Raw genomic sequence first — 131,476 nt, 5'->3', positions numbered from 1 at the left:
TCTGACTGTCTACAGCTTGAACTGGTTAACTAGGTACATAATCTTATATTCCTATGTTTTCATTGTATGTACACTACTTACCCATACAAGGCTAAATGTGTCTACAGTAAACACAAACATTTATCTATTTCTATGAATGACACCCTACCTGACCTGTACCTTTCTTTACTGACACAGATTGTGGATAGACCTGGAAAGGCTGGAGATAGATGGCAGATCAGTTTAAGCAGCATACATTTGACTAGATTTTGTAGCTAGCACACAAAGTTAACTTTCACTGGCTGCCACATCGGCAAACTAACCCATGCGTTGGCAAACTAGCTAGACAGATCATGGCTAATTGTGGTCTATGTGTATTTCATATATTCATTCTTGCTCAAAGGGCGTAAACAAGCTCCGGCAGTAAAACCCTACTTTTTAGAAACTCTGGTTGGAGCTACGCTGTTAGCCACATAGCTAGCTGGATAGTGAAAAAGTTACTGAATCAGTTCCAGGTCGTCTTATTGCAATCCTGCTGTGCAGTCGGTCAGATCTCACAACGCCAAGATAAGTTTTTACCTTTCAGGATTACGCAGCGCGACAGCAGTAAAGACGACCTGGAACATAATCATGCTAACTAGCAAGCTAAAGGTGCCGTAAGTTTTACAACTGTAAATATACATTATTTAGCGATTAAATTAAACAACAATTACCCCCTGAGCAATATCCGACGTAGTCATCTCGGAATACAGGAGCTAATAGCTACAAATACTAGCAAGTTGTAAAGAAAATAGCCTCAACTAAAAACTTTGAAAAATCGACTACCTACGTAGCCATGAAAGGAATGTAGGCTTGCAAACTTTTTCCATGGCTGGGGATAGACGACTGACAGTTTGTGTTTAACAATATAAACGATATCTCTTACAAACATATGAGGTACTACATGTTCTGATTTTGTGATATGTATTTATCAAATTCTGAGTACATAGTAGTTATTTTGAACTGCAAGATTGTTTGTTACCATATAGCGACCCCCATAGAATGAATGGTATAAACCAATTTTCCGGAAATTCGTGGGACATACATAGTGTGAAACTAAGTAGACATTTTGGTTTTTTTGCGCGACTTTGACTGAAGGGCCTTCAATTTAGATTCCAAAATGGCGTTTCATGGGTCAGAGTTTCCCAACGTAGTGGTTGCTAAGAGGCGTGGACAGAGATACCTTTGAGGAGATGGAAAACGTCATTGGAATCGTATAACGTTCATTGTGTACGTTGCCCATGTTTCGACTATGGGCCGCGCGGTGCATTCCTGGGATTCTGGGACAAACAGTGACTGTGCGCTAAACTCAAAAACACAACATTAGCATGAATTTAGTGAACAATAAGTATTTTCCGATATGTGAGCATTAACTTGTTCTCTGAAATATCGTAAAGCTTTGGAATCGTGACATTACGTACTTTTAAGGAACATAGGCAGGTTTCTCAAATCACCCTGATTTTGTGAAGGGATTTATGAGAAGATTAGTTTGCAACCACGTAATGCCGCATGACAAGTGAACGCGGTCGTTTGACAGTCTGCTGTTGGGGCGTTATGCCGCGTTCAAGACAACTGGGAACTCGGAAATATCCGACTGACTTAAACGCTTTCAAAGCAACTGGGAACTCGAGGGAAAAAACAAGCTCCGACTGGGAAAATTGATCTGAGCAGCCATCGAACTCGGAATTCCAACTCTGTCTCGAGCTCTGACTTTCCGACCTTAAGATCACTGACTTCATGATTTGAGGTGGCAGGTAGCCTTGTGGTTAGAGCCTTTGGGCCAGTAACCGAAAGGTTGCTAGATCGAATCCCCGAGCTGACAATGTAAAAATCTGTCATTCTGCCCCTGTACAGGGCAGTTAACCCACTGTTCCTAGGCCGTCATTGTAAATAAGAATATGTTCTTAGCTGACTTGCCTATATAAATAAAAAAACAATTTGATCGCATATTTTTCTGAGTTCCCATGTGTCTTGAAGGCTGCATTATACCACAGAACAATGGGACAGATATTAAACCGGATGTATAAAATTCTCTAACGAAAATATGCAAATATATGCTACCTCCTCACATGTTCTTCCCACCATGATTCATTTTCTCCCATTGGAAACGACAGGCTCTGGTCTATCTTGGGTTAGTGATACGTTCCTACATTCATTGCCCAACATGATTCCTATCTCCTCCTCTCTCTAACATCTCTGGGGTGGATCGCTGTGCCCGTATAAATAAAACGGATAGACAGGTCTGCTTGCAAAAGAGGGTCCTTCCCGACTCAACTCTGGGTGGGGTGACGGTTCTATTAATTTATATTCTGTATCAAAGAAGCACAACAACGTCTGTGAGGATGATGTGATGGGACAACACCAACCAGGGCAGGTGAAAACCGTAAATGTACGGGCTGATTCAACTACAGCTAATTTATAAACATATAAAAGGGAAGATCATTTTTAGATATATTAGTGGTTTGCCGAAGGCTACTTGTATGTATTTGTTTTAACCAGCTAATCTAACGTAATGGCGACCGAGTGCACTCAAGAAGCGGTCGTACAATTTCTGACCGAGCGAGGAGGGAGAGTGAAAAAACAGGAATTCATTGACTATTTCAAAGCTGTTTTCCCGGAAGACCCTGACCAGAAAGCAATTGTTCGGGAGAAATTCAAGGGATACGTGGACAACGTCGCATTTGTAAAGTTGGAGAATGGAGTGAAATGTGTTTGTTTAAAAAACAAGTATCGAGTGGAAAAAGACAGCGCGTGCAATGGCAACGAAACAGGCACCTTTTTGGAACAAGATAGCAGCACCCCTGTCCTATCAAAATCATATAAGAACTTGATAGAAGATTGTGCACCACAACTGCATCTGTCAGCATCTTCTGCTGGGGGTGTGCGCTCTTGTGAAACCACTGCAAACGAGGAGGCACAACAAGAAATTTCACCTGGCTCGGGTTACGGAACTGACAATGCCGCAGGAGTGAGACCGCCTGACATTTCAGGAATTATATTGGAAGGTAACATTTTAGAAAGAGCTGCGTCAACAAGGTCTGTAGTTCAGAATAATAGTTTACCAGACATTATGGGAAATGCGTTAGGCCTTGGTGGCAATGGAGAGCAGAAATTGACCAAGGAGGACCTTCAGACATTGCAACCGCACGACATACCGCAAATTGCAGTGATTGAGACGTCACCTTTACCTACAGCCGCGGATGGCTCTATGTTCCACTTACCCGGACGTCAATTCCCAACTAATGCACAGGACAGCCTGCAGTCCAGTCACCCTTCATCAGAGGACGGGGCAGACGAAGGCCATAATTATGATTCGCTACTAAGCAAATCGGGGAGTGACAGCAACACACCTAAAAGTAGCCATAACAACTTTATTGAGCTCATGATGAACAGCTCCCCCCAGGTGCGACGCAGCATGGTGTTGAGGAACTCCGTCTACCTGTCTACAAAGTACAGGGACTGTGCCCGGAGCGACAGTGACTCTGCCTCTGTGGTTTCTTCTACTACAGACGAAGACAGAGCTTCAGTCACTCTGGACCCGTTGGAACACGAATGGATGATGTGTGCATCCGACGGCCAATGGGAGAGTCTCCACCGCCTCCTTTCCTGTGAACCGAACCTTGCCATGAAGAAAGATTTTGTGACTGGGTTCACCTGCCTGCACTGGGCTGCCAAGCAAGGCAAACAAGAACTGCTGGCACTTATCGTGAACTTTGCCAAAAAACACAAGGTACCCATCAACATCAATGCCCGGTCAAGTGCCGGCTACACACCACTACATCTAGCAGCAATGCACAACCATGTTGAAGTGGTGAAGTTACTGGTAGGAGCCTATGACGCAGACGTAGAGGCCAGAGATTACAATGGGAAAAGGGCGTGTCAGTATCTTACGAACAGTGTGGCTGTTGATATCCGTGACATCATCGGGGCGGGTAGTGGCGCTGACTCGGACTCAGAGAACACAGACGATGGGGGGCATTGGCGGTTGTCTAAAGTTCTCCAGTCTAATCTGATGCCCCTCAAACTGCACAATCACAGTGAGGAGGACACAGGTGATGGAGCAGGGCAGGCCAGACAGAAACCCTTGCGAAGGAAATCATCCCTTAGCAAGATGAGGCCCAAACTTCAGAAGATCCGCTTCAGATCTTCGCAGATAGTTCACAGCACTTCGTTCCCAGCACACTGTGAGACAGAGGAGCTTAACGGGTCCAGGAAAAGCTCATTTAAATCCAGACCCATGTCAAATCTGTTTGGCTGAAGAATAGCCTCTAAGTACACTCGACAAAGAGCAAATCAACTACTACAGTGCAGAATGACTGACACAATGCAGTATAGTCTGATGTTACAAGTTTTTTTTTTTTTGTGGCATAGGCCAAGTCTGGTGTTACACATACTTAAGGGTTTTTACCCCAGGCATTATATGAATATGCTGAACTAACAGAGTACGGTATTACATGATCTATTGAGTAACTGGCCAGATTGCTACCCCTGGTTAGGCTAAATATTTCTGTCTTAATCCTCTTATCATGCCGAAGTAGCCAAGGAGGTTTTACAGTTCGTCTGCTTTAACCCTTAACGTACATGATAAGCTGCCTGCAACCAACTGGGCAAAGATGTCAGTTCAATGTCTAGTTTTGATTTACATTTCGTTGAGTTTTTAACTAATGTGAATTCAATGTGAAATCGACAAAAAATGTTATTGGATTTGGGTTAGAATTTGGGTGATTTTAAAAATATATTTTTTTAAATATGAAATTATCTTCCATTGAAGATCAGAACCAAGGAGATCAGAACCAAGGAGATCAGAACCAAGGAGATCAGAACCAAAAATACTTTTTTTCATATCCAATCAGTTTCCCACGTTGATTTGACGTCTTCATATTACATTTTTTGGGGTTGAAATGGCATGGAAACAAGGTTGACTCAACCTGTTTTTGCCAAGTGGGAAGTGTTTAAACTTCCAAGTTATTTGACCACATGGTAGAAACGATGTAATTGATTTCACAATGCTTGGGAGCAATTCTATCTTATTACTGTCAGACTGTTAGTGATGCTATGAATTTATTCTCCCTATTTAAGTTGCTTTAAGCACTTTGATTTGAAACCGTTATTGATCCAGCTTTCCTGAGGTGGATGCCATTCAGTCCGGCTGAAAGACCTGAGATGGGGAATTTACTTCCTCTTTGTTTTCAAGTGGAGGATTGGAGGCCAATGAAAAGGCCTCTGGTCCTTTAAGTCTGTAATCGGGATCAGTAGAGGAGCCTTCTGTGTCACAAGGTCCGCTTTTTGTTGAGCGTATGGTAGGCCTGCGGTGTGTAGTGCTATGATGAAAGATCAGGTTTCATAACTATTCACAGTCCACCTTGAATTATGCTATGCAGTTATACTCACTTTATGACCCTCTGATCATAGCTCCTTATTATGAGTTGTCTAAGGCTGCAGTTGTCTGGTGTTAAGTTGTAGGCTACCCTCTGATCTGTTATGCACCAGTGGTTTTCTATCAACAGGCTCCAGCTTGCTGACCCAGGAGAGCCTCTACACACAATAATAAGAATGTGAAAACATGTTTTTAGAAATGTTTGCAAATATATTGAAAATTAAATGCATAAATATCTCAATGACAAAAGTATTCACACCCCTGGGTCAATACTTTGTAGAAGCACCTTTGGATGCGTTTACAGCTGTGAGTCTTTCTGGATAAATCTCTAAAGAGCTTTCCACACCTGGATTGTGCAACATTTGCCATTTATTATTTTCTAAATTATTCAAGCTCTGTTCAAATTGGTTGTTGATCATTGCTAGACAACCATTTTCAGGTCTTGCCATAGTTTTTCAAGTAGATTTAAGTCAAAACTGTAACTCGGCCACTCTGGATCATTCACTGTCATCTTGGTAAGCAACTCCAGGTTAGATTTGGCCTTGTGCTCAAGTTTTTTAAAAAACCTTTATTTAACTAGGCAAGTCAGTTAAGAACAAATTCTTATTTTCAATGACGGCCTAGGAACAGTGGGTTAACTGCCTGTTCAGGGGCAGAACGACAGATTTGAACCTTGCCAGCTCGGGGGTTTGAACTTGCAACCTTTCTGTGAAGGGCTATAAGGGAACCTATTGGTAGATGCGTAAAAATAAAACAGCAGACATTGAATATCCCTTTGAGCATGGTGAAGTTATTAATTACACTTTGGATGGGGTATCAATACCTCCAGTCGCTACAAAGATACAGGCGCCCTTCCTTACTCAGTTGCCGGAGAGGAAGGAAACCGCTCAGGGATTACGCCATGAGGCCAATGGTGAATTTAAAATGGTTAAAGAGTTGGTAGGAGAAAACTGAGCACGGATCAACAACATTGTAGTTACTCCACAATACTAACCTAATTGATAGTCTGAAAAGGAAGCCTGTACAGAATAAAAATGATTCCAAAACATGCATCCTGTTTATAACAAGGTACTAAAGTAATACTGCAAAGAAAATGGCTAAGCAATTAACATTTTGTCCTGAATACAAAGTGTTATTGGATTTGCCTGAAACATTACTGAGTACCACTCTCCATATTTTCAAGCATAGCATCTCAGTGCTAGAGGCGTCACTACAGACCCTGGTTCGTTTCCAGGCTGTTTCACAACCGGCCGTGATTAGAAGTCCCATTGGGCGGCGCACAATTGGCCCAGCGTCATCCGGGTTAGGGTTTGGCCTTCATTGTAAATAAGAATTTGTTCTTAACTGACTTACCTAGTTAAATAAAGGTAAAATAAAATAAATAGCCATGGGAAGTAAAGGTGCTGCAGCACCCCCTGAAAAAAATCAGAATAAAATGTTTAAATAATAATTAAAAAATTGAAGAAAAATGTATTCTTCACAGAAGTGCACTGGGTCTTTAATAGTCCTATATTCTCAGACTGATATAGCCTTCTCCAGTGCAGGCAACAATTTGTTTTTGTGCAATGTTGCACTGAATTGTTAACACTTTATTTTTACTCTGCACTTTTGTTTTTTGCTAATATAACTGGAGTGTATATTTTCACATATTTAACAAATCATTGTCTCACATGTACTAGTCTAATTGTTTGTCTAGATTAGATTTAAGGCATAGTACTTATGGCATTGACTGTTTTTGGGGAATATGTTTTCTCAGTCAATGGTTTTTATCACTGAATAGCCTACAATAATGCTACATAGTTTACATCTGATTTTGCTACTTGATTTTATTGTACAGTTTTGTAGTCTTGCCAAATTAGCTCTTACCTTTTTTATTCTGCAATTTCTTTGTTTTTAAATCAACCACCTGCTGCTAATTATGATATTCAAAGGGCTGGAACCGAATTTCTCTTGTCTGTCTGTACATTACATTATATTATTTTATAGCCCTCTTTTCGATTATCAAACAAAAGAATGTTAACCTATAAAACGATTGTGAGGTGTCAAGATTTTGTATCTATGTTCAATACTCTGTCTTCAATAATGTATGCAAAGCTAAAGATTGTGTAGTTTGCATTTTTATCATTTGGAAACTGGGAAATAGCTGTGCAGCAACACTCCACATCCAACCTGACAGAGCTTGACAGGATTTTCAGAGAAGAATGGGAGAAACTCCCCAAATAGAGGTGTGGCAAGCTTGTGGCGTCATACCCAAGAAGACTCCAGGCTGACAAAGGCGCTTCAACAAAGTACTGAGTAATAGCATAAATGTGCTATTTCAGTTTTTTATTTGTAATAGTTTTGCAAACATTTCTAAAAACCTGTTTTTTGCTTTGTCATTATGGGGAATTGTGCGTAGTTTGATGAGGGGAAAACTATTTAATTCATTTTAGAATAAGTCTAATGAACAAAATGTGGAAAAAGTCTAGGTGTCTGAATGCACTTTTTTATTTATCTATATATACTACCGTTCTAAAGTTTGGGGTCACTTAGAAATGTCTGTTTTTGAAAGAAACACTTTTTGTCCATTAAAATACAGTGTAGACATTGTTAATGTTGTAAATGACTATTGTAGCTGGAAAGGGCTGATTTTTTTTAATGGAACATCTACATAGGTGCACAGAGGCCCATTATCAGCAACCATCACTCCTGTGTTCCAATGGCACGTTGTGTAAGCTAATCCAAGTTTATAATTTTAAAAGGCTAATTGATCATTAGAAAACCCTTTTTTAATTATGTTGGCCTGTATTGGAAACGGTTGTTCTGATTAAAGAAGCAATAAAACTGTCCTTCTTTAGACTAGTTGAGTATCTGGAGCAACAGCATTTGTGGGTTTGATTTCAGGCTCAAAATGGCCAGAAACAAAGACTCTTTCTTCTCAAATTCAGTCAGTCTATTCTTGTTCTGAGAAATGAAGGCTATTCCATGCGAGGAATTTCCAAGAAACGGAAGATCTCATACAACGCTGTGTACTACTCCCTTCACAGAACAGTGCAAACTGGCTCTAACCAGAATAGAAAGAGGAGTGGGAGGGAGTAGGGTTCCATTTGGGACGTATCCCAGGCGATAGAGCCCAGACAGCAGAGAGAGAGTTGGAGGTCATCAGAGAACACAGGACTTTGTGGAATTGCACAGAGTGGGAGTTTGAAGTTGAAACGGCTGACGTGGAATGTGGATCAGAATGAGTCACCAGAGGCACTGCGCCCTTGCTACTCTCTTGCTATCTCTGTATTCCTCTCTCTTTCTGTCTCTTTCTCTCTCACTATCTATGTCTGTCTGTCAAAGTATGTTTACCTAGCTCAAGGCTGATTATCTCACAGGCCAACCAACAGGGTCAGTGTGACACAGCCTCTCTCCACATATCTGTTTATGATTCAGGTTTTAAGCCATGTCTAACATTTTCCACTGGATCCTGTCAGACCGATAAATGGCCGATAAGGTCTGCCAGGATCCAGTGGAAGGTCCTTGATATGTTGAACGTCATTTTACGTTTGCTCTCTGTTCAAGCCTCAGCCTGCACATCTCATTTGAATTACCAGTCCAATGCGCTAAATATGATGTTTGGGTGTTACCTTAATAGTCTACTCCACCTACATGACTCAAACCATGTGTTTTGGTTACCTCCAAATACAGACTTCCATCTGCTTTTCCATACCCCTGAAACACTCTTTACCATATAAAGTGGTTCATAAGATCTCGCAGCCTTCGTTTTACACAGTCCAAGGCTACTATGCTCAGAGGTTTTTATGACCTATTTTACAAGTGAAACCGTTATAGTTGACATTTACAGTGAGATATAAATCCGACCTTGAGTTGGTGCTTTCTGAGTAAGACACTGAACTGCCCTAGCAAGTCCACTAGATGGCACTGAATGGCTAAACCATTCTCTATCCCCTCTCACTCGGTTTCTTTCTTCCCACCCCCCCTTTCCTCTCTCTCTCTTCCCCCTATCTCTCTCTGCTCTCTCTCCCCCTCTGTCTGTCTCTCTCCCCTCTTTCTCGCTGGTTAATATCATAGATGAGAGTGTATCATAAATTCAGCGGGAGGTGTAATAAATCCTATGTGGCTTAGCCTTCACATTGTCACGTACAGTCGCTAGCTGTGTTAATGAGGACACTTAATCTGACACTGCTGGGGATTGAAATGGGATGTGGGCTACATGAATCAACCGCTCTGGCTAGATGGATCTGCATCCCAAATGGCACCCTATCCCCTATATACTGCACTACTTTTGAGGGCACTGGTCAAAAGTAGTGCACTATAGGGAATAGGGTGCCATCTGGGATGTTCACTATGACCCTGACTAGACAATGGGGACTAACTGAGCTATACCATATGCCCTTATTTGATTTAATCTGATTCAAGTCTCTCTGAAGTAAAAATACAATTTAATTTGTTGCCTTCTACCAATGTGTCCCATTCACAATGGCAGACTTACCATTTGGCAGACGAGGCAATTGCCTCAGGCCTCACATCATCAAGGGGCCTCTTGAGCTGGGCATAAAATAAAATAATTTCTCCGCTTGAGGCTCCCCCATGATCCATTCGAGGCATAATAAACAAATAATTAAAAAAATCCTGGGCAGAAAAATGAATGTGAAAGGCCATTTAGGTATACAGGTAATTCCAGGATAAAAATGATTGTACTTTTTTTCTGAACCTTCTTATATGTCTCAAATATAGGACAAACACTTCAAAACATACTTCCTTTTGATGACATGTTTAACGATCTGTTTTTCCATGTGTGAATCTGTTATTAAATGTGTTTCTATGGGCTAATAACAGTAAGGCCAAATTCAATGTTTCGTCCAAAACTTTTTTTGTATGATTTTTTAAACATTTTTTATATCTACAGGGGTTCTACAATTCTAAATCAAATAGCAAAATTATCCTTGGTATGACCATCTTAAAACAATTCCATACGTTAGCTTATTAGTAGTCTCACGTTGCCATACCTCCAAAATCACTTCGCTCTCACGCCTTTGAATGGTACAAAGATTATGATTGGATGTTACATTTAAAGAACCCTCCCCCACACACACCCGTTGGTGCTATGATATGTTTGTCATTGTTGTCAGACTGGGAAGGACACAATTTGCAGAGAGTTAGTCCAGATGCTAGTTTGCAACATTGCAGAAAATTGAAGAAAACCTGAAGGAAAAACGTAATTGTGTTTCGTCAGCCGTGTGCGAAACACACATTCCACATACTGTACATACTGTACATGTCGCTCTTGCTGCTGGTGATTCTCTGATCCACCTCTACGCAGAAAACTCCATTCTGTATACTTCTGGCCCTTCTTTGGACACTGTGTTAACAAACCTCCAGACGAGCTTCAATGCCATACAACACTCCTTCCGTGGCCTCCAACTGCTCTTAAATGCTAGTAAAACTAAATGCATGCTTTTCAACCAATCACTGCCCGCAGCCGCCAGCCTGACTAGCATCACTACTCTGGACGGTTCTGACTTAGAATATGTGGACAACTACAAATACCTAGGTGTCTGGTTAGACTGTAAACTCTCCTTCAAGACTGACATTAGGCATCTCCAATCCAACATTAAATCTAGAATCGGCTTCCTATTTCGCAACAAAGCCTCCTTCACTCATGCTGCTAAACATACTCTCATAAAACGGACTATTCTACTGATCCTTGACTTCGGCGATGTCATTTACAAAATAGCCTCCAACACTCTACTCAGCAAATTAGATGCAGTCTATCACAGTGCCTTCTGTTTTGTCACCAAAGCCCCATATACTACCCACCACTGCGACCTGTATGCTCTCATTGGCTGGCCCTCGATTCATATTCGTCGCCAAACCCACTGGCTCCAGGTCATCTAAGTCTTTGCTAGGTAAAGCCCCATCTTATCTCAGGTCACGGGTTACCATAGCAACACCCACCCGTAGCACAGGTCACCATAGCAACACCCACCCGTAGCAGGCGCTCCAGCAGGTATATTTCACTGGTCATCTCCAAAGCCAACTCCTCCTTTGCTTACCTTTCCTTCCAGTTCTCTGCTGCTATGACTGGAACAAATTGCAAAAATCACTGAAGCTGGACACTTATCTCCCTCACTAACTTTAAGCACCAGCTGTCAGAGCAGTCTACTGATCACTGCACCTGTACATAGCCCATCTGTAAATAGCCCACCCAACTACCTCATTCCCCAAATTGTTATTTATTTTTGCTCTATTGCACCCCAGTATCTCTACTTGCACATCATCATCTGCACGTCTATCACTCCAGTGTTAATGCTAAATTATGGCCTATTACTATGGCCTATTTATTGCCTTACCTCCCTAATCTTACTACATTTGCACACACTGTTTATAGATTTTTCTATTGTGTTTTTTTTCTATTGTGTTATGTGTTATTGACTGTACGTTTGTTTATCCCATGTGTAAATGTTTTTTTATTTGTTCCCCTCATCAATCTACACACAATACCCCATAATTCCAAAGTGAAAACAGAAGAAAAAAAGTATTTAGACCCTTTGCTATGAGACTGAAAATTGAGCTCAGGTCCATCCTGTTTCCATTGATCATCCTTGGGATGTTTCTACAACATGATTGTGGTAAATTTACCTCTGGTAAATTCAATTGATTGGACATGATTTGGAAAGGCACACACCTGTCTAAGGTCCCACAGTTGACAGTGCATATCAGAGCAAAAACCTAGGCATGAGTTCGAAGGAATTGTCCTTAGAGCTCCGAGACAGGATTCTGTCGAGGCACAGATCTGGGGAAGGGTACCAAAAAAATGTATGCAGCATTGAAGGTCCCCAAGAACACAGTGGCCTCCATCATTCTTAAATGGAAGAAGTTTGGAACCACCAAGACTTCCTAGAGCTGACCGCCCGGCCAAACTGATCAATCGAGGGAGAAGGGCCTTGGTCAGGGAGGTGACCAAGAATCCGATGGTCACTTTGACAGAGCTCCAGAGTTCCTCTGTGGAGATGGGAGAACCTTCCAGAAGGATAACCATCTCTAGCACTCCACCAATCAGGCCTTTATGGTAAAGTGGCCTGATAGAAGTCACTCCTCAGTAAAAGGCACATGACAGCTCGCTTGGTGTTTGCCAAAAGGCACCTAAAGGACTCTCAGACCATGAGAAACTGCTGAAACCAAGATTGATATCTTTGGCCTGAATGCCAAGCTTCACATATGGAGGAAACCAGGCACCGCTCATCACCTGGCCAATACCATTCCTACTGTGAAACATGGTGGTGGCAGCATCATGCTGTAGGGATATATTTCAGCAGCAGGGACTGGGAGACTAGTCAGTTTATGGGACTCCACCCGGAGGGGCTGGTCCCGAGTGGACAGCCTTACCCTCTGCCCGAGCTGATAGCGGGGAGCAGGGGTCTGGTGGCGATCCACTTGTCACCGATACCTGGATATGGTCTTCAAAAGAGTGTCACAGGCTCTCTTCCAGGTACAGTGACAGCGGTGGATGAAGAGAGGCAGAGGGTATGCTGACTTCTTCTTGCTCAGGGAAGAGCGGGGGTCCAAGGAACACTCGAAGGGCGAGAGACCAGTGGCCAAGCAGGGAAGGGTGTTACAGGCGTATTCCACCCACACAAGTTAATGGCTCCAGTTGGTGGGGTTGGCAGAGACGAGGCAACGAAGGGCCGTCTCCAGGTCCTGGTTGGCTCACCCCGACTGGCCGTTAGATTGGGGGTGGAAACCAGAGGACAGGCTGGCTGACGATCCACTGAGGGTGCAGAATGCCTTCCAGAACCGGGATGAGAACTGGGGACCACGATTGGAGACCTTGTCGACCGGAAATCCATGGATCCAAATGAGGGGAAGGGGAATAAAATGGGTGGCTTTAGAAAACCTATCCACCACCGTCAGGATAGTAGTGTTGCCGTCTGATGGGGGAATCCCTGTAACAAAGTCCAGGGATATATGGGACCAGGGGGGGTGAGGAACAGGGAGTGGTTGAAGATGGCTAGCCGGAGCTTTCTGTGGAGTCTTATTTTGTGCACACACAGTGCAGGCATTGACGAATTAGGAGACATCCGGCACCATGGAAGGACACCAAAAGCGTAGTCGGATGAAAGCCTGGATGGCATGTCAGTCTTGAGGAATATGCCCATTCCAGCACAGGGACAAACATCCGGTTAGCCGGACCCCCTTCGGGTTTTGGCTCGGAATGCTGCACCTTTCGGACCAGGCTCTCTATACCCCAGTCGACTGCAGCTGCTAGACAGGAGGTAGGGAGGATGGTCTTGGGGTCAGACAGAGTAGCAGCGGGGCAATACAACTGTGAGAGTGCGTCAGGCTTCACGTTCTTGGACCCCTGGCGGTAGGAGAGAGTGTAATTGAAATGGGTGAATAACAGGGCCAACAAGCCTGCCTAGAGTTGAGGCGCTTGGCAGTGTGGAGATATTCCAGATTCTAATGGTCTGTCTACACTAAGAATGGGTGTTCCGCTACGTCCAACCAGTGCCTCCACTCCTCCAAGCCATCTTGACGGTGAGGAGTTCTCGATTTCCCACATCATAGTTCCTCTCAGCAGGGGTAAGACGATGGGAGAGGAAAGCACAGGGGTGTAGCTTTTGGTCCTGGGCTGGATTAAGATGGGGGCTGTAGTAAATCGACAGTTGACGTCCGAGAACGTCTGGTCAGCTGCTGGAAACCACGTGAAGGGAACCCTGGGAGAGGTGAGTGCTCAGAGGAAAGAAGCCAGGATGCTGTAACCCCGGATGAAGCGGCGGTAGAAATGAGCGAACCCCAGGAAACATTGCAGCTGCACTCTGAATGAGGGTTGAGTCCAATCCACCACCGTTCCCACCTTGTCTGGATCCATCTGTATATGTCCTGCAGCGATGACGTATCCTAGGAAGGAGATGGTGGAGCGATGGAATTGACACTTCTCCGCTTTAATGAAAAGCTGGTTCTCCAGGAGACGCTGAAGGACTTGTCGGACGTGTTCTTGAGCTGAAAGGGAAAAGACAAGGAGGTCGTAGAGGTAGACAAACAAGAACTGGTTGGAACACCGCCGGAGTATTGGTCAGTCCGAATGGCATAACTAAGTACTCATAGTGCCCGCTAGCCGTGTTAGTCTGTTTTCCACTCAACTTCCTCACGTATCTGAGCCAGATGGTTGGCATTCCAAAGGTCCAATTTAGAGAAGATGGTCATTCCCAGAAGATGTTTGAAAGCAAAGGAGATGAGTGGTAGAGGGTAACAGTTTTTAACCGTGATGCCATTAAGGCCCTTGTAGTCGATACACGGTTGCAGAGTTTTGTCCTTCTTCTCCACAAAGAAGAACCCTGCGCCGGCAGGAGATTCCAATGGACGAATACTCCCTGCAGTGAGAGAGATCTCAATGTACTCCTCCATAGCCTTCGTCACCGGACCCGACAGGGAGGAAAGCCACCACCGAAAGGGTGTGGTGCCCGGGAGAAGGTCAATGGCGCAGTCGTAGGGTCGATGCGGAGGGGGAGAAGTAGCGCGGGCCTTGTTGAAGACTTCCCGGAGGTACAGGTATTCTGCGTGAATGGCGGAGAGATCCGTGCCTTTTCTCAAGCATGCAGGAAAACGTCCCGGGGCAGGCAGGGCCGACCTAAAACAATGAGCATGGCAGAACAGGCTCCAATCCATGATAGAACCAGTAGCCCAGTCGATCAGGGGATTGTGCTTCTGGAGCCATGAAATTCCCCAAAGCCATGGTGAGATGGGGAGATTCTATGAGCAGGAACTGCATACACACACTGTGATTTCCTGATACTCGTAGGTCGATTGGAATCCTAGTGCAGGTGACTCTGCCGATAGAGCGCCCATCCAGCACTCTGACGTCTATGGGAATGGAGAGGGGTTGAGAGGAGATGCCCAGCTCCGACACCATGGTAGTATTGATAGAGTTCTCATCAGCCCCAGAGTCAATGAGCACCCGGAGTGATTTGGCCTGGCCACCCCACAACAGGGTGGCATGAAGAGGGGTGCAAGTAATGTTGTAAAGACTCGAGGCTGTAATCGCTGCCAAAGGTGCATCAACAAAGTATTGAGTAAAGGGTCTGAATACTTATGTAAATGTGACATTTCAGATTTTTATTTGTAATAAATTTGCAAACATTTCTAAAAACCTGTTTTTGCTTCGTCATTATGGGTTATTGTGTGTAGATTGACGAGGGAAAAAACAAGGCTCATTCTAAATCCATTTTAAAATAAGGCTGTAACATACCAAAATGTGGGGTCTGAATACTTTCCGAATGCACTGTATACAGTGCCTTGCGAAAGTATTCGGCCCCCTTGAAGTTTGTGACCTTTTTCCACATTTCAGGCTTCAAACATAAAGATATAAAACTGTATTTTTTTGTGAAGAATCAACAACAAGTGGGACACAATCATGAAGTGGAACGACATTTTTTGGATATTTCAAACTTTTTTAACAAATCAAAAACTGAAAAATTGGGCGTGCAAAATTATAGCCTTGATGACAGTTTTATACATTCTTGGCATTATCTCAACCAGCTTCATGAGGTAGTCACCTGGAATGCATTTCAATTAACAGGTGTGTCTTGTTAAAAGTTCATTTGTGGAATTTATTTTCTTCTTAATGCATTTGAGCCAATCAGTTGTGTTGTGACAAGGTAGGGGTGGTATACAGAAGATAGCCCTATTTGGTAAAAGACCAAGTCCATAGTATGGCAAGAACAGCTCAAATAAGCAAAGAGAAACGACAGTCCATCATTACTCTAAGACATGAAGGTCAGTCAATCAAGACAATTTCAAGAACTTTGAAAGTTTCTTCAAGTGCAGTCATAAAAACCATCAAGCGCAATGATGAAACTGGCTCTCATGAGGACCGCTACAGGAAAGGAAGACCCACAGTCACATCTGCTGCAGAGGATAAGTTCATTAGAGTTACCAGCTTCAGAAATTGCAGCCCAAATAAATGCTTCAGAGTTCAAGTAACTGACACATCAACATCAACTGTTCAGAGGAGACTGCATGAATCAGGCCTTCATGGTCGAATTGCTGCAAAGAAACCACTCCTAAAGGACACCAATAAGAAGAAGAGACTTGCTTGGGCCAAAAAACATGAGCAATGGATATTAGACTGGTGGAAATCTGTCCTTTGGTCTGATGAGTCCAAATTTGCCATTTTTGGTTCCAACCTCCGTGTCTTTGTGAGATACAGAGTAGGTGAACGGATGATCTCTGGATGTGTGGTTCCCACCATGAAGCATGGAGGAGGAGGTGTGAAGGTGTGGGGGTGCTTTGTTGGTGACACTGTCAGTGATTTATTTAGAATTCAAGGCACACTTAACCAGCATGGCTACCACAGCATTCTGCAGCGATACGCCATCCCATCTGGTTTGCACTTAGTGGGACTATCATTTGTTTTTCAACAGGGCAATGACCCAACACACCTCCAGGCTGTGTAAGGGCTATTTGACCAAGAAGATGAGTGATGGAGTGCTGCATCAGATGACCTGGCCTCCACAATCCCCCAACCTCAAGCCAATTGAGATGGTTTGGGATAAGTTGGACCGCAGAGTGAAGGAAAAGCAGCCAACAAGTGCTCAGCATGTGGGAACCTTCAACTGTTGGAAAAAAAATCCAGGTGAAGCTGGTTGAGAGATTGCCAAGATTGTGCAAAGCTGTCATCAAGGCAAAGGGTGGCTACTTTAAAGAATATAAAATATGAAAAATATTTGGATTTGTTTAACCTTTTTTTGGTTACTACATGATTCCATATGTGTTATTGCATAGTTTTGATATCTTCACTATTATTCTACAATGTAGAAAATAGTAGAAAATCAAGGAAAACCCTTGAATGAGTATCTGTGTCCAAACTTTTGACTGGTACTGTATATATTTAAAAAATATTTTATTGTTGGACACAAAAGACTGTAAAAACACCAGCAAATCTGTTCCAAAGTACACCCACCCATACTAAAGAGATAAACAGTATGTGATCTTATACAAATGTAAGCAAGGTTTGAAATTACTAGTTAAATATATCAGTTTGGGCTTCTTGCGGCCAATTTGCAGTTGACAAATTATTTGTAATTATGTTCAGGCCCCCTGACCAGCCCGCGGCTGAATCACCTGCAGTAAGCTACATACTATACATTACGTGTGAAACATTATATAAGGATTATATAGAGATACAATACACATTTCTTTAGTGAAAAGACAGGTGCTGCTGATAATACTGCCATCGTCGTCAAGGCAGAAGACACTAATGTGATTAGATGATACAGTTGAAGTCGGAAGTTTACATACACTTAGGTTGGAGTCATTAAAACTTGTTTTTCAACCACTCCACACATTTCTTGTTAACAAACTATAGTTTTGGCAAGTCGGTTAGGACACAAGTAATTTTTCCAACAATTGTTTACAGACAGATTATTTCACTGTATCACAATTCCAGTGGGTCAGAAGTTTACATACACTAAGTTGACTGTGCCTTTAAACAGCTTGGAAAATTCCAGAAGATTATGTCATGACTTTAGAAGCTTCTGATAGGTGAATTGACATAATTTGAGTCAATTGGAGGTGTACCTGTGGATGTATTTCAAGGCCTACCTTCAAACGCAGTGCCTCTTTGCTTGACATCATGGGAAAATCCAAATAAATCAGCCAAGACCTCAGAAAAAAATTGTAGATGTCCACAAGTCTGGTTCATCCTTGGGAGCATTTTCCAAATTTCTGAAGGTACCACGTTCATCTGTACAAACAATAGTAATCAAGTATAAACACCATGGGACCACGCAGCCGTCATACCGCTCAGGAAGGAGAAGTGTTCTGTCTCCTAGAGATTAACGTACTTTGATGCGAAAAGTACAAATCAATCCCAGAACAACAGCAAAGGACCTTGTGAAGATGCTGGAGGAAACAAGTACAAAAGTATCTACATCCACAGTAAAACTAGTCCTATATCGACATAACCTTAAAGGCCGCTCAGCAAGGAAGAAGCCACTGCTCCAAATCCGCCATAAAAGAGCCAGACTACGGTTTGCAACTGCACATGGGGACAAAGATTGTACTTTTTGGAGAAATGTCCTCTGGTCTCATAAAACAAAAATAGAACTGTTTGGCCATAATGACCATCATTATGTTCGGAAGAAAAAGGGGGAGGCTAGCAAGCCGAAGAAAAACATCCCAACCGTGAAGCACGGGGGTGGCAGCATCATGTTGTGGGGGTGCTTTGCTGCAGGAGGGACTGGTGCACTTCACAAAATAGATGGCATCATGAGGCAGGAAAATTATGTGGATATATTGAAGCAACATCTCAAGACATCAATCAGGAAGTTAAAGCTTGGTTGCAAATGGGTCTTCCAAATGGACAACGACCCAAAGCATACTTCCTGTCACGCCCTGACCTTAGTTATCTTTGTTTTCTTTATTATTTTGGTTAGGTCAGGGTGTGACGAGGGTGGTATGTGTTTTTTTGTCTTGTCTAGGGTTTTTTGTACATCTATGGGGTTTTGGTTTGTCTAGGCATATACAGTGGGGCAAAAAACTATTTATTCAGCCACTAATTGTGCAAGTTCTCCCACTTAAAAAGATGAGAGGCCTGTAATTTTCATCATAGGTACACTTCAACTATGACAGACAAAATGAGAAACAAAAATCCAGAAAATCACATTGTAGGATTTTTTATTAATTTATTTGCAAATTATGGTGGAAAATAAGTATTTGGTCAATAACAAAAGTTTCTCAATACTTTGTTATATACCCTTTGTTGGCAATGACAGAGGTCAAATGTTTTCTGTAAGTCTTCACACACTGTTGCTGGTATTTTGGCCCATTCCTCCATGCAGATCTCCTCTAGAGCAGTGATGTTTTGGGGCTGTTGCTGGGCAAAACGGACTTTCAACTCCCTCCAAAGATTTTCTATGGGGTTGAGATCTGGAGACTGGCTAGGCCACTCCAGGACCTTGAAATGCTTCTTACGAAGCCACTCCTTCGTTGCCCGGGTGGTGTGTTTGGGATCAGTCAAGCTGAAAGACCCAGCCACGTTTCATCTTCAATGCCCTTGCTGATGGAAGGAGGTTTTCACTCAAAATCTCACGATACATGGCCCCATTCATTCTTTCCTTTACACAGATCAGTCGTCCTGGTCCCTTTGCAGAAAAACAGCCCCAAAGCATGATGTTTCCACCCCTATGCTTCACAGTAGGTATGGTGTTCTTTGGATGCAACTTAGCATTCTTTGTCCTCCAAACACAACGAGTTGAGTTTTTACCAAAAAGTTATATTTTGGTTTCATCTGACCATATGATATTCTCCCAATCTTCTTCTGGATCATCCAAATGCTCTCTAGCAAACTTCAGATGGGCCTGGACATGTACTGGCTTAAGCAGGGGGACACGTCTGGCACTGCAGGATTTTATTTAGGTTGCCATTTCCCATGTTGGTTTTGTGGGTTATTGTCTATGGTTAGTTGCATGTCAGCACTCGTTATATATAGCGTCACGGTCATTTTGTATAATTTGTTCAGTGTTCTCTTTCATTAAAGAGGAATGTATTCATATCACGCTGTGCCTTGGTCTCCTCGTTACGGCGAACGTGACACTTCCAAAGTTGTGGCAAAATGGTTTAAGTACAACAAAGTCAAGGTATTGGAGTGGCCATCACAAAGCCGTGACCTCAATCCTATAGAAGATTTGTGGGCAGAACTGAAAAAGTGTGTGCGAGCAAGGAGGCCTACAAACCTGACTCAGTTACACCAGCTCTGTCAGGAGGAATGGGACAAAATTCATCAAACTTATTGTGGGAAGCTTGTGGAAGACTACCCGAAACGTTTGACCCAAGTTAAACAATTTAAAGGCATTGCTACCAAACACTAATTGAGTGTATGTAAATGTGATGAAAGAAATAATAGCTGAACAAATCATTCTCTCTACTATTATTCTGACATTTCACATTCTTAAAATAAAGTGGTGATCCTAACTGACCTAAAACAGGGAATTCTTACTAGGATTAAATGTCAGGAATTGTTCAAAACTGAGTTTAAATGTATTTGGCTCAGGTGTATGTAAACTTCCAACTTCAACTGTATAACCCATGTAGCTGATGCTGTCTGGCCAAAAAAAAGAGTATGGCATGTCACACTCTTTTTGGCCAGACAGCATCAAATAAATGGGTCACATATAGTAAGACTGGGGTGCTGTTTCGCTTGCTCAGATGCTTTCCCCGGTGAGATAGTTTCAGCCACTTGCGAATTGACAGAAAGCTGGCGGGTGCACAGTTCGGATGCTGGATTTATTTGGGATGAACGTGCGAAGGTAACTTTTGATATTATTTGCTTGACAATCAGATGAAAACATCATGACTGGCTGTGCTTATGGTACATTCAAAAGGTAATACATGTTTTCAGTTACTAAGTCCACCCCTGCCTATTCATCATAAACTCAGCTAAAAAAGAAACGTCCCTTTTTCAGGACTCTGTCTTTCAAAGATAATAAAGGGTTTAAACACTGTTTCCCATGCTTGTTCAATGAACCATAAACAATTAATGAACATGCACCTGTAGAATGGTGATTAAGACACAGCTTACATATGGTAGGCAATTAAGGTCACAGGTATGAAAACTTTGGACACTAAAGAGGCCTTTCTACTGACTCTGAAAAACACCAAAAGAAAGATGCCCAGGGTCTCTGCTCATCTGCGTGAACGTGCCTTAGGCATGCTGCACGGAAGCATGAGGACTGCAGATGTGGCCAGGGCAATAAATTGCAATGTCCGTACTGTGAGATGCTTAAGACAGCGCTACAGGGAGACAGGACAGACAGCTGATTGTTCTTGCAGTAGCAGAACAAGTGAAACAACACCTGCACAGGATCAGTACATCTGAACATCACCCCTGCGGGACAGGTATAGGATGGCAACAACAACTCCCGAGTTACACCAGGAACGCACAATCCCTCCATCAGTGCTCAGACTGTCCGCAATAGGCTGAGAGGCTGGACTGAGGGCGTGTAGGCCTGTTATAAGGCAGGTCGTCACCAGATATCACCGACAACAATGTCTCCTATGGGCACAAACCCACCATTGCTGGACCAGACAGGACTGGCAAAAAGTGCTCTTCACTGACGAGTTGCGGTTTTGTCTCACCAGGGGTGATGGTCGGATTCGCGTTTATCATTGAAGGAATGATCGTTACACCGAGGCCTGTACTCTGGAGCGGGATCGATTTGGAGGTAGAGGGTCCATCATGGTCTGGTGCGGTGTGTCACAGCATCATTGGACTCAGCTTGTTGTCATTGCAGGCAATCTCAACGCTGTGCGTTACAGGGAAGACATCCTCCTCCTTCATGTGGTACCCTTCCTGCAGGCTCATCCTAACATGACCCTCCAGCATGACAATGCCACCAGCCATACTGCTCGTTCTGTGCGTGATTTCCTGCAAGACAGGAATGTCAGTGTTCTGCCATGGCCAGCGAATAGCCCGGATCTCAATCCCATTGAGCACGTCTGGGAGCTGTTGGATCGGAGGGTGAGGGCTAGGGCCATTCCCCCCAGAAATGTCCTGGAACTTGCAGGTGTCTTGGTGGAAAAGTGGGGTGACATCTCACAGCAAGAACTTGCCAATCTGGTGCAGTCCATGAGGAGATGCACTGCAGTACTTAATGCAGCTGGTGGCCACACCAGATACTGACTGTTACTTTTGATTTTGACCCCCCCCCCCTTTGTTCAGGGACACATTATTCCATTTATCTTAGTCACATGTCTGTGGAACTTGTTCAGTTTATGTCTCAGTTGTTGAATCTTGTTATGTTCATACAAACATTTACACATGTTAAGTTTGCTGAAAATAAATGCAGTTGACAGTGAGAGGACGTTTCTTTTTTTGCTGAGTTTAGTATCAGTGGGGGCCATAAATGTCTAACCTAGGCTATGTATGTCCATTCTGCTCAAACCACAATGAGACCAATTCTGTGTTCAGGCCTGCCCATGTTCATGAATTATTCTGTATCTTCAGAGGCATCATTCGTTGGCACAGACTTCTCTACATCTACCATGACCTTCCCTTAACCTTAGTCGTGAACATAACTGACATATTGGATTATCTGTGAAATGTTCTCTTACACTGATTTTGGCAGAAACCAGAGCTATGAGAAGGACGGATGCTTCTTTCCTCTAGGCTTGAGAAGGTTCTGAGGCTGACTTACCACGTAAAGCCTGCAATGTGCCTGTACTGCATGTTCACGAAGAGACAGTGCTGTGGCTGTCACAGATGATGTGTACATCTATTCCCTGGATAACGAGAAATCCTATTTTACCGTCTGGCCATGCCGTATTGAAATATCTGCCGAGACACAATCCATTTCCTCTGAAAGACATCACAAGGGAGAATGGTGTGTGTGTGTGTGTGTGTGTGTGTGTGTGTGTGTGTGGTGGATGGGATTTCCAAGAACAGTCTTTCAGCCACAGAATAGACTAGACCCATTATTTACATGAGCAGATTAATTGCTTGTTGCATTACACATCTAATTAACTTTAAATAGACCCTCTACCCAGATGGATGATGGATCATCTTAGATGTATATATTACACAGACTAAGTATGCTAAATTGAATCATGAGCTGACATAGTTAAGTAAATTTCCAGTGGTTCAAGAGAACATTGCATAAATGGGAAAGGAAGCATGTGAATGGCTGTGTCTGGATTGTTTCAATTAAGGTAGAGCGTGTGTAAGTAATTGCAATAGGAAACAATGCATTGTTGATGTAATTAGTGAGAAAGAATGCTGTTTGTGTGAGTGTACTTGTACAAATATGACAGAGTTTTCTGTTTGAACATAAACACACACACAGTTGAAGTCGGACGTTTCCATACACTTAGGTTGGAGTCATTAAAACTAGTTTTTCAACCACCACACATTTCTTGTTAACAAACTATCGTTTTGGCAAGTCGGTTAGGACATCTACTTTGTGCATGACACAAGTAATTTTTCCAACAATTGTTTACAGGCAGATTATTTCACATATAATTCACTGTATCACAATTCCAGTGGGTCAGAAGTTTACATACATTAAGTTGACTGTGCCTTTAAACATCTTGGAAAATTCCAGAAAATGTCATGGCTTTAGAAGCTTCTGATAGGCTAATTGACATCATTTGAGTCAATTGGAGGTGTACCTGTGGATGTATTTCAAGGCCTACCTTCAAACTCAGTTCCTCTTTGCTTGACATCATGGGGAAATCAAAAGAAATCAGCCAAGACCTCAGAAAACAAATTGTAAACCTCCACAAGTCTGGTTCATCATTGGGAGCAATTTTCAAACGCCTGAAGGTACCATGTTCATCTGTACAAACAATAGTATGCAAGTATAAGCACCATGGGACCATGCAGCCCTCATACCGCTCAGGAAGGAAACGCGTTCTGTCTCCTAGAGATGAATGTACTTTGGTGCGAAAAGTGCAATCAATCCCAGAACAATAGCAAAGGACCTTGTGAAGATGCTGGAGGAAACCGGTACAAAAGTATCTATATCCACAGTAAAAACGAGTCCTATATCGACAAAATAGATGGCATCATGAGGGGGGGAAATTATGTAGATATATTGAAGCAACATCAGTCAGGAGGTTAAAGCTTGGTTGCAAATGGACAATGACACCAAGCATACTTGCAAATTGGCTTAAGGACAACAAAGTCAAGGTATTTGTAGTGGCCAACACAAAGCCCTGATCTCAATCCTATAGAACATTTGTGGGCAGAACTGAAAAAGTGTGTGCGAGCAAGGAGGCCTACAAACCTGACTCAGTTACACCAACTCTGTCAGAAGGAATGGGCCAAAATTCACCCAACTTATTGTGGGAAGCTTGTGGAAGGCTACCTGAAACGTTTGACCTAACAATTTAAAGGCAATGCTACCAAATACTAATTGAGTGTATGTAAACTTTTGACCCACTGGGAATGTGATGAAAGAAATAAAAGCTCAAATAAATAATTCTCTCTACTTTTATTCTGACATTTCACATTCTTAAAATAAAGTGGTGATCCTAACTGACCTAAGTCAGGGAATTTTTACTAGGATTAAATGTCAGGAATTGTTAAACTGAGTTTAAAAGTATTTGGCTAAGGTGAATGTAAACTTCCGACTTCAACTGTATATAAGCATAATTGTTCATGCAATGGTATAACTTATTTCACTATAATTGATGCAGAGGCCTCTTCTAACATGCTCTTCTTTAAACACATTGGGGCCGATTCCAACCCGAGTGAAGTGCAGGCAAATGGAACGTACTTCCCTTTGTTTATTCTGACCTTGAATTTAAGCGTGAGAATAGCATGCATGCTATTCACCCGCTCTTCCTTTTGGGTGGAGATTGAATAAATAAAGGCGTGGCGGAGGTGTGTCTACAGATACGCTATATTCTGACCTTGACTTAATTCCCTAATAATTCCGCCACCTTTACGCGTGAGGAAACCATGAATAAGGTCTAGCGAACCTACCCGTTTCAAGTGGGAAAAAGCATCTACTTAATTTCCCCCAATAGAAATAACATAATTCTCCATGCAATGTAATTTACAACTTGATTAGAGCTATTGATAAGAGCTAGGTAAATTAGTAATCTGTTTGGAGAAGGGAATTGGAAATATAAATGACACTGTTTTAGATCTAATTTGACATGTGAAAACAGTCATATGGCAGCAAACTGAAGCATGATTGGTTAGGAGCCCGTAAAACGGCAGCCATCCCCTCTTGTGCCATTATATATTAGCCACCATCAGTATCAACCGTCAGTAGGCCTAATAACCAAACATATTCAACTGCCAATTTACTGTTAGTTCCCTTCAGCTGGTATAGCCTACATTCATTTGCTTCCTCTGTAAACGCTGTCACTGACGTGTGACTGTTGATGAGGATCATTAGTAAAAGTTGATAGTATAAAAAAACAAACATGTAGTCTAATGAAAATGAAGCGGAGCAAAGACCAATCCGTGACGGTTTGAACCCGATTGCATGGCGGTGTCATCACACAGTTGCATTGTTAGTGCAGGCAGTAGACGAGGGTATATTCTTGCTATTATAATTCTACACTAATTTTCAAACATTACCCTGGGTCGAACTGAAAGTAGCAAAAAAATGATTCATTTTCAGAATGAATCAAAAAGGCTCTCGTGTGTAAAGGCTCTCCGAACTTGTTTTTTTATGATTCATAATTACTTTCCTGAACCTAAATAATATACAAGATAAGAGTATTTTTTTTCTTCTACCAATTGGTGCTGAAACAAAGACGAATATGCATATATTTAGATGGCTTTTTGTCATTGTCATACTCTGAACCCGTTCTCTCGATATGTTCTAGTGAGTCTGTCGACAAATTTCCAGCTAAAAGGTACACCGTATTTAAAGGGATGGCTTAAGATAAATGAACTGGAACCACTATTCAATGAAAACTTCATGAGAAAATCTGTTGCCAGCAAGTGGGAGGGTTTGCTGTTGTGGGCGTACAAGCGTACAAGTGGGCGTACATTACTATATCTGACCCCCCCCAAGTGTTTTGGTACACTTCAGCTTTCATCAATTTAGCATTCACAGCCTGTTTAAAAGGGCCTGTATTCTGTTCCTATGACTCTAGGCTGTCTCCAACACAAGAATGTACTTAGTTGCCCTTTTTAAAATGGGATTAATCGTAATATAGATAAATTAAAGGTTCAGTCATCAAAAAACAAGTTAGGGTACTACGAGCGATGCAGCTAGAAGATGGTTATTTGATTTGGGGTTTTTCCATGACAGAAAATACTAATATAATCATTGAAGCCTTTAGCACAAGCTCGTTTGAATAATAAGAACATTACGGTAGCTTCAAAACCCACAGGGATCTTTCTCCCAACTCTGCTTCATTTTCTGCTTGATTTTAATCTCACTCTTGCACAAATATGAGGAATGAATCAATAAAAAGCCTGAATGAATAGACTCAAATACAGCCTTGCTCTTGCTGTTTTGTAATTAAAAACATTAATTGGACACAACAGCCATTTTAATAATCATTAAACCAACAGCCACACAATACATCAGTACCCCTTTCCTGCAATCAAATTACCTTTGCGTACAATCGCCTCATGGGTGAAATGTTATTCATACATTTTTTTAAATGCTCAAAATCCAGCATTTCTATGCCAAATGGTTTTGTTATATTTCAGTCTTCTGTGAAGTATATAAAGTGTAATATTGGGATGCAAACTCAAAATTAAATACCTTTCAACTCTATATCTGACGTGATAAAGGTGTCTTCTTGTTTTTAAGCCCATAATCGTGTGTGTGAGGTGTACACTAAATAGATTTGTTTAAGACTACCAAGAAACACTCTGGGTGACCCTGATTTAGCCCACTGCAGTGAAAGGTTAACAGGTTGAGCAATTCATGATAGTCACCACACTCTTTGCAGGTATGTACTGTACAACTTAAACCTTATCCCAACCCTAAACTATATATCCCTTACCCTAATCCAGCCACATGGACAATGCATCACCTTTTTTTCCCTGGACTTTCCTTGTGCAAGAAACCTCATGGATGAAGCACAGGGAAATGGAATCCCTCTCCTAACTTAACCCTAAGTCTATCTTCCTGTCCACTTCCCGGTTTAACCCTAACTTCATGTCCATATCCCGGGTTCAACCCTAACTTCATGTCCACATTTCAGTTCAACCCTAACTTCATGTCCACATTTCAGTTCAACCCTAGCTTCATATCCACATCTCGGTTCAACCCTAACCCTAGCTTCATGTCCACATCTCGGTTCAACCCTAACCCTAGCTTCATGTCCACATCTCGGTTCAACCCTAACCCTAGCTTCATGTCCACATCCAGGTTCAACCCTAACCCTAGCTCCATGTCCACATCCAGGTTCAACCCTAACCCTAGCTTCATGTCCACATCCAGGTTCACCCCTAACCCTAGCTTCATGTCCACATCCAGGTTCAACCCTAACCCTAGCTCCATGTCCACATCCAGGTTCACGCCTAACCCTAGCTTCATGTCCACATCCAGGTTCACCCCTAACCCTAGCTTCATGTCCACATCCAGGTTCACCCCTAACCCTAGCTCCATGTCCACATCCAGGTTCAACCCTAACCCTAGCTTCATGTCCACATCCAGGTTCAACCCTAACCCTAGCTTCATATCCACATCTCGGTTCAACCCTAACCCTAGCTCCATGTCCACATCCAGGTTCAACCCTAACCCTAGCTTCATGTCCACATCCAGGTTCAACCCTAACCCTAGCTCCATGTCCACATCCAGGTTCACCCCTAACCCTAGCTTCATGTCCACATCCAGGTTCAACCCTAACCCTAGCTCCATGTCCACATCCAGGTTCACGCCTAACCCTAGCTTCATGTCCACATCCAGGTTCACCCCTAACCCTAGCTTCATGTCCACATCCAGGTTCAACCCTAACCCTCAACCTTAACTCTAGCCCTACACCAAAAGTGAAATAAGAAAATAACAGCATTCTTAATAAGACATCAGTCTTTCCCCCGCATATACCTCTGGAGTTGGCAGCTATTTCAACCACACAGTATGAACGAAGCTGACAGAGCCAAATGTGCTTCCCTGTGGCCCTGGCTACACTGCTAATGCTAACTAGCCCCCAGTGCCTAAGCCCTGTCACTTACCCCGTTTTTACATTTTAAAGCTCTTCTACAGTACAGTTCACAGAGGCAAGTTAACTATTTAGCAGTCACAGAGTTAACTAAACAGAAACACACCTGAACACAGGGTTAGTGATCTTGCGGCTCTTAATTATTTAGCTATCTGTTTGAGACTATAATAAATTGCATTGGCGCAAAATAAAAGCGCTAGGAAAAGACGCAACCTGATGCAGAGCTACGGGTCGAAGCGGTGTCTCCGTAACACACGCATGGGATCACAATGACTTTCTTTTTGCTGAGACCGGATGCAATTCTTTCTTCTAAAAAAAAAAAATATTTAAAAAAAGAGGAAGAAAAAGGAAAAACATGACGATAATTGACTCTTCATCCTCTGGCCAATGAGACATGGGCTGTGCTGCTGAGGCCGAACCCAGTATAGTTTAGATTCACACTGCTTTAAGACTCTCCTCTCTCAGCATGGATTTATAGAAGAGCCTTACCCAATCTCAGGAATAATATGGAAACAGAGACATGGTTAAAAAATCCTTGTGTAACTCGTGAATAAAACATTCCCCAATGTGTGTGTGGCCAACTCTACTCATGGTGCCTGAAGAGCACAGTGTTCTAAGCTGTCCACTTTGACACACATTATGTATGACGCGCTAGCCTGAAGAAAGACAGATTGGTTTAAAGACTGAGGCCCTGCTTGCAAGCTGTAGGGATATTACTTCCACACAGTAACATAATAAATGTCATGGCCTATCCACGACTCTGTGTGTGTGTCCGTGGTTATGAGAGTAACTGGATCCTTCTTACTTACCTAAACGTCTATACACAGAATGAATATCCTTGAATGAATCATCTCCCATCATTCTGACAGTGCCTGTGTTTGATGTGAACCAGACCCCCCCCCCACACACACACACACACTATTGTCAATATGTTGAAAATTATAATACAATTTGGTCAACCATTACGCATTACTCTACACAGTAGATTTAAGATAATAGGCAAAACAAAGCTGGGAATAGCAATTCATTTACAATAGATTTTTATTTAGACTTGTGTCCAATGTGGACATCCTTCTCTATGCTATGAGTGAGGACAACACAGTCACATCTAAGAATCACACAATGACTAGAAACTCAAAAGAATAACTACTTAATTAATTAGCACAGTACAACTGAAGAGAACTTGGAAAACAAGGCATCGTTCACAGTGATTGTGGTAATACAATGAACAGCCAAATTACTTCAGAATAAAACGTTCCTACTGAAATGTTTACATCTTGATGTATTATATTTCATGTTTACGGTGTTTATTACGTGTTATTCTTATCTCTTACTTTTTTTTTCTTTTTAAATAGTTATTTTCTTAACTGCATTGTTGATTAAGGGCTTTGACAAGTAAGCGTTTCACTGTATTTCGGCACATGTGACAAATAACATTTGATGTCTCTTATGTCTGCCTTTATCCAGCATTAGACTCATAACAGGTGTTGTATTATAACAAAAGCAGATAGAAGCTTGGAGAAGAGTCCTCTTCTCTTCAAACCTTCCTCATTAGTATTCTAAGGAGCATTGGAGTATTGGCACTGTTGTCTTGGGCCATGTACAGAACTGAACCTTACACTGCATACACGCACACAGTGCTTGAACACCAAACACTTTAGACAAAACACTGCCGATATCCTGTGTGAGAATGTTGACACGCACACTTAGAATGGATTGGCGACACCTAGAAGAGGTGTTAGATCATCTTAATTAAATAGTGAGATCATCTTACTTAAAAAGATGTCATAGCAAGTGTTTGTAATTCAAGCGGCCATCGAACCCGAGCACACATTTCAGGTAGCGCCCCAAGTTAGAACTCTCTACACTAGAAACCTCTTGTCATGAGAACCACTTATACAGTCCTTTAAAGATTCTGAATCTTCTAGTCAGATGAAAATGCCAAAAGACAATCATGTCTGAAAACCTGATCCACCAACCATTAACATGTTAACTACTGTTTCAGGACATTTAAAGATGAGCATCGTTTTGTTATCACAGTATGGCACAGAGACATCAAAAATCACGACAACATTTCACATCAGTCACAGTGAAGTGGCGATAGCAGGGCAGAATATCCCCTTTGGGCACAGTAAGTCAAACAAGTCAAAGGCATCTACTGTACTATTAGGAAGCTTGCTGTCAGTTCTTGTCCTTGATGATTACAACAACAAGGATTGGACACACGCATTAAACAAGGCAAGTGCAAATTAAGCGGGAATAAGGCTAACCAAGTTCGAGTCTCATGTTTGTCATTGTTAGCCCTTCACCAAAGCATATTTGACATGATATTTTTGATCACAGCTATGAGGCGGCACATCTACAGATATATGGTCCAGTCCTTGATGGGAGTCAGGGTTGGACTAGGACCAGGAATTGCCTCTGGCATTATTCTAATGCAACGGACAATTTTTTTTCCTTGAGGCCCCCCATTATTAACCAGATAAGAAAAGATTTGTTACACAGGCCCACTAGACTAAACATGGACCGGCCCATCTGGCATTTACCCAAAATGCCACATGGCCAGTCCGCCCCTGATGGGAGTCCAAGTAGAAGAAAGAAGAATGGACAGAGGGTCCTATTTTAGGCAGAAAAAAAGATGGCGCTGTTTCGAAGCGATATTACTAGCTCCGAGGCACTACTAGCTGCGATGTTGTTCCTTGTGTCCTTCAATGTTTTGTTATCTGCGATTCCAGAAGAGGGAGCTACAGTACCAAAGCTTCATCAATTTGGCAGCGGAACTGGTATTGCAATATAACAAACAAATTCCATCACTCAAGGTGCCGTTCAGCATGTGTTTAATAGTGCTTGTCGCAATGGTAGAATAGACGTCCTCAGAACTGTCTTTGCGGAGGAGAAGATGTGTTAGAAGATATGACGAAGAGTCGATTCCAATGCTGATGTGTTATGCAGTACTATGAGGACAGAGGTCAAGAGAGGACAGTTACAGTAGAGGTAACAACCAAAGTTGGTGCTGTAGCTAGATGTTGCTAAGTAATCAGGAGGCCTAAGTCCACAGGCTGTCGCTGTATATAGTGCTGGCTGGGGCTGACTTGGGCCCTATCCCGATACTACTAAAGTACGCACTTGTGCTCTCCTCCCCATGAATTTAAAAGCATTGGATTGGTGTCAGGCCAGAGGGAGTGGTCTACCATATTTCCTATAGCAGTGCTTTTAGATCCATGAAGGGAAGGGAACAAGTGCACACTTAGGGCCGTAGGGAAGGGTTGAGGATTGGGACGCAGCTTGGTTGTTGTTGACGCTGGAGGGAGGTGTCATGCCGTTGATCTTGGCATATTTCTAAGATCATGGTTCCTGGTTCCTCCTCTAGGCCTCCTGAAGACCAACCAGCGCACAGCTCTGTTTCCACAGCTCAGCCCTCACGTTGTGATCGTAAGTAATGTCAGCGGATTCAGTTCTCTCCCCGTTATAGAAGTAGCAGCCTCCGACCCCCTCCAGCTGAGACGCAGTGGCAGCCAGGATAGCTGTAGACGCTCCCTCGGCTGGGGTCTGGAGATGACACAGAAATAACACGTTAAAAAAAGAATGGCAGGGACAGGCATGTTCTTCAGAAACATAGTGGTCCTCTGTTCCATTTTCAAAATTGTAAACTGAAAGCCCAGTTCTGTCAATCATTCGAAACGGCAACATTAATGCTTTCATAAACAGGATGCAAATACATTTCACATCTGACTTGCTAAGCAGGTTCAGTTAGTTATACACCTCGTACCCAGGCTCAATTGCTGGAGAGGCGGCTGGGCGGACGAGATTAGAATTAGGCTATTTAGATACACGACAAACAGTTGTTACAGCAATCTAAGACGTCTGTGAGCTCTCAGGTGAACTAACACGTCTGTCTGGCAGCAGCAGCCTGTGGTGAGTGATGTGCAGCAGGCCGGGCAGCAGCAGGCAGGTTAAGTGAAAGAGGTTAGAGAGGAGGAAGCAGAGCCAGACTGATCTATTGCAGGCCATGCCTACTGCTCTGGAAAGCCTGGAGCTTATATAAGGCGCATATGGCGGCTCCTAAATGGGCCCACTGCACTGGAGGTGAAACAAATGGCAACACAGAGCATTTAAACACTGCACTCGCTGCCCGTGGGAATCTGAGTTCACGCCCCTCGTTTAAACACACAAACACAATCAACAACACAGAGTGTGAATGTCTTTGCTGATGGGAACTTCGAAGAGTTCAAAAGAATTTGCTCCCCACAATATATTTGGTCGAGAGGTGAGGTTTTTGTAATCCCAATTGTTGTATGGCAAAAACAGAGTCAATGTGATTAGACACTGAGGATGTTCCTTGAATGGAAAATGTGAATGAAGACACTGGCAGACAGGCCGGCTTGATTTTCGAAACAGCAGATGTTGAAATAGCCCCTAATGAAATCCGTCGACAGATGGGCCACAAGACAAGACCACCAGTCCAGAAATGTCTATACACGTCTTAGACAGCACACATAGATGTCTCACTTATAAAATAAACACTCGTAGAGAAAGGAAAAGTGACTAACATTGAACAAAACAATATTTCGTGCATGTTCAAATTTCTTAGGGTGATCATCACTTGCAATATGGACATAGGATTGCGCAACCATCTGTGGCCAGTGGGCATCACATAGCTGCCCTCCATAATGCAGTCTGTTGGCAATACAAATGCTGCAATACAAAATGCTGCAATACAAATGCTGCAATACAAAATGCTGCAATACAAAATGCTGCAATACAAAATGCTGCAATACAAAATGCTGCAATACAAAATGCTGCAATACAAAATGCTGCAATACAAAATGCTGCAATACAAATGCTGCAATACAAAATGCTGCAATACAAAATGCTGCAATACAAAATGCTGCAATACAAAATGCTGCAATACAAAATGCTGCAATACAAAATGCTGCAATACAAAATGCTGCAATACAAAATGCTGCAATACAAAATGCTGCAATACAAAATGCTGCAATTACAATCCAAACCTGAGTGGATATGAGACATCTTTCCAAACACACAAAGCCCGAACGATCAGACCGATAATGAAATATGATTCGGCACTAGACCCCAGTTCCAAGATAAAAACCTCCAAAAGGAAATTATGACTGAGATAAATATCAATATCTGACAATATCAACTCTCATTATCTTTGTGGAATATGAGTATTGAGGAAATGAAATTCAGATGTTTGTCAGGCTATCTTTATATTGTCACCCTTGAAATATTGTATATTTATTTTGAACACTTAAAGCCCAACTAGGTAAGGCTGAATCTCCCAGCACATTTCTCTGTGTTAAAGAGGACACAGTCACATTAAACTATTCAGGCAAACAAGCTAATTGGCTACACTGTCCCTATTAGAATGTCCTAATACAGAATGAATCTGTGACCATGTAATGTGACATTTTAGATGCACATTCAAGGGTGATTTAAATAATACATTTTTTTTTTTTTAAATCATTACTGCCACATGCATTTTGCTTGCAGCTAAATTGTTGATTGCCCTAAAATTATAAGCAGGTTGAAGTTTATTGGAACGAGACTTGTCTTGAAGGCAGAACTGAGCGATCTCTGCTAGATGGTCCAGTTGCAAAGTCAAAATGGTTTATTTTTGTTCTCAATTTAAGGTTAGGGTTAAGCATTAGGTTTAGCAGTGTGGTTAAGGTTAGGGTTCGGTTTTAAATGATTTGATGATTTTGTTCCAGCTAGTGACCACTCCAGAACAAGATTCATGACGAGAAACGCTAACCTGCTAATTAGAATGGGAATTATTATGTGCCATTTGCACAGGTTTCTCACAAATTGTGATGTAGTTTTCAGAATACACACACCCGCTCACCAGTGGAGGCTGGTGAGAGGAGGACGACTCATAGTAATGGCTGGAACAGAGCGGAATGGAATCAAACACCTGGTAACCATGTTTGATGCATTTGATACTATTCCACCTATTCTGCTCCAGTCATTACCACGAGCCCGTCCTCCGCAATTACGGTGCCACCAATCTCCTGTGCCTCTCACTCACGTGTGGTTATGAATAAATTGACCACCCCATTTAACACACCCTTTGATGTGACTATAATTGAGATGCTTTTATGATCTCAGAACCCAAAGATTGCAATTATAATCCTTTTTTTAAAACACATGGATTCCACAGCAATATGATCAACAGAAAAAGTCATTATGAAGCCTGAGCAGTAAAAGGCTGGACCATTCCACATGTGTTGCACCTTATTAGTACTCTCATCAATCACCGCTGTTAAGCTTTGGTCAAGCGTAGAAGCTTCTCCTATTACCATATCTATCTTTGGTGCATTTATTTCCCCCTCAAGTATGCCAAATTCCTAAGTACTTGTAAAGGTTGTTCACCGTACCCTGAACAGTTTTACAGAACTGTCAGCATAGTTTACGTTACCCTATAGTGCAGTATACGTCTGTTAGGTGGAATACTATGACACTGTTGTTAGTTTTGTGAAGGAATAAGGCAAAACCTACACTTTAACAGTGACACATCATGTGGCCCATATCTATAGTATATTTCATGCATTTTGTCTCAGCTTCCTAACCCTAAACTGACCTTTAAATATTTGAATGGTCATCTAGATTAAGATTCTACTTTACCCTAAACAGCATTTTGGCAACAGGTTTCTTGGCTGCCTGGGCTGGAATACAGAGGTTGTTGTACAGGTCAGTGTCCACCATGCCTGGGTCTACTGCGTTGGATGTTACTGGGATCCCTGCTGCTGTTAGCCTCTCCTGCAGATGGTATGTGAAGAGGACCAGGGCCAGTTTACTCTGAGAGTAGGCACCATGCGCACTGTAGCAAGACCTGGGAGGGAGGGAGAGAGTGGGATGGAGAGAGAGAATTGGAGAAAGAGGGGGAGAGAGAGAGAGAGACCGTTTATCTTGGGTTAAGTCATCCTTTATAATATGATAATTTGGCAGTTTAGTTTGTCCAAAAAACCTAAGTTAATTAACATACATACAGTGGGGCAAAAAAGTATTTAGTCAGCCACCAATTGTGCAAGTTCTCCCACTTAAAAAGATGAGAGAGGCCTGTAATTTTCATCATAGGTACACTTCAACTATGACAGACAAAATGATTTTTTTAAATCCAGAAAATCACATTGTAGGATTTTTAATGAATTTATTTGCAAATTATGGTGGAAAATAAGTATTTGGTCAATAACAAAAGTTTATCTCAATACTTTGTTATATACCCTTTGTTGGCAATGACAGAGGTCAAACGTTTTCTGTAAGTCTTCACAACGTTTTCACACACTGTTACTGGTATTTTGGCCCATTCCTCCATGCAGATCTCCTCTAGAGCAGGGATGTTTTGGGGCTGTTGCTGGGCAACACGGAATTTCAACTCCCTCCAATGATTTTCTATGGGGTTGAGATCTGGAGACTGGCTAGGCCACTCCAGGTCCTTGAAATGCTTCTTACGAAGCCACTCCTTCGTTGCCCGGGCGGTGTGTTTGGGATCATTGTCATGCTGAAAGACCCAGCCACGTTTCATCTTCAATGCCCTTGCTGATGGAAGGAGGGTTTCACTCAAAATCTCACAATACATGGCCCCATTCATTCTTTCCTTTACACGGATCAGTCGTCCTGGTCCCTTTGCAGAAAAACAGCCCCGAAGCATGATGTTTCCACCCCCATGCTTCACAGTAGGTATGGTGTTCTTTGGATGCAACTCAGCATTCTTTGTCCTTCTTTGGATCATCCAAATGCTCTCTAGCAAACTTCAGACGGGCCTGGACATGTACTGGCTTAAGCAGGAGGACACGTCTGGCACTGCAGGATTGGAGTCCCTGGCAGCGTAGTGTGTTACTGATGGTAGGCTTTGTTACTTTGGTCCCAGCTCTCTGCAGGTCATTCACTAGGTCCCCCCGTGTGGTTCTGGGATTTTTGCTCACCGTTCTTGTGATCATTTTGACCCCATGGGGTGAAATCTTGCGTGGAGCCCCAGATCGAGGGAGATTATCAGTGGTCTTGTATGTCTTCCATTTCCTAATAATTGCTCCCACAGTTGATTTCTTCAAACCAAGCTGCTTACCTATTGCAGATTCAGTCTTCCCAGCCTGGTGCAGGTCTACAATTTTGTTTCTGGTGTCCTTTGACAGCTATTTGGTCTTGGCCATAGCGGAGATTGGAGTGTGACTGTTTGAGGTTGTGGACAGGTGTCTTTTATACCGATAACAAGTTCAAACAGGTGCCATTAATACAGGTAACGAGTGGAGGACACAGGAGCCTCTTAAAGAAGAAGTTACAGGTCTGTGAGAGCCAGAAAATCTTGCTTGTTTGTAGGTGACCAAATACTTATTTTCCACCATTATTTGCAAATAAATTCATTAAAAATCCTACAATGTGATTTTCTGGATTATTTTTTCTCATTTTGTCTGTCATAGTTGAAGTGTACCTATGATGAAAATTACAGGCCTCTTTCATCTTCTTAAGTGGGAGAACTTGCACAATTGGTGGCTGACTAAATACTTTTTTGCCCCACTGTAACATACGTATTCAGTATGTTGTCTACGACCTTGTTGTTCCCAAAACAATGCCCCCTACTAAGCTATCTGCATGACTAAACCCAATGTCTATTATACAGTGTCTGTATTGTGCTGAATAGATAGACTTATTGTTAACACCATAAACACTGTTCAAAAGCAAAATCAACTTGTCTGTACAAACGTACCGTGAAGGTCATAAGAGCATCAGACTGTGAAATACCCCATCTATAATGTGTTTCCCCCCCGGTTTCTTTTTCTTACAGCGTGAGATTGTTTCTAGGTAGCACTGTTGCAGCTAGCCGTTGTAGCCAGCAGCATCATCCACTCATTTCTCCCAGATGTGACGAAGCCATCTATCACATCTAAATTCGCAGGCGAGAAAGAGAGACACCGCTGTTCTTGCCCTTGAGGCAAGGAGCATCTCAGTACAGATTGTATAATAATGGTTTATCACACTATCTGTCATCAAAACTAATACTTTTTTCCTGGTAAGAATGTTTTAGAAGACGTTAATATTTTTATTTATTTATTGTCTTTTAAGAGTATCAAAAAAGGAAGTTATGGGAATCAAGAGGCTTTGTCGGCCAATGAGATTCATTGGATATAGCGTGTATCTTGAATTGAGAATGACATTCACCCGTAGCCACCAGATAAACACTACTACCACATTGGTAATGGTTTTAAATGTGCTTCTTGACTGTCCATCAACCATGACTAATACCAACGAGATTACAATACCATGTCGGGATTTTGATTTAGAGAGATTGATTCAATTTCAGCACTCAATTGGACACCTGAGATCAATGTTGGACGCCCTGTACCAAATAATCTGGGTCTGTATTCATAAAGCGTCTCAGGGTAGGAGTGCTGATCAAAAATGATTCTGAGATGCTCTGTGAATACAGGTTCAGGTCCTGGTCCCCTACCTGCCCTGTAGGTCTTCCATATTGAGTCTTCCAACGTGGTGTGTGGCGGAGGACATGGTGACGACGCGGGAGCAGGCGTCGTGTCTCCCAGACCTCTTCAGTTTGTCCAGGAGGAGGTTTGTCAACAGGAAGTGTCCCAGGTAGTTCAGACCAAAGTGCAGCTCGAAACCGTCCTCGGTCTTTCCCTCTGGAACCAGCATGATGCCGGCTATGAAGGACAAGCAATATGACATTTCTAAGTGCTTTACAGATACCCAGCCTAAAAACCCCAAAGAGCGAGCAACGCAGAGGCAGAAGCAGAGTGGCTAGGATAAACTCCCTAGGAATGTTCAATCAGTATGTCAATAACATATAAAAGCTGCCTATGCCGATATACAGTAACATACTTCTGTTGAGTGATTGTGAATGGATAAATTCATGGAACCGCTAAGGTCGTGGGTTCAATTCTCAATTCAAGTAAGACTTACAGTACAGTGAGTGCATACATTTTTAGTTTGTGTAGGCCTAAATTCCCTTATTACGTGAACATTAAAAAAACACCCTCTATAGACGACTGACCTCTCGGTGTGCCGTAACACTTACAGACGATGGTCAACAAGACCTGTCTGCAGATCAGTCTATGGTCTCTCAAGCTTCCCCTAATGCAGATTGAAACAGCTCATTACTCAAACCTCAACACCATTGGCTACATGGTAATGGAGGTTACGACGATGTGTTTTTCAATAACACTATTGGACATGCCATTAGACGGCTAAAGTGAAAGAGAGACAAGGCGACATTAGGCCTTGCTTAGCTTACTAAAGCCTAGGGCATAAACAGAGAAAACTCACGGCTTGATGACAACTCTACTGGCGGGGGGGAGATTCAGGGAAATCAGAATGCTATCGGGTCCTGCGTCCCAAATGGCACCGTATTCTGTATTTAGTACAGAACATTTGACCAGAGCCCTACGGGTCCCGGTCAAAAGTAGCACACTATATAGAGAATAGGGTGCCGTTTGGGACCCATCCTGGGTCTGTGTAGCGATGACCTTTCCCTATCATTACTCTCTCAATGGGACGACACTAACGTCTGCCCTATGTCCTACCTTCGGCATCTACTATCCATTATCTATCAGCCGGGTGTGATATGTGATGTTAGCTGCTGAGAGCATCTTGCAGACTGGTGAATTATTAATTCAGCCTGTTTGTGGGCAGAGAGCGGCTGACTGTTACCCCAAGCCAGTTGGTACCGGAGTCTCCATAGACCTTCTCTCAATAAAAGCTATTTTGTTCAAGCAAACTGCCCTGGAGGACTACACAATAGGGCTTCGCCTGAAATGGCACCATATTCCTATAGCAGAGCACTACCTCATAGTGCTATGATCAAAAGCGGTGCGCCATAGGGAATAGGGTGCCATTTCGGAGGCCCCCTAGGACCATGAGACACTGTATTTTCAAGGGTTGACGATAACCAGTGTTTGCTTGATTTTTCAGATGAAATAACTATGCTATGATTCTCTTTAAAGGTGAATATTGTGGTGTATTGAATAAAGAGGTTGTTTGGTGTATAAGTACCATTGTTCACAAGGACGTGAAGTGGTAGAGCCCTGGCTTTAAACCTTTGGACAAACTGCCGTACCGACTTTAGGGAACACAGGTCCAGGATCAGAAATTCCACTGTGAACAGAACCCAAAAACACACAAACAACATTAACATTCTTCTATGCCTAAATATACCGGCATCTAACTTATAGCATCAACAAATCACAAACAAACATTACAATTTAACTATGCTATAATACATAGATGTCTGGTTAGCTACAGTAGTACTAACACAGGTCAGGACATCATCCTTTCATTTAGTTTTACATCAACCATTGACAGACAGTAAAGTGATCATACCAGTCCATAAACTGCAAGACAGATTATTGCAAAGTACATTTTTTAAAAAGCAGCACAACATTGCTTAGAATCAAGGGCAATGGTGACATCATTGAGGACCTTTAAGGTTGCAGTGACACATCCATAACCTGAGCGGTAACCAGATTGCACACCAGAGAGAACACTATAGGCATCAAGAAAGCCAGTGAGTTGATTATTGACAAGTTTTCCCAAAGCTTTTGATAAACAGGGCAAAATAGAAATAGGCCTATAACAGTTGGGATCAGCTTGATCTCCCCCTTTAAATAAAAGACGAACTGTGGCTGGCTTCCAAGCAATGGGAACCTCCCCAGAGAGGAGAGAGAGTGATTAAAAAGGTCAGAGACAGGCTTGGCGATAATAGGGGCAGCAACCTTAAAGAAGAAAGGGTCTAAACCATCTGACCCAGATGTTTTTTGGAGGTTAAGTTTAAGGAGCTCCTTTAGCACCTCGGACTCAGTGACCGTCTGCAGGGAAAAACTTTGTATCGGGGAAAAAGAGAGTCCTCTCCTTGCTTTTAATATCTCAGGAATCCTAATTATGCAAATCCTAATCTTTTACTTCCTTTCCCCCTGAAGGATAAAGCAGCTGTATGATAAGCTTTGGTCTCATTCAGTAGTACACTATAAACCGTGAGACAAAAACTAAAACACAAGGTAGATTACATTATGGCAATACACTCAGTAACCTGGCATGAATTAAACATGATCTCATCGGCAGTTGAATAAAAGAGCACAAAGCACGGGTAGATGTATATCTAATATTCTCTGGTATGGAAACTATAACCGACGAAACGTTGTTACAAGAAAAGGTGGAGAGTTAATTGTGTATGCAGGAATCATTCTTATGGGCCAAATGATAGCGTGTTTATTTATCACCACAGGAAGTGACAGAGTGGACAGAGAGCTTCACTGAACTTTACTCATCTGCATAACAGTGCAAGGGAAATAAATACACTTCTTGACCACGCCTCCATCATAAAAAGGGCCACATTAAATCCTTATTACACGAAGTCAAAGCATTTTAAAAGTCAACGCTATAATGGAGACAGGAACAAGAATGTCATGACTGAAGCTAGCTTTACGGCTAGGAATCCAGGGTTTTACACAATAGTATTGAGTAATGACATTAGCAGCCCCCCCCCCACACACACACACACACACACACACACACATGAATCAGAATGTCATATCTCTGAACCACTTGGCACAGCTTGTGGCGTCCCCGAACTGAGTGCTCAAGCACATAATTAAACACATTTTGTCCCATAATTAGGTATTGTCCCATAATTAGGTAAATTACTCTGCATTACACTAATCACGGGACTCTTCCCCACTGAGTGTAAAGAGTGAACAGTGTTTCAAGCATTGTTGAGCGGCCATATAAATGGCTCCAGAAAATAAGACTAGAGAAAGCTAGAGAAATCCGCTATAAATGTAGATGTTCTGTTGGGAAGGAGAAGTACAGATGAAAAGATATTCAGCAACTCTTGGTAGGAAAATGGAAGTTTGCTTCAAAAATCAATCTTTTATTGTTAAAACCATTCTGAAAAGAGCTTCATAAGGGTACTAGGAAAGACTGTTTTTTTTTGCATTGGAAGACAAATCTCTACTTTTAACAACCCATAACTGGTCAAAGTTAATACTTTGTAGCGCCACCTTTTGGGATTAAGTAAGAGGTCAATTGACAGCCCTGTAGCTGTAGAAAGGAGAGGACAGAGGACATCTCTCTGTAATAATCAGTGTGTTGTGTGAATCAACAAAGGCCTTGCTAGCTAACGATCTTGTATCTTAAGTGGGAGATAACAAAACATGCCCCTGGCTAATGGCTTGTATAAGGTCATCCCAAGAGACTGTGATTTACAAAGAGTAGAAAGTGGAGAGAGGCTGTTCTTTGTCCCTTGTATGAGTAAGCTAACTATATGGTGGTTATAGGCTTCAATTAATCTAATACCATACAAATATCCCAACAAATGCATATTTATTCTCTTTCTCCTCCGTCCTTTCTTCCTCTCAAACACTTCAACTCTCGAAAATATCAAGCTCTTAGGATTTTACGGTGAATTTATCCTCCGAAAATGAACATATCCATAAAAAATAAAATAATTTCACTGAGAATGTGTGAATCCCCAATAAGCTCTCTCTATTCTAATCACTGTCCAATATTGACCAATATTAGCATAGATTACAATAATTCATTGGAAAAAATATCCATACTGTAGTAAATATTCTTCCAATCCATCTCTAGTGCCAGAGCTATTTCACGGTGCCAGACCTGTCATGAAGGAAAGTAGGGTATCCTCTAGACTAGTCACAGTGCCAAAGAGCCAGCTGGAGGACACAGACTAGAAGGCGTCGTGCCATCTGGAATATCAACAAAGACGTCTCATCCAAAGACGTGTTGAAATACTGCCATCTTCCTGAATTACATTCTCTCCCTGACCAGTTCCGACTGCTGCTGTACATAGACAAACTGACCAGCTGCTGTCCAATAACAGGACAGAGGACTGGAAACAGGCTGGCTGCTAGTTTGACCGTCCGGCTGCAACTCTGATAAGAGATTGATCGTCCACAATTATTTATAGGAGCTTATAGGATAGATTGATGCTGCTCCGAAAGAGGAGGAGGAGAAGGCAGATTGGATGGTAAATCACCAGGATGTCTATTGGCATGAGATTCGTCTCTCACTCTCCGTTGCAGAAAGGAGGTATGGAAGTCAGGAAGTTGTTAAAAGGAGATGGATGCAGCCACTGGTGTCGCAAACTAAATCGCTGGGCTTTCTGACACTTTAAAAAAAAAAAGTCACCAACTTTTATTGCTGTGACACGGCAATGATCATAAAACCCCAGCAGATACAGCACGTTTCTAGATGACCGTAAATAACAGGTTGATTGTACAGTAGTACAGTGGTTGTGGTCCCGCAGTATCACACCAAAATGTGTCATATGGACAAAGGCTCAGACACGGCGATGACAAAACAGCGGTGGATGTCCTGTCTTTTGCCCACATCGCGGTGTGTTATCGCGTTCACCTGCTGGGTTCTCAACGAGCTATTTTTGACGTTTTGTAGAATCATCGGGAAATTGACTGCTGATATTCTGGTCAGAGGCACGCGGCCGTCCATAGTTCTGGGCCCGGCTTCCCAAAACCATTGAGGTTAAATTCAATTGTTAGAACCTTGTCGGATCATCTTTAAATCTCGGGACTGTTTCACAAATCCATCGTCACTACAGTTGCCATTGAAAATGCTTGTTATTTATTGGGAACAGACAACAGCACAAAGGGCAAGAAGGTAGAGACAACAATACATCACGCAAAGCAGCCACAACTGTCAGTAAGTGTCCATGATTGAGTCTTTGAATGAAGAGATTGAGGTAAAACTATCCAGTTTGAGTGTTTGTTGCAGCTCGTTCCAGTCGCTAGCTGCAGCGAACTGAAAATACGAGCGGCCCAGAGATGTGTGTGCTTTGGGGATCTTTAACAGAATGTGACTCGCAGAACGGGTGTTGTATGTGGAGGATGAGGGCTGCAGTAGATATCTTAGACAGGGGGGAGTGGGGCCTAAGAGGATTTTATAAATAAGCATCAACCGGTGGGTCTTGCGACGGGTACAGAGGTAACCAGTTTACAGAGGAGTATAGAGTGCAGTGATGTGTCCTATAGGAAGCATTGGTGGTAAATCTAATAGCCGAATGGTAAAGAACCGCTCGGGAGCACCCTTACCTGCCGATCTATAAATTACATCTCCGTAATCTAGCATGTGTAGGTAGGTCATCTGAATCAGGGTTAGTTTGGCAGCTGGGGTGAAAGAGGAGCGAATTACAATGGAGAAAACCAAGTCTAGATTGAATCTTTGCCTGCAGCTGAGAGAAGGCCAGTGTACCATCTAGCCATACTCCCAAGTATTTGTATGGAGGTGACTACCTCAAGCTCTAAACCCTCAGAGGTAGTAATCACACCTGTGGGCAGAGTGGCATTCTTCTTACCAAACCACATGACCTTTGTTTTGGAGGTGTTCAGCACAAGGTTAAGGGCAGAGAAAGCTTGTTGGACACTAAGAAAGCTTTGTTGTAGAGCGTTTAACACAAAATCCAGGGAGGGACCTGCTGAGTATAAGACTATCATCTGCATATAAATGGATGAGAGAGCTTCCTACTGCCTGAGCTACAGTGGGGCAAAAAAGTATTTAGTCAGCCACCAATTGTGCAAGTTCTCCCACTTAAAAAGATGAGCGAGGCCTGTAATTTTCATCATATGTACACTTCATGTATGACAGACAAAATGAGAAAAGAAATCCAGAAAATCACATTGTAGGAATTGTAATGAATTTATTTGCAAATTATGGTGGAAAATAAGTATTTGGTCAATAACAAAAGTTTATCTCAATACTTTGTTATATACTCTTTGTTGACAATGACAGAGGTCAAAAGTTTTCTGTAAGTCTTCACAACGTTTTCACACACTGTTGCTGGTATTTTGGCCCATTCCTCCATGCAGATCTCCTCTAGAGCAGTGATGTTTTGGGTCTGTTGCTGGGCAACTCAGACTTTCAACTCCCTCCAAAGATTTTCTATGGGGTTGAGATCTGGAGACTGGCTAGGCCACTCCAGGACCTTGAAATGCTTCTTACGAAGCCACTCCTTCGTTGCCCGGGCAGTGTGTTTGGGATCATTGTCATGCTGAAAGACCCAGCCACGTTTCATCTTCAATGCCCTTGCTGATGGAAGGAGGTTTTCACTCAAAATCTCACGATACATGGCCCCATACATTCTTTCCTTTACACGGATCAGTCGTCCTGGTCCCTTTGCAGAAAAAAAGCCCCAAAGCATGATGTTTCCCCCCCATGCTTCACAGTAGGTATGGTGTTCTTTGGATGCAACTCAGCATTCTTTGTCCTCCAAACACGACAAGTTGAGTTTTTACCAAAAAGTTATATTTTGGTTTCATCTGACCATATGACATTCTCCCAATCTTCTTCTGGATCATCCAAATGCTCTCTAGCAAACTTCAGACGGGCCTGGACATGTACTGGCTTAAGCAGGGGGACACGTCTGGCACTGCAGGATTTGAGTCCCTGGCGGCGTAGTGTGTTACTGATGGTAGGCTTTGTTACTTTAGTCCCAGCTCTCTGCAGGTCATTCACTAGGTCCCCCCATGTGGTTCTGGGATTTTTGCTCACCGTTTTTGTGATCATTTTGACCCCACGGGGTGAGATCTTGCGTGGAGCCCCAGATCGAGGGAGATTATCAGTGGTCTTGTATGTCTTCCATTTCCTAATAATTGCTCCCACAGTTGATTTCTTCAAACCAAGCTGCTTACCTATTGCAGATTCAGTCTTCCCAGCCTGGTGCAGGTCTACAATTTTGTTTCTGGTGTCCTTTGACAGCTCTTTGGTCTTGGCCATAGTGGAGTTTGGAGTGTGACTGTTTGAGGTTGTGGACAGGTGTCTTTTATACCGATAACAAGTTCAAACAGGTGCCATTAATACAGGTAACGAGTGGAGGACACAGGAGCCCCTTAAAGAAGAAGTTACAGGTCTGTGAGAGCCAGAAAATATTGCTTGTTTGTAAGTGACCAAATACTTATTTTCCACCATAATTTGCAAATAAATTCATTAAAAATCCTACAATGTGATTTTCTGGATTCTTTTTTCTCATTTTGTCTGTCATAGTTGAAGTGTACCTATGATGAAAATTACAGGCCTCTCATCTTTTTAAGTGGGAGAACTTGCACAATTGGTGGCTGACTAAATACTTTTTTGCCCCACTGTATGTTGATGTAAATTGAGAAGAGCGTGGGGCCTAGGATTGAGCCTTGGGGTACACCCTTGGTGACAGGCAGTGGCTGAGACAGTAGATGTTCTGACTTTATACACTGCACTCTTTGAGAAAGGTAGTTAGCAAACCATGCCAACGACCCCTCAGACACATCACTACTCCTTAGCTGTCCCACAAGAATGGAATGGTCTACCCTATCAAAAGCTTTGGCCAAGTCAATAAATATAGCAGCCCAACATTGCTTAGAATCAAGGACAATGGTCACATCATTGAGAACCTTTAAGGTTGCAGTGACACATCCATAACCTGAGCAAAAACTTTGCATACCAGAGAGAATACTATAGACATCACGAAAGCCAGTGAGTTGATTATTGACAAGTTTTTCCAACATGTTTGATAAACAGGGCAAAATAGAAATAGGCCTATAACAGTTGGGATCAGCTTGATCTCCCCCTTTAAATAAAGGACAAACCGTGGCTGCCTTCCAAGCAATGGGAACCTCACCAGAGAGGAGAGAGTGATTAAAAAGGTCAGAGACAGGCTTGGCGATGATAGGGGCAGCAACCTTAAATAAGAAAGGGTCTAAACCATCTGACCCAGATGTTTTTTGGGGGTTAAGTTTAAGGAGCTCCTTTAGCACCTCAGACTCAGTGACCGTCTGCAGGGAAAAACTTTGTATCGGGGGAAAAAGAGGGTTGAACATTGGGGCTAGTCGCATTCGAAGTGGTGGTAGATCAGGAAATGTTGGAAGGGCAAGGATGCATGGCTGAGTCAAATAATATATTGGTGATTAAAGAGCTCAGCCATGTGCTTCTTGTCAGTAACAACCACATCATCAACTTTAAAGGACACGGGCAGCTGTGAGGAGGTGGTTTTATAATCCAGGTCTTTAACCGTCTTCCAGAACTTCTTGGGGTTAGACCCACAGAGAGAACTGCTCCTTAAAGTAACTAACTTTGGCCTTCTGGATAGCGTGAGTGCACTTATTTCTCATTTTCCTGAACGAGAGCCAGTCAGCCTGAGTATGTGTGTCGCCAAATGCAATTCTTGAGGTGGAGTATCTCTGCATAGATTACATAGGGTAAGCATTAGAATAAGCCGGCTAAATATTTGTAGCTATAGGTCAGGGATCAAATAGATTTTTTCTTGAGTAGATGGTCGTAGGCCAGAACATAATTACAAATAATTTGAAGGCTGCAAATTGACAAACATATATATTTATATATTATTATTAAACATAATAATTTCAAACCTTGCTTACATCCCATGTCTCTCTATTATGTGTGGGAATACTTGGGAAAAGTATGATTTCCTGGTGTTTTTAGTCATTTATTTATTTGTTTGCTCACAAATGAAAGCACCCTCTGTGCGAATGCCAGTTGGGGAAACCTGCTATAGGTTGTATTTCATAGGCTGTGATCAAATGTCAGTATTGTGGAATAATTCTACAATTAAGGTAAGATTTGAAAGGGAGAAAACTGATCCGAGAGCAGCGCTGCCTTTCTTTTGATCCTATCAGTATCGACCGTTCTCTCTGCGTGGGGTTTTGGGAAACACATGTTATCGAGTGGAGCAGCGGTTAAAGGCACTCTATCTCAGAGCTGGAGGCGCCCTGGTTTGAATCCAGGCTGTATCACAACCGGCCATGATTGGGAGTCCCATAGGGCGGCGCACAATTGGCCCAGCGTCGTCCGGGTTTGGCCGGGGGTAGGCCGTCATTGTAAATAAGAATTTGTTCTTAACTGACTCGCCTATTTAAATAAAGGTTAAATACGGTCCATCACTACGGGAAACCGGGCCCTGGTGCGTTTCCCCTCTTATGCAGAGACGGCTTTAAAGCAGACAGTCTTGAATAAGGAACAGGGTTAAACTGTTGAGGGGGCAGAATAAATTAGGCTTAATAGGACCTGAAGCTACTGTCTCTAAGCATTGTCTTGCCTGGTTGGCAATTTAGCAAACACATTCTGACAACACACAAATCTGTTCTACTGTCTCCGTATGCTGCTGATGAAGCAAGGTTAGACATTCTGGCCCTACAAAAGTCAGAGGAGAATTCCTGGTGACATGCCACACAAACATTTTCTCAACCATCCAATCTTAGACAGCAAACACAGTGATATGGATTGTATGTTGGGTGACGAGGACAAACTCTGACATATAGAGCTAATACCAAACATGCTCAGATATGGAGAGGGCATGAAATACACATATACAAAAAGAATGAGCTCAGAAATGCATCTCTGTGGCCGACATTGTTATTGGCTCTCAGGCCTACCAGTTCACACTATATAAGACAATCAGATATCCTGTTTATGTCAGAACTCTAACTGTTTTGCCTCCCACACAACTTGTTAAGAGGCTTGCTAAACACCGCTTGCCTGACAGTGCATGCCAATGCTGGGGTGGATTCAATGCACCAGGGGGACATTTCCTGTTCTTAATACAAACAGGCCCATTTCTCATTCCCACGTCTGTCATCATTACTCTGTGGAGCAGGGCATACATAACAGTGATGTTACCCTGGCTGACTGGAGCTGTGCTATGATCATTGTCATTTCAGCACCAGAGAGGAAGGGAAGAGAGAAGCTGCCTGCTTGGGATCAAAAGATGCTGCCTTCCCTTCTTTCCAAACAGCCTCTTTAAATCACATCTGCATGACAATGAAACTGAGACTGGTTGGCAGCAGTTTGCTTTCCTCCTCGTACTCATCAAACACAAGCACAGACAAACATCTCCCTCGCCTTTCCCCTGCTCCCATTCGTGACACGGCTTTGCTTTTATCAAAATAAATGTAAAAAGTACATTTAAGGGAAGGAGGGACCGGGGGAAAAAAATGGGAATTGAAGAGAAAACCTGCTACCTTTAGATAATTGCTTTTGGAATGGACTCTGGCGTCCAAGCCGCCTCTGACAAGGTGCAGGTGAACAGACATCCTCCCTCTGTTACAAAGCAGGAGAAGTGGTTTACTCTTACCAGCACGAACCCAAATTTTTACCCCGGAAAACACAGTTAAAAGTCAGGGCACTCATGTACATAGGCCTATGTCTGAATAGCTTACTACCTGTGTATATACGAGCAGACCTATTTGAGAGGTAGCCTATTTATTCTGCAATGGCTGTGTGGAAACAATAGACAGACAGAGGGAGAGAGATAGAGCGGGAGAGAGAGGCTATAAGGGAAACAGTCATGAGAAAATTACCTTTCCCCTCGCTGCCCTCTTCGTGGATCTTCTTCACGGCTTGCAGGCCTTCCTCTTCAGAGTTCCCAGCTGGAGGAGAGGGGAATGATTAGGGGGGAAAAAAGAGGGTGCATGGAGGGATGAATGAATGGGGTACTCTGGAGCAGCAAGTATCCTTCCCTCATCATAGAGACCAGGGAGAGCAGAGTGAAAGTCTAAACCTACAGTTCTGATTTGGGTTTCATTGAAGCAGTGCCACTATTATGTCAATAATGATTTCTTTGCAAAACCCTATTAAATTTGATTGAGGAGTCAAATTTGATTAGGTTAGGAAATAACTGCCTTAGGCAGGAATGTGTTCGCAAAGTATCAAAGATTCCCTATGTACTGTAGTGAAAATCAGTGCAACATTACTTAGGCTACAATTCAACAACACATTAACCTAAGGATGTTAGCACACAGGCTTCAACTATGTTGGATTGAGCAATTTAGAATGATTTGGGAGATTACGGAGTCATGACCAAAGGGTGTGTGTACAATACCTATAACCACATGCATGCCAAGGCTTGCCAGGTGTCTTGCAGTCTCATAACCCATTCCTCGGGCACCCCCCGTCACTATGGCAACCCTTCCATTTTGTTTGGGCAAAACTGTGAGGAAGAGAAAGAAAACTAAGGTCCATATGTTGCCATCGCCTTGCAACACAATGGAACATCTATGGGTTGATACAAACAGGTGTATTTATTCCATCCAGTCCAACATATCACTGAGAACAACACAATTATGGGCAATCAAAACATAATTCCACTGACTCCATTTTGTTTTGCCCATTATAAAAACCACAGTACTTCCATTTCGGGGCAATTTGTGTTGGGTCAGAGATTACATTGGGCTATAATCTGCAGTTATCGAAGTGTACGGTGTGGAGTCGGACTGAAGTTGAGTGAGTCACTGGTAAATAAGTCCGTAACGACCTCTAGTCCTGAAACATGAAGGGAGGAAGAGCTCTTCATTATCGATGACACATAGATCCATTTTGCTTGACAACAACAGTTCCTGCCCCTGAAGATAAAATGACTTTGTGCAACAAGCACACAAAGCACAGCTTGCACGCGGCCAGACAGTTTAGCATGACTAAAATTAGAGCCGCAGTGCTTATCTATGCACCGAGGGTAATCAGGACGGTTGAGATTTCAACTCTATTACATTTCTCCCAATCAGATTTGTATCACATTTGCCGTCGCGGCTGGTGAGTGGTTAAATGAGCAGTTTGTTGCTCATTTAGTTTCCAAAAAACTGTAACACTGAGGAGAAGCCTATAAATGCAAGTTGATACCTTCGTAATACCATCAGGACTCATCTGAGGAAGTTGTATAGGACACATTGAACACAAAATGAACACGAGCAAGCAGAGATTCAAGTTATATAGGATATACTTTATGTTCTTCTGAGAGTTCAGTACAGATAACAAAGCTTGGCACATCAAAGCTAATCTCAAGCGTACTGTAAAGACATCTTAAACAGTCCAAGGACTTCAAAGAGCAAAGCAAACAATGACTCAGAAATGACTTGAACATTGGGACAATAAAAGCCATTTAGCCCTACATCAAATAGTTAATCAAATAAAATCGCAACATGATCAGAAAGAGAAAATTGACCAGATGTTACACTCACATAAATCCTTTTTACTAGTAAACAACTAAATGCCCTCAGTATATATTATTTTTTAAAGTATTTCCTTTAGGATTAGGGTATTGTAACTGTTTGGTAGTGGGCAGTGGCCTGCCCAGTTATTCCATGGCCTGACCCAGAGTCCTGCTCCAGTCCCAAGCCCCATTCCCCGGAGTCATCCTCAATTGGTTCAGCCTCATTACAGCGCCGTGAGTTTTCATAGAGAAACACCTGTTGGTCTACATGTGCCGGGGTGAGGCGGTTCCTCTTACCACAGAAGAAAGTCCCTGAGGAACTGAACAGTCTGTGGGAGGGGACACTAGTGGCAGGGACACACCAGTACTTCTGGAGCACCTTAGGGAGAGTAGGGAATAAGCCCATACGGTCCGACCACCAATGGAGAGGGTCTTCGTTGAGACCCAGGATCTTCTGGGATTTGAAGTTGCTCAGCTCTTCCACGACCTGAGCGTGTAGCTCTTCTTGGTTCTCATCATTGCCTGACTGGCAAAATATCACAGCCAAAGGGTTGCCTGCATTGCTACATGAAGGAGAGTGTTTGTCAAGAGTTTGTTTTTTGTTGGGTGGCTCATCAGAAAGAGGAGCCAATTCATCTGTGACCACATTCTCATTCCTCTGTTTCTCAAGAATGGCTTTGGCCTCCTCAATGACTTTACTCTCCACTTGGGAGCGGTCGTGGGGGGACAGGAAAGGAAGCCTCTTGTAACGGGGATCCAGGAAAGTGGCGACGTTGAGAAACATTGCAATCTCAGACGTCTGCGGGTAGGTGCTGGACAACACCTTGGAGATTACCTCTTTGGCCATGCCAACCTCTTTTGCGTCCCCTTCTTTGGCCTTGAGGGTTGTGTTCAGCAGCATGTGAAGGACAGGCCTCACCATACTAATGGTCGGATACCTACAGTCTGTTATCATGTCAGCTACCAGTTTGAAAGGTTGCAGAACTCCAATCAAGCCCTCAACCATGTTCCATTCACTGTCCTTGAAACTCAGCTGATGGTTGTCACTGTCCTCCATGAGTACCACACTGATAATGGCCTGCTGCTCTTTCAGGCGCTGGAGCATAGTCAGTGTGGTCACCCAGGATCGGACCCTGTCTCTGATGAGGACACACTGGGCTAGGCCTTGCTGCCTCTGCTTCTCTCGCAGCAAATACATAGCCATCACGGACTGTTGGAAATAATCAACAAGTTTGCGGCAACGTCCCAAAAAGCAGTCAATTCTGGGCAGCTGAAAGGCCTCATCCATCCCTCGATTTATAGTGTGGCCAAGGCAAGGCATCTGCACGGATAGATCCAGAAGAGAGCAAGCTTTCACAATGTCCAATGAACCGTTAGTGGTGGCACCGTTGACTTTGTGAGTTATCCCCCATTCGACAAATGCTTCGTACAATGCTCTGGTAATATTCTCAGCTGTATTGTCCTCTGGAACTTCAAAAGTTTTCAGGCATTTGGTACTCATGGAGAAACCAGAACCTAGTCCGTTTTGGTTCAGAGAGTGCATGGACAGGGAGATGTAGGTCCTGTTCTGCGTTTGGCTTTGCCAAAGGTCAGTTGAGACACCGCAGTTCACCACCCCTGCCACCTCACCCAGCACTGCATCTCGGATCTGATTGTACCTCTGTGGTAGGGCCTTCATTGCTACGTCGATTCTGCTAGGGGGCAAGTATCTTGGATCTGCAGTCCTTAAAAGGGCCTGAAAGGTGGGTTCTTCCACCACAGACACAGGGTACATCCCTTCACAGACAAAGCTGATGATCGCAGACGTCAGATCATTATGCCGTCGGTTGATATTTTCAAACGCTGGGCTCTGCTTCAGGATGGCTTCCTGACATTGTTGCTGCATAGGTTCAGTCTTTATCTTGGAGTAGGCCGTTGCGACCGCCTCACGCATCTGCTCCGTGTTGCTCTTCACAAACTCACAGAACTCAACTGGGTGGTTCTTCTCCAGGTGGTACGAGAGATTGGAGGTGTTCCCGGAATATGCTATTTGAGTCATACATATGCGACAGTAGATCCTCCTCCAGTGTAGTATACACCCGTCTGCGTCGGTGTCAAAGCCAAAATACCTCCATACTTTACTTTTTGCCCTTGGATGTGCAACAAGGTGGAGATTAGATGAGGAAGCACCTTTGGCCTCCATTTTGTTCCTTTGACAATGATCCTTTTAGGTGCCTTCACTCATTACTGAGTACCTAACAAAGGCAGTGAGATAAAGGTAGCATGAGATAACAAAAGGTCAACAACAGGAAAAGAAAATGTCAGATAGGGGCTTTTACCTCAGTAATTAATAGGCTATAACTACGTTTTTTGTTATTTGTAATTCAACCTATTCTCTAAATAAAATATTCTAAGAGCCAGTACAGAATGAGCTTGCCTCTCCACTGCTGTGGAGGACATTGCGTCACCTTAAACATAAATCTAGGGGACACAATGCAATCTGCTTTGAGTATTGACAAGTTTGTTGATCCAATCATCTCTCTAATTACTAGCCGGTCTTATCTCGATTGGGATACTGAAAATTGCCTGACCCGGTCTCTCACCATAAAGCCTTGAGTCCAATTACACAAGCATCTTTTGCCAAGGCTAAAACTAACTTCAGTACAGCTTAGGACCTAAATGACGCAATTGGATTCTTTGCATGCTTAGGTAAGTTTGAGAGGTTTAGGCTAATTGGTCTTATCTATAACAAGACATAATACAACACTGCTATTGTGTCAGTACAGGCTAAGCTACAAGTTCACATGAGAGGATTTCGACATTCTGATGTGATGTGAATAAGGGGGAATCTGGGCTAAAGGTAATTGATTACCCCTATCCTTCCAAAAGCACTATAGTTCACACAAGGCAATGAAGATATGTAGTGAGACTATCATGACGTGTGATTCACTTTACAAGGCATGGTATTATGGCACACTATGAATTTTGAAAATGTGCATAGGAAAATATCAAAAACCCATTCCCATTACAGACCTAGGCTACTATTGTGGGAGAATCAGTAAGCATACAAACACTATACTCAAATGTATGGTTAACGTAGCCTAGGTCTGGGGATGTGTGCATTTGTGAAATGGAATGCTGATATATAATTAATATTTTGTGCTGGAAAATACTGGTTATGGAAAGCAGATCATATCCTAACAACATAAAGGCTATAGGTAAGTTACAGTAGCAGTCAACTATTGCATAACACTTGCAGCTTAATTTTATGACAGCCAGTTATTTCAATTCCTTAACAATTTGTTAAACAGTGGTTGCATTTTTTATATTAAATCGTTTGCTAGTCAATTCTCAGCCAAATTGGCTATTGTTGTTGAAAGCCTTCACTAGCTAGCTAAGTAGCTAACGTTAACAGGCAGCGCTAGCCAGCAGCTAACGTTATAGGCTAGGATAAGTGATAATCACAGCTTCATTCAATATCTGTAATGAATACGGGGATGAACAGAAAAGTCTAACCTGGTAACGTAAAAGACTTGTTGAACAGTTGATACAGAAGAACTTTAACTCCCACTAAATACAGCCTCAAAATTGGTAAAATGAAAGACAGTAGCCACATATCTGTGCCAGGTCTCTTCGTGTGTTTCAGTCCTTGGATTCCGTGCTACTCTGCACACTTGTGCTTCGCTTAAATTCCTCCTGCTCTGTGAGTGCGCCGAAGCGCGCTCCGACCCTTGACATTAGTTCTGCCCCCTCAAATCTGTATCACGAGTAAGGGCACGCAACTGGCAGGAGGCGTAGAGATGTGAGGAGAGAGAAAAAAAAGGCCTACCCATATTAATCTCATCTCACGGTCTGTACAGTGCATCAAATATAATATCGTCAGTATTTCTTTTTATTTAGACTTCTTACTTCACAAATCCAGTTATACAATATTAGCCCGATACATTTTTATAAATAATTTAAAAAATGAAGCATTGGCTTTGATTGTAAGGCTTTGACTAGTCGAAAATACTTGAGGTTCACTTCTGTTATAGGGGAGAGTGGGGTAAATTGAGCCAAATGGGTAAATTGACCCACCCTTGCTTCTAGGAAACCATACACAAAATTAATCATTTGACCAAATATTAAGGAAGAGGTCATAATTTCACGGAGTCTGCGAAGGAAGAAACCACATTAAACTTATTTTTTAAAATCCAAGTCAAATGAATGTATTGTGTTAGAGGTTTCATGATGCTTGTACTGTATCTAAACCAAATTAGATACTTTTAAGATTGTTCTATACATCAGGTGGGGTCTCTATAAGCTTCTATATGAGGTCCTAAACCTAACATGAAAGTGCATCCTTGTAGCTGTGTAGGCTAATATAGTCAAAATGAGCCAATGGTTGAGCCAATGGCAAGTTGAGCAAATTGAAGTGCTTTCTTCCGAAGCGTAATGCAAGGCATTATCACTGGGATATGAGGTAACAACAGGGCTTGGCCTATGTTGAAAGTGTTTTTAAAAAAGTACAAAGTGTTTGTTAGGTGTTAGGTGTATCCAGTGATACATGACATCCTGAAATATATGTAGATATCTTTGTTAGAAAGAATACTATGTTTCCCTTGGCGGTGTGATGCTGAATGCAAAAAAAATGGCTCAATTTACCACACTATCATCTAAGGAAGGTTTAATGTACATAATATTGCCTAAGGCCCAAGGCGTTGTGGCAACGCCAAGATTTAGGCTTTTGCTCGGTCCAACAAAATCTTGAGTCAAGCAAACCACCCGGACTGATAGACCCTGTCTTTTTGCCTACATTGGTGCCGAGATCACACAGGAGTCTATCAGTTTATCCCAGCGTTTCCCAAACTAAGGGTCGCGATTTGCCTGATTTGAAAATGGGGTTGCGAGAGAAACTCTAAAATACGTTTTTTAATCATTGCGCATGGTTCATAGAACCAGGGTTACGTCAGTAACCTCTGGTAGCCACTAGATGCAGTTGTAATAAACAGAGCGGTGTCTGCTTTCTTCATAGAGCCACATTTGTACTGTATCTTATGTGTCTTCTGTTTCCCTCTACAATGCCCACAACCCGAGCAGGACTAATTAGAACAGAGTGGACAAGACCAGGCACCAAATCAGACTGGGGAAAAAAGTACTTTATCAATGATGATGTCCTTTTCTACAAAGAAGGTCATACAAAATAATTGTCTTCTGAACTTCCCAATACCATTCTGATGCATTTCAGTCACTTCAACCCCATGCTTCCTTCAGATTGAAGTAATGTCAAAAGTATAGTCAGACTGATTTGTAATAGACTGTTGATTACATCACTTTTTTTTACATGGTGGGTCGTGAAAACATTTAGATATCAAAATGGGGTCATGGGCCCAAAATGTTTGGGTACCTCTAGTTTATCCCTTTCAGTAGAGACAAAAACCCGCAAACTGTGGCATTCCACCAACTTTTCTTTCCGCCTACTGACCTAGTGATGATTGCGGCAGTGGCGTGTATGCATGGACGCATAGTGAAGCGAGGCTAACAAAACATACAAAATAATTTAATGTTCGTCTCTCTGTGTTTCATAAATTTCCTTCAATTCACAAGAGGCTGAATGTATCTCACCGGAGAAAGCATCCGGGCGAATTAAACATCGTCCCTCTGTTTCAGTATGTGCAGAGTATCTGTCTGATGCTGTAAGGTCAGAAAGAATATTACATTGTTGCCGCCCATAGCATTGCATGCAAGGGAAGTCAGCGAGCATTATGCATAGTCACTTTAATTACTCTACCTACATGTACATATTACCTCAATTACCTCGACTAACTGGTGCCCCCACACATTGACTCTGTACCTGTATATAGCCTCGCTATTGTTATTTTACTGCTGCTCTTTAATTATTTGTTACTTAAATTTCTTACTTTTTAAGGTATTTTCTTAAAACTGCATTGTTGGTTAAGGGCTTGTAAGTAAGCATTTCACTGTAAGGTCTATCGTACCTGGTTGTATTCGACGCATGTGACAAATAAAATTTGATTTGACTTGATTAAAAAAAAAATCATAGCCAATCAGCGATGAGCAAAATTGAGTGAGTATAGCTGTGAATGGTCCTGGTGCACCAAAAAGAAAGTGTCAAGGGAAGCCAGTTTGGATTTGGCTTCAGGCTAATCACATCACAAGCCAAACATCATTACTGACAGAGAAAACATGAATTGTTGCATCTCGTTGTGTTGTTGTCCTCTGGTGGCTAGCTAGCTAGCTAAAATTGTCCCTTTCTTAAATTAGCCAAGGATTATTTCTCCGTACTGGTCAATAATTATAACGGTGATTCTGATCCAACCATAAATTCATATATTGTGCCCCTGGCCTGAGAGAATGGAAGTTCAACATATAGCTAGATGTAGTATGCTAATGTTACCTAGCTGGACTGGCTGTATCGTATCGGAGGATGGTATTGGCATTTCTCTACAAGTGGGGTGAGTCAACATGTTTTTTTCTACTTGACACGCACGCACACACACACACACATACACAGAGAGAAATCAATACCATGGATAGCCACATCATATTTAGCTTACGCTGTTTGGACTAAATCACTTTTGGTATCTTTTAGTTGTCACTGTATTAGACTAAGCATAGGTGATTATATGATGTTGAAATGGTGCTGGAATTGTAGAGGCAGCTCCTGTTTTCTTTGTGACTCTCTGTGGTTCTAAAGAAAGTTGTTTTGTGGTCTAAAAATGTTGGAAACATTACCTTGCTTGACCATACTGTAGGTCATGTAGGTTTGTTACATGCAATATGTTTTGGCCTTAGGCCAATATATCACAAGGCATATGAACTAAAAGGCTATAGAGCAAACAATGCAATTATCACAACACATAGGTTGTAATATGGCAGTGATTTTACCAATGCACCGCTACTGGATTGTCGTAATGTATTTAAAAGTCCTCAGTATAAATCTTGCTTTTCATCTTACTGTCTTTGGCACGCATTCAATCTAGAAACACAAAAACGGCAGTCTGCATGACATGGCAACAGCCGGGTCCAAATAACAACATTTCCTGTACATTTTTTTTGCACCAAAATAAACATGTTTAAAAAATGTATTGAGAATATCTTAGTAGCAAGCCATGCAACTAAAATCTACTTTCAAGACAATGTGTTGGTTTGTTGTGTGCTTGGTAGCTGTCTACCATTAGCTAGCTAGCCAGCTCATTAAAACACAAGAACCATGGCCATAGCTACATAAGAGGTCTGGACATCTGTCATTTTTATTTTATTTTAGGAACTCGCTCAAGGTCTTAGTGTTGAGAGTTAGAATAATAAAATACACAAGGTGCAATTTCGAAAATTAGTTGTGCATCATGAGTTGTTGTTACTTGTTACTCACTGACAGTCACTCAATTAGCCATGACCTTCACTCAATTAGCCAATACCAGTAATTGTTTTTGAGTAGTTAAATAGTCTAGTCAGCTATCTAAACTTGTAGTAATTATGGCAGAATTCTGACCGGGCACACAGGTTTTATTTAACCTTTATTTAAGTAGGCAAATCAGTTAAGAACAAATTCTTACTTACAATGACGGACCCGAACGTAGCTGGGCCAATTGTGCAACGCCCTATGGGACTCCCAATCACAGCCAGTTGTGATACAGCCTGGAATTGAACCAGGGTCTGTAGTGATGCCTCTAGAACTGAGATGCAGTGTCTTTGACTGCTGCGCCACTCGGGAGCACGTGCCCAGGGCCTCTGACGTCCAGTGGGCCCCAACTGATTTTGTTAGTTACTTTCACTCAGATAACATATTAACATGGCATAAATAATGGCAAAATGTGTAGAATTGCAGGAAATTAGCTGTACAACTGCACAAACTTTTTTTCTGTAAAGCAAAGGTATTTGTTAACCTTTTATTTATTAAATACTTTTTTTTTGCTAAGAGATCCTTCTGTATTAAATTATAGTTTTTAATCCCGGTGCTGAGTTAATGTGAGTTAATGTGTAGGGGCTAATTGTATAGCTAATAGACTATGTATTTGTAGATTGACTGAAAAGGCTACAGCAGCCACGGTGATAATGGCTGGGGCCATTTTTGCTTGTTTTTACTGTTCTCCAAATAGCATTTTAGAGTGACTGACTCGCCGGTGTCATAGTGATAGAATGCATCAGATTTTGGTTATTAAACATGGTCCTTGAGAAGTTACAAGACAGCATCACTGGCAGACAGTCTACAGTCAAATCAAGTCAACCCATTGTTGTGTGTTTCGATTATGTTGTTTACACTGTCAGGAAAGTGCACCGTCTTTGTGTTCTGTCAAACAGCAGGGAGCTCATTCCATGAAGGCCCCCTGAGGGATTGACAAACTTCAGGTTTACCTTTACTGGAATTATAGAGCAGTAGGCTAGGCTAGAACAGAGCAGGTGGGTAAACTCCAACTTTAAAGTGTTATGTAAACACATTTCTCTCTATTTAGAGGTCTCCTATTTAGAGGTCTCCTCTCCTCTGCATCCCAAATTGCACCCTATTCCCTACATAAAGCTCTAGTCAAAAGTAGTGCACTACATAGATGTACCCAGTCAGTTCAGACTGCACTATTAAAAATAAAAGGTGCAAGTTGGAACCAAATAAGGTTATTGAGAGCGAAGTCATAAGAAAACCATTTTAGGGTCTTTGAAGAACCATAAATGAGAAGGTGCTTTGAAAAAAAAAACAGAAATGGCTCGGCCCTCCAGGACCGTAATTGAATAGCCCTGCTGTATGGTTTTAAGCCTGATCTGCATATTTCCCATGGTGCCTTTCAAGTTATTTTTTTTGCTAATGACAGAGACCCCGTGCACAAAGCGAGGTCCATACAGAAATGGTTTAATCGAGATCAGTGTGGAAGAACTTGACTGGCCTGCACCGAGCCCTGACCTCAACCCTGTCGAACACCTTTGGGATGAATTAGAATGCCAACTGTGAGCCAGGCCTAATCACCCAACATCAGTGCCCGACCTCCCTAATGCTCTTGTGGCTGAAATCCATGCAGCAATGTTCCAACATCTAGTGGAAAAGAGTGGAGGCTGTTGGAGCAGCAAAAAAAAAGGGGGGGGGGGGCAACTCCATATCAATGCCCATGATTTTGGAATGAGATGTTTGACGAGAAGGTGTCCACATACTTTTGGTCCTGTATTGCATGGTTTTGGTTAAACTCTGGTTATTAACACCAACACTGGGGTTCTTTTACACAACTGAGTGTTCATTTAACTCTCATTTAAATGTATGCAGGCTTCCATTTATTTCAAGAAGCTTTTAGAATTCTGAAGAACAGTAGATCCACATCAAGAACCCCATGCTTAAGTAAACTGTTCTTTATCAAGGCAAGAGTTATCCAAGGAACCTTAAAAGCTGAGGAAGAACCATTTAAGAACCTTTGTTTTTTTTCAGCATGAGTGGGAAGTTCAGACTGAGTGGGATTATTAAATGATATTTTTGATGTATTGTAGAATAGACTACTGGGGGCAGTAGGCCTAAATTGTTATCCAACAATATGAATAGGCTATATGCCGAGTGTGTGCATCAAAAAGCTTCTCTTTGATTTCAATGGAAATATTTATAGAGATGGTTGGGATTTTGTTATTGCAATGTTAATACATATAATGTTGGATACACAGGACGCGGTATAAGGTCAACAAAAAAAAGCAGAGCTGTTTTAAAGGTAAGCATTTACAGGACATTCCGCAGAATTGAAATATTCATAGAATAAAATCAATCCCATCTATCCCCATCACACTTTCCAATTGTGGATGAAGCAAAATCAGAATCAGAACCAGAATGATTCAATATAATTTCAAATGTTATTGGTGCCTCCTCATGTCTCTATGAATTGTCAACGGTGTTTTCGTTGGATGACCAATAACGGGACATTTGCGAGCGAGGGGGAAAAGGGTGACACAGATGCTTCAAAAACGTGTAGCCAGAACCGCCTTCCCGCCTTCTTTGTCACACGATAGCAGCTTTTCCATTAATATACGTTTTACTGAATTATAAAATATTACTATGAATACCAATAATAATTAAGGGAAACATTTCCCCTGCTTTGCAATAGCCTACCTCATGCTAACACGAATGTGGCGCAACACGTTGGAGATCAAATTGAATAGGGTATTCAGCCTACACGATACAAATAAAAGGAACTGCACATATTGTACTCAACATCACCAATATATACAAACGAATTCCATGTTACCGTTGGTTAAATGATGCACCTTGAGCTCATGGTCAGAGCGGTCAAGACGCGCCTGTGGACTTACCAAAGGGTCACCCTGGCGCGTCTCCGTATAAGCCAAAGTCAGGGTATCGTCTGCTTTTCTCACGACAAGCGTCAGATACCGTGGTCGCAATCCACGTCTCGGCATATATACCATAGTATTACATAAAGAATGAGTAAGATGGCAAAAATAAACAAAGCCACTAAGATCGCCTTGTTAAATGGAGACAAGAAAGACTGCATGTCAGCAGCGAAGAAAACGAGGATGAATAAGCGGGCTCTGTTGCTCCGGCTCTTATGAATGAAATGATGGACACGTTATCTGCACTCTACAGCACCCGAACTAGTCCTCCTTGGAATCTGCATTGATGCGTGCCAACTTGAAGAGTCAGACTCGCTGGCATCCACTGGCCTATAGATTTGTCTTTAGAGACCTCAACATTCACTGAAGCAACACAAATATGATTATAAATCATTATATATAGACAACACTGACCATCCTCAGATGTTGATAAACAGAGACGATTTCAAATTTCATTATTATATTTTTTTAAATAATAAGGCAAACATTATTTCAATATCGTGCTCTGTTATTCGATGTTGGCCATTTTCCTATTATAGACTATGCATTACATCGATTAGGCCATAGCCTACTACACACTATTTTACAAGATGAGAGTTTGTAGTATAGCTGCCAATTACATTATTTCTCATTACCATTTTCACCATGGCCAGTTGCCACATTTTCTTTGCTTTTACGCACACCGCACAGTATGGAAAGGCACGTTACAAATTAAAGTGAAAACCATGACATCTCGCTAGATGGCACAATCGCCCCGTTCAAATAGCCAATGTGTTATGGGAGTACCACACATTTGGATCTGCTGAGGAGTATTTGGGAAATAATTTAACTTAGGTGTCTGCAGTGTTCTATTTTTTTTTTTACATCATAAACATGAAATTGATGCAAAATAGCTTTTGTGTAGCCTATACGCATATGCTGAGAAAATAATAATTTCCCTTGAATAGAGACAGTTCATATAGCGTTTGAGTCAGGATAATGACATTTATTTTCAATCAATTGATGGTGATAGACAACAAGAGTAATGTCAATTTAGGCGCTCACTTCTCTCAGCTTGTGACCTGATGCGCGGCCAGGGTAACGCCTTTATTTTATGAAGTTACCGCAGCACACCCACCCCCACCCCCACTGCTCTTTCATTCTGTTGGAAAGTTGGCTGCCAATCTGTAACTGGAGAACACTCGAGTGCTAGTAGGCACGTTGACACACCCTAAAGTTACCGATTTATTTTGACAAAGAACTCCGAGCAAGGAATTAGTTAAAATAGCCATATCGATCCAGCATCGGATAATTCAGGAAAACTTTTGTTTTCTTTCCTATTCAGCAGACATGAAATCTTGCTTATGGATTGCGTTGTTTGTAACTCTTGCTATAGGGACGAAAACACAAGGTAAGGTTTTTTCCCCCACCCAGGATACATAACTAAGCCATTATTAGGCCTATTATGAATAGCTATTATGATAATGATAATAATATGATGATAATGATGATCATTGCTATTATTGTTGTTGTTTACTTGTTGTTTTTTTGTTATGTTGATGGTAAAGTAGGCCTATTTAAAATCTTCCTTAGGCCTATCCTTTGGACAAGGTACATACAAGATTGGCCTAGAAGTAGTAGAAATACGTTTATAGATTTAGGCAAGAAAATAGACTGGGAAATTCCATGTCTGTGCCCCCCGTATGTGTTAGGGCACGGGCCTGTTGCATGCATTTGTTTCGCACCCCACTCACCCATGCAGTTTTTAGTTGAACAGCTAAGAATAACATGCATTTACCTTAATAAGGATCTGCCCCTTTTTTTCAATTTTTGACTAAAATGACCCAAATCTAACTGCCTGTAGCTCAGGCCCTGAAGCAAGGATATGCATTGTCGTGGTTCCATTTGAAAGGAAACACTTTGAAGTTTGTGGAAATGCGAAAGGAATGTAGGAAAATATAACACATTAGATTTGGTTAAAAAGATAATGCAAAGAAAAAAAACAGTTTTTTTTGTACCATCATCTTTGAAATGCAAGAGAAAGGCCATAATGTATTATACCAGACCAGGTGCAATTACGATTTTGGCAACTAGGTGGCAGCAGTGTATGTGCAAAGTTTTAGACTGATCCAATGAACCATTGTATTTCTGTTAAAAATCTTGTATCAAGACTGCCAAAATGTGCCTAATTTGTTTATTAAGAACTTTTTTCAGAGTTAGATCAACACGAATAAGCTTTCTGCCAATATGGTAAGCTTTCTGTCAATTTCTGGGAAATTGTCTTGTTACTTACAACCTCATGCTAATCGTATTAGCCTACGTTAGCTCAACCGTCCCACAGGGGACCTTCTGATCCTGAAGAAGTTTTTAACAGCAAGGCAGTATAACACTTACAAACGTGTAGGCTACTACAACACTTGTGTACTTCTTGTACAGTGTTATAATCCTTGCTCTCAGAAGAGTTCTGACTCATCTTAGTGTGGTAGTATATGACTCAAGGGTGTGTCTAGTCTCCCCTTTATAATCAGGGTAGTGTCTTTGGCTCATAGGGAAGCACATGTGCGTGCAATGCTAACTGGCATGACTGGGCACAACTTTGAAAAACAAGTCTAAGGCACAGGAGAGAGTGTTTTGTTTTCTAGCAGGATTTAATTACTGAAAGGTAAGGGAGGTTTGCAGAACAGTTCCCTGTACTGCATACTAACAACTCTCTCGCTGAAGTTTTTCTTCTTTCAAGACACTTTCAAGCCAAGGCCCGCTCAGCCAACCTTGTTTTTTTTGTAGGCTCTCTGAGCTTGTGTGTCAGTTGAAAAATATCCAGATAAACAGTAGCTCCAACAAACTTAGTTGGCAATACATTTGCTAGTTGATAGTTTTTAATCAGATACTATCAGATACAGTTGCCTCAACCCAATGTTTCAGATCCTCTTTCCCACAATGCAATGTTTGTAAAAAAATATATAGGTTTCGGATCTTAATTTGATCACCCTGTTGCAGGAAGATTTACATCTGTAGGCCTGTAAGATATTGGACTTTGAAAGACTTTTCAGCCTTATAGCTCCTCTGTGAGTTATACTCAGCACCCAACGAATGTAACATTCAAAATATATTTCCCACCCTGTGAATGGCTGTGTCTCTTGGCTTCCTGTGTGAGGCTGCTCCAGGATTAGCTAGAGTTGACAACAGGCATGCAGCCCCAAACCCCTACCTAGATGGGCACGCTGTCTTCATGATGACACATGTGATGCCTAGATTTAAAAGCCAGACTGAACTGAATGAAGAAAGACTGTTTCATACTACCCCATCATTGCCTCAAGTGTCCAGTACACAGTGAAATAATTAGTACAAGTGGGTTATATTTAGTTAGTTGATACAGTTAATAGCTTGTTGGTCTTTCTTCTGAAAGTACACTGTAAAACCATGAAACATGTGACACGTTTATAACCCAAATGCCAGTGTTTAAATCTTAAACATTAGGTATTTAGATTAGCCAATAAAGCTTATCATCTCAATCAAATGCATTTAGATTGCAAGATTAAACATGATAGTCAGCTTTTTCCAGTTAGTTTGCAACCAGGAGAACACATATATCTCTTAAGTATTCCGTTTTGAAACACTACTGTTTACTTTCCCATCATCCTGTTTGTGAGTGCATTTAGTCATTAGAAAGTGATGTGACTTCCCATGCCTTATTCAGATCAGTGTTAGGAATGTCTGTCACCTTACTGGACAGGACATTTGATTCAAGACATCTTATTAATCGCATGGTGTTGTTGTTACTTGGCTGTGTTGAGTTCATTTCTGGTAACTCTCTCAGAGTGAAAAAAGACATGGGAGGGGCCCTCATTATCATATTTCCCAGCATGCTTTTGTTGTAGGTTCATTTTTAGAATAGTTTGTTTTAAAATCTATGTTTCCTCATACACATGGACTGATTAATTGATGTTATACTATACAAAGATAAATAACTTAATAAAACAAAAAACTAATCCAATCTGTGAGGGGTTGGACTTATTGCACCCGTTACTGAGATGGTTGTTTTAGTTTAGATGGTTTAGGTCAGTGGTTTGTAGCCTTTTGCAGTTACTGTACCACCAACAGAATTTGCTCTGTCAGAGTACCCCTGATTTACCCCCTCATGAGTATTGTATTAGTAGGTCCTATGGTCAGACCCACTGGCTCCAGGTCATCTACAAGTCCATGCTAGGTAAAGCTCCGCCTTATCTCAGTTCACTGGTCACGATGGCAACACCCATCCGTAGCACGCGCTCCAGCAGGTGTATCTCACTGATCATCCCTAAAGCCAACACCTCATTTGGCCGCCTTTCGTTCCAGTACTCTGCTGCCTGTGACTGGAACGAATTGCAAAAATCGCTGAAGTTGGAGACTTTTATCTCCCTCACCAACTTCAAACATCAGCTATCTGAGCAGCTAACCGATCGCTGCAGCTGTACATAGTCTATTGGTAAATAGCCCACCCATTTTCACCTACCTCATCCCCATACTGTTTTTATTTATTTACTTTTCTGCTCTTTTGCACACCAATATCTCTACCTGTACATGACCATCTGATCATTTATCACTCCAGTGTTAATCTGCAAAATTGTAATTATTCGCCTACCTCCTCATGCCTTTTGCACACATTGTATATAGACTCCCCCCTTTGTTTTCTACTGTGTTATTGACTTGTTAATTGTTTATTCCATGTGTAACTCTGTGTTGTCTGCTCACACTGCTATGCTTTATCTTGGCCAGGTCGCAGTTGCAAATGAGAACTTGTTCTCAACTAGCCTACCTGGTTAAATAAAGGTGAAATTTAAAAAAAAGAGTATTCTCAAGTACCCCTTGTGGCTAGGCCAAGTAGCCTCGGGGGTCCTAGTACCCCTGGTTGGGAACCACAGGTTCAGGTTGTCTTGTTTATTAAGTCATTCACCATAGCAGTCATTCTGACTGCAGGATGTGGGTGATACAATTTTCAAACCTTCAAACTGTAACTGACTGTAGTCGCAACAGACTGCATGCCAAGCAAGGCCAGTTCCCTCATAACAAAACCTCACCAGGCAACCAATACAGGATGTCCTACCTGCTGTTAAGTAGCACAAACACTGTCACAATATCAAAGTCACGCACATAGCAACTGTTGGTTCCATGGAACTTTTTTAGGTCACAGTTGAAAAAGCTAGTTGAGTTAGTTGAGTAGAAAGTGGTGCTAACTAAGATGCGTAGACAGCCAGTGTTGTGGGTGTGTTGGCGTTGTCTTGGAAATTGTGGCTGACCAATAGTATTTCATCTTTGTCCCACAGACTTTGATCTTGCTGATGCCTTAGATTTTGGTAAGTTTCTTGATCTTTCACATTTTTTTTTTCATGTATGTTGATCGGTAAGCCAACTGTAGATGTAGTTCATATTGATGAAACGGGTGTAATGGCTGTTCCTCACCGTGTTCAGGTGGTATGTCTTCCTCCTCTGCCTATCTGTAGCACTGCTCACAGCGCTGTCTGGCTCTGATCCAGTTGAATGCATTTTGCATAATGCAAATTGGTTAGTTATTACTGAACAGGATTTCAGGTCCAAATATAACCTAGGCCTTCTGAAAATCTTTTATATGTGATTAGAAATGACAATTATAATTCTTAATACTCAACACATGATGATCCTGTTATTATAGTACAGATGTTTGTTTTGTTAACATTTCCAGCCTTATAGATTTATATAGATTTATAGATATAATGTGATTAATGATTTTATGAAAGGCAAAAAAAAAACTCTCTCTTTGTTTAGATAACCCTAAGGCAACTGCTATTCCAAAACAGCCAAAGAAACCTGCAAAGGATCCCAGTCCAGGTAGGGAAACCTATCACATAATATAACACTGACTGTGGGATGAAACAAACTCTGGAAGTCAACAAGAAGTCACTAGCAAGGGAAGATAGATATCTTATTAGTCACAACTCCTATGACTCAACATGAACCACATCAATAACCACTTTGAAGGAACAGAATATGAGCACAGCATGTGACTGCAGGGTGGCCCAGCCCCCGAAGGGGACTCTTATGCAAGGATCAACCCTATGCAAGGATTTCATTTTGTGTTGTCACACTTCTTCAAATACCCCTCTACATGACCAGATTCTTCTGTGTTGACAGTGTTATAATCATGCTATAAGCATAAATAAATGCCATTATATTTCTTCATCTCCAGGAGGTGGATTTGATCTATTCGATGCTTTTGATCCAGAAGGTAAAAGGGACACAATAATAGGTGTAGATAGCTCCCTCTTTGTCTAAGTTGGGGTTGGTTTTCCTCTCAAACTTTTCTATATATCAGACTTACATTTGGTTACCCTTCCCATTCAACAGACTTACTCTCATCAGCTCATTGGTGCTGGGATAATAAGATTGGATCATTCCTTGGCTCTGATTTATTTTTCACTGATGTGCTTTAAGGGTTCATCCAGTTTGCAATTTGGGTGATAGATTAATAACTGCATCAAATTGTATAGTTATACTGTTGTAGTATTCAGTTATATTCAACCAGTAATAACTGGCTAAATGAAACACCCATCCCTTTCAGCAAATCGCAGCCTGGATCGCCTTCTTTTATTATGCTATATTTCGAATACGTTTTCCTTTCCTGGCTTTAAAATGGTTCAACTCGAGGGTGAAAATCCTGGGAATTATGGTTTAAAGTTGACGCTTTTGAAATCCATCTTCCTTGATTCACCTTTCCTCTTCTTAGAGCCTGATAAACCAGCTGGGATCCCTCCTAAAGAAGGTGGAACTAGTAAGGCATCTATGGCCGACAAATGTCAAATGAATGGATAGCTCACATGTATTTCAGCTAAGATTCTCTTTCTGTTCTCAGATGATTTAGATTTCATGGATACGTCAATGTGTTTATTTAATGTGTTCTTAACTAAATATGTTCTCCAATCATTTGTCCAATCATTTTCCCAATGTGGAATACAATGCTCTTATAGTTGATATACTTGATGCCCTTTCCAGATCCCAAACCTGCCCCTCCACCTCCCGCACCTGTAGATCCCAAAAAACCAGCTGATGGTAAGTGAATGAACTCAACTAGCTGAAGTGACACCCATCACTTGTAATTACAGTATCCATCCTATTTGATCAGGATTCTAGCTATCAGATTATTGAACACAGGAAGACTTTCTGATCCGTGCATAAAATTAACATCCACTAAATGCGGGTAGATTTAGGTATTGGCAGGGAGGAATGTTTATTTCACCTGCCACGGTGTTCAATTTGCAGGTCTCTACAGAGCGAGCATTACATTTGTGAATAAAATAGTCAAATGTACAAGTGGCAATTTATTGCAGAAAAATGATGCAGTAGCTGTTTTCAAAGTATTTCTGCTGTTTTGTTTCATAGCTGCTAATCGCACAATGAAATATGAATCCTATATCCCAATATACCACATTACTTCTTACTAATACATTTCTTGTTTTAGAAACATTACAAAGCATGGTCATCCGTTTTATTATTAAAAAAAAAATGTTTTTGCTGGTAAAAAATCTGAGTGGCGAGTACCACAGTGGCTGCAAACCAAACAGTTAATTTTAGGCCCTGGTTCTGATTCCTAAAGCAAACCTAGTATTGACCTCAAGATGGGAGATGTCATCCATTGTAAATGATACAATCATAGAATGTTTTCTGTTCTATTTTCTCTTCATAGATGGGATGGGTTTTGACCTGTCTGATGCCTTGGGTCCAGGTAAAGCCAGAGTTTTTGTTAGGTTCTCAGTCTAGGGAAGACGTCTTTCTATTTGGTGTAGGTCTATATTGGGGATTCTCTCTTTGTCCCTCCCTCCCTGTTTATTTAACCCAACCAAACAAACAAACAATTAATCAATCATTCAATCAAGCAATCAACCGGGCTTGTGATGAATCATACCCACTGCTATCTATGATTAAGCTTTTCTTCAGCAGCCTTTACATACCCAGCAATCACCTTTTGTCTTGAGACGTCTTGAGATGTCTTGAGACATGGGGATATAGCTGCGTATGTAAAGGAGATTCCCCCTGCTTTGCATCCAGTGACTCTCACACTCTCACCTCTCTTGATAAGAAGCTGGGCCTCTTGAGCCTTCAAAACCTGCTAAACCACACTGTCACATTCACTTAAGAGCTTAAGTGATTGTAGGTGCTGATGTTTTCACATCTAATGTCGGAGGAAATGGTATGAGGGACTAGTGGCATGCTTCCCAGTGTGAAAACATATTATAATGTTATTATAACGCGTTATAATGTAATATAACCTCCGACTCCTCTTCCTTGTTCTGTAATGTCTACCATCCATAGATCCCGTACCGGGTAAACCAGCTGTTGTTCCACCTAAAGATGGAGGCACCGGTACTAAGCATTGGATATATTCCTTCATTTCCTCTGTTTGATGATCACATACTATGTGTGTGCTACTGTGTATTGTTATTATGGACTCCCAGGAGAACAATGCTAAGTGTTACTGACTCACTGTTGCTACACTGTTTTCATCTGGAAGGTGGCGGGTCCTTCGGAGACAATGACCTGTTTGATGTGAGCGACAACGGTGGCTACAAGCCTGATCCCGGCAAGGGAGGTGGAGGAGGAGGAGGAGGAGGAGGAGGAGGAGGAGGTAGGACATTTAGGGCTTTTATTCTTGAATTTCTGTTCTGAAATCAGTTTAGAAGCAGTGTCACAGGCCAGACAAAGGGTGCTGTTCAAACAAATGAGTTCATGGGTTTGACTTCCAGCAGTAGGCCTGCAAACTGTTGAGGGAGAGTAGTTTCTACTCAGACTAAGGTACGTGAAAATACACACAATAGAGTATGTCGGGGAGGCTGGGGACCTGACAGAAATGGTCCATTGTTGCCATATTAAAATGAATTGCAGTGCTAAATTCACTGTGGACTAAAACAGAACCGTTCTGTCTTAAAACTGTATACGCATTTCCTTTCTCTTTTTCCTCTTAGTCACTTAGAATGGAAATAATGACTTGTTCTTTACAAAAGAGAGAACAAAAAAGCAGAAATAGGGAAGAGAAAAACCCCTCATGGTTACCAAGGTAATTAGTGCCATATGCCTGTTAGTCTGATGCTATCCTGCAGGATACTGTGGAGAGTCCAGAAGAGCTGAAAACAAACTGGAATTAAACTGTCATTAAAGTCGGTGTAAGGGGAAGATTTCAGCCCTCACAGTTAATGACTAGAGCCCCTTTGGAAGAGAGCTTCAGAAAGCTAAAGACGACATGTTGAAAGGAATCTGGAAATATTTGACCAACTCTATGGAAGTCTTTATACAATAAATCTCTGAAGTCTTCATGAATATTTGCACATACATGTAAATAGCACACACAGGCCTATCTAGCTACTTCTATGTACAGTATGTCTAGAAGTATATACTACAGATTCTACGAGGGAGTAGAAGTGCATCTCACTTCGCTCTGTTTTAAAAATATATATAACAGAGCGAAGTGAGATGCACTTCTACTCCCTCGTAGAATCTGTAGTATATACTTCTATATATATATATATATCACGTGCCGCTGATCAAGCCCCCTCAGATCCCAATGGTACGCCATTTATAGGATTTATGCTTACATTCTCGCTCTCTTTTTCCGTCTTCAGGAGGAGGTAATGCTCCTGCAGATCAACCTCAAGGTAAAACAATCAATCCATTTATTTCTACAATAAATAATGTTAATTATCAAGCGTCTCAGAGGAGGAATTATATGGGGTGCCGTTTGTCAAGTTGAACAGCTATTTCTCGGGCTATTTCGCACCAGATTTAGGTGGAATCTTTAGAGTCTGTATTCGCCCACTGTACCCACACCCAGTCCTTTCATATAACTCTTACCACTCATCTTTAGCATGGTGTCAAAGGCCTGCACTATGAAGAATCTCAGTGACAATTAATTCTTCCCACAACTATTGAGGGACTAAGCTCCGTGCTTTTGGCTGATTGTTTCCCTGGTTTTATTGTGTGCTCCTCACGGTCGGATTATGTTGCTCTATAGTCCCTGTTTCAATCCAAACACAGCACAGATATTGAAAATGAATAATAAAACAAGTGAAAGGGCTGCGCTGAGCGGATGAGGTCTATCAAACTAAATGTGTTGAAAAATGCTTAGAGGATTCCCTGATCAAATAGTGCAAGTGGATGCTTGACGATGGCAATTCTTTCCTAAGTAGCAAGAAATATAGTTTAACTTCTGGGTAAATAAGTACAGTAAGCTTTATGGGAACATTAGGAACTATTGGTTTGGGATGCAAAGGGGAATTAACTCTGATTGGCTTGATTGGGTGCACGCTATTGGCCATAGCCTAAAACCCAGGTACGATTCTGTGTCGTTGCAGATCTAGACCTACTGTGGGGCCAATTCCTGAAGATGCTAGATGCTAACATGCCAGAGGGCGTCCATGTTTGGATATCCAACATAAAGCAAGCAGTGTTGCCTCTGTTAGAGAAGGCCATGGAGCTTTTGGATGTGGGCCAATGAATGAGCCTCCAGTGACTTTCAGGAATCAGGAAATCATCTATCCACCTATGTTCTGATTGGTGCTCAGCTATGAGGGAGTGTTCTGATTAGTTGTTTACATGGTCTTAAAGGTTTGAGGTGCTTTAAAACACCTCTCAGGGCTGATCTTACAAAGCAATGGTTTGTACACTTAGACAAAATGGTTCCAAAAGGTATATTCGGCTGTCCCTATAGGATAACCCCTTTGGGTTCCATGTAGAACTCTCTTTGGTTCTACCTGGAACCAAACAGGATTCTCCTAATGGACAGCCGTATAACTCTTTTAGGTTCTAGAGAGATCTTTTTTTTCTGAGTGTATGCTCCAGTTTTCACTGGGTTAAAGCTAGGGTTAGTACAACGTTCAGAGGTTTTATCCCTTAAGGAGTGGGTGTGCTCTCCATCCCCTCTTTGACACCCCACACTTCTCTTTACTTTCTGAAGTCACAGTCTCTGAATCATCCCCGTGTGTTGAGCTTATGGGATTCTGTTTTGTAAAATGTTACAGCTGTAAGCCTAAAGATAGAGGTTACTGATATTATCAAGGTTATTTTTATTGCCCCCCATTTTCCACGGTTAGTGTGGTTTTTGAGGCATTCTTATGCATTGCATGCAGTTGTTTCATATGTGTGTTCCTTCTTGTGTGATTAGTCTTTCCAGATGACATGTCAATTAATGCAAAAAAATAATGAAGATATAAAAAAAAGCTATGTTTACAATTTTTTGACAATTATGGGTCATTGTCTCGGAAGGTCTTTGTTGAAATGTTTTTCCTGTGTCGCACCCTGTCATAACATGCCCATCATTACTATACCCTAAGCCTGTTACTTACTAAGGCTTTTGCAGCCTAGCCCTAACAGCCCCACACAGAGGCCTAGTCAGCACACATTCCTAGCGTAGCCAAACTTCACAGCACTCGGTTGAAAGATCCAACACTTTTTTTGCGCTAATGTGTTCCAGAATGTGTTCTCTCAGATTCCAATATTGACAACATGAATGACTTATTCTGAAACACTGAAGGATATATTTGTTCAGCCAGAAGAGGTTATATATACAATCTTGTGCGTTTACAAATGATTTATGTCTCATGGTGAATGTTCCTGTAAGGTTGACTGATGTCTTTTTCATTGGGGTAATGTTTCTTTGGCCACTTGCATTCAAATACAAAATATTGTTTCCATTACAACGTGTCTCACCATGTTAGAAGTGCTACCTCTTTTTCTTGTGTGTGTGTGCTACAGCAGAGAGGTTAGCTATCAACACATTGCTATTGTCGTCTCTTTGTCTGTTGTATCCCTTCAGATGTTAATAAAGCCTGCTGAACGGTGTTCTGATTTATGGTGTTCTGATTTAACACATAGCGTGGTTTCTGTTGATGGAATCCATGCACCCGGCTCTTGAAGAATATAGCTTGCATGTGGGACTGTGAGTGAAGGTTATTGGACTGAACTGTACGATTGTAGCCACAGGCGGTAGGTTGCATTCTCCAGCAGTAAGTCACTGTTTGTTGGGGTGTTACCCTGGGCAACGCCCTGTTTCAATGCTTGATACACTATTACTCAGTGGTTCTATATGGGATAAACCAGTTTTTACTTGTATGTAAGGTTTATTCATCAAAAGTTTTAAGTGTTTGTTCACTTTAATCCCATTGTGTATTTCTTTCTTTGTTACTTTCTGTGTCCTTGGAGTTGGGTTTGTGTTATGTCCTTCACTGTATCACTGGGTTGTGGCTTTCTCTGAGGTTTCAGTTTTTTTTTGTCGAGATAGTTTTTGATAGTTTTAATATGTTTTTGAAGAGAAACTCTGGAATATTTGTGTTTCAGCCCCCATAGTGTTCTGTTGTTGCGCTATTTTCTACCCAGAAATACTTTGCCAGCACATTACAACCAGATGCCGTCATAAAAGGGCTCTCGACCACCACCTTGTGGAATTATGGTATAGCTCCAAAATGTTTTCCATTGGTGTGCAACTAGACTAGAGCCTTATGTTTTGGGGGAAAAAAGGCACGTTATGCAACATGAATAATAGCCTCACTCACTCACACTTTCTTTAATAGACTTTAACCGTCCTGTTTCATGTTAATGAATTCTGTGTTCCCGGTCCAAAATTACCGCCCCATTACAGCTGATTATAAATTCATAATAATACATATATTATCACCTAATGTCGTGTTAGATCTTTTTACCAACTTAAGTTATTGTGAACATTACGCGTTTTGAACTTCTATTTGCTATTAATGGCCTGTAGGCCTCATTGCCCTGAGGTCCTACAACTCGTTTTTGAGTAAAGAAAGCATAATGTATGGATTATTTGCAGATTAATTATGGATGAATACTCAGATGAAACATATTGTGCTATTTATCACAGACTAATTTGTGTCAAAGTTTAACAAGGACTCTCTCCTCCTCACCAGTGTCATGATAAAAGATATGATCAAGAGCCTCACATACAGTTATCGTTTGGTCATTGTGCTGCCATGGAATGAATTGAGAAAAAGGCCCCAAAAAAGCTTAATATACCTGAGCTGCGAGAAAAGTTCTTTATATTATTGAAACAGTGTTGCAATTGTTTGTGAGAATGCCAACAGGTGTGGTTCCTGTTGGGGAAAGATTCTATTGGGGAAAGGTTCCTGTGGGGTTTGCCATGGAAGCCAAGAATGGGAGTGAGGTGTGTGTGTGTGTGTGTGTGTGTGTGTGTGTGTGTGTGTGTGTGTGTGTGTGTGTGTGTGTGTGTGTGTGTGTGTGCTCAAACACACATGCATATGGGGGTCTGGGAGAGGAAGTGTGTCCATCTGATGAATGGGCATGTGCCTGAACTCAATTTTATACACTAATTGTAGTCTCACCCATTAATTTCTAATGACCGGTAAATTTTGACCAGGAACACCACAGCTGTACAAAAGTTAAATAAAACATCAAAAATCATCTAAATGTATTTTGTGTATTCAGATGCCCTGTGTGGACAAAGTCATGGAACCTTATTACAATCAGATTAAATGAACTACAATTTTCAGAGATAAAATCGGTCAAATTAGACCGGAAAAAAGCAGGAGGGTTAACAAGAATCAATCAGAGAGTAAACAACCTTATCAACTAAACAACAACGACAATGGATCTTTTTGTTGTTGTGTAGATGTAGAAGCTGGATCTGGTCAGATCGCTGGCGTAGTGAGTGCCATAGGAATGGCCCTCCTTGGTGCTGCCTCCAGCTACTTTGCCTACCAGAAGAAGAAACTGTGTTTCAAGATTCAGGGAGGTGAGTGAATGGGATTGGGATACGTACAGTACGGTATGTGTAGTAGTGGATAAAAGGTTGCCCTGGCTGTCGATCCCTGTATGGCATCTAATACAAGTCTACAACCATGTCTCAGGGCGAGATACAAGGGTCTAGAGGTCCCACTATAAAGTTGTCTGTGGCACATAACATGTTCTTCAATGTAAATGCTTATGCATTTCTCCATTCAGGTGTAGACCCAGAAAGTGGAAAGAATGCACGTGGAGCTCGATCTGATCCCCAATGTAAGCACTAGCTATTACACGATCTCACTAGTGTCTCTCTCTCTCTCCCTTCTCCTACAATATACTACCCACTACTCCAATATACTACTTTACACTATCTACTACCTTCCTAAATACTCCCTACCTACTATCTCCATCTAGGGTGGGTCTGGCTACTCCTCTGTTTCTTTACTTCTCTCTGCCCTCCTTTTCTTTCCTACAGATTAGGGCAAAGGAGCCCTCGGAAAAAGGTCTGCTGAGAAGGGTTTTAACTTCTTTTAAATTCCAATGTATTGTTTTTTTTGTTAACATAACCATTATTTCTGTGCTTCCTCTGATTCCAGCGATGAGCAACTTGCTCAGGTCATTCTAACTTCGATCAGGTCATCATAGAGGAGCCTCACCTTTAGCAAAGAAACACCTTCTTCCATCAGCCGGTATCAACTGTCTGCTGGAGACGTCAGTGGGCAAAAAAACACAATAAAATCTCTATATATTTTTTCATTTGTCTTTCATTTGTAATTTAACTTTGGGAGAATGTTAGTTATATGTTTTCTTGTTTTGTGTGTGCCTTATCTAGCTGTGTAAAGACACTTAGATATACAACTTGAATACATGTTTTTTGCATTGAAGATCTGTCAATCATTTTCATTGTATATTGTACAGTACCAAACAATTGTCTTTCGACTTGCTGACTTTTCATCACTTTTCATTTCATTTTCATTTCATACTTTAGTAGACCTAGCTAGTATCCACAACTACATTTTTACATTTGACTGTGTTTACATTCCACATAGCTTTCCTATTTGTTTGACTTTAATTGTCTCCACATATAATTCAATTCTGATTGGCAGTAGGGTCTCTCTTTTCATCAAATAACAGCGCTTGTTTTTAAATATAATCCTTTACCAAAGGATTTAGAAATGATTGAATAGATTAAGGTATGATGAAAAAAAAAGTGCCTTTAGAGAAAGAGATTCTTTTGGTGGATATGAAAAGAGTGTGTAGGGTACTATTTGGGATGAGGATTGGTTTCAGGCTGAACTTTTAGCTGCGTCGTGTTTTGTCTTCTAAGTTAATTGTTTGGGGTGCAAGCCACTCGTTAGTGTTTATGTGAGGAAAGATAACATAAATGCACATAGTAAATAGACAGAAATTTTTTATGCATTGTGCATGTTTATTTACAAAAATAACATTTATACTGAGAAGTGGTTATTGTATGTTGTAAGTTATACCTGTTTAGGATTGTTATGAACGATTGCTTGATTTCTGATGCAATACGGATAAGAATAGAAATCGATACCTGGGGTTGATACCAAACTGGTAAACTAGAATGTTCTACCGTGTCACTTGTGCTGTAAATGCTAATGAAGAATGCATATAAAAGCTCTGCTGATTTTTTTTGTTGCTGTGTGATATCTGCCATTTTTGTTCTCTAACTTTCAGCACATGTAATTAAAACCTTTTAAGTAACTGTAACTGAAGAAGTGTTACTGCTTATTCTCTACCGATACAGGAAATCATTTGTTGACTTAGTTGATTGTAGTAAGTTAGTTTTGTGTGTTTTGAAGGAAGCTTGATTCCTTCTCTGAAAGACAATGGAGGGCTGTCGATAATGTACCTTATTGTTATCAATAAAGTTAACTTTTTACAATTGATTGGTATTTTTTTATTTCATGTTTTCCATCAGGTTTCAACGTCAGTGTTGTTGTCTATAGTACCATTCATTTGTATATCATGAAGATTGACCAATGGTTCTACAGTGAATTGAATGCACCTGCACATAGTACTATGCACTTAGTTCCAGGGGTTGGACTACTGCAGACTCTAGAGTACCGTTGTTGAAGGTCCTGCTTAAACCCTGCAGGTTTTCATTTTAGTCAAATGACCAGTGACACATGACCGAGAACTCAAATAGACTCACTCTGATTGGCTCTTGCTCTAAAAACATCAGATGTATTTGTGTAGCTACCAGCTTGAGGTTATACTCCCTGGCTTTAGATAAACTCTCATAGTACATTTACAAATATCGAAATGGCTGTAAAGCCAATCGAAATGGCTGTGTAAAAAAAAAAATGGATGACTTTATACTGATCATTCTGTATCTATTGTTTGTGGGACAGTTACTACTGCTGGACTCGCTGGACTGTCGGATTACAGTATCATCAACATATTGGAGTTTCATTTGTGGGGAAATCAGTGCATTTTCTGCCAAGTCCTCTCTGCCAATGGTGCGGGACCTGATTGATCACTTTGACACTTTTATTACCATTTATCACTTTTACCTCTGCCTCAAGTTGTTCATTCATTTAGAGGAGTCGCTGTCACACACCATGCCAGGTAAGTTCTCATCATTATATCATAACCATTTTAATATAACCTGTCAGTGTCAAGTTGATTGACATCACTCTCTAATTTAATGCAAGAGGAAAAAAGGAAGTGCTTGACTCTCGGTAAAAGAACTTGAGAAATGAACTACTTTTAACTCTTAAAGAACATAATGCTGATGGCACTGTGAAACTCCCCTGCTGGGTGTTAGTCATCTATTTCTATAAACAACACCTCCCACTCTTCCTTCCTGTGCCACCAGCGAACCAGGCCTTTGTCTTCCTGTGCCACCAGCAAACCAGGCCTTTGTCTTCCTGGCCACCACAGACTGCTACTGCATGGGGGCTCTGGTGGTAGGACAGTGTTTACGACGACACAGGACCACACGCCAGACTGTTGTGATGCTCTCCACTAATATCTCTAAGCCAGGCACGGTGAGAGAAGTCCCTGCATCTCGGACAGAAATATAATATGATATCGCTGAATCATTGGAGAGTGATGCATGACCTATTCGAATTGGAATGAAAGTTATACTCTGTGTCTGTGACAGAGGTCCTTGAAAAATCAGACAAATGCAGTATGTTGTCTCTCATCGGTTAAGGGGGTATTAGATTCACTGGATGGAGTCTTTTGCAATCCTGAGTGCACTGCGGACCTAGTGTATTTTTTGAGTTTTGAAGTCATGTAAAATCTGATTGTAGTTGTAGGAAATCTTGTGTTCTCTCCCCATAGGGCTGTCCTGGGCCATGTGTTTGACCAGGTCCTGGTAGTGGACGTGCTGGACAGTGGAGACCAAGCACATCTATCTTGGCTGGGACAACCAGAACCGGGGGGTCACTTTCACCAAGCTCCACTGTTGGACCCTCACCCAATACAGCAAATGTGTGTTCCTGGATGCAGACACACTCGTGAGTGTACGGAAATCTCCCGAGACACCACTTGTCTCTAATATAAACACCCACTCAATCATCAATTTGTTTTAAAGCCAAGGAACCAATCTTACAATGGCAAAGCTTGATCTTTAACAGCAAATACATTTTAATGATTGATTTAAAGTAGTAGTCCAACTGCATAGTTGGACTTCAAGGTACATCCTATAAAGAATGTGTCTTTTCCCATGTCTGTGGTTCTTACGCAAAAGTACCAGAGAGAGAGTCGAGAGTCCAGTACTCTTGTCCCCCCTCTCTTCTCCTCTCTACACACCTCTACCAACGTACCTTAGGTGGTTCTCAACAGTACACACTCTCTTTCACAGAGCCAGGGGAGAGAAGAAGAGAAGGCAAAGGGGAAATAAAAAGGGGAGAGAAGAAGAGAAGCCAAAGGGAAGAGAAGAAGAAAAGCCAAAGGGAAGAGAAGAAGAAAAGCCAAAGGGGAGAGAAGAAGAAAAGCCAAACGGGAGAGAAGAAGAAAAGCCAAAGGGGAGAGAAGAAGAATAACCAAAGGGGAGAGAAGAAGAATAACCAAAGGGGAGAGAAGAAGAGAAGCCAAAGGGGAGAGAAGAAGAATAACCAAAGGGGAGAGGAGAAGCCAAAGGTTAGAGAAGCTACAGTGTCGTTGATAGAGAACCTCACAGAATCATTACTCCGAGAAGTCACTCTGCTCACAGAGGAAAGGGAGAAGAGGCCCGATTACCCACAAAGCCAGGAGAAATGGTTAGTTATTTAACAAAATGTGATATTGAGATTTTGCCTATGCATTATCTATTCATTATGATTATTAAGTAGTTATGACTTAGGTGTCTGAGGGATTTTGGAAGTGGTAAGTATTAGTTGTTAATTCTGATATCTCTTTAACCTGGTTACGAATTCCGATCAGCTTCAGGGATTTTGCTCAACGGGTAAGAATTGAGAGAAATTAAGGTTATCGCACTGGCACAACTAAGGTTGTGATTCTAGAGGCTGTGCATATGCCCTGTCAATGTCAATGCGTCACAGGAAGGAACAGTGTGAGAAAGTGACTAAAATGCTTTCTCAACCCCTATTGAAATCTGAATCAGGGACCTATATGATTGAGGCCATTTTAGTCAATACTTGCAACCTGGTGTAAACCAATTAGTGGGTAATAATTACCCACTCTAAGGGAGGAGCTGGAGACCCATGTGGACCCAGTGAGGAGGAGTCAGAGGTCACTGACACAGCCTTCAACCCCATGGAGGATCCTGCCACTGAACCTGTACGTCACCTGTCTACACTAACATATGCTGAGTGTACAAAACATTAGGAACACCTGCTCTTGACATAGATTGACCAGGTCAATCCAGGTGAAAGCTATGATCCCTTATTGATGTTACTTGTTAAATCCACTTCAATTGGTTATGAATGGGAGGAGACAGGTAAAAGACAATTGAGACATGGATTGTGTATGTGTGCCGTTCAGAGGGTGAGTGGGCAAGACAAAAGATTTAAGTGCCTTTGAACGGGCTATGGTAATAAGTGTCTGGCGCAATGGTTTGAGTGTGTCAAGAACTGCAACGCTGCTGGATTTTTCACGTTCAACAGTTTCACATGTGTATCAAGAATGGACCACGCCCTAGAGGACATCCAGCCAACCTGACACAACTGTGGGAAGCATTGGAGACAACATCCCTGTGGAACTCTTCCAACCACTTGTAGAGTCCATGCCCCAATGAATTGAGGTTGTTCTCGCAAATCAATATTAGGAAGGTGTTCCGAATGTTTTGTACACTCAGTGTATATTTAAAACCTACTATTTGGAACTGATTTAAGAAATGATCGATCTATCTTCCATGTTTAAATGGTCAACATTACAGAAATTGATGGCAAAATACACATTCTACTGTAGTAACACCCTCTGCTGGTGCACAACAGTATTAACATCTTTGACCTTAAAACAAAATATCGCACATGGTATTGCTTCAAGGCCTCCTGGTAAACATTCCTTAGTGATTCAATGTCTCCATCTTTCATTTTTCATTACTCTTCTGACTGATGGTGAATGGAATGGCTGCCTAATCTATTTTTGTTTATTTCTAATATAATTTATCATCTTGATTCCTCATCTATTATATAATCTTGTTTTTTAACATTCGGTTATTTCCTTGTTGACTGCTGCAGAGACAGAGGAGGATGATCTGGAGCAGCGCTGGCTGTGGGAGGAGGGCCAGGCGGACTACCTTGGCAAAGACGCCTTCGACAAAATCCCGAAAAAACTGGACCGATTCTTAGATTAGAAGCATGTTTTGTGTGGCAAGATACTGTAGCAATAGTACTGTATTCTCATGTTCATGCTTATGTGTGTTATGTCTGTAGTGTAGGCCACTCTAATAGTTAAAAAAAAAAAAAAAAAATTGGAATCAAGTTTGTCCTTTTGTTGTAAAAATAAATAAAAATAAACTTGATTCCAATTTCATTAAAAAATGTGGCCATTGAATTCAAGTTGAAATCCATTCCTTATTTTGATGTTATGCTGGAAATATCTGGAAGATTTGAAATTGTGTTTATGTTGCCACTAGAGGGTACTGTAGCTTTTTAAATAACGCACTTTTCCTGGTGTTACGGATACAGGTATCCTGTGTCTGTGTGTGTGTGTATCCTGTGTACTTTTCTCTCCTTCTCCCCTCACAGGTGAAAATCATCACTCCCCAATCAGTCAACAATCAATCATCAATCAGAAGACACACCTCCTCCTGTTTCCTACCCTATCACAGTTCCTTTCCCTTGGTTTAAAAACCCCATCATTTGTTTGCTCTAGAGCTCAATCTCTCTGTAAATGCCATGTCTGTAGGTCTCTGTGTTTCACTCTCGCTTTGTGTCTTAACCTCTCGTTTGTTTGAGCACCTCCATAGCACTTTGTCATCCCCTGTGAGTATTGTTTTGGTTATGGTGTTTGTTGCTGGTGGGAAAAGGGGGAAACAAGACAAGTCGCCCATGGGCATACACTACCCGTAGGTAAACTTAGTTAAATACACTAGTTAGAACTGGGCGGACCACCCACTGTATTTTTGGTTAGTTAGGTAGCTGTTGTTAAAGTAGGCTAGTCTAGCTTAGGGGTGTTTTTGTATATTTATTGTTTCATTCCTTGAGTCCAGCTCAGCCCCTTTTCCTGCTCCCCCCCATTACCGTGTGTTTATAAATAAACCTGGAGTTTGACGGTAGATTTCTGTTGTCGTGGTTATTTCATTCTCACTTTTACTTTGTCACTATAATAATTTGCATGAGATATGTTACGGGTCTCATTTACCATCCCCCCCTAGACTGTCGGGCCAAAAGGGATTCGTAACACCTGGTCAAAGTTAAAGTTACACTCAACTCCAACAGCCCTATAGGGGTCATGCCAGTCTTTTCATAGACTCCAGAGACTAGGGAAGCTAGGGAAAGAAGTCATATTGGTCTCAGGGATCCTATTCATAGATGTTGTTAGAGCAACATTCATCCATAGGCTTGTACACCACTATTGTCCTATGAGAGAATGGTAGACCGCACTGAGAGGGTCTGGGAAGGGATGTGTAGTCCTACCAAGGCTAAGGAGATATAAGGTCAGTACAGAACTGTTAACGCTATCCTGAAAGACTAAACACAACCTCTAACTTAACAGAATAATAACTTCTTCCAAAACGTATATAGGCTACTTACAGGAACAAGTCCGCCTTCCAGCTCACTCTCTCTTGTCCAGTCTGTTCCAGTCCTTCATCTTCCCATTTGGAGAACAGCAGCAGCCTTACATAACTTAAGGCTGCAGTAAAATTGACTAATCAGTGTGGCCAGCTGGCTGTATTCTCTACCAGTTATTCAATAGCTTTGACATCACAATAACCCTCCTAAAGGAGTTCACTACTGCCTGAGTCTATTTGCGTTGACAATTTGCTTTCATTTGACACCCAGATGTCTTCTCAGAATTCCATTGCTTTGCTGTCAGGTACATTAACTGTGCTATCCACCTAGCCAGGTTGAAACTCTAGCAAACTGCATGCACCGTTAAAAACAGGAGCTTCAGGCAATAACTTAGAGGGTGGAGGCGTGAGGAGAGAAACATATATATTTCAGTTTGTTTCCATTTGTTTACTCTCCCTTAAATATATTTCGGTGCTAGGCACATCTTCGTCCCGAATGGCAGCCTATTCACTTTGTAGTGCACTACTTCTACTGGCTCTGGTCAAAAGTAGCGCACTATATAGGGTGACATTTGGGATGCATTAACTAGTGCCTCACAGGAAGAAACTGAGGTTATCATCTCTTGGCTCTTTCAGGAGATGGGGACAAGGTTTTCTTTTGGTTGTCTGATATTCTCCCAAGAAGAAAGTGCTCTAAGCTGTCTGCTTTTAGTAATAAAGCATTAATAAAGTTTAGAGGACAATTGCGTAGGCCTAGAGAAGGCATACTGTTTTTAAATGTGTGTTTTGTGTGTGTGGGGGACGCCTTGATTGCATTGAAATGAAATATGATAAGTGCCGTGAACCCTTAGAAGCACCTCCATATGTTCTTGGTTAACTTTGAAGCTGACTTTGAGCCTAACCTCAGAGTTAGTGTCCTAAAAGGCCCACTATTCCCTTAATAGTGCACTACATAGAGCATAGGGTGCCATTTGGGACATATCGTGACTGTGTGGCAGTGGTTGCATGACCATTTGGATTTTGCTAGCAGTGCAAATTTGGTCTGCTAATTTGATCTGTGGTTTGACCGATAGGGTATGATTCTATTAGTGCACAATCCCTCCCATAAGGCTAATTGAGAATAGATTGCAGAAGTAATCATATTCAGATGAGGAGAGAGACCACAGGAAGCAGATCTAAGAAGGGTAGAAGGCCAAAGGTTAAGGGAATTCTATGGATTTTTTAAAGTACGTTTTCAGACAGGGACCAGACACAACATTGTCTGAGGTAATACCGACAATTATATTTTAACTATAGCACAGTTAATCACCACAAAATAAAAACCATCAAACTATAATGACTGCATGTTGCAATTAACATGTTGCAGTCTCTCACAACAGACTGTTATGACCAGCATACACGGCAGATTTGATTCGGGGTCCCTGAGATTATGGAGCAATAAATACAACAACACTTGACTTAATGCTGGACAAGACTGCTGTATGGTACTGCAATGCTTGTCATAAAAAAAATACAAAAGTATCTGTTTGCTGTGTTTCTCTTCAGGTTTACTATTAGATTAGCCTAGATTCATCCCCTTGACCAATCTCCTGGTAGAGTGTGGGTGTGTCTCAGTATGCATTCTGCACAGCAGTGACAGCCTCCTTGCACAGGGGGCCCAGTTTCCCATCTCCTCCTTTGGAAGGCAGGATAAAGGACTGTTACGCCATAAACATAATGCACTCAATGCTACTGTGACATAATCAGTGACTTTGACAATCTGATTAATCAGAACCCTCTATGAAGATGGCTTCATAGAGATGGCTCTAGAAGAGGGGTTTTCAACCTTTCCTTGCCCAGAGACCCCCTCCCAGGCAAATTAGTGACCAAGGGACCCCCCTCATACGTTAGCAAAAACAAATGCCACATCTTGTTAGGTGAATGATAATGTAAAGGACAAGTAATCAACATTTTACAATGAATAGATTTGGTTGATAGTTTTTCATTATTTTGACCTCCCAAAATTATACACTATATGTACAAAAGTATGTGGACACCCTTTCAAATGAGTGGTTTTGGCTATTTCAGCCACACCCATTGCTGACAGGTGTATGAAATCGAGCACACAACCAAGCAATCTCTATTGACAAACGTTGGCAGTAGAATGGCCTTACTGAAAAGCTCAGTGACTTTCAATGTGCCACCTTTCCAACAAGTCAGTTCGTCAAATGTCTGTGCTGCTAGACCTTCCCCAGTCAACTATAAGTGCTGTTATTGTGAAGTAGAAACGTCTAGGTGCAACAACGGCTCAGCTGCAAAGTGGTAGGACACACAAGCTCACAGAACAGGACAGCCGAGTGCTGAAGCGCGTAGCACGTAAAAATTGCCTATCCTCAGTTGCAACACTACTGAGTTCCCTACTGAGTTCCAGACTGCCTCTGGAAGCAACGTCAGCACAATAACTTCGCCAGGAGCTTCATGAAATGGGTTTCCATGGCTGAGCAGCCTCACACAAGCCTAAGATCACCATGCTCAATGCCAAGCGACGTCGGCTGGAGTGGTGAAGCTCGCCACCATTGGACTGGAGCAGTGGAAACGAGTTCTCTGGAGTGATGAAACATGCTTTACCATCTGGCAGTTCGACTGAAAAATCAGGGTTTGGCAGAAGCCAGGAGAACGCTACCTGCACCAATGCATAATGCCAACTGTAAAGTTTGGTGGAGGAGGAATAATGGTCTGGGGCTGTTTGTCGTGGTTCGGGTTAGGCCCCTTAGTTCTAGTGAATGGAAATCTTAACGCTACAGCATACAATGACGTTCTCAACGATTCCGTGCTTCCAACTTTGCGGCAACAGTTTGGGGAAGGCTCTTTCCTGTTTCAGCATGAAAATGCCCCCATGCACAAAGCGAGGTCCATACAGAAATGGTTTGTCCAGATCGGTGTGGAAGAACTTGACTGGCCTGCAGAGAACCCTGACCTCAACCCCATCGAACACCTTTGGGAGGAATTGGAATGCCGACTGCGAGCAAGGCCTAATCTCCCAACATCAGTGCCCAACCTCACTAATGGAAGCAAGTCCCTGCAGCAATGTTCCAATGTCTAGTGGAAAGCCTTCCCAGAAGAGTGGAGGCTGTTATAGCATCAAAGGGGGGACCAACTCCATATTAATGCCCATGATTTTGGAATGAGATGTTCGAGGAGCAGGTGTCCACATACTTTTGGTCATGTAGTGTATGCAATTTTCTTAACCCATCTAGTGACTAAATAACAGCATAGGTTTCAAGTATCATGCTAGCTAGTCTTCGGTGTATGCCTGGGAGAAGTTACAGGAGAGACGGGTGAGACGAAAGTAACACAATGTAAACTGATGACCTGGAATCAAATCAAATGCATTTTAAACACAGGTCATTGCCTCCTCTAGTTCATATTGCTTTTATAATGTTACCAAAATATCAAGTGACTGAATGTTTGAAAATGATATATGACATCGTTAGAATTATACATGAATCAATTGATCAGCTTCTCACATAAGCTTTTATCAAGAGGTCAGTGGTTAAACATATATATCTTTATGATTCTGGGGGTCAATAACCTTGTAATCAAGCCATGGAAATATGATAAGCATGATGAGTTTGCCTTTTAAGAAGAGCATAAAGACATTTATTCTATCAAGACACGAGGAGCGCGCATGACAAGGTCAACTGGAGCATAGCAGGACTAGTAATTAAAATGGTGAAAAACATATTCTATTACATTCTCATTCAAGTGAGATTAGAAAATTATGATTAATAGAGCTATTATGTGATCCATTTTAGTCCGATTCATATTGTAAGGTAAACTATTGTGGTTTCGCAACATTGCGATGTTGACGCATGGTTCATTTTCATAAATGTCGAACCTATAGCATTACTTATTCAAATTGGCACAAATATGAAATTATGGCTGATAGTACATTGGTTGAAATTAACGAGCATTACAACACAGAAACATGGAGGCGAGACAAATATTGTGCACTTCTCGTCAACTGTTACTTCTGTCCCAAGGCTGTGCTACTCCCGCCCCACCGGCAGGTACAAAAGTAACATTGTGGTAGTTCTGTTCTCGGCCTATTTAATTGAAACTAATTTACCATAGAAATGAAATTACAGTTGCTAATGGTAGAGGACACATACGTTGTTTGTCATACAGTATGGTGTCTCTAGCTCTATCGATCTCTGAGTAATTAGAAACAAAAACAAAAGTGTTACTTTCGTCCCCGTTCTCCCCTATGTATAATTGGCAACTGAGAAATAAAGTTGACATCCTTAGAAATAAGATATTGTCCTATTTCCTACTGTAAGTATGTAATTCAAAATGTGTTTATTCTGTTGTTGCTAGCAATACTCATTAAAAAAAAATATGTATGGAGTTTTTTTGTTGCTTGTATTGATATATTTTCGCTGACCACTAGAGGGCCAGCAGGCTCCAGGTTGAATACCCCTGCTCTAGAATGAGGTTTTCACAGATGAGGTCACAATCAGAGAGTGGACAAGGGTTAAATCCATGTGCATTCAGTTACAGTATGCTTACCTCACTCTGTGAAAATGATAAATTAGTCGTAATTATTTGCTGGTCAAAACTAGGCAACTCTGAAATGCCAGAACTGGTTGTAGTTATACACGTGCCGCATTCAGTTAGCTTGTCGGAAATGTACGGGTTTCCTAGATAAGACTAGCACGTGAACTCGGCATAACACATGCTGCCTGTAAGATACAGTGTGAGTTATTATAAAATCATAGTTTAGTTTATGCGCAGACCACAGAGTTTAACGCATTTATGACAGCATAGTGGCTGTACGTCATAATCAACAACATTATCAGCATATGGATGTTGCTGGCCTCTTTTGAAATACCCTTTACTGAGTCTTTGGTTAAACATTTCAATTTGGATAAATGACCTTATGTCGTTGGCTGCCGGCCACTGTACTGTTGTGAGGGCTCTTCAGTTTAAACTGTTGAAACTAGCCCTCACTCAACAAAGCCCTAGCAGCTATTCCCCAGACATTGTTTCCTATGTATGGTAAAAGGATGACATTTTACACTGAAGATGTTTTTGCGTTTACAGGTGCTACACTTCCCTGTGGTACTAAAGTAATCTATGGGCCATATGTTATCCTGGTCACACCTCAACACGGAACACACCACTCCCAAAACATCTCCTGCTCTAGCCATAGGAGCGAATGACATCACCGCCCAGGCAGTCTTTTGAGTTGACTTTGGGTTTGTCTGTGGGTGAGGCAGGCAACTGCATCATGGGAAAACGTTTGAGGGATGCTGCTTGTCCTGAGATTGAGTTGATTGAATACCATGTAATTGGAGACCTTTGGCTCGATTTCATGAATTAGCAAAGACAGATTGAGGCATACATCAAACACACACATAGGCCTACATGAATCACATACAACCCCCATGTGCATGATCATCACATACACATGCAGGCACACACACACACACACACACACACACACACTACATCTAACAGTAGTTGTCAACATCTAAGAGACCACAGGGAAAAGAGGGTTTTAGTACACTCCAGCTTTCATCATTGTGGAATTTAGCATTCACAGCCTGTTCCAAAGGGCCTTTATTCTGTTCCCATGACTCTGGAACACATGAAACTGAGGGTGATTGTCTCCTGTGATTAGAGTTGTTCCGAACACAGACTATTACTTGGAATCTCTTTAAAATAATGTCACATTTATGATTCTACAAACACAACACAGCAAAACGACCACACAGATTTAGGAACCTCTAACACTAGTCTTCCCTATTCATTATCTAAAATCACTTGTATCTGTCACGCCCTGACCTTAGAGATCCTTTACTCTCTATTTTGGTTAGGTCGGGGTGTGACTAGGGTGGGCATTCTAGTTGATTTATTTCTAGGTTTGCTTGGTATGGTTCCCAATCAGAGGCAGATGTCTATTGTTGTCTCTGATTGGGGATAATATTTAGGCAGCCTTTTCTCACCTGTTTGTTGTGGGATCTTGTTTTTGGTTAGTTGCCTGTGAGCACGTCATTTGCTGCACGTTTCGTTTGCTGTTTATTGTTTTTGTGCATTTCATCTGAATAAACATGTGGAACTCTGCGTACGCTGCACCTTGGTCTGTTAATTTCACAAACGATCGTGACAGTATCTAATAAAAATAGTTGATTGATAAGCATAGGGAATTGCAGGTAAATAAACCTATTAAAAGTGACACGTAATTTCCTCACTCAACTCAGTTAATGTTTCCACAATGTGCTCCACATTTTTTGTGTGTTTAATCAGATCATGGAAAGACCTTCCTCAATCACCATCCACTTGATTCTGTAACATCAACATAATCTGGGTAAAAGTTGCCTCTGGAATACAAATGATCTGTTTAGCTTCTCTCCCATCTCTCTCTCTCTCTGTCTCCCTCTCAATTCAATTTCAATTCAATTTAAGGGCTTTATTGGCATAGGAAACATATGTTTACATTGCCAAAGCAAGTGAAATAGATAATAAACAAAATTCAAATTAACAATAAAAAATTAACAGTAAACATTACACTCACAAAAGTTCCAAAAGAACTTGTTTGTGTACACAGACATTTCAAATGTCAAATTATGTATATATATATACAGTGTTGTAATGATGTGGAAACAGTTAAAGTACAAAATGGAAAATAAATAAACATACGTGGTATTTACAATGGTGTTTGTTAACTGGTTTCCCTTTTCTTTTTTCAACAGGTTACACATCTTGCTGCTGCGATTGCACACTGTGGTATTTCACCCAATAGATATGGGAGTTTATCAAAATTGGATTTGTGTTCGAATTCTTTCATACATTTGGCAGGAGGTTAGGAAGTGCAGCTCAGTTTCCACCTCATTTTGTGGGCAGTGTGCACATAGGCTGTCTTTTGTTGAGAGCCAGGTCTGCCTTCGGTGGCCTTTCTCAATAGCAAGGCTATGCTCACTGAATCTGTACATAGTCAAATATTTCCTTAATTTTGGGTCAGTCACAGTGGTGAGGTCAATTATTTCCAATGTGTCAAGTAATTATATTTTTGTTTTCTCATGATTTGGTTGGGTCTGATTGTGCTGCTGTCCTGGGGCTCTGTGGGTTCTGTTTGTGTTTGGGAACAGATCCCCAGGACCGGCTTGCTTTGGGGGCTCTTCTTCAGGTTAATTTCACTGTCGTGATGGCTTTGTTATGGAAGGTTTGGGAATCCCTTCCCTTTAGGTGGTTGTACAATTTAACGTCTCTTTTCGGATTTTGATAATTAGCAGCTATCGATCTAATTCTGCCCTGCATGCATTATTTGGTGTTTTACGTTGTACACAGAGGATATTTTTGCAGAATTCTGCATGCAGAGTTTATCCCATTTTGTGAATTTCTTGGTTGGTGAATGGACCCCAGACCTCACAACCAAAAAGGGCAATGGGCTCTATAACTGATTCAAGTATTTTTAGACAGATCCTAATTGGTATGTCAAATTTTATGTTCCTTTTGATGGCATACAAGGCCCTTCTTGGGTTGTCTCTCAGATCATTCACAGCTTTGTGGAAGTTACCTGTGGTGCTGATGTTTAGGCCGAGGTATGTATAGTTTTTGTGTGCTCTATGGCAACTGTCTAGATGGAATTTATATTCGTGGTCCTGGCAACAGGACCTTTTTTGGAACACCATTTTTCCCTGTCTTACTGAGATTTACTGTCAAGGCCCAGGTCTGACAGAATCTGTGCAGAAGATTTAGGTGCTTCTGTAGGCCCTCCTTGGTTGGGGACAGAAGCATCAGATCATCAGCAAACAGTAGACATTTGACTTCAGATTCTAGTAGGGTGAGGCCGGGTGCTGCAGACTGTTCTAGTGCCCTCGCCAATTCGTTGATATAATAATTTTGCACGCCCAATTTTTCAGTTTTTGATTTGTTAAAAAAGTTTGAAATATCCAATAAATGTCGTTCCACTTCATGATTGTGTCCCACTTATTGTTGATTCTTCACAAAAAAATACAGTTTTATATCTTTATGTTTGAAGCCTGAAATGTGGCAAAAGGTCGCAAAGTTCAAGGGGGCCGAATACTTTCGCAAGGCACTGTATATATGTTGAAGAGCGTGAGGCTTAAGCTGCATTCCTATCTCATCCCCCAGCACTGTGGAAAGAAATGTGAGTTTTTATCAATTTTAACCACACACTTTTTTGTTGTTTGTGTACATGGATTTTATATTTTCCTATGTTTTTCTCCCAACATCGTTTTCCATCAATTTGTATAGCAGGCCCTCATGCCAAATTGAGTCAAACCTTATTTGAATACAACAAAGAATGAGAAGACTTTGCCTTTGTTTTGGTTTGTTTGTTTGTCAATTATGGTGTGCAGGGTGAGTACGTGGTTTGTTGTACGGTAATTTGGTAAAAAGCCAATTTGACATTTGCTCAGTACATTGTTCTCACTGAGGAAATGTACGAGTCTGCTGTTAATGATAATGCAGAGGATTTTCCCAAGGTTGCTGTTGACACATATCCCACGGTAGTTATTGGGGTCAAATTTGTCTCCACTTTTGTGGATTGGGGTGATCAGTCCTTGGTTCCAAATATTGGGGAATATGACAGAGCTGAGGATAATGTTAGAGTTTAAGTATAGCCAATTGGATTTTGTGGTCTGTATATTTTATAATTTAATTTAGGATACCATCAACCCCACAGGCCTTTTTGGGTTGTCCTGTAGTTCATTCAATGTAATTGAGAGGGTTCTGGTAGTGTTTATAAGTTGATTATAAGATTTGTATTTGTATTTGATCATGTACCTTATTATAGATCCAAAAATATTGGAGAATATCACGTTCTGACCTTAGTTATTTTGTTATGTATTTGTTTTAAGTATGGTCAGGGCGTGAGTTGGGTGGGTTGTCTATGTTCTTTTTGCTATGATTTGGGATTTCTGCATTTGGCCTGGTATGGTTCTCAATCAGAGGCAGCTGTCAATCGTTGTCCCTGATTGAGAACCGTACTTGTAGCCTGGTTTCACTTTTGAGTTGTGGGTGCTTATTTTCTGTTAGTGTTTTTTCAGCACCATACAGGACTGTTCGTTTGTTGTTTTATTGTTTTGCTTTAGTGTTCAATTATCTTATTAAACAAGATGAACACTTATCACTCTGCACCTTGGTCCTCCTCTCTTTCTCCCAACGACGAACGTTACAGAAGCTTCCACCACCAAAGGACCAAGCAGCGTGGTAACGGACAGCAGCAGCGATCTCAGGAACATGGGAGGAGACATGGGAGGAGATTCTGGATGGTAAGGGACCATGGGCACAGGCTGGAGAGTATCGCCGCCCCAAGGCAGAGCTGGAGGCAGCGAAAGCCGTGAGGCGGTGGTATGAGGAGGCAGCACGGCAGCGTGGTTGGAAGCCCGAGAGGCAGCCCCAAAAATGTATTGGGGGGGGCACACGGGGAGTGTGGCGAAGTCAGGTAGGAGACCTGCGCCAACTCCCCGTGCTTACCGTGGACAGAGAGGGACCGGGTAGGCACCGTGTTATGCCGTGAGGCGCACGGTGTCCCCGGTGCGCAGGCATAGCCCAGTGCTGTACATAGCAGCGCCTCGTATAGGCCGGGCTAGAGTGGGCATCAAGCCAGGTGCCATGAACCCGGCTCAGCGCATCTGGTCTCCAGTGCGTCTCCTCGGGCCAGGGTACATGGGACCAACCCTATGCATGGTGTCCCCGGTTCGCCAGCACAGCCCAGTGCGGGCTATTCCACCTCGCTGCACTGGCCTGGCTACGGGGAGCATTCAACCAGGTAAGGTTGGGCAGGCTCGGTGTTCGAGACCTCCAGTGCGCCTTCACGGTCCGGTTAATCCGGTGCCACCTCCATGCACCAGCCCTCCAGTGGCAGCCCCCCGCACCAGGCTGTCTCTCCGTCTCCTCCCTACAGGTGCTCCCGTCTGTCCTGAGCTGCCAGTTCCCCGTCTGTCCTGAGCTGCCAGAGTCTCCCGTCTGTCCTGAGCTGCCAGAGTCTCCCGTCTGTCCTGAGCTGCCAGAGTCTCCCGTCTGTCCTGAGCTGCCAGAGTCTCCCGTCTGTCCTGAGCTGCCAGTTCCCCGTCTGTCCTGAGCTGCCAGAGTCTCCCGTCTGTCCTGAGCTGCCAGAGTCTCCCGTCTGTCCTGAGCTGCCAGAGTCTCCCGTCTGTCCTGAGCTGCCAGAGTCTCCCGTCTGTCCTGAGCTGCCAGAGTCTCCCGTCTGTCCTGAGCTGCCAGAGTCTCCCGTCTGTCCTGAGCTGCCAGAGTCTCCCGTCTGTCCTGAGCTGCCAGAGTCTCCCGTCTGTCCTGAGCTGCCAGAGTCTCCCGTCTGTCCTGAGCTGCCAGAGTCTCCCGTCTGTCCTGAGCTGCCAGAGTCTCCTGAGCCCAGAGTCTGTCCTGAGCTGCCAGAGTCTCCCGTCTGTCCTGAGCTGCCAGAGTCGCCCGTCTGTCCTGAGCTGCCAGAGCAAAAATTGTCTAGAAGGGATATGTTTTCACACTACTAGATTTTCACACTACTTTCCTTCCATCTATAGCATTTCTTAATATTATTCAGTTTCTTTGGCTTTGATGCCTCATGACTGAGCATAGCTCTGTTCAAGTAGAGTGTGATTTTGCTGTGATCTGATAGGGGTATCAGTGGACTGACTTTGAACACTCTAAGAGACTCTGGGTTGAGGTCAGTGATAAAGTAGTCTACAGTACTACTGCCAAGAGATGAGCTATAGGTGTACCTACCGTAGGAGTCCCCTTGAAGCCTAACATTGACTATGTACATACCCAGGGTCCGATAGCGCTGCAGGAGTTGTAACACATTTTTGTTGGTTGTGTTGTTATAGTTGTGTCTAGGTGGGAATATGGGGGAGCGAATGCGCTCACCTCCAGGTAGGTGTTCGTCCCCCTTTGTGCAGAGGGTGTCAGGTTCTTGTCCAGTTCTGGCATTTAGGTCGCCACAGACTAGTACATGTCCCTGGGTCTGGAAATTCTTGATCTCCCCTCTAGGATGGAGAAGCTGCAATCGTTAAAGTATGGGGATTCTATTGGGGGGATATAGGTAGCACACATGAGGACATTTGTCTCTGTTGAGATAATTTCCTTATTCATTTCTAGCTAGGATGAACATTTTTCCTAATTTAATAGAGTGGGTTAGGTCTGCTCTATACCAAATTAGCATACCCCCTGAGTCTCTTCCCTGTTTCACATCTGGTAGTTTGGTGGATGGAACTTCTAGCTCTCTGTAATCTACAGTAGAGGGCAACCAGTAGGTTCGTCTCCAAGAGCTGGGCGACATATCGAGTTTTTTCAATATATTCGAGATTACATTTTAGCTCGATATGGAAAATGCCTGTAGTGCATGAATCGAGGTTCTGTTATAATGTTGTCAAATTTTTACAAATGCAGCATCTCACTGTCTCGTCTCTGTCAACCCAATGTCGAATCATGTCCAAATTGCTTGACAACACGTGCACAGAGGTTATCCACCAATCACGACCCTAGACAGCGTTTCACAAATTGTGACCACGGCGGAGAAGTCTAGCGGCAGTAAGAGTTCAACCAAAAAGGGCAGCAATGTTTTTCCAGTAATATGGAAGTGGTTCAGGTTTAGGAGGTCTGATGTTCAGCATACGAAAAGACAATTGCTACGAAAAGCAGCAGCACAACCAACCTCTTCTATCACCTGCAACTGAAACATGCGGTGGAATGGGAGGAATGCGTGAGACTAAGCAATGCCGATTCCAGTCGCCCGATTCCCAAAACGTCTGCTAAAAGACAAACTACCATAGCTGCATCCTTTTAGAACGTAATCCCTTACGACAAGAAACGTTTGAGGTGGAAGGAGATAACAACAGACGCAGTGACCTATTACATAGCGAAAGATATGGTCCCAATCTTTACAGTAGAAAAGCCAGGCTTTAAAAGTCTTTAGCACAGGTGGGAACATTGTGACATGTCACAGGGCATGCCTCAAGTCAGAGCCAGTAGACAGGCTTGTGTTCCTCGCTAGAAACTTGTGAAGGACAAAGTAAAGGAAGGTATTTTTTATAATTTGATTTATTATTGTGCAAATTCTTCTTATGAATACATTTTTTCATCCTACATCTTTTATTTGATTTGGATACAATGATGACAGCCTGGCAAGCAGTGTTGTTCATTTGTTTTGCACAAATAAGCCTTGAGGCCTTGTATATATTTTTTATTTTAATAAAGAAAATTCAATTAACAATTATGGCCTGTTTTAATTTGTTTAGAGAAAAACAAGAATAATTGAGATATACTGTATATCATGAATCGTCCAAACCTCTGGAAAAAATAGAGATATTACTTTTAGGCCATATCGCCCAGCCCTACCGTCTCCTTTATATGTTTCTTGTATGATGACAATGTCTGTATTTCCATTTTTTTAAATGAAGCCTGGGTTCCTGCTCTTTAGGCCAAAGGCAAATGACCTCAGACTTTGTATATTCCAGGATGATAGTAAAAGCTTTGTGTTCCATAGTGTCTAGTGTTGTTTTGGTGTGGTTTAGGCCCGGACCATCACAGTAGGTCTGAGCAGAGCATGTAGAGCATCGGATACATACCTCTTAGGTCGCAGGATGGGGCTTGGGAGGGTGTAATAATGGGGGTCGGGCCTGTTGCTCTGCTCACGGCCTGGGCATATGTCCTGCTGTCATGTTGAGGTTCTTGTTGCAGGGGCAGGGGTGCATGGGGTGGGCAGAAGGGACAGAGGTCTGATATGGCGGAGATCTTTGTGGGCTATACTCAGCCTTGTCTCAGGATGGTAAGTTGGTGGTTGAAGATATCCCTATAGTGGTGTGGGGGCTGTGCTTTGGCAAAGTGGGTGGGGTTATATCCTTCCTGTTTGGCCCTGTCCGGGGGTGTCCTCGGATGGGGCCACAGTGTCTCCCGACCCCTCCTGTCTCAGCCTCCAGTATTTATGCTGCAATAGTTTGAGTCGGGGGCTAGGGTCAGTTTGTTATGTCTGGAGTACTTCTCCTGTCCTATTCGGTGTCCTGTGTGAATCTAAGTATGCTCTCTCTAATTCTCTCTTTCTCTCAGAGGACCTAAGCCCTAGGACCATGCCTCAAGCCTACCTGGCCTGATGACTCCTTGCTGTCTCCAGTCCACCTGGTCGTGCTGCTACTCCAGTTTCAACTGTTCTGCCTGCGGCTATGGAACCCTGACCTGTTCAGCGGACGTGCTACCTTGCCCCAGACCTGCTGTTTTCAACTCTCTAGAGACAGCAGGTGCGGTAGAGATATTCTGAATGATTGGCTATGAAAAGCCAATGGACATTTACTCCTGAGGTGTTGACCTGTTGCACCCTCTTCAACCACTGTGAATATTTTTATCTCACCCTACTGGTCATCTATGAACATTTGAACAATCTTGGTCATGTTCTGTTATATTCTCCACCCGGCACAGACTGAAGAGGACTGGCCACCCCTCATATCCTTGTTCCTCTCTAGGTTTCTAGGTTTTCCTAGCCACCGTGCTTCTACACCTGCATTGCTTGCTGTTTGGGGTTTTAGGCTGGGTTTCTGTACAGCACTTTGTGACATCAGCTGATGTAAGAAGGGCTGTATAAATACATTTGATTGATTGATTGATTGTTCAGGGGAGCCGACAGGGGGGCTGTTAAGAGGGTGTTGGGTCTGTTGGGGTGGTGGGTCCTATGTTGTCTGGTCCAGATCTGAGGTGGGGTATTCTGATGGCTTTTTGGGGGGAGTGTCCTACTCTCTGTCATACCTCAACTTTCTCACCTCCTTCAGTGCCATGTTGTGTCTCTAAGTTCTCTCACCTCAGTCCGTAGAACTGCCAGCTCTCTCAGACAGCCGACCATCTCCACCTCCTGCCCTCCGGGTCTTGTTGAGGGGGTGTTGTTGTGGGGTCTGTTTTGTGGGTTTGTTCTGTCTGAGTTGTGTGGACTGAGCTCCACCATGTCTCTCTCCAGCTCTGTGAATGTATCCCTCTCAATGATGGAGGAGCAGTGCAGTTGTGGGACCTGGGTGTGTTCGATACTGGTGGGGTGACTATCCTCGTCTGCAGGACAGTTTGAAGAGGTGTGATCAGACTCACTCAGGATGAGGGAGTCGTCACAGAGAGAGGGATTTTCCTGCTGTTTTCTCTCTTTGATCCTGTAAAAATCCTGCTGGAATTGCATGAGGATGCCCTGCACAATTACTGTCCCAGACTTGTACACATTGACAGAGGTTTTTTCAATTTCCTCAATGTCTAGTATGCAGAGTTTCCACCCTGGGCCAATACCCTCTCTCTTGACATAGGGGTAGTGTGCTCTTATAGCACTGTGCCATGCCAGGGGAAGGTCTGTGTGGAAAATTACGTTGCTTACGTTCCTCTCTTTGTAGCAGTCAGCAAATAGTGTCTCTGGATTGTCCTTGATGAGCTTTTTTTGCAGTGTTTTTTTAATATCCATGGGGTACTGTATTGTAATGACCTCTGCACAGGGATAAGTCATGGGGGCTTCAAAGGCCTCTGCATTTGGGGGAGGGGGGAGGGTGTGTGAACCTCTCCTGCCATTTTTGGGCTCAAGAGTTTTCACACCTCACACTTCAGTGCTAATTGAAGTTGCAGCCAGGTCAGTTTTTGTCCTAACAGCTTGGTAGCTTAGTAGCCTTATTTAATAAGATTGATATAACAAAATTACCTAGAGATGCACAAGGTTTACACAATTTGGGGAATATTCAGAGGTGGAACTTTCTGTGGGAATTAACGGGAATATGTGGGAATTAACGGAAATATACAGTGGCAAGAAAAAGTATGTGAACCCTTTGGAATTACCTGGATTTCTACATAAATTGGTCATACAATTATACATTTTCATGTCTTTATTGAACACACCGTGTAAACATTCACAATACAGGGTAGGAAAAGTATGTGATTCAATAACAGAATGACCCTCCATTGGCAGCTCTTGGCAACTCTTCACATGGGATGATTTCACTGAACAACAAAAGAAAGGGAATATTGAATGATCCTCAATGATCCATCGCATCTCCCAAAAATGTTTTCAACATACATCTGAAAAAAGATAGTCTAGAAACTAAAGCTTTGGTTGTCTTCCTCTCAGGCTTCCATGTCTTCTCCCTGGACCTCCTCAATGTCCACCCCTTGAACATCAGACTCTGAGGCCTCATCTTCACTGTCACTTTCCAACCTTGTTGAGGATGGCTCATTGTCAGGCTCAAAAAGCCTCAAATTTGTATGGGCTTCAGGCAGAAATCTTGACGTGTTTTGATGTATTTCAGAACTGCAGTTTCCTCTGCTTGGAGCAACAGTGAAGTGGGCAGGGCAGTACGGATTTATTCTCTTACATCTGCAAGCAGAGTCTGAACATCAGACAGGATGGCATTGTTTCCCTCAATCTGTGGAATGGCTACTGCTATACATTTCAGGAGTTTCAGGCTGCTTACCACTCTCTTCCAAAATACATCATCCAGGAGGATCCTCTTGATGGGGCTGTCCATATCGGCAGACTGTGATATGGCCATTTCTTGGAGAGACTCCTTCCCCTCCAGGAGACTGTCAAACATGATGACAACACCACCCCGATGGGTGTTGCTGGGCAGCTTCAATGTGGTGTTCGCATTCTTCTCACTTTGCTTGGTGAGGCAGATTGCTGCTATAACTTGATGACCCTTCACATACCTAACCATTTCCTTGGTTCTCTTGTAGAGTGTATCCATTGTTTTCAGTGCCATGATGTTCTTGAGGAGCAGATTCAATGAGCAGCACAGACAATGGGTGTGATGTGAGGGTAGGACTCTTCCACTTTATTCCTTGCCCACGAACATTCGACCACCCATCAGAGATCATTGCAATTTAGTCTGCTTTCGCTATGCCTTGCTTGACCTTAACTTGAACTCTGTTGAACTCTGCATCCAGCAAATTAGTAGATAAAGCATGTGTGGTTGGAGGGGTGTATGCTGGGCAAAGAACATTCAGAAATCTCTTCCAACACACTTTGCCTGTGAGCATCAAAGTGTTGAACCAGTTGCATACACAGCTCGAGCAAGACATTCATCAGCATTTCTCTGACTACGTTCCTCCATTGAGTCAAAAAAACTTCTGATTCCAGGAGGACAATGAGCTGTTGCTATCGATAAGGTGTCTGATTCATCATTTTCACCTCGAATAGAAGTAGAGGGACTTTTGTCAGAGGTTGCTTGTTGTGAGCGCTGAGGGAACTTTATGCACTTAGCCAGATGATTCTGCATCTTTGTTGCATTCTTCACATATGATTTGCCATAGTATTTGCAAATGTACACAGCTTTTCCTTCTACATTAGCTGCTGTGAAATGTCTCCACACATCAGATAGTGCCCGTGGCATTTTCCTGTAAAGGTGAGAAAAAAATGAGTAAAAAAAAACCCAAATACAATTCCATGTACAAATAAATTGTTTAGCAGTTAGATTAAACAACTCCTTTGTAAGTTAAATGTTTTAAAATGAAACGTATGGAAACAGGCGAATGAACACTCCTCAGTTAGCAGGCTCAAGCAAGCTAAAACCGACATGGTAGCAAAAACTAACTAGCAGAAATTGTTAACAAGTTAGAAATTATTTAAACACAGTTTGCTGTAGGCTACTATTTACTTGTTAACAAAAAAAGAATGTATGTCATATAAAATATATTCACCCCACCCAGTATTCTAATCAAAACTTACCAACTTAAGAAAGATTCCCAAAATTTCCGGCCTTAACTTTCCGGAATTTACTGGAAAATGTTCGACCCTTTGCGATCCTATTATAGTCTTTACATTTTTTGGCTTCAGAAGTAGGTTCAGACTGAACATTACTCACTCAGTTTTGTGTTTGATGGAGTTTCCAGGTCCCGCTGTGTTTCTTTTGCAGGTTTTGGTTTGTTAGTTTTTTCTTGATAGTCAAATCAAATTTTATTTGCCACATGCTCCGAATACAACATATGTAGACCTTACCGTGAAATGCTTACTTACAAGCCCTTAACCAACAATGCAGTTCAAGAAATAGAGTTAAGAATAAACAAAATAAACTAAAGTACTTTTTAATTTTAAAAAATAAAAAATAATAATAAAAAAGTAACATGAAATTACATAACAATAACGCGGCTATATACAGGGGGTACTGGTACCTAGTCAAAGTGTGAGGGTACGTACAGGTTAGTCCTTTGTAGTAATAGTCCATTCAGGTAATTTTAAGTATTGAATTTGGATTTGGATTGAAGGTTTTGATGTTGAGGTTAGTATCCTGTAGAAGTCCTTGCAAAACATTTCAAGTTGATCTACATTTATCCAACTCTATTTCTATCTTTTTGCAGAAGAACTCAGGAGCCCATGAGGTTCACTACCTCTCTTTCTCTCATCCTCTCTCTCTGTCTTTCTCACTCTCTCCTAGGATGTCATCAGTCTCACCATTTGCATAATAAGATATTACGTTAACCATGTTAAAGACAGAGCAGAGCGGAGGTGGAAATGGAAAGAAATAGTTCATATAAACACAGCAAGACTGCAGTACTTAGTGCTGATGACAATATGGTACTTGTAATGGCAAATGGACGACTTCATCTCTATAGTAGTGGGAGAGACAGGACCACAAGTGTGTCCAAGATGTGAGCAGCTGCCCTGGGTGGTTTCTGCTTTGTGTTTGACCTGGGCATGGGTCAGTGAGAGACAGCTAAAGCCTTTACTTCTTTGATTATTTGAAACAAAAGAGGGAAAATGTATTCTTTGGGCTCAACAGCCAATTGTACGGGCCATTTCCTGGAGAGCAGGTCCATCAATAGTCAAATAAACACATTTTCTATGTCATCCCTGTCGCAGCGGTACTGCACCACTTCAAGTTGTGAGTGGATTTCATAAATCATGAAAGCCGATTACAATTAAGTCTGTATAGTTAAAGCAATAATTCTTTCAGAGGGAAAACAGTGAACTAATAGGGGATTTCCCACACACAAACAGATGGTTCTCCTTTTAGCAAGAGAGGGACCATGACTGTATAATAAATCCCAGAGCTACGTTTGAAATGTTTACCCTTGGAAGACGGATCCTTAATCTGTCCTGACCTAGTTTGAAGTTCTTACCCCCTTCCCAAATTGCGCCCTATTCCCTTTGTAGTGTGCTACTTGGACCGGGGACCATAAACTATGGCTGCACCTTAAAACGCACCCTATTTCCCATAGTGCATTATTTGGGATGCATCCATAGTCTTTTCTCAAACTTCACAGAAGTAATATTCTCCAAGATTACGATGGATTTTGAGCGTCTCTTTATTAAAAACGTGTAAAAGTCCTATACATCAGAGTCTGTTAAAGACAAATAATTTAATAATGAGGGCATGTAAAAACACATTAGTATTATTTTAGGAGCTGAGGTTGACACCTATGAGGGTTGCAAGCAGATCTAAACCATATTGCATGAACAATAATCACAGTAGCGGTACTGTGTGAGTCGCTCCTGTAAATAGCAGGGTTAGCGGTCCTTAAAAAAGACCTTTGGTTAAGATAGTAAGATAATATGGATGGTTGTGAAGCAGTTATTCATAATTGTAACACCAGCCGTTGTTGCTTGGACCCCTGAAATCGTCCCCATCGCAGCAGTATTGGATATTTTCTGTGTCAACAGTATATCATTTTGAATATTTGCATTATTCGAACGTAACAAGATATTTAGCTACGCTTATCTACACAGTTTGACACACAATTGTCATTGTCAGCGCAGGAGATGGAAAAGAGAAGCAGCCGAGATGAAAAGTCATATGCTCTCATATACAGTCTGTATAAATGCTACAAATAGTAATACTACAGTTTTTTGCTCTCTATTAAAGTCCTTCATTGCAAAGTGTTTTTTGATGAGTGAAAAATGGCTTTGTCGCAAAATGTTTTTTTTTTTGTTGAAACGCAGCTGAAATATGGCCTTGAATGACGTCGCAGGACACATACAGCACAGCTACTGCGCACACAGAGGCTCGTTTGTTTAGCTACCGATTGGAAAGTGTATCTTTACTTTGCGTTGACAGTGATGCAAAGTCTCTTCAACATCATGTGGATGGATGAAAAGCATTGGCCGTGCTCAGCTCCTTTGGCAGTTTCTTGGGCATATGATAAAAAAAACCTATTTGTCTAAGGCTAATCAGAACACATGTAGATAGGTGGCTTTAGTATCGACCCCGATCACGTTCCTGGCGGTGCATTTGTAGGAGCCCTGGTCTCTCTGTGTGGGGTTCTGGATGATAAGAGAGCCTTGTGGGTGGAGGTACTTGTTGCCAAAGAGGCGTGGCTGGGCACTGACCGCTAGCCGCGCCCTATCCGGCGTCTCCCAGGCAATCTCAGCTCGGGGGATCCCCGTGGCGACACAGTTCAGCTGGACCGCCACGCCGCGGCGAGCGTACATCACAGGAGGCGGGCCATTGGTGATGCGAGGCAGGTACGCGATGACAATGACGGGCACGGAGAGCAGGGCGCTGCCGTACTCGTTAGCCGCTCGGCAGACGTAGGAGCCGCGGTCGTAGACGGTCGCCTGCTGGATGGCGAGCGTCCCATTGGCCAATACGGCGTAGCGACCGGCTCTCTGTGGCCGCCCCAGGACCACCCCACTGGGCAGGGTCCACGTCAGGCGGAGGGGGTCCCCCGTAGAGAGACAGTGGAGTTGGAGGCTCTCCCCATTCATAATACTGATGGGGGAGTTGTAGCGGTTATTGATCTCTGGTTTCCTCTCCGGGGCTAAAGTAATAGTACGTTCCACTAGCCCGGCTACATTCCTCGCCAGGCAGCGGTACATACCACTCTCAGAGACAGAGGGGTTAGTGATGACCAAGGAGCCGTCAGGTCGGTGAAAGAACTTGGAGAACTGGGCACCCTTCATGAGGGGGGAACCATTAGGGAGGATCCAGGTTACCGTTGGGGGTGCTGGGCCTCCTTCAAAGGAGCAGTTCAGGGTCATGGTACTGCCTACCGTTAGAGAGAGGCTCTCTGTTTTGGGCCCTCTGAGCTGTGGCCTCTCTACCATCCCTCTAACCTCCAGGTGGACTATCAGCCTGGCCTCCCCGCCCTCGTTGTGTGCGATGCAGGCCAGCTGAGCCGAGTCGGTCCCCTTCGGCGAACGTATATCCAACGTACCGTTACGATGCACCGTCATTCTGCTGCCGTAGTATGGCACCGGGAGGATGACGTTCTCCGGTAACACCCACATGACCCGGGGGATGGGTGTCCCCACAGCCTCGCAGGCCAGCATTGTCCGCTGGTCCCTTATAGCCGTCACTCTGATAGTGTTGATCATACCTCTCAGTCCGTTGATGGTCGGCGGCATCACAAGGACTTCTACCCTGGTGACTTTGCGGTCCTGGCCGGCACTGTTCCTAGCTGTGCAGGTGTAGTTACCAGCATCAAAGCGTTGCGCCTTCTTGACCACTAATGTGCCATCATTATGGACCTGGTACTTAGTGGGGGAGGAGGCAATGGCCCGGTTAGTGGGGGAGAGCCACGTGATGACTGGGGTCGGCTCTCCCTTGCCGCTGCACTTCAGAGACACTGTCTCCCCATAAAGAACCCTGATGACTTCAGGCCTTTGAGTTTTGTCTCTGATGATCGGAGGGTCCGCCACCACCTTCACGTGAACCTTCATCTCATCCTTCCCTATCTGGTTCTCAGCGTAGCAGGTGTAGTCTCCTTCCTCTCTCATCCCCACGTCGTTGGCGTACAATGTCCCGTTGTCGAACACCACGTATCTGGGGGGGGGGGTGTGATTGTTTGGAAATAGTGTTGTGGTTCTTATCGACTATGCAGTTAATGTGATTCAATAACAGATTGGATGTACATACTGTATTATGTGATACAATAACATTTTACGGTATGTGTAAAGTTGATGCCGATTCAACAAACACCAAGTACCTGCGGGTGCGCCCACCTCTAACACTACTATCCGTCTGTTTCAGTGTGTTGATCATGGTGCCGTCCGGCAGAGCCCAGCGGATCTCAGGGTTGGGGAGGCCAGACGCTACACAGTCCACCTTCAGGTCTCCTCCATACATCACCTTCAAATTCAAAAATATTTATTGTCTATCCAATCGTACATCAGACAGAAAACCGACCAAAATATTTGCACTCACATGCAACACATTAAAATATCACATTAAAAACACCAATGTTCTGCCCCATATGGCACCCTAACCCCTATATAGTGCACAATTTTTCACTAAGACCCATAGGGCTCTGGTCAAACGTAGTGCACTATACAGGGAATAGGGTGCCATTTGGGATGTAACCCATTATTTACATAGAAACCTAAGACAAAAGACAGACCTTCTGACTGGCCAGCAGCTGCTTCTGCTCAATCTTGGCCGGCTTGGTCAGCACGTTAACCCTCAGAAGCATGTAGTCGTCCCCCATCTTGTTTCGGGCCACACACAGGTAGTCCCCATCATCTTTCTCTGTCGTGGCCTGGATGGCCAGAGAACCGTTGGTGAACACCTTTATCCTGGGGTCAAAGCTGAACCTCCCCCAAAAAAACAAGTTGTTATAGTTTGTGAATAACAGTATGTCCTGCTGTTAATAGCAACCATGTTAGGTCTTCCTTTGATGGTTTTTCAGCTAACCTTTATGGAATAGAAAATGTGCCTGTATGATTTCCTAGTAAACCTTCTCATTCATGATAACATCTGATGATGATAGTTGATATACAGTGCCTTGCGAAAGTATTCGGCCCCCTTGAACTTTGCGACCTTTTGCCACATTTCAGGCTTCAAACATAAAGATATAAAACTGTATTTTTTTGTGAAGAATTAACAACAAGTGGGACACAATCATGAAGTGGAACGACATTTATTGGATATTTCAAACTTTTTTAACAAATCAAAAACTGAAAAATTGGGCGCGCAAAATTATTCAGCCCCTTTACTTTCAGTGCAGCAAACTCTCTCCAGAAGTTCAGTGAGGATCTCTGAATGATCCAATGTTGACCTAAATGACTAATGATGATAAATACAATCCACCTGTGTGTAATCAAGTCTCCGTATAAATGCACCTGCACTGTGATAGTCTCTGAGGTCCGTTAAAAGCGCAGAGAGCATCATGAAGAACAAGGAACACACCAGGCAGGTCCGAGATACTGTTGTGAAGAAGTTTAAAGCCGGATTTGGGTACAAAAAGATTTCCCAAGCTTTAAACATCCCAAGGAGCACTGTGCAATAATATTGAAATGGAAGGAGTATCAGACCACTGCAAATCTACCAAGACCTGGCCGTCCCTCTAAACTTTCAGCTCATACAAGGAGAAGACTGATCAGAGATGCAGCCAAGAGGCCCATGATCACTCTGGATGAACTGCAGAGATCTACAGCTGAGGTGGGAGACTGTCCATAGGACAACAATCAGTTGTATATTGCACAAATCTGGCCTTTATGGAAGAGTGGCAAGAAGAAAGCCATTTCTTAAAGATATCCATAAAAAGTGTTGTTTAAAGTTTGCCACAAGCCACCTGGGAGACACACCAAACATGTGGAAGAAGGTGCTCTGGTCAGATGAAACCAAAATGGAACTTTTTGGCAACAATGCAAAATGTTATGTTTGGCGTAAAAGCAACACAGCTCATCACCCTGAACCAACCATCCCCACTGTCAAACATGGTGGTGGCAGCATCATGGTTTGGGCCTGCTTTTCTTCAGCAGGGACAGGGAAGATGGTTAAAATTGATGGGAAGATGGATGGAGCCAAATACAGGAACATTCTTGAAGAAAACCTGATGGAGTCTGCAAAAGACCTGAGACTGGGACGGAGATTTGTCTTCCAACAAGACAATGATCCAAAACATAAAGCAAAATCTACAATGGAATGGTTCAAAAATAAACATATCCAGGTGTTAGAATGGCCAAGTCAAAGTCCAGACCTGAATCCAATCGAGAATCTGTGGAAAGAACTGAAAACTGCTGTTCACAAATGCTCTCCATCCAACCTCACTGAGCTCGAGCTGTTTTGCAAGGAGGAATGGGAAAAAATGTCAGTCTCTCGATGTGCAAAACTGATAGAGACATACCCCAAGCGACTTACAGCTGTAATCGCAGCAAAAGGTGGCGCTACAAAGTATTAACTTAAGGGGGCTGAATAATTTTGCACGCCCAATTTTTCAGTTTTTGATTTGTTAAAAAAGTTTGAAATATCCAATAAATGTCGTTCCACTTCATGATTGTGTCCCACTTGTTGTTGATTCTTCACAAAAAAATACAGTTTTATATCATTATGTTTGAAGCCTGAAATGTGGCAAAAGGTCGCAAAGTTCAAGGGGGCCGAATACTTTCGCAAGGCACTGTACAGTTCCTTCAGAAAGTATTCATACCCCTTGACTTATTCCACATTTTGTTGTGTTACAGTCTAAATTCAAAATGGATTAAATATATTTTTTTCACTCATCTGCACACAATACCACATAATGACAAAGTGAAAACATGTTTTTAGACATTTTTGCTAATATCTTGAAAATAAAATACAGAAATATCTCATTTACATAAGTACTCACACTCTTGAGTCAATACATGTTAGAATCACCTTTGGCAACGATTACAGCTGTGAGTCTTTCTGGGTAAATCACTAAGAGCTTTGCACACCTGGATTACATAATATTTGCACATTACTTTTGAAGGAATTCTTCAAGCTTTGTCAAGTTGATTGTTGACCATTGCTAGAGAGCCATTTTCAAGTCTTGCCATACATTTTCAAGCCGATATAAGTCAAAACTGTAACTAGGCCACTAAGGAACATTCAATGTCATCTTGGTAAGCACTCTAGTGTATATTTGGCCTTGTGTGTTTAGGTTATTGTTCTACTGAAAGGTGAATTTGTCTTCCAGTGTCTGTTGGATAGCAGACTGAACCAGGCTTTCCTCTAGGATTTTGCCTGTGGTTAGTTATATATATTTTTTAATCATAACTTGAAAAAAATTATGAGTGGTACTCAGTGATGTGTTGTGTTGGATTTGCCCCAAACATAACGCTTTGTATTCAGGACGTAAAGTTAATTTCTTTGCCACATTTTTTGCAGTTTTACTTTAGCGCCTTATTGCTAACAGGATGCATGTTTTGGAACATTTTAATTCTGTACAGGTTTCTTTCTTTTCACTCTGTAATTTAGGTTAGTATTGTGGAGTAACTACAATGTTGTTGATCCATCCTCAGTTTTCTCCTATCACAGCCATTAAACTCTAACTATTTTAAAGACACCATTGGCCTCATGGTGAAATCCCTGAGTGGTTTCCTTCCTCTCCGGCAGGATGGACGCCTGTATCTTTGTAGTGACTTGGAGTATTGATACACCATCCAAAGTGTAATTAATAACATCAACATGCTCAAAGGGACGTTCAATGTCTGTTTTTTACATTCTTACCCATCTAACAATGGGTGCCCTTCTTCGCAAGGCATTGGAAAACCTCCCTGGTCTTTGTGATTGAATCTGTGTTTGCTAGACTAAGGGACCTTACAGATAATTGTATGTGTGGGGTACAGAGATGAGATAGTCATTCACAAATCACATTAAGCACTAATATTACACACAGTCCATGCAACTTATTATGTGACTTAAGCACATTTTTACTCCTGCCATAACAAAGGGGTTGAATACTTATTGACTTTTCATTTTTTATTCATTTGTAAAAATGTCTAAAAACATAATTCCACGTTGACATAATGGGGTATTGGGTGACAAAGCATCTCAATTGAATCAATGTTAAATTCAGGCTGTAACAGAACAAAATGTGGAAAAAGTCAAAAGTATAAATACTTTCTGAAGGCACTATACATACAGACAATGGCCTGAAGGGCATATTACACAGTGAGTGAAAAGGATGCCAGAAGATGCATACCTGTACTGGGAATCCACTAGTTTCTTAGAGGGGGTCCTCCAGATGATCCTGGGCTCTGGTTTTCCTGTGGCAATGCAGTCGAGCCTCAGCAGCCCCCCGTAGACCACGTCAGACCTCTGGGGAGACGATGAGGTAATCCTGGCCTTGGTGGAGGGTGGGAGTCTCAGTACCGTCAGAATGCTGGTTCTCCTGGAGGCTCCTACCGCATTACTGGCCACACACTCATATCTCCCCGCGTCGCCTTGGCCTAGCCCACGGACGTACAGGGTCCCGTTGGGGAAGACAAAGAAATTACGTCCGTTGACGAACTGCGAGGTGAGGAGCTGGACTCCATCGGGCGTGGTCCAGCGCATGACGGGCGTAGGGGCTCCTTTGGCGGTGCAGTGGATGTAGGCCGTGCTGCCCTCGGGGAGGGACATGTTCTCATAGCGAGGTTGTTGGATGACTGGAGGCAAGGCTGCCACATGGAGACGGACAGAAACGGTGTCGGCTCCCGCCACGCTGCTGCCAATACATTTATAGATCCCTCTGTCTGTGTAGCTGGCCTGGGTTATCCGGAGAGTACCGTTACTGAGGAGTTCCACGTGCTTAGGGCCAGACTGTGGGCCGGGCTGGGGGCCACTGGCTGGGCTGGCAGGGCCCGGGGCTGGGGGCGCAGCGAGGTGGACCCTGTCAGGTAGCACCCAGGTGACCCGGGACATGGGATGTCCCTGTACTTGGCACTCCAGATCGATGCCGTCCCCGTGGTACACGGTAGCATCGCGGTAGCGAGGCTGGAGCACTCTGGGATGCTGGGCCAGGACCATCAGGGAGACCACCATCTTGTCCACGCCATACTGGTTCTGGACCATACAGAGGTACTGGCCTCGGTCCTGGGGCTGGCTGTTACGGATGATAAATGTGCCGTTGGGATGGACCTCGAACCTCTGGACCCGAGTGTTTTGGGCTATTGTCGCTCCTGCATGAATCAAAATAATGTGTGTTTCAAGACATCGAACAGATTAAAACAATGCAGATAAAGGGTTATTTCTACAACATGTTGTCTGTTGAAATGCATAAGAATGGAGCATAGCTTATATCATGACAAATAGGGTTCTCCTTTTTTGTTACATTAACAGGCTTACATACAGCTGTGTCGTTCTGTAACAGAGGGTGAAGGAGGATGTTCTAGGAAGAGGGGAGAACAGTAAAGGAAGTACTGTTATACATACCAGTGGAGACTCTCGTCCAGGAGAGGAAAGGCTTGGGCTCCCCTACAGCCACACAGGGCAGCTGTGCATCCATCTCTGCATTCACTGTCACTGTCCGCACATCCACATTGGTGATCAGGGGCTTCCCTCTTACAACAGGCCCTGCTACGGGGGGTCTCTGACCACCTCCCAACACCCCACCTGATAACCCCTGTGTCTGGGTAGGGGTCTCTGTTCTCTGGCCCCCACCGGACGGACTCTGAGGCCTTGATGAAGACACTGATAAAGTCTGAGAAAAGCTCTTTGTGGTGGTGGACGCGAGAGTGGTTGTAATGGTCGTCTGTCTGACCATCTGGGTGTTTGTGACTGTCCTGTGGGGTGTTCTGGGTTCTGTGGTGGTTGGTTTAACACCGGTGACAGGATCAGGCTTGATGTCAGTTGACTCTAGTTTAGTAGTGGTGTGGGAGTCGGCTGGTGGTGGTTGTCTGTTGGGGTCAGATCTGGTGATTAGGATGGAGTCTCCTCTGTTGAGGATCGGGTTGTTCCTCTGGTCGGGTTGAGAGATGAGGACTCTCTCTCTGTGACTGTCTGGGATGTGGTTGGAGTTGGAGGGAGCCTCCACTGTTCTGGATGAAGGTTGGGTCCTGACCCTAGTGGATGGAGTGTTTAGTACAGGGATCTGAGGCCTCACCCTAGAGGGGAAAACTATGGATGTCCTAACTGATGTGGAGGTGACAGGTGACATAGTGGGAGTAACATCCTTTGTTGTAGTAGCAGCAACAGAAACTGCAACATTTTCCACTGGTGTTTGGTCTTTGCCTGTGGTGGAAGTGCTTTCTCTGATGTTATAGTGCCCATCAAAGGTTGTTCTGGGCTTAATAGCGTCTGTTTTATCGGGACCGGATCCGCGATAAGAGCTTTCAGATGTCACCAGCCTTTCAGTGGTGCTAACCCGAGCCTCCTCATGTTCTGCCTCCTCATGGAAGGACTCTTTTGTTGAGGCACCCGGGGGGTGTGTTGTGCCGTGTGCTCTGGTTATTTCATGCCGGATAGATGGAGACACGCTGTCAATCTCTTTGACCGGCGCCTTTTTAACCTCAGTAGTACCTGTTGTATATCGATAGTCTGGTGTGTTGAGCTGTCCATCTGCTGGCACTCCCGGGCGAGTGTTGCGATTCTCCGGGGACTTGTCAGGACTTGGAACAGGGTGAAGGTCTACAGTAGCCCTGCCTCCCCTTTGTGTTGTCTCGGTTGGTTTAACTGCAGGAAGGGGGATGCTTGTAATATTCCCCTGACTGGCTGTCGTGTGCACAACCCAGTGCTCTGGGACTGGGCTCGGAGTTTTCGGAGTCTGAGAGGCTCTTTCTGGGGCTGCTCTGTGATGGCTGCTCTGGGACGTTTGTTTATATGTTTCTGTTAATGACGCTGTAGGAGACGCCGGTGGGGCTGTTGTGCTCCCGAACAGTGGTTTGGCGTGTGGTGAAAGGGTGTCCTTTGTCTCGGAGCGAGTTGTCGGTTTCACTGAAGGGTCAATCCTGTCTTCGTATAAAGAGACTACTGTGTTCTCTTCGTGACTCACTCGGCCTGATGACGTTGCTTGGCTGCCCGTCGATGGAACTGCGGTATTAAACCTGTCCGTCATGCTTTTGGCCTTGTCGAACGCTTCTATTTTAGTCCATGTGGCAGTGGTTGCCTTGGTAGTTGTTGGGAGCGCGTCCTTCGGTGTGGCTACGGTTGTAAAATCACTTCTCAACGGATTATTAGGCTTTGGCTTCTTTCTGCCCGTATTGGGCCGTCTTCTCCTGCCCCCGCCCCCATTCCTCCTCCTGGGGTTCTGGGTTCTGAGTCGAGTAGCCACCTCTCCTGGAGTTTCCTTCCTCATATACACAGCTGAAGTGAGCTCGGTTGTGGGAGAGGGTGCGCTGAGTGGAAGATGGGTTATATTAGACCTTGTATGCTGCTTTAGCTGAGTATGTGTGTCTGGTGTAGCAGTTGTGCTCTGAGTCTCGGTGAGAGAGTGATCAAATTCATCTCTCTCTGTTTCCGATTCAGAGTACCCTCGAACTGTGGTGGTGGCGAGGGATGGGTCAAGTTCAGCTCTGTCTAAATATGCGTCACTTCCTTCATTAAAGCTGTTAACAACACTGGCTCCGTTAGCGTCTTTCGGCCCCTGATTATCCTCAGACGTGGGTGAGATATCAGACTCCGCGTCAACATCTGTAACCGCGTCAACATCTGTAGTTAAAGCAGTGGTGGTGGTACTTTTATTTTCTCCTTGTAAAGAGTCGTTGTGCGAAGAACTGGTCCAGACGTTCACATGCAGCTGACCCCGGGTCTGGGAGTGTGTGTGTGTGACTGTGTGCCTGCCTTGTGTCTCTGTGTGTGTGACAGTGTTACTGAGCTGCTGGGGAACAGATGTGACAGGCTCTGTGACCGGCTGTGTGAAAAGTGCATGATTTGTGGCTGTATCCACATCGGAGTCTGTAGTGTAAGTAGTGTGTCGAGTGGATATATGCGGTATAGTAGTGGGTGTGTATAGCTCCTCCTCCTCTTCCTCATGTAGGTTGTCTGTTGATCCCTCTATGTTTTCCGGAGACTGTGTCTGCTTAGCGCTAGCTGTTGTTGTTGACTCCTGCTTCTTCCTTGTGGTGAGGTGAGTTGAGCTGGGTGTTATGTTAGTGTTACCCTGTCCGTTCTTGGTACGGATTTTGGCCAAAATGTCTGCCCACTTCTCCGGGTCTATATTTTTGTTTGCCACGTTAATCCTCCTTCTCATCTCCACTGTGTTTTTCTTGTCTTTATCCTTTGTCCCTGTCGTGGTTGGTTTTCTTGGTACAGCAGGTCGCCTCCACGTGTTTCTAAATGGATGACCACCACCCCTGCTTGAACTTTGACCTCTCCTCCGTTTCATTAGCTCCACACGGCTCGGGGATGAGGAGGAAGGCGAGGAGGGGACTTCCTCCTGTGTGTCCTCATCGTCCCCTGATGCCTCCTCAGTGTCCTCCATGGGGGCTTTGACCCTGGTGTTGACCCCTGAAGCAGACTGTGGCCTCATTCTCCTCAGTGGTCGTATCTCTGCTCCTAACTGTCTGGTGAGAGCCACCTTAGTAGCCAGAGAATACACACCATGCTGGTTCATGGCCAGACACTTATAATATCCACTGTCTGTCAGTCGACTCTCTGGGACTCTCAGAGTTCCGTTGGAATACACCAGCGCTCTAGAAGAGTTGGCTCTGTGACTCACTATGTTGCTGTCAGGAAGGATCCAGTTAATCTCAGGGTCAGGAGAGCCAGACACGACACAGTTCAGAGTGAGAGGGACACCGGTGAACCCCTCCACGAGGGTAGGCGCCATCTCATCCCCTCCAAGAGGGGGAGGACTGGAGGACTCCTCGACCATCAGGCGGAAAGGGAGGACAGTGAGGTCGCCAGAGACCTGGGCGATACAGTAATATATCCCTGAGTCTGAGTGTCCTACAGCTTTAAGATCCAACCTACCGGTGCTCAACACTGACACCCTGTTGTCTGGGCTGCTGTACGGTGCCTCCAGCTGGGTCCCGTCTGGCAGCATCCAGCGAACCGCCGTGTCTCCTGAGCTCAACACGTTACAGTCCATCACAGCAGGGCTGCCCACTACAACACTCAGCACTGTCCTAGTAGTGTTTGTGTTCTCTATCATGACCCATGTCCTACGCTGTCTGCGCTCCAGCTCAGGCTCCACGGTCTGTGTGAGGTGGGTGCTGAGGATCAGCTTGACGCTCTTCCCAGTGGACTGGGGCCTGTTCAACTGCAGGTCCACAGAGCTCTGCATCAGCCAGGATGGTTGAGCTACCATGTTAGCCTTAACCCCTGTGTAGTACAATGCATCTCTCTCCAGGTCCTGTCTGTACCTGGAGATCAAGAAGGAAAAAACACATAACATAAAACATAACAGTATGAAATTAGATGCTCTATATCACGTATTGAACTCATGGCCCATTCATTCCAGCCTGCGGGTGGTTTGATTATTATTAATATATACAATACCAGTCAAAAGTTTGGGCACACCTACTCCTTTTTCTTTATTTTGACTATTTTCTATACTGTAGAATAATAGTGAAGACATCAAAACAATTACGTAACACATATGGAATCATGTAGTAACCAAAAAGGTGTTAAACAAATAAAAATAGATTTGAGATTTTTCAAAGAAGCCCCCCTTTGCCTTGATGACAGCTTTACACACTCTTGGCATTCTCTCAACCAGCTTCACATGGAATGCTTTTCCAACAGTTTGAAGGAGTTCCCACATATGATGAGCAATTCTTGGCTGCTTTTCCTTCACTCTGCGGTCCAACTCATCCCAAACCATCTCAGTTGGGTTGAGGTCTGGTGATTGTGGAGGCCAGGTCATCTGATGCACCACTCCATTTTTTATTTATTTTTATTTTACCTTTATTTAACTAGACAAGTCAGTTAAGAATAAATTCTTATTTTCAATGACGGCCTAGGAACAGTGGGTTAACTGCCTGTTCAGGGGCAGAACGACAGATTTGTACCTTGTCAGCTCGGGGGTTTGAACTTCCGGTTACTAGACCAACGCTCTAACCACTAGGCTACCCTGCCGCCCCGTCCATCACTCTCCTTCTTGGTCAAATAGCCCTTACACAGCCTGGAGGTGTGTTTTGGGTCATTGTCCTGTTGAAAAACAAACTAAGTGCAAACCAGATGGGATGGCGTATCACTGCAGAATGCTGTGGTAGCCATTCTCATTAAGTATGCCTTAAATTCTAAATCAATCACCGACAGTGTCACCAGCAAAGCACCCCCACACCATCACACCTCCTCCTCCATGCTTCACGGTGGGAACCAACAATGCGGGGATCATCTGTTCACCTACTCTGTGTCTCACAAAGACACGGTGGTTGGAACCAAAAGTCTCAAATTTGGACTCATCAGACCAAAGGACAGACCTCCACCGGTCTACTTCCATTGCTCGTGTTTCTTGGCCCAAGCAAGTCTCTTCTTATTATTGGTGTCCTTTACTGGGGGTTTCATTGCAGCAGTTCAACCCTGAAGGCCTGATTCATGCAGTCTCCTCTGAACAGTTGATGTTGAGATGTGTCTGTTACATGAACTCTGTAAAGCATTTATTTGGGCTGCAATTTCTGAGGCTGGTAACTCTAATAAACTTATCCTCTGGAGCAGAGGTAACTCTGGGTCTTTCTTTCCTGTGGCGGTCCTCATGAGAGCCAGTTTCATCATAGCACTTTATGGTTTTTCCGACTGCACTTGAAGAAACTTTAAAAGTTCATGAAATGTTCCAAATTGACTGTCCTTAATGTCTTAAAGTAATGATGGACTGTCGTTTCTCTTGCCTATTTGAGAAGTTCTTGCTATAATATTGGCTTGGTCTTTTACTAAATTGTCACACCCTGATCTGTTTCACCTGTCCTTGTGATTGTCTCCACCCTCCTCAAGGTGTTGCGTATCTTCTCCATTATCCCCGGTGTATTTATACCTGTGTTCTCTGTTTGTTCATTGCCAGTTCATCTTGTTTGTCGAGTCAACCAGTGTTTTTGTTCTCAGCTCCTGCTTTCCCCAGTCTCTCTTTTCTCGCCCTCCTGGCTTTGACCCTTGCCTGTCTTGACTCTGAGCCCACCTGCCTGACCACTCTGCCAACACCTGACCGCCGACCTGTTTCTCTGCCCTACCTCTGGATTATTGACCTCTGCCTACCCTGACCCTGAGCCTGCCGTCTGTCCGGTACCGTTGCCCCACCTCTGGTTTACTGACCCCTACCTGCCTTGACCTGTCTATTGCCTGCCCCTGTTGGAACATTAAACCATTGTTAATTTGACGTGTCTGCATCTGGGTCTTACCTTGATTCCTGATACAAATAGGGCTATTTTCTCTATACCACCCCTACCTTGTCACAACACAACTGATTGGCTCAAACACATTAAGAAGGAAAGAAATTACACAAATTAACTTTTAACAAGACACACCTGTTAACTTAAATGCATTCCAGGTGACTACCTCATGAAGCTGGTTGAAAGAATGCCAAGAGTGTGCAAAGCTGTCATCAAGGTAACGGACACCAAAGAACATGGCTGAGGTTTTACATTCTCCCAACCCGTGCTATTTTATTAATTTATTTTATTTTTTTCACTTATTGTGTACATAATGTTGCTGCTACCGTCTCTTATGACCGAAAATAACTTCTGGACATCAGAAAAGCGATTACTCACCGCGGACTGGAAGAAACTTTTTCCTTTAACGAGTCCGACGAGAGGCATATCCTGCTTTCACTGGAACCGGTCCAGATCCAAGCCTTAAGCGTGAAGAAAGGATGCCGGAAAAGGGGACGCAGATTGGGGATCCTTCTGAGAATCCGGAGGCGAGCGAGTAAACTTCCAATGCCTTCCATTCTTCTTGCTAACATGCAATCATTGGAAATTAAAATTGATGACTTACTGTTAAGATTATCCTACCAACGGGACATTAAAAACTGTAACATCTTATGTTTTACCAAGATATAGCTGAACGAAGATACGGACAATATAGAGCTAGCGGGGTTTTCCATGCACCAGCAGAACAGAGACGCTACCTCTCGTAAGACTAGGGGTGGGGAAGTGTGTCTTTTTGTCAATAACAGCTGGTGCACAATGTCTAATATTAAAGAAGTCTCAAGGTATTGCTCGCCTGAGTTAGAGTACCTTATGATAAGCTGCAGACCACATTATCGACCAAGAGAGTTCTCATCTGTATTATTCGTAGCCGTTTATTTACCACCACAAAACGAAGCTGGCACTTAGACCGCTCTCAACCAACTCTATAAGGCCAAAAGCAAAGAAGAAAATGCTCTCCCAGAAGCAGCGCTCCTAGTGGCCGGGGACTTTAATGCAAGCAAACTTAAATCAGTTTTACCTCATTTTTACCAGCATGTCACATGTGCAACCTGGGGAAAAAAAATCCCTGACCACCTTTACTCCACACACAGAGATGCATACAAAGCTCTCCCCGCCCTCCATTTGGCAAATCTGACCAGAATTATATCCTCCTGATTCCTGCTAACAAGCAAAAAATAAAGCAGGAAGTACCAGTGACTCACTCAATGCGGATGTGATCAGATGACGCGGATGCTACACTACAGGATTGTTTTGCTAGCACAGACTGGAATATGTTCCGGGATTCTTCACCAAGATGGCATAGCAGTTCAGACGTCTTTTTGTCCTCGTCTTGTCGTGTCCTGTATATATATATATTTACAACTTTTTTCACATACATTTTATTTTTATTTTCCATCAACTCATCTTCAAAACACTCTCCTGCAACCCGCCTCACCAATTTATATTTATAAAAAAGTATTGTTTACCTCAAATCTGTAATCCTCCAAGAAGCTAGCCAGAAACTCCAAGAAGCTAGCCAGAAACTAGCCAGAAGCTAGCCAGGAGCTAGCCAGAAGCTAGCCCAGAAGCTAGCCCAGAAGCTAGTTCAGAAGCTAGTTAGCTTCTTTACTGGCAAATCGTTAGTATTCATTTTGTACGGCGAAGCGCGGCTCGGAACGGAACATACCGGACCAATTTTTCTCTCCATGTCCCTGGATTTCAACTGCTCTCTGGACATTCATACCCGGATCTCACAGCTAGCTAGCTGCTATCCGTGTGACTATCGGCTTTCGTCGATTCCGGAGCAAACATCAATTATTCCGGAGCTAGCCAGCTCCGTCAATCACTCCTGAGTTCCATCAATCACTCCTGGGCTGCAGTCACCTATCCGGACCCGTTTTACTGCCTACGCGGAGCCCCACCGGGCCTTCACAACTGGACTGCCGACGTTATCTACCCGAAGGAGATCCGGCTGGCTCCTCCGTCGCGACGTTACCTGAACGCCCATCTGCGGCCTGCTAACCGTTAGCTGTCTTACCGGCTGCTATCTGAATAGACAATCGGACAATTTATTTATTTTTATTATTATTATGTTTTCTTCTTGGGCCTCTATAACTATATCTATTGTTTTTATTTTTGTTGTTGTGTGATTTGGATTAATCCCCTCTACCACACGGAACCACACTAATCTACTGACGGAACGCAAGAGGTGGCTAACAACAGACCTCCATCCTATGCTAGCTTGCTACCGATGGCCTGGCTAGCTGTCTAAATCGCCGTGACCCCCAACCAACATCTCCACTCACTGGACCCTTTTGATCACTCGACTAAGCTTGCCTCTCCTTAATGTCAATATGTCTTGTCCATTGCTGTTCTGGTTAGTGTTTATTGGCTTATTTCACTGTAGAGCCTCTAGTCCTGCTCACTATACCTTATCCAACCTATTAGTTCCACCACCCACACATGCAATGACATCTCCTGGTTTCAATGTTTCTAGAGACAATATCTCTCTCTTCATCACTCAATACCTAGGTTTACCTCCACTGTATTCACATCCTACCATAACTTTGTCTGTACATTATACCTTGATGCTATTTTATCGCCCCCAGAAACCTCCTTTTACTCTCTGTTTTAGACGTTCTAGACGACCAATTCTTATTGCTTTTAGCCGCACCCTTATTCTACTCCTCCTATGTTCCTCTGGCGATGTAGAGGTGAATCCAGGCCCTGCAGTGCCTAGCTCCACTCCTATTCCCCAGGCTCTCTCTTGACGACTTCTGTAACCGTAATAGCCTTGGTTTCATGCATGTTAACATTAGAAGCCTCCTCCCTAAGTTTGTTCTATTCACTGCTTTAGCACACTCTGCCAACCCGGATGTTCTAGCTGTGTCTGAATCCTGGCTTAGGAAGACCACCAAAAATTCAGACATTTTAATTCCAAACTACAACATTTTCAGACAAGATAGAACTGCCAAAGGGGGCGGTGTTGCAATCTACTGCAAAGATAGCCTGCAGAGTTCTATCCTACTATCCAGGTCTGTACCCAAACAATTTGAACTTCTACTTTTAAAAATCCACCTCTCTAAAAACAAGTCTCTCACCGTTGCCGTCTGCTATAGACCACCCTCTGCCCTCAGCTGTGCTCTGGACACCATATGTGAACTGATTGCCCCCCATCTATCTTCAGAGCTCGTGCTGCTAGGCGACCTAAACTGGAACATGCTTAACACCCCAGCCATCCTACAATCTAAACTTGATGCCCTCAATCTCACACAAATTATCAATGAACCTACCAGGTACCTCCCCAAAGCCTTAAACACGGGCACTCTCATAGATATCATCCTAACCAACTTCCCCTCTAAATACACCTCTGCTGTCTTCAACCAAGATCTCAGCGATCACTGCCTCATTGCCTGCATCCGTAATGGGTCAGCGGTCAAACGACCTCCACTCATCACTGTAAAACGCTCCCTGAAACATTTCAGGTAGCAGGCCTTTCTAATCGACCTGGCCGGGGTATCCTGGAAGGATATTGATCTTATCCTGTCAGTAGAGGATGCCTGGATATTTTTAAAAAATGCCTTCCTAACCATCTTAAATAAACATGCCCCATTCAAGAAATTTAGAACCAGGAACAGATATAGCCCTTGGTTCTCCCCAGACCTGACTGCCCTTAACCAACACAAAAACATCCTATGGCGTCCTGCATTAGCATCGAACAACCCCCGTGATATGCAGCTGTTCAAGGAAGCCAGAAACCATTATACACAGGCAGTTAGAAAAGCCAAGGCTAGCTTTTTCAAGCAGAAATTTGCTTCCTGCAACACTAACTCAAAAAAGTTCTGGGACACTGTAAAGTCCATGGAGAATAAGAATACCTCCTCCCAGCTGCCCACTGCACTGAAGATAAGAAACACTGTCACCACTGATAAATCCACCATAATTGAGAATTTCAATAAGCATTTTTCTACGGCTGGCCATGCTTTCCACCTGGCTACTCCTACCCCGGTCAACAGCACTGCACCCCCAACAGCAACTCGCCCAAGCCTTCCCCATTTCTCCTTCTCCCAAATCCATTCAGCTGATGTTCTGAAAGAGCTGCAAAATCTGGACCCCTACAAATCAGCCGGGCTAGACAATCTGGACCCTTTCTTTCTAAAATTATCTGCCAAAATTGTTGCCACCCCTATTACTAGCCTGTTCAACCTCTCTATCGTGTCGTCTGAGATTCCCAAAGATTGGAAAGCAGCTGCGGTCATCCCCCTCTTCAAAGGGGGGGGACACTCTTGACCCAAACTGCTACAGACCTATATCTATCCTACCATGCCTTTCTAAGGTCTTCGAAAGCCAAGTCAACAAACAGATTACCGACCATTTCGAATCTCACCATACCTTCTCTGCTATGCAATCTGGTTTCAGAGCTGATCATGGGTGCACCTCAGCCACACTCAAGGTCCTAAACGATATCTTAACTGCCATCGATAAGAAACATTACTGTGCAGCTGTATTTATTGACCTGGCCAAGGCTTTCGACTCTGTCAATCACCATATCCTCATCGGCAGACTCGGCAGCCTTGGTTTCTCAAATGATTGCCTCGCCTGGTTCACCAACTACTTCTCTGATAGAGTTCAGTGTGTCAAATCGGAGGGTCTGCTGTCCGGACCTCTGGCAGTCTCTATGGGGGTGCCACAGGGTTCAATTCTTGGACCGACTCTCTTCTCTGTATACATCAATGAGGTCGCTCTTGCTGCTGGTGAGTCTCTGATCCACCTCTATGCAGACGACACCATTCTGTATACTTCCGGCCCTTCTTTGGACACTGTGTTAACAACCCTCCAGGCAAGCTTCAATGCCATACAACTCTCCTTCCGTGGCCTCCAATTGCTCTTAAATACAAGTAAAACTAAATGCATGCTCTTCAACCGATCGCTACCTGCACCTACCCGCCTATCCAACGTCACTACTCTGGACGGCTCTGACTTAGAATACGTGGACAACTACAAATACTTAGGTGTCTGGTTAGACTGTAAACTCTCCTTCCAGACCCATATCAAACATCTCCAATCCAAAGTTAAATCTAGAATTGGCTTCCTATTTCGCAACAAAGCATCCTTCACTCATGCTGCTAAACATACCCTTGTAAAACTGACCATCCTACCAATCCTCGACTTTGGCGATGTCATTTACAAAATAGCCTCCAATACCCTACTCAACAAATTGGATGCAGTCTATCACAGTGCAATCCGTTTTGTCACCAAAGCCCCATATACTACCCACCATTGCGACCTGTACGCTCTCGTTGGCTGGCCCTCGCTTCATTCTCGTCGCCAAACCCACTGGCTCCATGTCATCTACAAGACCCTGCTAGGTAAAGTCCCCCCTTATTTCAGCTCGCTGGTCACCATAGCATCTCCCACCTGTAGCACACGCTCCAGCAGGTATATCTCTAGTCACCCCCAAAACCAATTCTTTCTTTGGCCGCCTCTCCTTCCAGTTCTCTGCCAATGACTGGAACGAACTACAAAAATCTCTGAAACTGGAAACACTTATCTCCCTCACTAGCTTTAAGCACCAACTGTCAGAGCAGCTCACAGATTACTGCACCTGTACATAGCCCACCTATAATTTAGCCCAAACAACTACCTCTTTCCCAACTGTATTTAATTTATTTATTTTATTTTGCTCCTTTGCACCCCATTATTTTTATTTCTACTTTGCACATTCTTCCATTGCAAAACTACCATTCCAGTGTTTTACTTGCTATATTGTATTTACTTTGCCACCATGGCCTTTTTTACCTTTACCTCCCTTCTCACCTCATTTGCTCACATTGTATATAGACTTGTTTATACTGTATTATTGACTGTATGTTTGTTTTACTCCATGTGTAACTCTGTGTCGTTGTATCTGTCGAACTGCTTTGCTTTATCTTGGCCAGGTCGCAATTGTAAATGAGAACTTGTTCTCAACTTTCCTACCTGGTTAAATAAAGGTAAAATAAATAAAATAAATAAAAATTCATCCAATGGCATTGAGTAATACACCACCTCAGTCATCGGCTTCATCAATAAGTGCATCGATGACATCGTCCCCACAGTGACTGTACGTACATATCCCAACCAGAAGCCATGGATTTACAGGCAACATCTGCATCGAGCTAAAGGCTAGAGATGCCGCTTTCAAGGAGCTGGAGACTAATCCGGACACTTATACGAAATCCCGCTATGCCCTCAGACGAACCAATACAGGACCAATACAGGATTAAGATTGAATCCTACTACACCGGCTCTATGCTCGTCGGATGTGGCAGGGCTTGAAAACTATTACGGACTACAAAGGGAAACCCCGAGCTGCCCAGTGACACGAGCCTACCCGCTATCATCCAGAAGGCGAGGTTAGTACAGGTGCATCAAAGCTGGGACCGAGAGACTGAAAAACAGCTTCTATCTCAAGGCCATCAGACTGTTAAACAGCATTGAGTGGCTAACATTGAGTGGCTGCTGCCAACACACTGACACTGACTCAACTCCAGCCACTTTAATAATGGGAATTGATGGGAAATGATGTAAATATATCACTAGCCACTTTAAACAATGCTACGTATATACTGTACTCTATATCATCGACTGTATCCTTATGTAATACATGTATCACTAGCCACTTTAACTATGCCACTTTGTTTACATACTCATCTCATATGTATATACTGTACTCGATACCATCTACTGTATCTTGCCTATGCTGCTCTGTACCATCACTCATTCATATATCCTTATGTACATATTCTTTATCCCCTTACACTGTGTAAAAGACAGTAGTTTTGGAATTGTTAGTTAGATTACTTGTTGGTTATTACTGCATTGTCGGAACTAGAAGCACAAGCATTTCGCTACACTCGCATTAACATCTGCTAACCATGTGTATGTGAAAAATAAAATTTGATTTGATTTGATTTACCAGACGAGCTAAATGCCTTTTATGCCCGCTTCGAGGCAAGCAATTCACAAAGCCGCTGGGCCAGATGGATTACCAGGACATGTACTCAAAGCATGCGCGGCTCACCTGTCAAGTGTCTTCACTGACATTTTCAACCTCTCCCTGACCGAGTCTGTAATACCTACATGTTTCAAGCAGACCACCATAGTCCCTGTGCCCAAAGAAGCGAAGGTAACCTGCCTAAATGATTACCACCCTGTGGCACTCACGTCGGTAGACATGAAGTGCTTTGAAAGGCTGGTCATGGCTCACATCAACACATTCTCCCGGACACCCTAGACTCACTCCAATTCGCATACCGCCCCAACAGATCCACAGATGACGCAATTTCAATCGTATGCCACACTGCCCTTTCTCACCTGGACAAAAGGAACACCTATGTGAGAATGCTGTTCATTGACTACAGCTCAGCGTTCAACACCATAGTGCCCACAAAGCTCATCACTAAGCTAAGGACTCTGGGACTAAACACCTCCCTGATCACCGACAGTTATGAGACGACCTATAGGGAAGAAGTCAGAGAACTGGCAGTGTGGTGCCAGGACAACAACCTCTCCCTCAATGTGAGCAAGACTAAGGAGCTGATTGTGGACTACAGAAACAGGCCCCCATTAACATTGACGGGGTTGTAGTGGAGTGAGTCAAGAGTTCAAGTTCTTTGGTGTCCACATCACCAATGAACTATCATGGTCCAAACATACCAGACAGTAGTGAAGAGGGCACGACAAAACCTTTTCCCCCTCAGGGGACTGAAGAGATTTGGCATGGGTCCCCAGATCCTCAAAAGGTTCTACAGCTGCACCATTGAGAGCATCCTGACCGGTTGCATCACCGCCTGGTATGGCAACTGCTCGGCATCTGACCGTAAGGCCCTACAGAGGGTAGTGCGAAAGCTTCCTGCCATCCAGGACCTATATAATAGGCGGTGTCAGAGGAAAGCCAGAGTTGTCAGAGACTCCAGTCACCCAAGTTATAGACTGTTGTCTCTGCTACCGCACGGCAAGTTGTACCGGAGCACCAGGTCTAGGACCAAAAGGCTCCTCAACAGCTTCTACCCCCAAGCCATAAGACTGCTGAACAATTCATAAAAATCGCCACCGGACAATTTACATTGACCCCCCCTTCCCTTTTGCACACTGCTGCTATTCGCTGTTTGTTTGTTACCTATGCATAGTCACTTTGCCCCCACCTACATGTACAGATTACCTCAACTGGCCTGTACCTCCGCACACTGACTCGGTACCGGTGCCCGCTGTATATAGCCTTGTTATTGTTATTTTTATTGTGTTACTTTTTATTATTACTTTTTATTTTAGCCTACTTGGTAAATATTTTCTAAGTAAGCATTTCACAGTAAAGTCTACACTTATTGTATTCGGCGCATGTGGCAAATAAAGTTTGATTTGATTTGGCTACTTTAAAGAATCTCAAATATAAAATATATATTGATTTGTTTAATACTTTTTTGGTTACTACATGATTACATATGTGTTATTTAATAGTTTGATGTCTTCACTATTATTCTACAATGTAGAAAATAGTAAAAATAAAGAAAAACCCTGGAATGATTAGGTGTGTCCAAACGTTTGACTGGTACTGTAAATGTATTTATTTTTGTGGGGAAAAATGATCTCAATCAACATTTAAATTACTAAACCAAATCAAGACTGTGTAGAAATGATAATGGACCCACATTTACAGTCTCTTCACTCTGTCTAGCTAGCTAACAGTCATCGAAACGAAAGCTAGACAGTCAGGGAGCATCGAAAAATGGAGTGAGGACAATCTTTTGCACATTTTGATGACGAGGAAATACAATTCATCATAAGTGTGGCCCTCCGGACCTCGGTGAAGACCGAATGTGGCCTTTGGGGAAAATGAGTTTGACAACCGTGCCCTGTATTGAGGACCACTCTAAAATGAAAACATAAAATCACATAATAATCACATATGGGCAAATCCTAACTTCCACAAATGTTCACGTGCATTGGTCTCATTGCATGACTAAGTGAAAATGTTACTCAAGTAGAAGTTGGAATTTGGCCCATAATGATAAATTAAAAAGCGTTTTCTTAATCCAGCCTACCTGTAGCTGGGCACCGGCTCCTTAGTCAGCATGATCTCTCTTTGCAGGTGAGCGGGCGTGTCGCTATAGTAGGCAATCAGCCTCCAGAGTCTCTCATAATTGTCCCTGTTGATGGGACACTCCAGATCCACGGAGATACTCACATTATAGGCCAGCTGCAGAGGGTTGACCTGCTCCCAGCTGACCTTAGACGACTCCCTGCGGGGCTCTCCGATGCTGCACTCCAGATCCACTTTGTTCCCATGCTCGTCCGTCAGGCCTAGGGTAATGTTGCCGAACGATCCCTTGAACTCCTCCAGGGTCATGACCTCGGTCTCTGTGTCCTCTTGGGTCGTAGGTCGATCAGGGGAGGTGATAACGGGGCTGGAGCAGACCAGTGTGTCCAGGCCCAGGACTTCTTTCATTCGTAAGTTCTTTGGGGAATAACACATAAAGCAGAGCTGACCTCCTGGGTAGGCCCTGTCCTTTTTACACTTCAGTACACCTACAAAGAAAGGAAAATGAGAGGGAACATTAGCATCATTATTCAATGTTTGAAATTCCAAATGTGAAGTTTGGTTAGGGTTTGGACATACATTTTCAAGGCACAAATGTGTAAAATGACAGCTGCATTATGCTTTGAGCATTGATCCAATTGTATCTGCCATCACTGACGAATAGGTACATTCACCGAGTAGCTAGTAAATAAAATAAACTCAGCAAAAAAAGAAATGTCCCTTTTTCAGGACCCTGTCTTTCAAAGATAATTCGTAAAAATCCAAATAACTTCACAGATCTTAATTGTAAAGGGTTTAAGCACTGTTTCCCATGCTTGTTCAATGACCCATAAACAATTAATGAACATGCACCTGTGGAACGGTCAGTAAGACACTAACAGTTTAAAGACCGTAGGCAATTAAGGTCAGAGTTATGAAAACTTAGGACACTAAAGAGGCCTTTCTAATGACTCTGAAAAACACCAAAAGAAAGATGCCCAGGGTCTCTGCTCATCTGTGTGAACATGCCTTAGGCATGCTGCAAGAAAGCATGAGGACTTCAGATGTGGCCAGGACAATGAATTGCAATGTCTGTACTGTGAGACGCCTAAGATAGCGCTACAGGGAGACAGGATGGACAGCTTATCGTCTTCGCAGTGGCAGACCACGTATAACAACACCTGCACAGGATCGGTACATCCGAACATCACACCTGCGGGACAGGTACAGGATGGCAACAACAACTGTCCGAGTTACACCAGGAACGCACAATCCCTCCATCAGTGCTCAGACTGTCCGCAATAGGCTGAGAGAGGCTGGACTGAGGGCTTGTAGGCCTGTTGTAAGGCAGGTCCTCACCAGACATCACCGGCAACAACGTTGCCTATGGGCACAAACCCACCGTCGCTGGACCAGACAGGACTGGCAAAAAGTGCTCTTCGCTGACGAGTCACGGTTTTGTCTCACCAGAGGTGATGGTCGGGTTCGCGTTTATCGTCGAAGGAATGAGCGTTACACCGGGGCCTGTACTCTGGAGCAGGATCGATTTGGAGGTGGAGGGTCCGTCATGGTCTGGGGCGATGTGTCACAGCATCATCGGACTGAGGTTGTTGTCATTGCAGACAAACTCAACGCTGTCCGTTACAGGGAAGACATCCTCCTCCCTCATGTGGTACCCTTCCTGCAGGCTTATCCTGACATGACCCTCCAGCATGACAATGCCACCAACCCTACTGCTCGTTCTGTGTGTGATTTCCTGCAAGACAGGAATGTTAATGTTCTGCCATGGCCAACGAAGAGCCAGGATCTCAATCCCATTGAGCACGTCTGGGACCTGTTGGATTGGAGGGTGAGGGCTAGGGCCATTCCCCTCAGAAATGTCCTGGAACTTGCAGGTGCCTTGGTGGAAGAGTGGGGTAACATCTCACAGCAAGAACTGGCAAATCTGGTGCAGTCCATGAGGAGGAGATTTATGTCTCAGTTGTTGAATCTTGTTATGTTCATACAAATATTTACACATGTTAAGTTTGCTGAAAATCAAATCAAATCAAATCAAATTTTATTTGTCACATACACATGGTTAGCAGATGTTAATGTGAGTGTAGCGAAATGCTTGTGCTTCTAGTTCCGACAATGCAGTAATAACCAACAAGTAATCTAACTAACAATTCCAAAAAACTACTGTCTTATACACAGTGTAAGGGGATAAGGAATATGTACATAAGGATATATGAATGAGTGATGGTACAGAGCAGCATAGGCAAGATGCAGTAGATGGTATCGAGTACAGTATATACATATGAGATGAGTATGTAAACAAAGTGGCATAGTTAAAGTGGCTAGTGATACATGTATTACATAAGGATGCAGTCGATGATATAGAGTACAGTATATACGTATGCATATGAGATGAATAATGCAGGGTAAGTAACATTATATAAGGTAGCAAATAAACTCAGTTGACAGTGAGAGGATGTTTCTTTTTTAGCTGAGTTTACATAACCTGGTGAGTTTTTTTCCCAGTCGGCGAACCACTTCATCCTGCAGTCACATGTCCAGGGGTTCCCATGCAGGAAGAGGTTCTCCAGCTGGGGCATTCCTCCCAGCAGCTTCTGGGGCAGCGAGGTCAGCCTGTTCTCCGACAGGTACAGGTGCCTGATGTATCGATAAAGAGACAGGAGGGACATTATAACATTAGCTTCAGGAACATCTTGGCTCCATCTCAATTCCTCTTTCCGTGATTCCTCACATCATATTTCCTTGCCTCATTTTCAACTGCATTAGAGAAGGTACAAGGTCCCGCCCCTCTGACCTTCTTCTACAATGGGTTTTGAGAAGGCGGTGAGGAGAGAGGACGCAAATAATCTATGAAAGACGAATTGAGAAAGCGCCCGATACTAAGATAAAACCAAATATTGTCCAGAGCATTATGGGTACTGTAGTTCCTCATGCTAGGCTTCACCTGAGGGTGGAGACGTGGAAGTGTCCCATCATGGAGAAGGTGGAAAAGGTAGAGGGGTGGAGCTGCTGCAGTCTGTTCCCCTCCAGCTGTAGGAGACGTAGGGAGGTGAGGCCCTGGAAGGTGTCTGGGTGAATGAACTCCAGACGGTTGTGGTCCAGGTGGAGTCTGGTCAGAGACCACAGACCCTGGAGAGTGTGTCTGTTGATCTCCTTCAGTTTGTTATAGCTCATCTTCAGCATCTGAGGGGGAGAAAGGCGGAGGGGAGTGAGTTATCATCCTAATAGAATAAAGCAGGTTTTCCCAAACTTCAAATAACCAAAACATCGTCAAATTTGGATTATTTGAATCAGCTGTGTAGTGCTAGGGCAAAAACCAAAACGTGCACCCAGGGGGGGCCCAGGGTGCAGGACCAAGTTTGGGAAACTCTGGAATAGAGCATAGTAGAATATTATTTATATTTATTTTACCTTTATTTAACCAGGTAGGAAAGTTGAGAACAAGTTCGCATTTACAATTGCGACCTGGCCAAGATAAAGCAAAGCAGTTCGACACATACAACGACACAGAGTTACACATGGAGTAAAACAAACATACAGTCAATAATACAGTATAAACAAGTCTATATACTATGTGAGCAAATGAGGTGAGATAAGGGAGGTAAAGGCAAAAAAGGCCATGGTGGCAAAGTAAATACAATATAGCAAGTAAAACCCTGGAATGGTAGATTTGCAATGGAAGAATGTGCAAAGTAGAAATAAAAATAATGGGGTGCAAAGGAGTAGAGAGAGAGTAGAAGTAGAGTAGAGTAGAATATAATAATAGAATGGAACAATTGCCTGGTACTATACTCTATATCCTACTGTACACTACTGAGGTGATATTTCATGTTGATCAACATTTCCTGTTTATTACTGGAAGCACAGACACAAGCTGCCCAGTGACACGAGCCTACCAGATGAGCTAAATTACTTCTATACTCGATTGAGGCAAGCAACACCGAAGCATGCATGAGAGCATCAGCTGTTTGCAGACGACTGTGTGATCGCGCTCTCCGTAGCCGATGTGAGTAAGACCCTTAAACAGGTCAACATTCACAGACGCATTACCAGGACGTGTACTCCGAGCATGCGCTGACCAACTGCCAAGTGACTTCACTGACATTTTGACTACCGACCCATAGCACTCACGTCTGTAGCCATGAAGTGCTTAATAAGGCTGATAAACACCATTATCCCAGAAACCCCAGACCCACCATAATTTGCATACCGCCTCAACAGATCCACAGATGATGCAATCTCTATTGCACTCCACTCTGCCCTTTCCCACCTGGACAAAAGGAATACCTACGTGAGAATTCATTAACTACAGCTCAGCGTTCAACACCATAGTGCCCTCAAAGCTCATCACTAAGCTAAGGACCCTGGGACTAAACACCTCCCTCTGCAACTGGATCCTGGACTTCCTGACCGGCCGGCCCCAGGTGGTAAGGGCAGGTAACAACACATCTGCCACGCTGATCCTCAACACGGGGTCCCCTCAGTGGTCCGTGCTCAGTCCCCTCCTGTACTCCCTGTTTACTCATGACTGCATAGCCAGACACGACTCCAACACCATCATTACGTTTGCAGATGACACAACAGTGGTAGGCCGGATCACCGACAACAATGAGACAGCCTATACAGAGGAGGTCAGAGACCTGGCCGTGTGGTGCCAGGATAACAACCTTTCCCTCAACGTGATCAAGACAAAGGAGATGATTGTGGACTACAGGAAAAGGAGGACCAGGCACACCCTCATTCTCATTGATGGGGCTGTAATGTAGCAGGTTGAGAGCTTCAAGTTCCTTGGTGTCCACATCACCAACAAACTATCATGGTCCAAGCCTATCAAAGCCTATTCCCCCTCAGGAGACTGAAAAGATTTGGCATGGGTCCTCAGATCCTCTAAAAGTTCTACAGCTGCACCATCGAGAGCATCCTGACTAGTTGCACCACTGCCTGGTATGGCAACTGCTCTGCCTCTGACCACAAGGCACTACAGAGGGTAGTGCAAATGGCCCAGTACATCACTGGGGCCAAGCTTCCTGCCATCCAGGACCTCTATACCAGGCGGTGTCAGAGGAAGGCCCTAAAAATGGTCTCTCTGCTTGTTCTCTCTGCTACCGCACATCAAGCAGTACCGGAGGGCCAAGTCTCGGTCCAAAAGGCTTCTTCACAGCTTCTACCCCCAAGCCATAAGACTCCTGAACAGCTACTCCAATGGCTACCCAGACTATTTGCATTGTCCCCCCCCCCTCGTTTACACTGCTGCTACTCTCTGTTTATTATCTATGCATAGTCACTTTAACTCTACCTACATGTATACAGTATATTACATCAATTACCTCGACTAACCTGTGCCCCCGCACATTGACTCTGTACCGGTACCCCCTGTATATAGCCTCCCTACTGTTATTTTACTGCTGCTTTTTAATTATTTGTTATTTTATTTAAAAAAAGTTACTTATCTATTTTTTTATTTTTACTTAACACACATTTTTATTAAAACTGCATTGTTTGGTTAAGGGCTGTTGTATTCGGCGCACGTAACAAATACAATTTGATTTGATTTGTACCTGTAAGGACATGAGATCCCTAAAGGCCCCGTTGGGAATGTTGTAGAGATCATTCCCATGCATCATCAGAAGCTCCAGCTTCCTCAACCCAGCCAGAGAGGTCTGAGTCACATGGTGTATGGTGTTAAACCTAAAAGAAACAACAATGACACAAGCAATTCATGACTGACTATTAACTTACTTGATTTGTTCTTTGTGGAGCAAAGTGCCTTCATTTCTGACTGTGTGAGAAGACATTGTTAAAGACCTGACGGAACTTAAGACCTCCGTGATCAAAACATTGTCAATTAAAAGTGGTATTGTATTTGGGAACATACACAGTGGTTGGGCTTCTCTGCTCTTTTTAAGAAATAGCTAAAGCACATAAGTGAAATGACTCAATAAAAAGCATGGGGTATATAATAAGCATATAATAAGATTACATCAGACTTCACTGTAGGCATATTGCATTACGCACATTTACTTGTGAGTTACAGAGAGATTAATTTCAGTCACATGCTAAGCACATTTGAACAAGTACTTAACTGTAAACAATTCTAAAGGCCTCTAATGAAAAGTTACTTTTTGATTGCTTATTTTTTATATTTTTTATTGGTCTACAATGCACATGCATAAATAAAAATCGTATACTTTATGCACTTCACATTTGACCCATACTGCACGTCTATCGGTATAAATTATTGTGCATGATGCTTGTTTTTTAGGCCTACGGTCTCATTGCGGGTCATTGAATAAAGCCAATCCACCAGGCTTACCCCAGGTTCATGCGCTCCACTCGTCTGGATATTCCGGCGGGCACGGCGAGCAGGGAACGGAACGTGCAGTGCACCTCTGTGGCCTGAGGGCACGTGCACTGGCGCGGGCAGGGGAGACTTGTAACTGGCACCATCAGCATGGACAGTATCAATATGAATGCGGCGGGACGGGCCATCTTCAGCTGCGCATCCATCCACGACAACGTGTTCCTATCACTGGAGCTGGTCGAGGGTTACAGATTCATTATAGGCCTATTTCAGTAGTATCCAAATACAAATGAAAAGATGATCTCTGACAAAATACTTCACAGTAGAGAAAATTGATAGACTGCGCGAAATTAGGGACCACTGTATGAACGCATCGTTACGCACATCAAACATGGTATGACCTGAACCGAAAGGAAAATGTTAAACATCTCACCTTATAATTTGTATTAACCTTAATTTAGATCCAGACTCACTGTATCCCATTTTACCATGGCTTTGGCTTCTCCTCAATGCCACTCTTCACGAAGCGCAGAACTCCATAGTTATAAAGTCCTATAATGACAAACTCCCCAAAGAATAACATAGTTACAAGAAATTCCGATGTAAAATCCGTAGACAGAAATGCGCACAGGGCTTCGATAGACTGTTTGAAGTATCCGTTTTGTTTCGTGTGTAGCCCTTGAGAAACTTTGCAAAGAAAATTACACTTTTGCCCAAAACTTTACAGTGCAGGATGCGCCTTCCACCGACAGCAAGGGGTGAGTGAATGGCTAATCGTTTCCAACATACAGTCAGTTTGGAGAAGCAGAAGGACCCAGTGAGGGGTGACAAAGTGAGATAGAGGTAAGAGACTGGCAACTGCTGAAGTCGGCTACAGTAGGTCGTTACAATAAGGATATCGTTTTTCCATTCAACTACGTGCATAATCATTGTGCCATCACATTGACGGTTGGCCACTTACAAGAATCGCTGCTTTGAGACTTTATCTTCATTAAATGAATTGAATTCATTCATTAAAAAAATAAGGGATATACCACAGGCTACTTCTTTTCTCTATTCTACTTATCTGCTGTGGAGGGAGATACCAGTAGCCTACTCTTTTTCTCTATTCTACTTCTCTGATGTGGAGGGAGATACCAGTAGCCTACTCCTTTTCTCTATTCTACTTCTCTGCTGTGGAGGGAGATACCAGTAGCCTACTCTTTTTCTCTATTCTACTTCTCTGCTGTGGAGGGAGATACCAGTAGCCTACTCCTTTTCTCTATTCTACTTATCTGCTGTGGAGGGAGATTCTACTCTTTTTTCTATTCTACTTCTCTGATGTGGAGGGAGATACCAGTAGCCTACTCCTTTTCTCTATTCTACTTCTCTGCTGTGGAGGGAGATACCAGTAGCCTACTCCTTTCTCTATTCTACTTCTCTGCTGTGGAGGGAGATACCAGTAGCCTACTCTATTCTACTTTCTCTGTGGAGGGAGATTAGCCTACTTTTCTATTCTACTTCTCTGCTGTGGATGGAGATACCAGTAGCCTACTCCCTTTCTCTGTTGTACTTCTCTACTGTGGAGGGAGATACCAGTAGCCTACTCCTTTTCTCTATTCTACTTCTCTGCTGTGGAGGGAGATACCAGTAGCCTACTCCCTTTCTCTGTTGTACTTCTCTGCTGTGGAGGGAGATACCAGTAGCCTACTCCTTTTCTCTATTCTACTTCTCTGCTGTGGAGGGAGTTACCAGTAGCCTACTCCTTTTCTCTATTCTACTTCTCTGCTGTGGAGGGAGATACCAGTAGCCTACTCATTTTCTCTATTCTACTTCTCTGCTGTGGAGGGAGATACCAGTAGCCTACTCCTTTTCTCTATTCTACTTCTCTGCTGTGGATGGAGATACCAGTAGCCTACTCCTTTTCTCTGTTGTACTTCTCTGCTGTGGAGGGAGATACCAGTAGCCTACTCATTTTCTCTGTTGTACTTCTCTGCTGTGGAGGGAGATACCAGTAGCCTACTCTTTTTCTCTATTCTACTTCTCTGCTGTGGAGGGAGATACCAGTAGCCTACTCCTTTTCTCTATTCTACTTCTCTGCTGTGGAGGGAGATACCAGTAGCCTACTCCTTTTCTCTATTCTACTTCTCTGCTGTGGAGGGAGATACCAGTAGCCTACTCCTTTTCTCTATTCTACTTCTCTGCTGTGGAGGGAGATACCAGTAGCCTACTCCTTTTCTCTATTCTACTTCTCTACTGTGGAGGGAGATACCAGTAGCCTACTCCTTTTCTCTATTCTACTTCTCTGCTGTGGAGGGAGATACCAGTAGCCTACTCCCTTTCTCTGTTGTACTTCTCTGCTGTGGAGGGAGATACCAGTAGCCTACTCCTTTTCTCTATTCTACTTCTCTGCTGTGGAGGGAGATACCAGTAGCCTACTCATTTTCTCTATTCTACTTCTCTGCTGTGGAGGGAGATACCAGTAGCCTACTCATTTTCTCTATTCTACTTCTCTGCTGTGGAGGGAGATACCAGTAGCCTACTCCTTTTCTCTATTCTACTTCTCTGCTGTGGATGGAGATACCAGTAGCCTACTCCTTTTCTCTGTTGTACTTCTCTGCTGTGGAGGGAGATACCAGTAGCCTACTCATTTTCTCTGTTGTACTTCTCTGCTGTGGAGGGAGATACCAGTAGCCTACTCATTTTCTCTATTCTACTTCTCTGCTGTGGAGGGAGATACCAGTAGCCTACTCCTTTTCTCTATTCTACTTCTCTGCTGTGGAGGGAGATACCAGTAGCCTACTCCTTTTCTCTATTCTACTTCTCTGCTGTGGAGGGAGATACCAGTAGCCTACTCCTTTTCTCTATTCTACTTCTCTGCTGTGGAGAGAGATACCAGTAGCCTACTCCTTTTCTCTATTCTACTTCTCTGCTGTGGAGGGAGATACCAGTAGCCTACTCCTTTTCTCTATTCTACTTCTCTGCTGTGGAGGGAGATACCAGTAGCCTACTCCTTTTCTCTATTCTACTTATCTACTTTGGAGGGAGATACCAGTAGCCTACTCCT

The 131,476-nt window shown here is 43.0% G+C and overlaps 6 protein-coding genes and 1 non-coding gene across 15 annotated transcripts in view; 2 read left to right on the top strand and 5 right to left on the bottom strand.

Moving 5' to 3' along the window:
- LOC112253960 (septin-10) overlaps window positions 1-1,276 on the bottom strand; it is a 6,982-nt gene extending 5,706 nt beyond the window's left edge. The window contains exons 1-2 of one of the 4 annotated variants that reach the window (XM_024426111.2): window positions 693-955; window positions 149-199 (exon numbers count right to left, since the gene is read on the bottom strand). In XM_024426111.2, coding sequence (XP_024281879.1) covers window positions 149-199; window positions 693-719 — 78 coding nt within the window. In that variant the 5' untranslated portion in view covers window positions 720-955. Of the gene's footprint in view, window positions 1-148; window positions 200-692; window positions 956-1,000; window positions 1,020-1,201 lie in introns of those variants that run through there. The other 3 variants (XM_024426110.2, XM_024426114.2, XM_024426112.2) reach the window with 3 other exon arrangements.
- A 695-nt stretch (window positions 1,277-1,971) lies between these two features.
- On the top strand, window positions 1,972-5,745 carry LOC112253961 (ankyrin repeat domain-containing protein SOWAHC-like). The gene has a single exon (XM_024426115.2). The coding sequence runs from the start codon at window positions 2,531-2,533 to the stop codon at window positions 4,274-4,276; it is 1,746 nt and encodes a 581-aa protein (XP_024281883.1). The 5' UTR covers window positions 1,972-2,530; the 3' UTR covers window positions 4,277-5,745.
- Window positions 5,746-29,041: 23,296 nt separating this feature from the next.
- Window positions 29,042-60,498, bottom strand: LOC112266544 (dehydrogenase/reductase SDR family member on chromosome X-like). Of its 2 annotated transcripts, none has more exons than XM_024444106.2 (7): window positions 60,237-60,498; window positions 48,882-48,989; window positions 48,361-48,429; window positions 39,041-39,142; window positions 37,485-37,692; window positions 34,664-34,871; window positions 29,042-31,567 (listed from the first exon to the last, which is right to left on the bottom strand). In XM_024444106.2, exons 2-7 carry the CDS (start codon window positions 48,934-48,936, stop codon window positions 31,385-31,387), a joined length of 825 nt encoding a protein of 274 aa, XP_024299874.1. In that variant the 5' UTR covers window positions 48,937-48,989; window positions 60,237-60,498; the 3' UTR covers window positions 29,042-31,384. The 2 variants fall into 2 exon arrangements, with proteins under 2 accessions (XP_024299874.1, XP_024299873.1); XM_024444105.2 differs by lacking the exon at window positions 60,237-60,498 and adding an exon at window positions 53,481-53,610.
- Window positions 49,755-53,617, bottom strand: LOC112266543 (E3 SUMO-protein ligase ZBED1-like). Its single transcript, XM_024444104.2, has 2 exons — window positions 53,481-53,617; window positions 49,755-52,219 (listed from the first exon to the last, which is right to left on the bottom strand). Exon 2 carries the CDS (start codon window positions 52,165-52,167, stop codon window positions 50,086-50,088), a length of 2,082 nt encoding a protein of 693 aa, XP_024299872.1. The 5' UTR covers window positions 52,168-52,219; window positions 53,481-53,617; the 3' UTR covers window positions 49,755-50,085.
- Window positions 60,499-61,399: 901 nt separating the features above from the next.
- LOC112266542 (CD99 antigen-like protein 2) lies at window positions 61,400-75,922 on the top strand. Of its 5 annotated transcripts, XM_042297039.1 has the most exons (13): window positions 61,401-61,665; window positions 65,558-65,587; window positions 66,036-66,098; window positions 66,457-66,495; window positions 66,994-67,038; window positions 67,260-67,316; window positions 67,951-67,989; window positions 68,577-68,627; window positions 68,776-68,889; window positions 69,881-69,913; window positions 73,900-74,022; window positions 74,232-74,285; window positions 74,609-75,922. In XM_042297039.1, exons 1-13 carry the CDS (start codon window positions 61,605-61,607, stop codon window positions 74,635-74,637), a joined length of 738 nt encoding a protein of 245 aa, XP_042152973.1. In that variant the 5' UTR covers window positions 61,401-61,604; the 3' UTR covers window positions 74,638-75,922. The 5 variants fall into 5 exon arrangements, with proteins under 5 accessions (XP_042152976.1, XP_042152973.1, XP_042152974.1 ...); XM_042297040.1 differs by lacking the exon at window positions 66,457-66,495; XM_042297041.1 differs by lacking the exon at window positions 66,994-67,038.
- On the bottom strand, window positions 69,631-69,789 carry LOC112267761. The gene has a single exon (XR_002956143.1). It is a non-coding gene; the product is annotated as a small nucleolar RNA snR70 (small nucleolar RNA).
- A 23,477-nt stretch (window positions 75,923-99,399) lies between the features above and the next one.
- On the bottom strand, window positions 99,400-129,293 carry LOC112266540 (immunoglobulin superfamily member 10-like). Its single transcript, XM_024444097.2, has 11 exons — window positions 128,864-129,293; window positions 128,443-128,664; window positions 127,688-127,817; window positions 125,074-125,312; window positions 124,615-124,766; window positions 122,137-122,620; window positions 107,205-111,073; window positions 105,994-106,951; window positions 102,448-102,634; window positions 102,037-102,179; window positions 99,400-101,873 (listed from the first exon to the last, which is right to left on the bottom strand). The coding sequence occupies exons 1-11, from the start codon at window positions 128,911-128,913 to the stop codon at window positions 100,280-100,282; spliced, it is 8,028 nt and encodes a 2,675-aa protein (XP_024299865.1). The 5' UTR covers window positions 128,914-129,293; the 3' UTR covers window positions 99,400-100,279.
- Window positions 129,294-131,476: the final 2,183 nt, after the last annotated feature.

The sequence above is a fragment of the Oncorhynchus tshawytscha genome, linkage group LG14 (assembly GCF_018296145.1).
Source record: "Oncorhynchus tshawytscha isolate Ot180627B linkage group LG14, Otsh_v2.0, whole genome shotgun sequence".
Classification (NCBI taxonomy): Eukaryota; Metazoa; Chordata; class Actinopteri; order Salmoniformes; family Salmonidae; genus Oncorhynchus; species Oncorhynchus tshawytscha.
Note: the sequence above shows the minus strand (reverse complement) of the source record. Positions and strands in the feature narration are given on the sequence as shown.

Bases quoted from the DNA above. Each gene is read 5' to 3' on its own strand.
- LOC112266544 (XM_024444105.2), bottom strand. From the start codon at position 53,580: ATGTGGCTACTGTCTTTCATTTTACCAATTTTGAGGCTGTATTTAGTG. The intron at 34,872-37,484 runs GTAGGGGACCAG...CCTCCCTCCCAG, and splicing joins ATGGAAGACCTACAGGGCAG to GTCTTGCTACAGTGCGCATG. The intron at 31,568-34,663 runs GTAAAGTAGAAT...TGTCATCTCCAG, and splicing joins TTGCCAAAATGCTGTTTAGG to ACCCCAGCCGAGGGAGCGTC.
- LOC112253961 (XM_024426115.2), top strand. From the start codon at position 2,531: ATGGCGACCGAGTGCACTCAAGAAGCGGTCGTACAATTTCTGACCGAG.
- LOC112266542 (XM_042297039.1), top strand. From the start codon at position 61,605: ATGAAATCTTGCTTATGGATTGCGTTGTTTGTAACTCTTGCTATAGGG. The intron at 61,666-65,557 runs GTAAGGTTTTTT...TTTGTCCCACAG, and splicing joins TATAGGGACGAAAACACAAG to ACTTTGATCTTGCTGATGCC. The intron at 66,099-66,456 runs GTAGGGAAACCT...CTTCATCTCCAG, and splicing joins TGCAAAGGATCCCAGTCCAG to GAGGTGGATTTGATCTATTC.
- LOC112266543 (XM_024444104.2), bottom strand. From the start codon at position 52,167: ATGGAGGCCAAAGGTGCTTCCTCATCTAATCTCCACCTTGTTGCACAT.
- LOC112266540 (XM_024444097.2), bottom strand. From the start codon at position 128,913: ATGGGATACAGTGAGTCTGGATCTAAATTAAGGTTAATACAAATTATA. The intron at 102,635-105,993 runs GTATGCATCTTC...GGGGAGGTTCAG, and splicing joins CTAGTGGATTCCCAGTACAG to CTTTGACCCCAGGATAAAGG. The intron at 101,874-102,036 runs GTACTTGGTGTT...CCCCCCCCCCAG, and splicing joins AGAGGTGGGCGCACCCGCAG to ATACGTGGTGTTCGACAACG.